The following is a 144,179-nucleotide window of genomic DNA, read 5'->3' on the forward strand; positions in this document are numbered from 1 at the left end:
GTAGCTCAGGTCGGTCAATCTACCATGTTGCATGTGGGGGATCTATGATACAACACTATATCTGCCTGCTCTGAAATAGGATAATTGAAGGGATACAGTCTTCAAACAGATCCTTGCCTGAACGGCAGCTGTTAGGGCTTGCTAGACACCACTGATGAAGGACTCAGGAAACTACTCCAGAAAACCCGTGGAACTGGTGAGAGAAATAGTTGCGTAGCAGCTGGTAGAGCTCACAGAGAGGGGTCTTTGGAGAGAGACAGGAAATGTGCGGAGAGGGAGACTGTTCAAAGGTATGAAACAACTTCTGTACACGCAGCAGCTGAATAGAGTTGGACTCTTCATTCTGTCAGTGATGGAGTGCCATGACAGAGACCGATAAAATAATGAGTCTAAGCTGCTTGATGACTTGAAGGTGACTTCAAATTTGGTTATTATTCTTAGGCAACATTTAGACAACCCAAAACATGAGCAAGCCTCCTGTGCCTTACACACAGCTTTCTTGATGTATCTCAGACACAGCTGAGGATACTTACTTTACAGGCATTTATAAAATCATGTTAGGAGCAGATGGAGGAAGTAGAAATATTAAAAATTAAATGGACAATGTAGCTTGGACTAGCAAGTATTCAAAAGGGTGAACTGAAATCATGGGCAACACATTCACCATCACCTCTCCATTCTCAAGATGTTGCTATGCCAAAGTGGTGATATTTCACTACTCCACTGGTATGACAAAAACAAGCAGAGAGAACTGTAATTATTAAAGGGGAAATGTTACATGAATTATAAATAAATAAATAAAGTCTCACTTTATTGGAAATGATCCTCTCCATCTTTTCCCCCCTTTCATCCCACATGCACATTGAGACCTACCTGCAATTTCCTTCCCACAAATCCTAAAAGGCAAAGTCCTCAATGAGTGATGAAGAAATTAAGACATTTTAGCCCAGCTGCACAAGAGGATATTAGCTGATGCCAAAGTTCTTATTTGGCATCCCATAAAGCGTACAGGGTTGACGTATTTCTGGAAAATACCTCTGTGTTTTTCCTTTGACCTTCTCTGACTTCTGAGAACTCTTGTGTAATCGCTCATTTCACAAATCTCTGGCTGTACTGGAAAAATTTGTTGCCCTGAGGTCAAGATTCAGTGGTGTCATTGTTGAAGCCCGTTCTCATTTCTGGTTTTTGCAGGCTGGCTACCTGGCTTCAGTGAAACTCCAGATCTGAAGATGTAAGCAGCAAACTCACAATGGTGAAGCTGAATCATCTGAATGCAAATCCGAACATAGTGAATGCATGACTGTAGCTTCTTCCACAGATTTTGGAAATGTGAGAGACATTTCCACTGAAAATTTCAGATGGTTCATAATGGTTACCACTGTGACAAACCAGGTTTGGAGTGGGTCTGCTGACTGGATTTGTTGATCCCTTGAGCAATAAACCTTGCAGTAGGAACAAGCAGAAAGCAGAAGGATTCTAAAGGAATTTCCACATAGAAAATTTCATATGAGAGACATGTGCAATAATGGAGAGCCTGATCTTAGAAACAGCCTGCTCCCCGATTCCTTTCATTGTATTTGATCACAGCCCGCACTTTGTGTGATCAGGTGGTCATGGATTTCTTTATGTTAGTAAGAGACAACATCAGCCAAAATTTTCCTCCAGAAGCAGTCATGTGGCTCAGAGGCCAAAAATAAGCCCTTAATAAAGGACAATCCAAATGAGGTTACTCTTTCAATACTATTGCTGCTGGTCCCATGTTGGTGAAACAAGCATTTGCTCTGAACAGAATGATTCATCTCCTTCCAAACAAACAAATCTGAGCTCTGCCTGACCCCTGGTATGTTAGGGTTGTTGTGATGTCTCAAAGGACCCAGGGAAAAAGTAGAGAGAAGTCCTAAGTAATTTGGCAGTAAAGAAACTGTCCTCTTATCATGAGGTTTTCCATAGCGCTGTAGAACAAGCTTCATCTGTCTGACAAATGCTTCCAGCTGAAGAGTTAAAGGCATATTCATATTTATTTTATTAAACTTCTTTTAAATATAATTCAATTTGTGCATTATAATGCAATTTATGTTTCTAGTGTGGAGATAGTCGAGGTGTGTTGCTTGAGACATATCTGTTCCAAGGCCTAGTCTTGGAATATGTAAATCACATCTGGATTGAACTCATGTGGACTTTTCTCCTCTGGGAGTACTGGACCACATCATATTGAAATGGCAACAGCTGGAATTCTACTTAATTTTTATCAAGTATATTTGAATGATCTTTCTTACCTTGACAGTATCGATGCTCCTTGTCAACCCTTCAAAAAGCAGTTTCTCCTGTTGTGGCTTCACGGCTCTTTTAATTACAGTTTCAGCTGGGCCAAATTCTTAGTCAGGTTTCATTTGGGAAAAAACTCCCACAGAAATATCTTTGTAAATTTGTGTAACTGAGGGCTCATTAGAAATGTAAGCCAAAAGAGTTGGCTTGGTTAGCTCCATTTCTCAGTAGTCCTGTCCCTGTGCTATTACTGTTTTCCCCAAATTGCTAGTCATGAGGGTTTGTGTGTGCATCTACTCTTTAAACTCTGCCATTCTTCCTTGAATTCCTTTGTAAGCTGAGTATCGAGTTGAAACTTCTCCCATTCAAGATCCTTTACTACCACGCTGCTACTGACATTACTGATGGTGCATCTCACTAAATGCCCTGTGTTGGGCCATTCTCTTATTGGGTGTTGTATTTGCAGGTCTCTTCTGGGCACTATAGTGCTATTGAAGAAAAGAAGCCAAGAAGGGGTCACTCTGGGTTAGTCACAAGCTGTGCATTCATATGTAGTCTGTATGGAAAGAGTTTTGGTACTGGTGTACTTATGTTCTGCGGGTGTATGTGCATGCAGACATGCTCAGTCACTCGGGGACTGCGTGGTGCTGTGCTTGGTGCAGGATTATACATATTATTTGAGCTGTTGCTTTGTCAGTTCTATGGCATATAAATCATGTGGATTTTCCTAGACCATAGCTCAGTAGGAGTAATCAAGAACTATTTCAGACAGATTTGGAAAATATGTTGGAACCGTTTTTGTCTGGTCATGAAGACAAATGCTTTACTTAGAAGTTCTAATTTTTAGAGTTAAAAGGTGACAATAAAATCCCAGAAAAAAATGTAAATAACCTCAAGACACTAAATGAAAGCCTCAGAACATTCCAGGGCATCAACTAAGTCCTTTCTTCTCCCTATACCTCTTCTTCTGTCTTGGAAGGATGGGAGAAGAGAAAACTATGAAAAAGTCCTGAGTTTAGGGCTGGAGGAGTAGTGCAGCTCATTTAGAGCAAAAAGGAGAGAGAAGCTTTACCAGGGAGGCTGATTTACAGACTACTGCTGTTTGGAGTTACCTGTAGGATTGGGATTTGTTATCTTATAAATAGCAGAGAGGTGGATGACTAGACAGAGGATGTGGAAGCTGAAGGAGTAATTCATGTATTAAAAATCTCTGTGATTTATTATGTTGTGATCACATCTAACCTGATGGACGTTACATTCATATGGTAGCAAAGGTCATGTAATATACAACCAAGAGTTCCTGTAAATCTGTGAAGGCCTGCTGCTGACCATTTTCCTCTCTGATTTACAAACATGTACCCAAGAAGAGGAAGTAAAGCTCTTTAAGTGAAGCCCTTTGTGGCAAAACATTTTAAGAAAACACATTTGGGTCAAATGCTGTTCTAAATCTCCCTGGATTATTTTCTTTCTTGTTTTGTGAGATTACTTTGTTATTTTTGTGATTTTTTTTATCAATGTAATACTTGTGGATGGTGTGAGGAAAGCGTCCTATGGCTAGTATTTTATTCTAGCAAAGCTCAGATCAATATGTTGTGCTCTCTTTTTTTTATTTTTTTTTTTTTTAATTTAATTTCATATAGGCTGCTTCTTTTTCCAGGGTCGGCAATTTCCTCCAAAACCTTTCTGTCTACAGGTCTTTGAAACTGATGTGAATGCGTCTCTTACCACTTTTGGCTTAGTATTGATGTTGTGACTCTGAACAAGAGCTCCAGGAGAGGGCAAGACAAGGTGTCCAGCCTTTATTTGCTGTGCAGCCTTTTTGAGCCTGTGAGTCTCAGCTCTCGTGAGCTGTGTGGACTCTGACTTGGCTCCAGCTTGTCAGGCACAGTGTAACCTTCCTGCACATCCTCATCCCCTCAAAGAACACTCACGAGGAGACACAAGTAGTGAAAGAGAGTAAGGAATTTTTGAAGGCCACAAACACTTGACATGGTTTTCACTGCTTTTTAGTGAAAAGTGCTTGTATGACTGCTATTTCTAAATCCATTATACTTTTTCCCATGATATAATGGTCAGAATTATGTTACAGAAAATCCTTCTTCCTGCTGCCTGCTTGTACATCCAGCTGGTGGAAAACTTTGTGTTGCAGGGTTCAGCAGACAAATTGAAATGTTTAACGGAAAAATGTATTTGCTTTATTGACAATTTCTTTTCAGATATATTATATTCCATTAATTTATGTAACAGTCAAAAAGATAACGATTTTATCCAGACAGTCCTTTCAGGCTTTCCAAAAAACACTCATACCAAGTATTTATAGAGGATTTTGTTTCATGAAATATTTGAAAGTTTTGACTTCGAAAAGTTGCTTTCAAAGGTGTGGGGTTTTTTGGTTGATTGGTTTTGGGTTTTTTTTGTCTTGAATGAAATCTAGATATTGGTATCTTGCAATTTATTGCATGATGGAAAATTTGTCTTTTAGTTAGCTATATTTATAATGAGGAAATTTCCAGTCTCTTCTTCATAAGAATGATAGTGTTCCCTCCAGTGAAGTGACTGAAATCCACTCAGCAGCTTTCAGGCTGTAAGAAGCACTAATTGATTGTGATATTCTTCTTCACTTCTTGACCTACGATTACAAGTAGTCAAACAACAGTGTTGTTTTGCTCTCAAGTTGAATAAATTTTAATTCCAGATTAAATGAGTCATTCTACATGGTGACACAGAAATGTTTGTATTCAATAGATGTTAAGAATACTGATACACTAAATGCAGAGCTGTGTAATTATGTGCATTTATCCTGCACCATTAAATATCTAATTTCTGCTCAGTCTGAAACCTGCTAGGTCTCTCAGGAATCCCTGACTACCCAGAACAAGAGCTAGAAACAGAAGGGTAAGGCTGCTGAAAAGCAGAGATTACCAGCATTACAACATGCTGTACAGCTTTTGCTTCACACTAGAAGATTCTGAAATGAAAACCTGGTGTAGCTTATTTTTTGTGATGTTTCTTTTATTATCTCTCTCTTGCTCCTTCTAAGATCTGTAGAGTTGGTAAGACAAGCAGCATGTTGCAGAAATCATCCCAGCAAAACCAAGGTGATAATCTAAAAAACTTGCTTCATTTAGTTCTTCCAGTTAATATATCTGGAAAGTGCATATAAATTGGGGGGCAGCTTAAAAGCTTCACTGGCAATTGTTTGGGTTGCTTTTCCTAATGGGTTGCACTCCTGGTGAGGAACAGGACCAGACATCATAGACTACCAATAAAACTTTTTCTGAGGTTCTTGGTCTCAGGGCCCACTACTGGCATAATGCAGTGATGACCTCTGCATTGTGCTACAAGAGAAAGGCATGTGGTGGGGTTCCTTTTTGCTAGGAAGGTACCACTGAATAGAATCTCACTGTGAAAAAAACTGAGGACTGATGCTTTCTAAATTCCAAGTACTGAAGGGACTGGAAAGCTTCAGGAATGTAGGTCTTGGCAGTTTTTGTGTTCTTTTCATTGTGAAGAACAGCTTTGTAGTTTTCAGAGTGTGACCTGCATGTGAACAGATTTTCACAACCTGGCAAATATTTGCCTGTGACTTTCCTATATAAAGCTCAGACTGGGCTTCTGTCTGTGCTTCTCAAGTGGACTTTGCTGGAAGAAGAGCCAAAGGACTCAGTCTAAAGAAGAGAAGACTCTGAGGAGACCTTATTGGGGCCTTTCAGCCCTTTAAAGGGGCCTATAAGAAAGATGGGGACAGACTTTTTAGCAGGGCTTGATGCGACTGGACAGGGGGTGATGGTTTTAAACTAAAAGAGGGGAGATTCAGGTTAGGTATGAAGAAGAAATTTTTTACAACAAGGGTGGTGAAACACTGGTTGCCCAGAGAGGTGGTAGATGCCCTATTCCTCGAGACATTCCAGGCCAGGCTGGACGGGGCTCTGAGCAACCTGATCTAGTTGAAGATGTCCCTGCTCACTGCAGGGGGTTGGACCAGATGAGCTTTGAAGGTCCCTTCCAGCCCAAACTATGCTATGATCCTATGGCTATGCCTTCCTTCCTGATTTTTATCTCCCTTTGCTCGTTTTCTCATTATGAGGATCTGTCATGCAGATTGTACTGTCTTGCTGCACCTCAGTGTAGCAGGAAGATCAGAACAGGCTGTCAGACCTAGGCTGCTTGCTCATCTTGTGCCTTGCTCTCAGAGCCCTGAGGAGCACCCCAAGAAAGAGTGTCTGTGGCTTCATCCATGTGAGAACCTATGTTGTGTAGACAAGCTGACAAGACTTTAAATAAATGGAGTGTGGGTAATGATTGTTATATTTTAGCTTCTGAAGATGATAAAGGTAAGAGCAAGATGCAAAAATCAACAGTTTTAAAATATCTATACTCTAAAAGAACACAAGTACCTGTGTGATGAAAGGAACTGGAAATGTTTATGTTTGCTGATGTTCCAAATATCCCTTGCAAGGATATAAAATCTTTAACTGGAATGGACCCTGAAACTTCCCTGGAAACATGTTTGGGCTTGTGATCTGAAACAATATGCAAGGTGGGCTTTTAACCCAGGGATAAACTGTAAATTTATAAACAACTTAGTTTCACTTATTTTTCTCCCCCCCTGCCCCTGACAGACTCGTCATGGATAGGCTCTCGCTCCCACCACTTGCAACATCAGGAGCACACTGAAAGCTGCTTCTTTTTCAAATCTTCTAGTAAACACAGGGATCACTCACAAGACATCCCCTCCGTCTCTGTCCTTCCCAGTGGATCACATGCAGCACCCCAGTAGGAAATACCTTATTCTTCCAGGTCAAGTGGGATCCCATCCTCCTCATGTAGGTGGCCAGGCTCTGCCCTTTACTTCATTGTTGCCTTCCACAACACATCAGTGAGGTCCATGAGGGTGGCCTTTCTTTTGTTCACCTTATGAGTGACAGTATGATTTTGCTAACAACTATGTATGGTAACTCAGCCTGGCTTTGGTTTATTGTTTCACGACTTTTTCCCTGCCAGTATGGATAGTCTGGCAACATATTTTGGTGGTCTGTCATACAGACTTTTTTTCATATTTGCTCATTTATTGATTTGTTGGGGTTTGCTTGTTGAACATTATTTTGGACAATGTCTGCCTGAAAAGCTGTACAAATTGGCAAGAGGAATTAAGAGACCTGAAACAACTTTTAATTCTAGTATTAGGATATAACCTAAACTGAAGGAATACCCTTTTGGATACACCTGTGAAATCAGGAGAGGAGATGTAATTCTTTTGTGTTTATAAGTAGGACTCACTGTCAATAAAGACATGCAGTCTCTGATTTGACTGTGCATTGCTTAGGCTGGACTCAGAAGGAAGGACATAGAGGAAAAACTGGGATAATAGATGTGGGCATCAGAAAAGCCTTCAAGATTCCCATTTACATGCCTGGTAAGAATAGGACTCCTAATGATAATAAGCAGAGAGAGAAGAATCAAGGAAAAAAGGAAAGTATATATGAGACTATTAAGGAGAAACATGCTTGAGAAAATATGAATTTATTGATTTATGAAGAAGACAGTCTTTTCACTGAATGACGATAATATGTAATTTTTTTATTGTTTTGAAGTTTGGGGAAGGGAAATTCAGGATCAATCTAGATTTATCTCTTTTTATTAATGTTATGTTTTTGTAAGAATACACAAAGATGTCTTTCTTATAATAGGCATTCTGTATTGGAAAATGATCAAGAAAGGATTCCCTGCATACAGAAAATACTTACTTTCCAAACTCAAGGTTCACTTGGCAAGGAGAGAGAATCAACTGGTGCTGTAATGACTTCCTGATTCTGAAAAAAAATTGGAAGGGCATGGTGAACAAAGAAAGGACTGTTCATAAATCCAAGGTGTCCTTGAGGAAAACAAGGCTTCTAAGGCTTAGAAGTTAAAGCAGCAAGCTCTGAGACTCACAGGGGCAGAAATTAATGGCAAACAGGAAAAGAATTAAAAGGCTTCAATCGTTAGTAGTTTCAAAGGAACCATTTCCTTTGTTTTCCTTGTCTTAAATGGAGGCTTATGTGGATCCTGGAGAACCAGGCTTCACTTTAATACAGAGTCTGAAAAGAACTTTGAAAGAAACATTTGTGGCTGTTGACCCGTATGATAACCTAACACTTAGCATGATGTTGCAAAGAACTGATGGCCACACAGAGCAGTGCTGAATATGCCCTTATGGTCTCCACAACCTCCTGGGGACACCAGAAATCACCATCTCCACCCCTCAACTTGAAAGCGATAAGGGAAAGGTGAGGACATCTGGGCTTCCAGAGGAGGGAAGTTCTCTATCAGTTGGTCTCTGTCTTTCAGATCTTTGTTATTCATGCTCTAAGGGTGGCACTGCCAAACTACCCATCTGAATGTCCAGCTTCTCATCTTAGAGCTTGCTACCTGGTTTCCTGCTCTCCCTAAGGTGATGGATTACCACCTCTCTGCCATACATGTGAGATGAACAGCCCTCTGGAACTGTCTCTGTTTACTGCTGAGAAAGCAGAGTCAACTGATTAAGGCTATGTCAAACTCCTAACTGGCTGTGATGAGAGAAGTATCCAACCCTTGCTCACTTGGTCTAGGTCTGAGTATGACAAAGAAGATTAAAATGGAGTGAGGGCTACAACGAGGGCAGATGAGAAGAAGTTAAGTGAAAATAAAGGTGACAGATCCTTCCTGCAGGCTCTGTAAGGTAAAATGTGATGTGTCGATGTGACTGGGTTAATGGCACTCACTGTCATACCACTGCCTGCTGAAACCTGGCTATCCAAGAAGACAGAGATACAACTGGTGCAAGAGTTATCCAAGGGGTCAGCAGAGGATGATGTGAATGGCCACAACATCTCATTCCGTGGTGTCGCTGGCTATGGTGAGCTCCAGGATGGGTATCTGAGAGAACAGAGAGCTGTGGGCAAAAAAGCAATAGAGGTGACCAGGACCATGAACAGGATAAGAGACGACAGACTGAGGAAGTGTCCAGTGAAGGCATGGAAGTAAAAGGGTGCAGCCTTCCTGAGGAAGCCTTCTTCCAGCAGGGTAGTGTAGGCATCTCCAGCTGAGGGGAACCATGTTTATTTCCTGTATCAGGTCCCCAAAGAGACTTCATGAAAGAGAGAAACAAGGTTATCTAATATGTTTTCAGAATTATGTGGTGTTGAGATCTGGGCCATTGGGCTGAGGTTCAAAGAGCTGAGCAGCACCAGGAGAAACCAGAGGGTCTCTGGCTTCAAGTTTTCATTCTCTTCACAAGGGTTGCAGCATGAAAGGAGGACGGGACTTCTGCCTGGGAGAAGCAAAATTTGGCTAACTGAAAACCTTGATGCCCTGTTATTTTTTTCCTTTTCTTTTGCCTGTGACCTCTTCAGACAGTTCCTACCTGGAACATGTTGTGCTCCCATTTCATTCACTTTCTTTCCTTGAAGGTGAGAGGTGCGCCAAGCCTGTTGAAGAATGCATGCATTCCAGAGGTTTATCTAACATTTGCAAGCACTTTGACTTTTTTTTTTTTTTTTAAATTTTCAGAATGTATCTACTTTTGCAACGATTCTATGAACTGATGGAAGTGTCTATAATTCTCAACCAGGTAGGTGGGGTAGCCAAAAGATTTTCATGGAGTTCACACCATATTGAAATAGGTCAGTGGGAGGCTACGTTGGGGATGCCTAGCAGTTTCCATCCTACTTTGGAAGCAGCATCCCAGTATATGTGATTGCTCTGGTTCAAAGCTATTACTTTGGACCGTAACTGAGGTGGCTGATGATCCAACATCAGCTGCATCTATGTGAGTGGAAAAAGTAGATGAGGGTGATTTGGGCACATTGATCCCTGAATGCTAATGAAAAGAGAAAGATATTTGGCACCCTTACAAGTCAGACACTCTGAGGATTTCAAAATTGTGTCCTTTTTTATAACAATCATAAATTTGTCAGTTTTGTGAGGAAACTGTGAAAAATGAATGCCTTTTACTGCATTCAAAGCTGTTGCTCCAAATCCAGTAAGATAATGGCCAATAAAACTTTGAGCTGGGAGGTTGAGTTCTGCATTGCTAAAGCCTTCATTATGTGTGGTTTTAGAAAATGTACACATGTGCCAGAGTGTCTCATTGTTATTTTGCTGTTTTATTATTTTGTCAGTATGAAGTGGCTCCGATTCCAGCTATGAAATGCAAGTTTAGCTTATATTGATCCTGCTGTCCGTGTGTAGGTCCTTAGCAGTTGTGCAAGATGCTGTTAAGAGCAGATAGGTTTTATTTGCAGCCAAACTATACTGTACTGTGTTCCCTATTGAAACAAATTTCATCTCAGTCCAAATGTACTTGATTTACTTTTGTGTGTGTATTGTAGAGGGTGGTAATTGAGACCCCCAGTTTTTTTGAATGCTTAGAGGGATTCAAGAGCCAACCTACTTGGGCATCCCAAGGGGAGTGTGACTTTGTGGCTCTCAAAAGTGGATTGTTAAATGACAGTCTCTGCTGTGGGCCCATAGCATGGCTTCTGTGGTCTGATCAGATTGCTCTTGCCTTTACAGTGTACAGCAGATTCTTTATCAGGCGTTAGTCCAAAACTCACCATGAGTTTATCTGCCGCAGGTTTTAAGGTAACACAGGTTTCCTTTACATCTTTGACAAATCCAGTAACTTCTTGCTTGGTGAAAGTGCATAGTTGGTCAGATTTGAACAAAATTAGGACCTCTCCTATAACCAGGTTAATTTTTCAGCACTCAATGAAAGTACTCCAACTTATGAGAAGCTAGCATCTGAATCTGTAGGTACACCATATTACACATCCTCTCGTTTTTTCAATGCTATAAATCCAGTTCACAACACCACCACTTCCTATGTGGTGTCTTTTTTTTTCCCTAACTGGTGTACAGTTTAGAAAATGGTATATTCATCAGCACCCTTCATCATATCCTCAGAGGGATTACAGACACGATTACTTCAAACAGCATTAGAATATTGCTGCCTGTAGGGTGGGATGTGAGGTCTTTTTGTAGTGCAACCAATGCTATGCTCAGAAAAAAGTCACTTGTCTGGCTGGAGCAAAGTCAATAGACAAAGACACATGCTTGCATAAAAATCCTACCCAGACAAATCTCAGAATATTTTAAAATAGAAAAATGATATGGTACCTAAGAGATTAATTAAGAGATTGTTGGTTTAGTGTAAACCACACAATGTCCTGGCACCACAAAGGGTCTTAAGAAAGACTATGAGGACTACGTATTAGTGCAGAATCATTGATATATCTCGTCAGATCCAAACTGAACTCCTTGAGGGACTATGCCATGTGTTTTCTCAGCATAGGTATAAAAATACTTGATGAAATGATGTTTGTAGAAAGCATCACACCTTTGCAGGGGAGACTGGGCCCAAAGCACATTAAGAGTAAGACCTTACTATTTAAAACACTGCTGACAGGACAGTGGCAGGAAATTTGGGCATGGGCTGGCTCCCACCATGCTCTGCTCCAAAGGACACCTTTCTGGGAAGGCAGCAATATATTGGTTGTGGGTCCCCTCCTTAGGTAAGGAAGGATCAGTGCTGATAGTGCATCTGCCAGAGGATCAGAAAATGGAAATTTTTATTCTCCACTGCCTCTTTGCTATGGTCACTCTCAGAGTTGTGGTCAATGGCTCGATCTCCAAGTGGAGACCACTGGTGAATGGCATTTCTCAGGGGGTCAGTATCCAGACCGATGTTGTTTAACATATTTGTTGGTGACATGGACAATGCAATTGAAAGCACCTTCAGCAAGTTTGCTGACAATACCACAATGTGTGGTGCAGTCGACATGTTGCAGTGAAGGGATGCCATCCAGATGGACCTTGACAGGCTTGAGAGATGGGTCCATGCAAACCTCATAAGATTCAACAAGGCCAAGTGCAAGGTTTTGAACCTGGGTCAGGACAATCCCTAGCACAAATACAGGATGGGCAGAGGAGAAGTTGAGAGCAGTCCTGAGGAGAAGGACTTGGTGGTGTTGGTTGATGAGAAGTTCAGTATGAAACAGCAATGTGTCCTTGCAGCCCAGAAAGCCAACAGTATCTTGGGCTGCATCAAAAGAAGTGTGACCAGCAGGTCTCACAAGACCACAGCTGGAGTACTGCATCCACCTCTGGGGCCCCCAAAATAAGAAGAACATGGACCTGCTGGAGCGAGTCCAGAGGAGGGCCATGACAATGATCAGAGGGCTGGATCACCTCTCCTATGAAGACAGGCTGAGAAAGTTGAGGTTCTTCAGCCTGAAGAAGAGAAGGCTCCAGGGACACCTTATAGCAGCCCTCAGTACCTGAAGGACACCTACAGGGAAGCTGGAGAGGGACTTTTTACAAGGGCTTGTAGTGATAGGACAAGGGGTAATAGCTTTAAACTGAGAGCAGATTTAAATTAGATGTAATGAAGAAAATCTTTACCATGGGGGTGGCAAGGCACTGGAACAGGCTGCCAAGAAGCTGTGGATGCCCCATCCCTGGAAGCGTTCAAGGCCAGGTTGGATGGGGCTTTGAGCAACCTGGTCTAGTGGAAGGTGTCCTTGCCCATGGCAGGAGGATTGGAACTAGATGATCTTTAAGGTCCCTTCCAACCCAAACCATTCCTTCCAAACCATTCTATGATTCTATCTTTGATGCCATCTGTAGTACAGTATTTCAGCACAGTATTACTATATCCATCTGTCTGTGGCTGTGTAATGGGTGTGCTGTACCAAAAGAGAGAGTTGTTGTTGTTCCCTGTAGCAGGTTAGAACACAGATGTGCCACTAGGAAAACTCTTCCTGAATTCACCCAATCAGATTTTGTTGCTGGTCATATACATTTGGAGAAATTCCATAGTCTTCATTACTGTCCCTTGGACTGTATTACAGGCAATGGTGGAGGATCAGACCCTCCTTTTTACCTATGGTGTCAGAAGCAATTGCAGTCTGAGAATTTTAAAAACTGAAATTAGATTATTTTTTTGGTCTGTTTTATTTTAGAGACAGACAGTAAGGTCTTGGTTTTGTTATACTTAGCCATCAAATGCATTCAGGTTTATCATGTTTGGTTTTACAGAACTAAAATATAAACCAAAATCACCTAAAACCAGAATCAACATTCATCCTTTCCCAGCTGGCATGTTTGTAAGCAATACGGTATTACCCAACTTACTTCTAATTGTGTGTTCCTGTTTCTCCTGTGAGGAAGAGCAAGCATTTGCACCCATGGGGACCACCGTTATGCTAAATATTTGGAGATCGGCCACAAACCACAGAAAGAGGTCCAGATGGTTCCCTGATATCCATGTGCTTTTGATAATCCAGTGCTCTCTTTCTCCTCTACAGCTGTGGAACTCCTTCCATAGTCTTCTGTTCCTTCTCATACTGCTGGCCAGCAGGCTACAAACCAAGTGTCTCCTTCCAGTTTGCTCTGTGGTAGCCAAAACCTCTGGTAAGTACACTCAGACCAAGAGCTGCCGGGAGTCATCTCCTCTCTCCTCATCCTCTGATCTGTGTACTCATTTCTGGGAAAAAACAAAGGCACTTATGGGGCTCCAGTTGCCTGCTACTATGGCTTACCACATGGTACAGCCCCAGCTCAGGAAACAGCATCTGTAGAACATCTACATCTGATGTCCCATCAGATGTTTTTGGCAAAGGGAAAGGCTTGGTTTGAGCGCGGGAGGCTTAAAGCTTCTGTGCTGGTCTTCAAAGTCTCTCTGGGACCAGAGCACTCAAATAGTGGTCTTATGTGGGTTGGGTAGGCTTGGGTCTGCACCAACTCACAGGAGTGAGTAGTGGGAAGATGGAGAGGCCTTCAGCTATGGGACATCTGTTCTCTGTAGCTCACTGTGGGTTTATTGTTTTCTGATGGGAGGTGAAATGTTCAGCCCGTCTTCTTTTCTCTTTTTCCAATTGCTTTGCCCACTGCTAACTTACATCTTGGGCATAAAAGAAATCTTTGTGTTCAAATGAAAAACATAAAGCTTCACTCTAGAGGCAATTAAAAATGAACAGACAAAATATTATAATATAGTGAACAATATTCAAATGTTTTTCAACATTTTCCAGAAAAACATGTCTGCAGATCTGTGTGCCATTGCAGAGATTAGTCTGCAGGGATTTGATCCATCAAACTGAACAATATAATGACTTTTGATCTTTACTGAAGTGGTGAGAAAATGGAAATAAGAAAAAAAAAGAAGAAAAGCAACACAGAAGGTAGAAGTTGTGGAGAATACACCAGGAATTTCTGGAACATTTTACACTTCAAAAATATGTACATGTAGGTTGTGAACTGCTTCGTAATTGTTATAGGACCTGCCTCAAAAAGTCTGTCAGAAGTGTCAGGGGGCTAAGGCACTCATTTCTTTTTAGATCAGACTCTGACAATACTGCAAACCCAGCAGAAAGGTCCCCAGTTTTTGTGGGCATCGTGGCCACACAATGTAGAGCACTGGTGCCATAAGTATCATTCAGCTGTATCCAGATATGGTTCAAATATCCAAAGACTGCCTGAGGTTGGAGATAACAATGACAACTTTTGTGCTGGAACAGATAATACCCGTATCTCAGCTACTACCACTAACTTGATAGAAATACAATCTACTGTCCAGATCCAATCCAGATCAAATTTGTACTGCTCGTGCTCTGCTGGTGTAGAGACCCAGAGCCTGTGTCTGTGAAAACCTGGTAAGAAACTGTTTTATCCTTCTTCTCCCAGTATTGAATGTCCTAGCACTATGCCATGCACAACAGATGGTAGAAGAGAAAAACAGAGCTCATGGTTCCCTATCTGTCACCTGAAAGTTGTCTATCTGGCGTAGGTGTACCTTCTCAAAGATATGTTTCCTGCTTTTCTTATGGCTGAGCTACACTAAAGAGAAAGGATTTATTAAAACACAATCAGAAGAGAAGCAGGAGGATGGGGGAGAGCCACTGGAATGGGGTAACTTTCTCTTGAAAGTTTGGTTGTGTGATGATCAGACTTTATCATGTAAAGTTAGCTTTGAAGAGGACCTTAAAAGACCATTAAACCATCTTTCCTTCTGAAGGCAAGTGCAACTGTATCAACATCATCCCTGACAGATGTGTGTCTAACTTCTTCTTAAAGGTATCGAGAGATGGAGGCTCTAAGTCAGGGATTCAAGGATTAAATACGCATTAACAAGCTATAGCAATAAGCAGCTGTGATCACTGGAATTAAGCCTGTATTCTAGGGAGCTGGAAAAATTAATCATCATTTAAAAATATCAGTGTGTAGGCTAATTAGCCAAGGCACAAAGCTGATTCAAAATTAAGCTCTGGAGAAAGGTGAGACAGTAAATATCCTGGTCTTGATTTCTAACACCCCTGCCCCCAGTTGAGCTCTCTCTGTCTTTTATGATCCTAATTTTACTAAAGGTGTTGTGCTAGTTTGACTGAAAGTGAGTTAATTTTCTTCATGCAGTTAGAAACCTTTCTTTTTTCTAGCTAGCATGGCCATTGTTTGAGTTTAGTTTTATAACAAGGAGATAACACACAGGGACAGAACCGATGTTACCAACTGTTGTTGGCTGCAAGTCAAGGTCTTTCTGAGCACTCTGCCCACAAGTGTGAGGCAGCTGGGAAGGGGGTCATAAATGAGGCAGATCTTGGTTGGCATCCAGACTGATCAACAAGAATATTCCATGTCATAAGTGTCATACTTCGTATTTAAGGAGAGTTGGGGTTTTCCAGCTGGAGGGATGGACGGGGACAGAGACATGTTTGGTTCTGCTCTGTTTTGGTGCATTTTTCTGTTCAGGAGTTTCTTTAGTTTGTTTGTCTTGCAGAGGCCTCTGGGCCTTTCTGCCTTTTTCACTTTTCTGTTTCAGGGATCAGCTGTTCAGGACCAGGTGCTGTTGCCTGGGACTGGCTGCTTGGTGCAGATGGGATTCATGAGGTTGTGTTGTGTTGAGTATCTGAGTATCTTTTATATTTTATTTCCACTTTATATAGATTATTGTTAGTAGTAGTGTATTAGTATTTTGTTATTTTGTTAAACTGTGTTTATCTCAATCCACCAGTTTCTCCCTTCACTTTCAATTCTCTCCCCTATTCAGGGTTGGGGAGGGAGGGAGGGAGCAGCTATCATGGTTGTATTGCTAGCTTAAACTGTGACAGATGTGTAAACATCTTAATACCTGCTGGTAGTGAGGAAGGAATGAGGAATGAAGTCAGAATTGAAGGCATTCAGTGTGTTTTTTTATCTGTGAGTTATCTTCTGCCTCCATTTCACAAGGAGTGGAGGTAAGCAGGTGGTGTGGGGTAAGGCAGTAACTAGTTAAGGCTCTTCAGCTTCTTACCTGCCTTGACTTAGGAGCTGCTAAGCTCCCCTCTATGGGTTTGCAAAAACTATTGCTGAAAATCTGTATTACTAACTTGAGTTTATCTGGTTTAAAAATCTGGCCTACTGTTTTTGTCTCTTTGTGCTTACTATGTCCTTTTTTTAGCATCCTTTCTTTCCAAAATTGATGAGGCATGTATAGGGAAAGTTACTTGTGAACTGTAGTCTTGACTTCAGAACTAGGTCATGAGATATTGTCTGAGAATTTGGTCCTTTAAACTAAACTGTCAGCAGCAATCATTGAAATCACTAGGACGTATGCTGTTAAAAAAATCAGTTTGTTTTTCACCTGGAAAACTTCTTATTAAGCTCAGCAAAGATTTCATTCCAAGTTCAGTACAGCTGAAGGAGACTACTGTTCGTACATCAGTAAGGCTGGGATTTGAACAGAAGTTAGTCTTGTTTTATAACGCAGGCTTAATTCTGCCATGTACCTTCATCTCTCTCTGATACTTTGCTCCAGAGCCAATGTAGTTAAGTCTACAAGTTTTTGAGCTGAGTGCATCCTTTACAGATATAAATCCCTTTCTAAAATGGGAAAAAGAGAAGTATATTGTGACTGACAGCTCAATCTGAGCTTTGCATCTAAGCAAAACCCCAGTCCGCGTGCGAGGCAGGAAGTGAATTGCAGAGCTTCAGAAATAGCACAGAAACCTACATTCTACTTGCAAATGCACCATTCATAGCTCCCGCAGGGGCTGTAGCTCAGCCCCCAGCAACAAAGGCAGCAATTTGGGTGTGGAATAACATGTAAAAAGCTATATTATGATATACACTCACAATAAAGCTACCTTACAGCAGGTAGGAAATCCTCTAATTGCTTGGAGAATGTGTTGGAAGGTTGCCTTAATGCAGAGAGTTTGCATGGAAATGGAGCTGAGCATGGCAGAGCAGGACTTTGAAGGTTCAGTCAGGTCCCATGAAACTGCAGCTAGGTCAGGCTCAGTGTGTTCTAAAAAGAGGTGAGCCAAAACTGAGCACCTTTGGCAGAGCATGGGAAGCGAGACCTGGCATTTACAGTTAATGAGGAGTTGAAGTAGCTCTAGGCAGACTGTGCTCCATCCAAGAGAGTCTGCTGTGCTTTGGTTTTATTTCTCACACAATAAGTCTGGGTTTAAATCACAGTAGGTCTGAGGAGTGAAACCCAACTCCTTTAAAATGGCCCAGAAAAAAGATTCAGCTGACCCTGCATGCTTTTTCCAAGCTCCCAGGCTGTCACTTTCTTTCTTTGCAGAATTTGGTCATTTTTAAGGTTTGGCGTGGGGAAGAATACACACGTACACAATACGCATAAATAAATGCACGCCTGCTGCAGGCTGCTCTGGTGGTGGTGGTATCACAGTATGTGACAGAGCATGGAAAGGACCAAGGTGAAAACAAGCCAGCCATCAAATCCAGCCCTCCCTATGCCAGCACATGGCTAAGATCACACGTTAGACTGTGCCCTGCATGGTCTGGTGAGAGAATTACCATGGAGCGGTGTCATTGTGGCTGCAGCTGTGGGAGACCTGATGGCATCGTGTGGATCAGCCCAAGCACAGTGTCCCTGCTCAGCCACTGTGTAGCATCCTGGGTGTCCCCAAAATATCACACAGGGTGCAGTCTAGCCACATACGTTGTATCATTCTGGTCCAAGGTGTTGCCTTTAGGGATCGGTGGGAAGGCAAGTGTCCAAGTACCCTTACTGGGCTGTTGATGGTGGGAAGGGATTGGAGGGGTGGTAGGAAGACACATCTGGATTCCATCAGTGAGGCACAGGTTGTTTTTTTTCTATCTCTGACGTATTTTGCTGCATCACCGGACTGCTGAAACTACCAGCATCTATCCAGATAGTGTTAACACCATGGAGGATTGCATTGCTTTTTTGGAAGGCATGGGTTTCTAGCACCTACTGAAAACTTGCAGATGGAATCTTAAATATCTTGAAATATCTAGAGAAGCAGAGAGAAACAATACGCAGGCACATTCATGCTGTGGTATTCTGTCATCGTTTTTAATGCAGTTGATAGTAAATGTGTTGTGTGTCTGTGTGTAAATAAATATATGTACATCTGTTTGTTAAGCAGCTTCTAAGCTTATGACTCTAGGAGTTATTCTTGTTAAAATGAAGATAATATATAGTTTCATATTGCCTATATTTGCAATCTCACTGTAAAAGAAAAGTTTTGTGTTAGCTTCTGTTAGTGCACCTCAAGAAGAAATATCTGAATCTGGTTTATGCAGATAAATCAAACACATTTGGTTGCAATGATGGAAATTATAAAACCTTTTGGAGTGTCCCTTTTTATTTGCCTGAATGGAAAATAAACAAGCCTCTTGTTCATTCCCACCTCAAACAATAATAACCTGGGAATTGTTTTAAGTGCTTGAAAAAACCCGTAAGAGACACAAAATGAAGAAACAGAATTGGCAGCTTTCCCAAATGATTAATCCTGGATTTTAAACCAAAGAAACAAAATTTCATCTCAAACAATAATTTTCAGAAAGTCACGACTAAATGAGAGGACAATTTTCTATTGGTCCAGTTTAGTTTATTTTCATCTGTATTGAATGGTATCCCTTCCCATGATTAATCCCACGGGAGAACTCAATGTGAAGCAGATTATGGGAAAGCAGTCTAATGAAAGCAGTCTAACAAAAGCAGCTTAGCAACTTTAAAACCACAAGCATTCCCAGGACTCTTGGGTTTTCTACTCAGAATGAAGGGAAAGCAAAGATGTGCAGGATTCCTGAAGTCTGCACCTGCACCCTCACCTGCACCGCTTTATGTGCTGTGCACTACTGCTCTGCAATACCAGAGCTAAAGGTTTGAGGTGGTGGTGCTACCACCCTTATTCTGCTAAAGCCTTACAAGCACATGTCTACAGCCCAGGCTACAAATGGGAATAACTTGCCATCAGCTGTTTCCATCAGCAGGAGAAGTTTTGTACTTTTTTTTCTTACTGTGCATAGCAGTCTTCTCTGCCAACAGCTTCATTGATCAAGGTAGAAATTAAGAAAGTAAGTAGCTGACATTTGCTGTCCTCTCCGCAGAGAGAGGAATGCTGGCTCTGCAACCTCAGGAATGAAGAGAAAAAATGAAATCGCCTCGCTCCCCTTCTGCAGAGCAGTCATTAACCTTGCTAACAGGGAAGGAGGTAGGTTTTTTTTAAACTCCATGCCTGGGGGATTACGCATGCAACTACTTTTAATGTCAACATTGATGTTTCTGAGTATGTATCCCCCTGAAAATGTAACCCAGGTGAGTAGAGGTTCTGACTGTGCATCCCAAGGGGATGAAGGAGAACAGGGGTTACAAAATAAAGGCCCAAACAAGCCCTCTTTATGATAAAGGAATCTCTACGTATTTTCATCTGTAAATGTGAATTTCAATGAATAGATATATATACTATTCAGTGTGAAAAATAAAAGGCTATTCACCAATGTTTTACTATTATGCCTTAATAAAACGACACTTTTCAGAGCCAGTCACGACTTTAAGACAGATCACTGCTAAAAATATGAAAGGAAGGATCACCACAGCAACAATCACATTTCTCCCCTTCTGCAGAGGAAATGGAAAATCACTCAAACTTTGCGAACCTGAATAAATTATCCAGATTATCGGAACTGTCAGGAAAGCTGCATGTAATCAGCTCTGTGTGTGTGTGTGCCTGTGAGTGTGTGCACATATGTTAACTGGATTGCACCCTGCTAAATACATATGTCAAAGGGGACTGCTCTGAAAATATGCTCAAGAATAAAAAATTACTGTGTTTGTATGTTAATAGGCCAGCAGATGCAACACAGAGCATGGTGCTTACTGCAGCACTGGGGCACTCCAGTCCGGCTGTTGGGCTGGGCTCTCCTGCCTCTGGTGGCCTGGAAATGGGGTGGAGGACACTGGTGCTCTCTTGGTCTTGCTTCTTTGTGAAGCTGGGAAATGGCTGGTTTGCTCACCCCGATGTGGGAGGGCAGATGCATTCTCACTCCAGTCTGGTGGTTGTTTTTCTGTGTTGGGTGCGGTTTCCTTTGCCCTGTTAGCCAGGGAAGGAAGAACAGGGGTGGAAGGGTGGGGAGCAGGAACAATATTGTCACTACTTGACTTTAAGTACCTTGTACAGGAGTCTGCACTGGAAGCTTTCTCTGACAAGGCTGCCCATATGGTCAACAGAGAGGCTGGTGTTTTTAGAGTCGGCCCAACGAGGAGACCTGACTTCAAATATTGGTAATGACATCAAGATCTTTGGAAAATTCAGGATGCATCAAAGACTCCAAAATCATATTAGGGAAGCCCAAAAGCATGTGACTTTCAAGCACAGGAAGACAAGGGTAGGCTTGGAGAGCAAAGGCTGTGTGTTTCCATTCCTATGCCTCCTGACATTAGGAAGAACACTTGTTTAATCTGTCTGTTGATCCCGTACTGAACCCCAGATTGTCAGCCAGCCAGCAGGCTGCCATCGTTTTCTGGCTTGAGTTTCTAGCTAGAAATGTCCCTCAGTTTTTCTGAGACAGCATATTTTAAATAAGTGGAGTGTGAGTGGTCTGTGTCTTTAGCCTTTTACACTTTTCAGGCTCATAGATGTTTTGCAAAGGAGGTCCATACTGCTGCTGAACAAATTTAAGCTTACTGATAACAGACTTGTTTTCCTTTGTTTTCATTCATGTAGGTCAATGCATACCTGGGCTTGGCTAGATGACTTAAGTGATGCCAGTTGTATCCTCACCCTGTGTGGAGTAACTACAGAATGACGGGTCCAGTATATACTGTAATGCTGATGCAGACTGAATTCCAGTAATCACCTGTACCTGATGGTAATGTACCTGGAAAATGCTTTAGACAGCTACTGTCAGAAGCATTTGGGGTTTTTCCTGACTTGTAGTACTTGTCCTTCAGGGCCCTCAGGTGACAGTGGCAGACGGGGTACATGAGGAAGTATGAGGTTTAAGTCCGATCACAACTGAAGAACCCCTGTGGGTTTCACTGCCATTACCTCCACCTTGTATTAAAGAGCAATTTGTGGCAAAAATGGTTAGTCTGTAATACTCTGCTTTTCATTTTTAAAATGTAAATTTTAAATTTAGCTTGCCTATTCATTTCAAGAGCCCTATGGGCCCATCCACCCCCTGCTCTCTCTGATGTTGCTTGTTATCTGCTACTTTGCTGTGCCCACTGTGGCTCCAAGGATGGCAGCCTGCTGAACTGCAGAGCCTTGCCACATGACACGTGCTTTTGGGCAGGATTTTGTGCTGCCTGGCAGTGACACTGAACTATTGCAGTAGGGCAAACCTAACAGCAGCATCCAGAGTTAATGAAACCTACATCACCCTGGAACAGGGATGGGAATCCCAGAGCTCAGGGGGTTTTCATGGAGGTGTGCTGCAAACTTGATGTGTGAGTGACTGGAGGAGATGAAAGCACAACTGGATGGGCTAAGGAATACATAGGCATTAGAATTGTTTTGCATTATATTTAATTCAGTGCTTGCAAATTAAGTGTTTGTTGTTTTTTTTTTCCCCATCTCTTTTCAAGGTTTACTTGTATTTCTGGGTAAGGAAAGATGAGTGGTGCGTATGGTTAGATGAATGTCTACTATGATTCTGTTATTGTGTGCTGGACCTTTAAAAATAAAGTGTTCCCCAGGCTGTAGTCTACAAGGGATTGCTATGCATCAATGCAAGATGGCCCTTACAGTGAATTACGTGCTTGTTTTTCTCTTATGTAGTTGTTATTTCTCTCCTTGCTTGTTTGATTTAATTTGAAACAAAAGCTATTCTGGTTGTAGGCAATCTAGATTTAGTTGTTCAGGAAATGGAGCTGAGGAAATCCTACAAGAACAGCATGTTGCTTCACCCACCATCCCATCAAAGCCAGGTCTGATCAGGACATCTCCTTCATACCGCCCCAACCTGTCTGTTAGGAGGACAGATTCTGAAATAGATGATAATCCAGGCTCATTTTCTTACCCCTTCAAACTCCCTCCCTCCAAACTAAAGTCTGTATATTGTAACCAGCACCCTGGTCTACAAAGCTGAACGGATTCCTAGACGCGAAACTCATGTCTGGGTTCCTCATAATGAGATAATACCTAAGAAGCCAGCAGTTTCTTTCATCCAGATCTACTGGATGAAAGTCCTAAATATCAAGGATATATCTAGACCAGCTGTGGGTCAGATGCTTCTACTGCATATGTATTTTTGTCACAGAAGCAGCTCACCTGCGTTATAGTTTGGGAATAAGAGACTTAGCAGCCTCTAAGCTGAACGCTGCCTCATGGAGTGCCTTCCTGGGGGGGCTATTTTATTCTCTGTTGTACCTTCCTGTCAAATGTGATGGGAAATCAGTGATGAATAGGAGATCCTTAATCTCCATGGATACTTGTCCCTGCATGGTGTCAAAATCTGAGTTGGCTGTTTATTTTCTCATATTTTATACATGATTAATTTACTTAGGAAGGGGAGGGGAAAAAAGAAGACTATTTGGGGTTGAAATAAAAAATGAGAGAAAGGAAATTTGAGAGTGGTTCTCAGCTGGAGCTGCTGGGAGGTCTCCAGAAGCCTGTTCCATACCTGCATCCCCTGAGCTTGTAGTTAGCTCTCTTGCTTTGTTCTGTGCTCGCAGCAGAGTCTCGGGGGAACACAGATGCTGCAGCTGCTCATAGACCAAAAGGTGACCTTTTGAGTAGCCAAAGCATGGTGCATTATTTAGTGCATTCCTGGCTAAAATGGAAATGAAATTACTTTGTGACCAGAATTATTTGTTTGCCCTTTCAATCGTATGCATCTTCTTTGCAACACCCCATAGTGTAGCATACACACCACTCCTTGTGGTTTCTTCTGGGGAAGACTTTTGATAAGACAGGTGCTGTACTTTAAAATACACTGACTGTTGGCTAGAAAGACCCTCATAGCCAAATGTAATAAACTTCAGTTTCGAGGTACTGTTTGTAAAAAACAGCTTCTATTTAAATAATGTGTAGGAGTGAATTCTTCCTGGTGAAGTGTCTGTATCCAGACCATCAGCTGATACTGGTAAGTATAAACAGCTGTTACTTCAACCTGAAGTATTTTACTTCTTTCAATTAATCAAGAGTCTCTCAGAAGGTGCCATAGCAGGACATTCATTACGGAGAGGTTTAATGAATAGAGTATTTGTCATTCGCATAGACAGAGGCTTCAGCAACTGCCTCCCAATGATCTGTGACAGCACAGTACTTAGGCTCTCTCTGAATCCATTGGGCTAAGGAGGAGAGGCAGATGGGAACCATTTTTCACAATGTCTAACTTTAAATTTGCTACGTGGTCTTCCAGACAGAGATTCAAAGAACATGAGGCTGGAGCCTACCTCTCCTGCTGACTGTGAATGAAGACTGTGGTATACTCTGCTGCAAGGCCATCTGCTCTTGAACCTCATAAATACCTTTAAAGAGATCTAATAGGGGGTTTCATTTAAAGTTTCCAATACAATTTATGAATGTTTGAAAGTGGTCTTCAGATTACCAGAGCTGAGTTGTCAAAGTAACAACTAATTTGAGAATGGCCATTTTTTACTGAGATGAGCATGTGGAGGGACCTGGTGGAAGATCCAGTGTTTACCTGGGATTTTACTGAGTTCAACCCTGAAATATAAGAAGGAGAAGAAATCTGCACAAATGAAGAGGTCCCTAGCAGCCCATGTTATCTCAATGGAGAACCCAGTGGTAAAAGTTCTTCATAAAATGACAGGTACCTGCTTCTATGTGATTATTTTTACTGGTAAAAGATTAGTTGGGGGCAGGGCAGGGAGGGGTAAGGCAAGTAAACAGGGATTCCCTAAATGGCTGCAAGTATTGCAGTTGCCTGTTTGGCATTGTCTTAATTGTTACAACAAACAGCACAGGATGACAAAAAAAAAAAAAAAAAAAAAAAAAAAAGACCACCTTTCTACTCAGAAGATAAACTGCTTTTAAAAAGAAGGCAACTAAACCCAGCTCTGTGATTTCTAGGATCCCAATTAATTGAGATGGACATGACTGGAGAAGCATTAACACCTGAGCAGCTTTCAAGCCATTTCTCTAGCACATTCTTACTGACTCTGAGCCCTTATTTCCAACCACAGTGTCTGCTCATCCTATTGCAGCACCCTTTAAACCAGCCTCCCCTGAAGGATCCAGCAAGCAGAAGAGAGGAGAGCTGAGCACAAGCTGGTAAGCAGTCACTGCAGGGAGTTCTGAGGGCTGTGGGATTTAGTCAAACAGCAAAGTATAATCTTCTACTGTGACTCATCTGGTGTAAAACTAGTGCTAACTATTGTACATAATTAAGACAACATTATTACGGGAAGACAGCACTTCTTTTCTTGGCATGGTTAACGTCTTGAAAAGGTGTAATGTTTTCAGCCTTCAGAGCTGTGAAGAAGATGAAGAGTTCTGATGGGAGTTCATTCTAAAAGATATCTTAGCTACAGTGAGTTTAGATCATAATTTGCATTATTCTTGAAGCTCTGTGTGTATATCTCAGTTTCCTTCACGAAAGGCTGTGTTTTTTGTAAGAATAAACAAAATGGTATGATAGTATTCATTAGATAAGACATGCAACTGTGGCCTCTTTAGATATTCCAAGGGTTTGCTGATTTTTATGCCCACAGAGGTGTTATTGGTATTTCAAGTAACAAACAAAAAAATTACATTTAATATTGAATGCAATAGAAAATGTTGGCAACAGTGGTGTCAGCTAGAGACTCAGCATTTGAACACCAACTGTTAGCAGGTACAGAACAGAAATATTAGTCAAGCAATGGCCCTACAAATGGGAAAAGTTAAGCAAGTAGGTCATTACAGTTTGCCTACTTGCCCCAACGTTTTTCTTCAGAGGTCTGCAAATCAACTTTGCTTTTTATGAATGCATGTTCTTGATTAAAATTTATTGTGGTACAATGCAAACAAATTCCACTTATTGGTTGCTCAAAAGCTATTTTTTCATGTTACTTGCTTCTCATCATCCTTAACTAGTTGCTGCTCTTTATGCTGTTAAGATATTGTTTCTGTTCATTGACTAGATGTCTGACTTGCAAGTAAGAGCTGGGAAATCAAACTGCAAGACGTTGACATGGACCATTTTAAGGGACATGACTTTGAATGAACCAATTTCCATCTGTATATTCCAGCCTTTAAAGCAAGTTTATCTTCTTACTTGAAAACACATTTGCTACTCTTCAACTTAATGTTACCACCACTTTTCTTATTGTTTCCTAACATGCTGCTTGTACCCCATTTTCATGCACGTCTCCAGGGAATTATCCAAGTACAAGAACTACAGAGTTGAAGGAGGAATTCCAGGCAGACAAGGCACTTGGGCCAAGACAGCTGAGCCACAGCCAGTGAGCCCCTTTTTGTATGAGTTGAACAAGCTATAATTTTTTACAAGTCTGAAGATTAAGAATTCCAAGGGCCTTTCTGAGGAAACGATCATTTAATACAAAAGATAGATCAATTCCCATTTTGATTGTACTGCTCTTTTCCATATGAGTTTTCAATCTATTAGTGAAATACTAAATGCTGCTCCAGCAATCAGCTATTGATATTTTAAAAGGAAATCAAAAGCAGTGTAAGGTTGTGGAAGAAAACAGCTTGAAAAGAGAGAAAGATCATACTATTCCTGTGATAGCTGCAAAAGTTTGTGAAGTTTACAGCTGAGAGAGAGAGATGGGCCAGAAGGAGATCAAGGAGTCAAGGAGAAGATATCCGCCTGCAGAACTTTGTCTTAGCATGCCTTCTTATAGATTCACAGCCCAAAACTTTGTCGAGGTTGATCTGCTATGGGCACTCAACCAGAAATGGAATTGCGGGAGGGGATGGATGAGCCTCAAATGGAGAGGGCACCCGTTGACAATGGTTATTACCTTGGTCTTCGTATGGCTTTGATAGGATTTACACAGCTTCTGGACATGAGAAATACTGTGCATGCCTATTATTCATAACACAGGGTTTTAAAATTAGCTGAGCAGCCGTGGACCTTGCTGTAGGTGCATGCTGGAGTTGCCCTCCTGATGCAGTGTCTCTCAGCTGATCTTTTATCTTTACTCCAACTACAAGCTCACTGTGAGCACAAAGGGAGAAGTATTTGTATTCCACTGTGCACATTTACAGTGATTTTGTGGACACAGCTCAGCACTATAGAAAGAAGCAGGTAAGTGGGGCATTTAGAAGGCATTAATTTCTTCTTACTTTCTACTTTTTTGAACGACACTGCAAAAGATTACAGTGGGAATAGGCAAGGAAAGAACTTGCAGACTTCACAAAAATCAAAGTCTACAGCTTGTGCTGGACGGGTATATTTGGCACACATCTGTGATTATGAAATGACTTTTAAATTGCTTTTGAACTTCATCTGGATAATGATTCACCCTTTTAATTTCCTTTCCCCTTCCAGAACATCCACCATTAACAAGCCAACCAGTTGTGATGTTTTACAATCCACATTTGAACCTACTTCTCAAAACATTGCACACTTCCTTAAATAAGCAATTACTCAGCTCATATGCAGAAAGATAAGGTCAGTCTTGGCACTGAAAGCCAGATCAACAACCCACTTTGGAAACCTCCTTTGAAACAAGTCAAGAAGCAGTTGCACTAAAGACTTGTTAAACTGCAACATCAACATGCAGCTTAAGTGTTTCTGTACAAACAGATATTGTACAGCCTTGATTTGCTTGAGCTGAGCCCATTACAGGATTCAGGCATATGCCTAAAGATGGAATTACTTACATGACTGAAGTTAAGATATGCTTAAGTGTTTTGTTGTGTATGGGCCTACACACTGCATCTGTGTTTGTATTAAGAGGAAAAGCTGTTCTACAAGACATTTGGGCATTTAAAAATGCATTTTTGTTCTGAACTGGAACAGGAAGTTTTACTCTGAAATGAAATTTAGGAAATCTTTAATTCCAGAAATCTTGTAATTGAGTATACTTGAAACATTGTGTGTCAGTAATGTTGAAATGCTTTGTGACATTAAGATCGAAACATAACATGTCCACATATGTTAATAAATTAATTAGAACCAACTGTCAACCAAGCATGCCGGGATTGCCTGGGTTGTGTATTACCCACCCCCTGGATGCAGGATGAGCTCCAGTCTGATCAAGCTTCTTGGCTGAGTTGCAATGCTCGATGAACAATGCTGTTCAACCTAGCACTAAAACAAGGATATTAACTTGTGCATGAGGTAGAGCTCAATGTACTAAACACTGCTCAACCCAAATGGCTCTATGTAGGGACATCTCAGGAGTCTTATAGCAGGTCTCTGACGTGAGCACTTCAGAGATGCATGACACAGACCCTGTGCTCATGCTTGTAGGTGACTTGGGTCTTCCTTGGCTGATTGATTTTGGCCTGGAGGTACTCAAGATGACTCCACACTGTTCAGGAGCCACGGTAATTCGGGCACAACACAAGGAGATGACCCTCATCTGCATCTGAGGCTGTATGTGACAAGTGAGCCCCTCTGGAGCTGAGGGCTGCAGCTCTGCAGCAGCAAGTCCTGGACACAGGACTGAGCTGCAGCTACTGAAACTCCAGGTGGGTCATTGCAGGAACCTTATGGTTCCCTTTCCTGAGCTTCCCAAGCCTCTCCTGCCATAGACATTCCAGTACCTGGGGACTGCAGCCTGGCTGCAAATCTAAAAGCTAAAATGACCAAATCAAAGCTAAAAATTTTTTTGCAACTTCTATTAACTCTTTTACCATAATGAATTGTCATTTTCTTGAAAATGTTTCCGTGTTGTAGAATCAGTGTTCACCAGAAGGGGACTGATGCATTGTAAAAAAATTCAAGCACCTCTGTGAGCCTGTAGCAAAAATGATAAACTAAGTCTTATCAGACTGATTGTATTGTTTGCTCTCTCTGTCTCTAGATACAATGGCTGTTCAAAAGGGAGTAGGTATCTGTCAACAGTCTCTGAAAAGAGATCATACAAATAATCTGTTTCCTCTGCTGTTCAAGTTACAGTCCCTCTTCTCAGACTCATTGACTGATGGACCGGGTAGGGTTGTTCCTTAGGTCAAGAGCTTCTCTTTGTGTTTGTAGAGCTAAGATGACAAAATGATACTGAAGTAGTACCTTCAGAAAAGACCAAACATACAGCACATGTGGTGAAATTTATTCAGGCAAATCTTTTATCTAAAATGGCTTTTTCTGCTTAAGTCTCTGGGTAGTTATGGCTTTGCTTTGATGTCCTGTCCTTTTCTTTTCAGGTTGAAATAAAAATCTAAGGTCCACTGCCTTCATGTCTCTATCAGCTTCTGGGTCATCTGGCCACAACAGAGAAGTTGTTTAATCCCATTTTTGAGACATGTTCTTTCATCAAAACATACACCAGTACACTTAGCTGGAGCCTGTGTATATTGTCTCTTATGAAAGACCCCTTTGCCCTGGTGTGGCTTCTCTCTTACTCTTTCTGTAAGCAACAGAGGCAAACCGTAGTACCCAATCAACTGAATGCTTCGGATTCTGACGTCAGTAAGAATAGGAGAGGGAACCTGAATTGTTTGTTTGTAACAGGCAATATGATTGTTATCTTATGCTGCTGCAGTTACTACATGTACTATATTTCCATCTGAGAAGCAAAAGGCCTTCACAGATGAGTACAAAAAGATACATGTGTTTTTACAAGCCTGATCTCATGAGCTTGTATGTATTTTATTGTAATCTGACGCACTGCAAGAAATCTATTTTACATAATTGGCAATGGCAGCCACATATTCTGAGAGAAAAAAGTGTATTGAACTGTATACTACATATCACTGATAATGATTTTCAGCAGTATCTTCCATAAAAGTAAATGATAATTTAGCGCTTGAAAGCCAGGCCTTCAAAACAAAATAAAATAATTTTATTTTTCTGTGCCTAGGCTAGGATTCATCTCACCTCACTTTAGACATCAGCAGTGTAGACACATATGGTAGGACCCATCACCCCAAGCTCCCTTTGCAGTCAATACAGGGAACAGGCACTTTTAGGCCATGATTCATCTGACCTATTTACATGTCTGCTGTAGGAGGGGATGAATCACTGCCTAGACTAGATCTGTGCGGAGGATAAAGGGAGCCTAAGATGGCCAGCTCAGATGTAGATGGTGATACAGATCTACAGTTTGAATTTAGACTTGCAGTTTGGAACAACAATTTCAGAGAGGACATAAATTTCCTAACCCACACTTTCCTAGCAGAATGTGTGTATGAATACATATATATATATATATGTGTTTTTTTCTCCCTGCAACAGAAACATTTGCAACAATATAATTTGAATACTGGCCCTATATCCCCTTCTCCAAATGTTCCACTGTCTAAAGAGATGCCATTTTATTTCTCTCTGTCTCTGCCCCTCTTTCACACACACAGACATGGGTGCATGTGCCATGTCTCCAAGCTGGGCCTTCTGAATTTTCACCATTAGCTCAAAAGATACTCCTCTGTGTGTGGTAGCCAGAACTGTTACACGCAGACAGATATATTAGCTGGCATGGGGTTGTTTTGAAAAAAGCAAAGCAAAATATGAAAACAAAACCACCAAATGAACATTTCTGAAATTTGCTTCTGTTTTAAAAAAACAATTTTTATTTGTATTTTCTAATGGAATCTGCTCTACTCTGCCTGCAGCCTTTGTGAAGCAGGTCATCGTAGGAAGAGGAACATGAGTTTCTGGGAGACAAGTGCTGATGTTGGAGGCAGGGGGAAGACAAACCTGATCATCTAAGAGAGAGTGCAAGTTCCTGAATGAAGCTCTGAGAGGACAAGAGAGGGGTAATATTGTATTATTACATATAGATCGGAGTTGAAAGAATCTGTTTTATGGGGAGTGAGAATGATGTTGTCACAGGTACACTTGTGCATATGCTGTAGTATAATCTCCCAGTGCATCTGAAGACCCATCTAGACTGCAAATGGCATGAGGGTAATATTAAAAAAAAAAAAAACGGAAAAAAAAAAGACGAAAGAAAGCAATTCACCCTGTTGCAAAGCTTTACAATGCTCAGCTGCTGCTGAGGAGTGCTTGGTGTAGCTACAGTAGTGGTAGGCACAATATCCCTCCCATCCAGCCGCTGGCACACAGCACAGCAACCCATTTATGTGAGCACCTGGTTGATCAGTTTGCTTGTGACAGATCTTGGCACGTCCCCTCCTCTGGCTGTAGAGCTTTACTGACTCTTGTGTTTTGCAGAATTTTGTTCCCCCACAAACTCCTGTCTGGCATGGGAGGACTTGGAACAGAGCGATACTGGCTCTGGTGACAACAGGAATTGCATTTTGGATAACCCTTTGTGGTGCGAGCTTTGCAGCCATTTAAGGACTTTTTTTGTGGGAATTGGAAGAACAGGCTGTCCATCATCCAAAGTCCATTGCGGTCAGTGGGAACAGTGCCCGTGACTGCAAAGGTCTTTGGCAAAGCCCACGAGCGTCTGAAGGCTGCCTCTGAGAAGTGGGTATGGGCTCACGGTTCCCCACAGGGTGCAGTGCAAAGTGGCTTCAGGAAGAGAGAGTGCTTTCTCACCGGTCATCCAAGTGCATCATTCATTAAATATAAGACCCTGCAGGAAAACTAGGGCTTTGTGTTTGCCTTGCCCCCTTGTTGCATCAGCCCTGACGTCAGTAGTTTCGAACCATGGAAGTCAAATTAAGGCCAATGCAGTCTAATAGGTAAGGGAGAGCAAATGTTAAGAAGTCAAGGTAATGAGAAAATACCTGCCATCTGGAGCTGTCATAAGCACGAATCTACATCACTCCCCATAAAATAAATAAATTGCAGCCTGCAGAACATTACTCTCCCTGGATGCAAAGCCCCACTCCTGCCACTACCGCCAAAAATTTTGGCCTCCCCGCTTTCCATGTGATCACCAGCTTTTGCTGAAAACCCTGGAGAGATGTGGATGGGTGCGGGGAGACATCTGCAACCGCTGGCTGCTAGAGCGCAACGGCTGGAGCAGGATCTGTTTGGCTGCATCCGCTCTCTCCCCTCCTCGCTCTGACGGGAAGTTTTCCTCCTGGCTCTGACAGCACCGCAGCCACTTGGGGAAGCACATGACTTCCTCTGGAGACGGCGTTTCTTGTTTGTGTTGCAGGCCTCCAGCAGGCATGGCACTGAGGCAATATTTATATCAGTTTTTGTAACGTCGTCGCAGCAGCTGCAGTTTTTGGGAACTGAATTGTTGGCTGGAAGTGGAGAGGGAGGCACAAAGCACACCATGCCACGTAGGAATCAGGGTAGAAGGGGAAAAAAAAAAAAAAAAAAAGAAAATCAGCAACCAACCTCCTCCTCCAGCTCCTCCAGAAAGCTCGTTGTGTTCCTGGGTGCCAGGGGTGCTGCTTGCCCTCCAGATGGTTACCACAGGTCCCATCTGCCTAAAAGTGAGTCAACAGAAATCATAGCTCAGGATGCCAGTGATGGAACCATATCTCTCCCTGTGGGGTGCCTGTGCTCCTGGGGAAGAGGGGAAGGGGAGTCTCCCAGCTAGGTGGCTTGCTATGCTATATGCCTAACAACCTGCTGGGGGAGGTGGGAGTGAGCTTGAGCCTTTTGGCTATGAGACAACATAGTGCAATGCTCCTGTGCAGACAGTGAGGCTGCCTCCAAAACCACAGCAGCCTGGTGCTGTGCCTCAGCAATCAGCCCGAGGAGGCTGGTTAGCCCAGCTGCAATGATGTGCTGGTGCTGACACAATGCTCCCAGGTCCCCAGCTGGTATCTCTGCCCTGCACCAGGCGGGTATCCTGGCTTCTACCTTGCTGTGGTCTCTACTGGGAAATTTCCAGGGAGCTAGGGTGGGGGTCCTGTCTTCAAGATTATTTACCTGCTGCTTCCCATTACAGGAATGTGACACAATTATCTTTTCTGCCTCCTGGCTTGGTTTCAGTGATGTGAATTTAGCAGAGGTTTGAGGCATCATTGATGTTACAGGACTAGAAGTCATAGCGAGTTGAAAGAGAGTGGGGTCCTCTTCACTGTGTCTCCTTGCTGTTTCATCTACCCTGCAACTGAGGTAAATAAGTGCCAATGGCAGGTCCCATGTGCTTAAACAGGGCTCTTCCACTGCTTGGCCCGTGTATGCCTGTCTGCGCACTTAGTAGCTAATTTGTACCTCTACTGCCAACCAGTGGGCCACAGTTCTTGCCTGTACACTCCTTTTTCTTTGTGTAACTCCACTGGTTCATGGAGTTATGTCTGACAGAGGAGGTGTCACACACACTCCCCAGTTATCTTAGAGTTTGGTGGAACTGAACAAAGTTGGCGTGGAGCTGAAATGCTTCCACCAGGTACTGCCCCAGACCCTGGCTGTTAGGTGATACATGTTTTATCAGGGGCAAGAGCTGAAGGTAATTTTTGCCAAACATAGTTGTTTGGTGCAAAATACCTTCACTGTCCTGAACTGCAGAGGGTCTTAAGAAAAAGATCCACTCTGCTGGGCTACCAACAAGCTCTCCATGTCTATGTTCCACACAGTCCTCTGAAGGGACTGCCAGGATGCAGAAGGCAGGGGAACTGTCACTGTGTCTGCCTGGGGGTACTCTGAAAACCAGCACATGAAGTTGCATTGCAGGCACCATGAGACAGAGACACCATTAAATATCAGCAACATGGTGAGTATGGCTTCTTGGGCTGTGTCCCTCAGAAAATCCCATTTGGTCTCCCTCATGCCCTTGTGCTGTGAGAAGCTCTATTCCGTCTCACTAAGAACTGAAACTTCGGTGCCCAAGCGTCCTGAGATGCTCCTCGTGAGTGGGGTTGGGGCAAGACAGGCAGAGAGAGGGAGGGAGTAAACAAAGATGTGCCAGCAGCGATGGCAGATCCTCTGAGGTGGTGTGGGGAGGGCTTGGCAACCCTATCAGCACTGTCCTATTGCAACAGGAGGGAGGAGGGTACACAGAGGTTACTTAAAAACCCCCAACTTTTTCCAGGCTTCTATAGCTCTTCAGAAGTTCTGCGAGGGAGAAGAAAAAGAAAGGAAAAAAAAAAAAAACAAACTATCTGAAAAGAAGGTACCCTTGCTAACTAAAAAACTTCCTTTAAGAGCTTACTGCTGTTAAATAATTGCTACATTTTGAATTGCTGTTTTCGGGAGCTTTGGGAAGAAGTTTCGTTCTTGGCCATGAATATTTTCTTAGAAAGATGGCATGGCACTTTCATTGCTACATGCTTCCACTGAAATAGATGTGAAAGCAGTTTTGACTAGCTCAAAGAGAAGTCTCTGATCAGCCTACATCTGAGATTTCCCTTATGGTTGTTAGTGGGAGAGTAATAAGTGGATAAGTGCTTTTTTCTTTATTTATTTTTTTCCTTTCCCCCCTCTCTCTTTCTTTCTCTCTCTTTCTCAAAAGTGGATTGTCTTGGTACAGGAGTTAGCCTTTTAGATATTGGGTGTTTGTGTGCATAGGGACAAAAATACAATTCTCCAGTAATCACCCACAGACTGTTGTAGGCTGTAGTATTTGGGATGATTGCAGTATAACTTAGAATGTCATTTTTATTAGGGGGAGGCAGTGTGTGATGCACTTTCTGGAAATATAATTTGCTATTTTGGATTCAATAATGCTGTTTTGGAGGGTAGAAGAGTGAATGATTTTTTCAGTTTGTTTACCTGAAACTCCCTAATGTTTTTAGTGTCCTGCTTCTCCCAGACAAACACTTCTGTGTTAGTCTTCCTTCTGCTTCTCCCACCCTTCTTCTTCTCTTATTCATGTGTTTTGACAAACACAAAATGCCTTCCACTCCTTAGAGAGCTGTACTCCACCATTAGACTGATGGTTTCTGCCTCTCGGTTTTTATTTATGTGTGTCTAAAAATGTGTGGTTTCCTGGCACCACACATTGTTTTTGGTTCCTCCCATCTTACATGTGCCATGCTGGCTCATGTTTTTTTTTTAATTGCAATATTTCTTTCTTTCATGGTATTACAACATTTTTAATACAGGATGTCTGAAACAATGAATACCAATGAAGAGAGGAAACCTCCTCTGAATGGGAGAAGAGCCCTCCCATCAAACAACTCTAATGAAGAAGAAAATGAGGTCCCTGAGATGGAGGCTTTTGGATTGATACCTAGAGGATTTAATCCAAAAGGTACAGTGTACAATTAAGCCATGAATCTATTTTTTTATATCTTCCATACTCACCCCTGCCCAGGTCTGTGAAACCACTTTTTGCTTAGTATTGTAATTTGTGTCCTACGTACCTCTCAGTCTCCTTATGTATTTTGATCTCAGATAGCTTTTGTTGCTGTTCATGGAAATAACTTACTAAAAACACCCATGTACTTGGAAACATTACCTCCAGGGTAAGAAAAGCAAGGAGCAAAGAAGTTGAGTCACCAGTTTTCAGATTGAACTGTGGGAGTGGTTAAGAAAAAGGCAAGGATGGGTTATCCCGGTTTGGTCACAATCACAGAGGCACTTTAGAAAGTGCTGGCTTCAGGCATGGCTGTGGCAACACTGCATGAAGGGGAGAGGAGGAGGCTCCCTTCCTAATGGCCCTTCTGGTTTGTCTGGCCTTGAACTGACTGCAAAACTACTGCAAAATGCTGACTGGCAGGGAAAACTTTTGCTAGATGTTCAACTCTCTCATAAAATGACTGCAATTCTCAAAGACATCCCCATAATCTTAATTATTCTCCTGTGAAATGTGTTTCAATCATTTGGTTGGGGAGTCAAAACAGTATAATGTAGGGGATAGGCAAATCAGTCCACATTCTCAATGCAAACTTTTTGGAGTGAACCTTAAAAAAAAGTAGATAAGATTTCATTTAAAAAAAATATCGAGATTGGCTGCTGAATGAGTCACCAATTAAATGATGTTGTTTTTTTTGCCTGTTGGAAATGAACAGCAGAACTTGTTGAATGTGGCAACTCAGGGTAGCCAGATGTAACAATACTTAATGCTCATGCAGGGTTGAAAAAAGGCTTAATAAATGTGGACAAGCATTAATTACTGGCATTCTACACATTAGGAAATGGGCTAAGAGGTCTTCAGTGACAAACTCAAATTTTTATTGGAAATAATTATTTCTGTAATCCTAATCATGTGTCTTAACCACATGTTCCCCATTATAATACACATATATTTAAAAAAAAAATGCCTGAGCAAACCAACTGGCATGTTAAGACTATAGAAACTTTGCTTGAACATTTTCAAACAACTCTGTAGCTCTGGGGCAAGTATGTGTGTTTAAATTGTCAAATGTAATGCAATACAGGTCCTAACTAGATATTGCTCCAAACCCAATCTGCTCACAGAAGCTGGAGTTGTGTAGGGGTGTGGGATACCTTAGAACAAATAGAGCCTGTAGCTAAAGCCCACTGGTACCAGGAGAAAGATTCCTATTGCTTTTTGATGTGCTTCATGTCAGGCTCTGAATGAAGTGTGGTGCTGCTGGATGGGAGCTTCTTGCTTTTCTGAAATACAGTTGAAACTTAAGAATGTCAGTTCAAGCGACCTGAGGCAGGAACCAAACATGTGTTTAAGGTGATACTGCTGGTGAGAAAAACAGCCTTTGTCCAAAGCAAGAGTTTGTGTGGCCAGAGGATAAACCCCTCTATGGGAGTGGTATGGTTGAAAAATAAACTTCTGCATAACAGCGGAACTCTTTTTGTACAGCTGAATCAGCTCTGCTGCGCAGTTCAGCTCTGCAGTGCTTGTAGCAACAACCTGCAAGGGGTCACAGGAAGGGAAGGCACTGCAGCCCTCTTCCTGTTTCAGTGCACATCACCTGTGATCTAAGCCTGTGATACCAGCTGATGTCAGTATGATCCCTGGACACACTGGAGTAGGATGCTTAAGTCACCTCTCAGACCACACTAAAGGTTTATAGCTCAATGGAGCTCAGACTGGGACTTATGTTCAGGAGCTGAGCCTGCCCAGAGCACTCACAGCATTGTGCTTGGGGAATAAAGTGAACACCTGCAGGCAGAGCTGGAGCGGCAGAGCATGGCAGGGCTATAGCGCTGCAAGCACATCCTTGCAGAGGGCTGCTTGTGCCACCTCCTTCCCCTTCGCCTGCACACCTCTACACTTCTGGGTTGTCCACATTTTTTGTAGTGGTTCCCACATTTCATTGCTGTAACACACTGAAAAAAGCAAACAAATGCTTTTATCCCTTTTATCCCTGCTGCTACAACTGAGGTGTTTTCTAGCCTTTGGGGAAGGATTGGACACCTGCTATAAACATCTAAATGTCAGTGTCTTCACCTGCATCAGATCATAATCAACACAGAGCCAGCCAGCAAGTGGAGGTGAGGGCACAGGCTGTCCAGAGAGGCTGTGAGTGTCAGTTCCAGGGTGATCTGTACCACACTCCACTGGCTACAGCAACCAGCCATCAACTGGCCACAATAATAGTTGCGTACCAGGCTCACATCATTTAGATACCTAAATTTAACTGAATCCTGCCCTTGATCTGTGCAATGTAGGTGTCTACAGCTGAGCTAGTCACCCTCGTTCCCCTTGACAGCTAACAGAGCAAAACAGGCATTTTTAAGGTGTGATGCATTTGACCTATTTTAGCTACTACTGTAGCATGAGGTAAACTCTGTGCTTGACTAGCTCTCTGCTGACACCCACTTCTGTGCTGCTGAATCACAGTCGGAGCGTGTGGCAGAGGCTGATGGGGACTGCTGCACCCCCAGCCTGGTCAGGGGGCTGCCTGTTGCTGGAGCCCAGCTTCCTTGTGGGAGGACATGCTCATTGAGGAGGATGCTCAACCCCTGAGTGTTTCTTCAGCAAGAAGCCTGTGTCTCCGTGAGCACACCTGTGCTGTGTCCTCCCCCTGGCTATTCCTAACTAGCTCATCTCGCCACAATGTGTTACACGTGGGCCTGGCACTTACAGCTGCTTGGTGGGAGGACGCAGCCTTGCGGCCCCATGGTCTACAAGCTCCCCACGCACCTTCCTTTGCAATGTTCAGCAACTCGACAGAGAATCGTGCTTCCCCTGTTGGCACAGCAATGGGCACCTCTTTTGGAAACTCACACTATTTGGTTCGTAATCCGGAGCCCTTTTTCTCTGATCCTTCAAAAAAACCTGATATTTTAAGGCTATTTTTGTTATCTGAAAAACAGCTCAAGCTTGTGCTCATTTATTTCCACGCAAGCTTAACACTGCAAAAGCTTTAAGAAAGCATCAGACTGCTGCCTGTCATGCAGCAAACCTTCTTGCACTAAACAACAGACCAGGCTACAGGCAAACTAACAAAAGGACCTGACTTAAAAGGAGGCCTTGGTGGCCACCTGTCCCTCACAAACAAATGAGCAGTGACGTGCACTTTGCCTGGAGCGTTCCTTTGATCACACCCTAGTGATGGAGTTAGCACAGACCATTACCTTGCTCAGGTTTTGTCCTCCATAATTACCATTACTGTAATTAACACAGGCTTGGTCACAGGTTATCTCGATCTGGCAAGCTCAACATACATTCTAACACTGAAAGTGAAAGTGGAATGTGTTTTCTGCAGGTGCGTATGGCTATGTTTTGACAGGAGCCATGTGAAGGTCTGAGATAAAATGAAGCAAATACTGAACTGGTGGCCCAGGGTGGCTTAGCTTTGCAGTTCCTTGAAGGGGAAAACTTGCGAAAGAAGGGCAGGGTCACTGTTGCTTTTTAATTCAGAACATGAGATGAAAACACAAGCCCTCAGCTCTCTTTTTATGCCTCCTTGGAAGGAGGGAGAAGCTGAGCCAAACTTACTGATAGCTTCAAACCAAGGTATGCAGCTTTTACATGCACTGCTTTCAACCTGGGAGGGTTGAGAGAGAAAACCAGAGACACTCTCCCCTGCCCTGCTTTACCCCCCTCTGGGAAGTTCCTGCCTCACATAATTTGTGAGCTTTGTCAGTGTTATTGTGAGTGAGCATTGATAAGTTTTGCAGGGAGGGAGGCAAAGACATGCCCCACTTCACAGAGGAGAAATGAGAATGATTTCTGAGCAAAACACATTTAATGTTTCACACAAAAACCACCTCTGTAACTTCAGCCAGCACTAAAGCCAGCAGGGATCTACAGAAGTTACTCCAGAAGCCTAGTGAATTAAATGGAGGATAACAATAACAATGCCATGGGACTTCAAGCCTGCCTCAGGATTCAACAGGATATTCCAGCCTGGGTTAGCAGGAGGTGGATGGGTTTAGGTTCAGTTGTCCAAGGTTTTTCCATAAAAGGATCCTCAGACAGGTCCCTTCCCTTCCCTTCCCTTCCCTTCCCTTCCCTTCCCTTCCCTTCCCTTCCCTTCCCTTCCCTTCCCTTCCCTTCCCTTCCCTTCCCTTCCCTTCCCTTCCCTTCCCTTCCCTTCCCTTCCCTTCCCTTCCCTTCCCTTCCCTTCCCTTCCCTTCCCTTCCCTTCCCTTCCCTTCCCTTCCCTTCCCTTCCCTTCCCTTTTCTCATCCCAGCTGATGGTGACAATGCACCAGCAGGACCTGCTCCTGATGCCCTTAATTCCCCCTCTCTGTCACCTGCCACCCAGAGGCCAGTTTGGGTGGCTTGACTGGGGCAGAAGGACCATGCTGGTGCCCAGGGGAGTTGCTGCATGCGGGCTCTGCTGCTGTCTGGAACACATCCCTGCAGAAGGGCAGGGCTGAGGCAGATGCCACAGTAGCCTGGAGTTTGTGCATCCCAGAGGGAACTGCTCTGCTGTTTGTCCAGAGCCAGCCACCATGCAACATCTCCCTACCTTTAAGGAAGAGCAGCATACAAAGCTGTTGCTTGAGATTCCGTGAAACAGGCCTCATGCAGTCCTCAGTGACTTCAATATCCAACTCATTAGCTGAGCACATCATTCCAGCTCACAGTGTACTCAATTCCAGGCCAAATTAGCCACCATCAGGAGTACACACAGCTCCACCAGCTGCTGTAAATGTGCACCTCTTTTTGCCAGGCATGAATTTGGCTCTGTATCATCAGTATAAAATGCAGGAATTACCTAGTTTCTAACTGTCAGCACCTGGAAAGACAAGCTGAGAGCTGCAAATCAAGCTTTACACTTCAATCTCTCTCCTGGTAGTGGGTACCAATGGTCCTCCTGGCAGAGATTTTGTGATTATCTGCCCAAGTATGTAGGTAAAAGAATGATGTCCAGTTTGTTTTCGTGTGGTTTCTTTTTCTGTGAGAAGACTCCCATTGTGAAAATTCCCGGTATGGTACAGTCATGTAGCTCGTGGTGACTGCAAGTGCCTTTGGCTATCCCAATGCCACCCCACAATGGTCATTAGCTGAGCAGGCTAAGTTCTAGCAGTAGTATGCTATAACCCTTTAGACAGCCCTAATTTGAAGGGAGTGAAGTTTTGCCCATGCATGTTATAGATACCTACTGCTGTTTGCCTATAACTCTATGCTGTAATTATACACTGTAATGTTATATTTAGTTTTCATAAGAATACGGTAATAGCAGTGGAGGTGTACTGAGAAGCTGAGTCTAGACACATACAGTACACCAAAACCTTATTTAATACAGACAATCCAAGCTCTCAGCTGAATGCAAGATCATTATCTGCGTCTCAGGCTCTTCAGCGCTCAATAGTAGCAGCGCTTTGCAAACATTAATATATTTAAACATCACAAACCCCCTGTGAATTTACATTTTACAAATTAAGGGCTACAAGATGGGAGACATGAAGCCACAGCTGTTAAAGATCCACTGATTGCACTGGTAAACTTGTGACAGCAAGGCCCAGACTTGCAGAAAGCCAATGCCAAAGGAAAGATGGAGCCCAGCTCTCCCTGGGGACATTCATCTCTCTACCCATAGCAACCTGGTCTTTCTGCAATTGCTTTCATAATTCACTAGAAACCTTGCAGTGTCTGTGAAAATGGCAAGTAGATGGAGAAGTGTCAGTCCGTGAGTCCCTGCTCAGCCAGGAGAATGTAAACCCTGAACAGATCCAGCATGCTCCATTGCATGGTGTTCCTTGATGAGGCAACGTTGGAGAAGGGGAGGACAGGGCTTCTCATGATGTTGATATCTGTGTTGACATTCCAATATACTGACTCCTTTCCTCTCTGTTCATTTACGTGTCCCTGCAGATTACCTGCGTGTTGTGGATATTCAGATGTTCAAGGAGCCCCATGAGATCAACAAGCAGCAGCACCACACTGACAAGTACTACAGCCCCAAGCTGATAGTGCGTCGGGGACAGCTTTTCCAAATCCAAGTTGACTTCAACCGGCCCTATAACCCAGAGACGGACCAATTCTGGCTGGAGTATTTGATAGGCAAGTGCCTGGTAAAGGCTGTGTCATATCAGCAAAGTAAGGTTGAAGAGTTTTTCATAAACAGGAACACAGCAGTACTTAATGTCTGGGCCTTTTCCTGTTATGATTGATAAACCATAAAAACAGGCTTAACCGTAGGCAAGGAAGAGCGTTTCTAAACAGGGTCTGAATCCTTACTTGAGAAAGTCAGCAGAATTTCTTGTGAGAGAGGAAGAGCAGAATTGGGGACTTTCAAATTTATCTCTAGTTAATGCCGTATGGCAATTCTGACAAGTAGGTGGAACGGGAAACATATTTTATTAGCGTCTAGGAGATGCAGAGAGGAGGAGTCTGTTGTTTGAGGTGGGAGAGATGACTATGTATGAACTGGGATAACAAAATGCTGAGTATGCAAGGTGGGAAAATTACACAGGGTGGAAGAATAGGAAGCCTTGCAACTTCGCAGCCTGCATCTGGTGTAAAAGGATCTGGGGGTGCCGATCGACAGCTAGCTGAACATGATCCAGCACTGTGCCCAGGTGGCTACGAAGGCCAATAGCATCCTGGTTTGTATCAGCAATAAAGTGGACAGCAGGACTAGGGAAGTGATTGTCCTCTTGCACTGGGCACTAGTGAGGCCACAAATTGAATCCCGTGTTCAGTTTTGGGCCTATCACTGCAAGAAAGACATTGAGGTGCTGGAGAGAATTCAGAGAAGACCAACGAAGCTGGTGAAAGGTCTGAAGCACCAGTTTGATGAGAAGCAGCTGAGGGAACTGGTGCTGTTTAGCCTGAAGAAAAGGAGGCTGAGGGGAGACCTTATCACTCCCTACAACTATGTGAAAGGAGGTTGTAGCATGTAGGGTGTTGGTCTCTTCTCCTGAGCAGCAAGTGATAGGATGAGAGGAAATGCCTCAAGTTGTGCCAGGGGAGATTTAGTTTGAATATTATGAAAAATTTCTTCATGGAAAGGGCTGGAACAGGATGCCCAAGGAAGTGGTTGAGTCCCCATCCCTGGAGGTGTCTAAAAGATGTGTAGATGAGGATCTTAGGGACATGTTTTAGTGCCAGAGTTAGGTTACAGTTGGACTCGATGATCATGAGGGCCTCTTCCAACTGGAATGATTCTATGATACTGTGATTTACAGCCAACTTGGTAACAAGGGAGAAGGTTCAGAGATTGTAGCTTTGGACCAGAGACTTACTCAGGGGCACATCAGAGGCTTTCTTGATTTACTGCAAAAAGAGCAAGAAATCATTTTTCTTCTCACTGAGAGTTCATCAGAGCCCCAGGTCCTAAGGTACCTGTTGGTTTATTGAAGGAACAACACCAGAGAACAGCATCCCTGAAAGTGTTTACAAGACGTGTAGGTGAGGTTCTTGGGGACGTGGTTTAGAGCTGGGCTCCACAGTGCTAGGTTAACTGTTTGATTCAAAGATCTTTTCCAATCAAAATGATTCTATGACCTCGCTAAAGAAGAAGGAAACCAAGCAACAGAGTGGAGCCTCCTACTTTTCTCCCAAGATGGCCCCACTGAATACTGCTCCCTGCATCACAGCTCTGGGAAAGCCCCAGCTTCACCTAGAGTGTTCTGGGAGTTTCTGTGTTAAGACATCAATGTTTCCCTTATAAACTCTTTAAAGTAGGTTTGAATTGACGTTTTAATTTACTTTCCTGAGAGATGCAGTTCCAAAATTTGTAACATTGATTTTTTTCCACCATTGAATTATGATGATGTGGCCATTTATTAGATTTGTTGCATTTTAAACCTAGATGGGCATTTATCTCTTAAACATATGTGCAGTGGAAAGGTTACTGTCTGCTCATTTTTTTTCATGGTTCTCTTCTTTCTAATTTAAATTAGGGTTGGGAGGCATGTTATGACAGTCCAGTGAATGATTGGCTGAACAGCCACAAGTGCCTTTAAAAATTTAATATGCATAAATATCATTAGTTCTTTTGGGATTTAATTAAATTCAAGACTGTTCTTATCTTTATATGTTTAAAACAAACAGCTGTAGCAAGAAGAAGTGGAAAATGGAACATTTGTTTTTTATTGAATTGTGTGCAGTTTGCGTTTGTTTTAATCAGATATTCTATATTGGAAGAAGAAATTTAACACTTCTTTTGACATTGCACAGTCCACTTAAGAGAACGTATTCACTTATTTTCCTCTTGCTCTTTCCTAACACATCTGTCCATGGTTTGTACCGTGAATCTCTAATCAGGGATAAAAATCCCTTCATCCTCAGCCACAGTAGGAATGGGGTTAAATGCCAGGGGAGACTTTGCAACAAACTCAGCTCTGAATGATGACTTTGGAGTCAGCCCTGAGTCTGTGGTTGACTTCTCCTCTCCATTCTTTGCTATTACTGTGAAATGGTAACAGTAATGCCGATGTCCCATGTGTGGTATCTGGCGATCAGCTGAAGAAAAGTGCTGCATATACAGGATAGTATATAATGCTATTGCCCTTCCCTGCTTTTTAAGTGTCTGTTTCTGTGAACACCACTGCCCTCTTTCTACAATGAATTTATTATAGCTCACAGAGATTCAGCTGTGAGAGGAGATGTTCAAGCTCCTCTTCTAGGAACTGGTTAATACTCAGTGCTCCACAAATGTTTCTTTTTATGTACATGTGGTGAAAACACAGTACATTTTTTCCTCAGAGGCTGGCAACAGAAAGCAAGACAAAAACAGTCCACAAAGGAGAAGGAAATTATCCAGAGATGATCTGCTTGACTCTCGCTACTTCTCCTTTTATTGGCAAGTCCAGGAGAAAGAAGGGGTTTCTTGTACTTAGGAAAGGGAACAGAGTGCTCAAGATTTCAGTGCTCTGCTCTTAAACTTTTTGTAATGGGGAGCTGTGGCCTTTTACATCCAGGTTTTTTCTGTTCTTCTGCCTGAAGAGCAGTCATCCACCTCTCAGCTGCCTGAAAGCCGGAGCCCAGTCCAAAATCTGTCCCTAGGCTGCCTTGGGTTGCAGTTTAGCCCTGCTGTCTTAAAATGGGGTCAACTCCCTTCTGGATATTTTTTTTTTTTCTCCCATTGACTCTCCCCCATAGACCAAGGTCTGACTTTAAGATCACCAAAGACCTGCCCTGTGCTACTGTCAGGCAGGAGCTACACCAAGGGACTGGCTCAGGCCACAGCCATACAGCAGAGGCAGCTTGAGCTCAGGGAAACTAGGGCTATATCACCTAGGAAGGTGCTGGGTTTGAAAGATTAAATTGATGGGCACACAGAAATATGGGCAGATGGTTGTAAAATTACCTTTCCAAAGAGCTCTCTCTGTGCCCAAGCAGACTTCAAATGGTACAGCAGAGCAGTAGAATAACCTAGGTTGGAGAGACCTCTGGAGGTCTCATGTCCAAGCCCTTGCTCAAAGCAGGCCCAGCTTGCTTTTGGGACAGGTTTTGGGTATCTCCAAAGGTAGGGAGGCCACTTCAAGCAATGTGGACCATGCTGTCTACAAGCTGTAGAATCTTTTGCGTGTTTCAAGGTGCTATTCTCACAAGGTACAAAGATACTCTTGGTAGGGATGGCTGGCCTTGGCTCCCAGAGAATTCGACTGGAGCTGGGAAAACTCAACATCTCTTTTTGCAGGGCTGTACCGACACTGAGGGCTGTTTGTACAATAGCACCGTAAAAAGCTGTTCAGAAATTATAAGTTCCCAGCACTGGAAATTTCCCAGCATTGACGTTAATCCATCACAGAATTTTTGTCCATTAAAGACTAATTTTGCTCCTGAAAAATGAGGCAATGCTAATGACTTGATCCTGTGTGTGTGCAGAACTATTCTATTTCCTCTATTCCCTAAAATTTAGTTTTAGTTCTCTTTTCTTTGCTCCTATTTTTGCTTCTTTTGCATCATTAAAAAGATGATTAATGAAGCAAGTAAATCAAGAAGAGACTGCGTAATCCTACTAATTGATAATGAATCAAGGGTACCTGCAACAAATGCTTCTCGCGTCTTGTGAAAGTGGGTCTGAAACACTCACAGAACAGTCTTTACCAACAGTTTCTTTTAATCCACAGTCCATTTAAAGACCATTCACACAGTCTCGAATTCATGGGCAAAATTATATAAACAAATATATATGTGTAAATTTGTAAGTAATTCACTCCAGCCTCTTGAAAGTCACTTTTACTGATATTCTTCTTTGATAGTTCCTTATGACTAAAGTCCTTTTTACTTTAAAGGACTGTTTTCCATAGAGTCATCATCAGTGAAACTGGATGAAGTGCTAACATGTGAATTATTATAATTCAGTTTTTCACATAATGCTTCATCAAACTAGGACTATACTTGTCTGCCAAAGTATGGAAAACAATGAATGTGCCAAAAAATCCGTGTGGAAAATTATCCACTTATGAAGAGTAGTGCGATGTTATTCTGGTCTCATGCTGGACTGCAGCCCTGCCCCAGTACCTGTGGTTTCGGAGCTGCTCCATCACTACATATTTCCTTCCTAGCAGCCCATTTCCTGGCTTTAATAGGAGGCAAGGTGAGCATCACCCCTGGGGAAATACTCATTTTATTGATCTGGGGTTAAGATGAAAGAGCCACAAGAGAGCTGTAGATGCTGTGCTTACATCCCACAACAGAAACAATTGCAGTTTACATGGAGCCCCAGGGAGCGCAGAGGAACCAATGACCCCTTCACCCGTCTTGATCTCTCCTGACTACCACATTCATGGCGGTGGGTATACTTTGTGCTGCTCTTAGCTTTCCACAGCATGGAGCTCAGTCTGTCCAAGCATGGCTCCTGCACCTGGGGCAGCCAGTTTAGCATGAGTGCTGCAAAGTTTCCACAGTCACTGCTGCAACAGCACTGATTTTTCTGAAAAGGAGATGAGTTATTAGATGGGCTTATATGGCCTTCAGTCTTGTTTTTAGTAGTAGTTTCCTATACATGGTTGTAAATCCTACAGTGGTTGATGAGTTTATATGTTGCATCCTTACTCTAATGATATATTTCCCCACTTCCTCATAAATTGTTGTCTATTTGTATTTTCCTTAAATGGCTTCATAAATCCATATATATTGGTCTAGCCCTAAATATTATTAGGAACATTTTATTCATTGGCATATTTCTGGAATGATCATAAATCCTGGTCACCAGGCTACACTCACCTTTCCACACATGTGCATGCACGGGCACCCATGCAGCCACCCATATGCACTCCTCAGGCTCCTATAAATCATTGCCTTTTGGCCTGAGATGAGAGCAGAGACTTACTGCTCCTTTTTCTACAGTCTTTCCAGGCCTGCTCCGCAGGAATAGTTATAAACAGAAGAAAGCAGCTAAGAACATAAAGATGTTTTAGCTGATCCTATATGGCTTATTTAGGTGACACTACATTCCCACTTATAGTCAGAGGGGCATCTAAATACAACCAAATAATCAAGGGTTCAATTCAGGACACCCACACCAGCATCAGTGGAGCTCTTCATAGTATCCACAGTCTTTATATAATTTCACAGCAGTGTTGGGACATGGGTTATTCCAGGAAGGTTGAGGTTTTGTTCCTTTTGTCAGGCAGTAAATCTGTCTTAGTGGGAAGTATTGCTACCCTTGCTGTCACCTGCCCTCCTCAGCAGCTCTGGGGCAGGGGAGGTGGTAGCTAATGGAGTGGCTGGGACATGAGGTGTCCCCCAGCACCTCAGATGGGATGTTGAGCTGAGTTCTGCTTCTGGGAAAAAGTTGCTCATTGGAAAAAAGTTGGATCTTTATTTTTCTAGGAGCCTTCTTGGCATTACACAAGAGCAACTAACTTCAGCGCTGGTGGAAAAGTCTGTTGGTGCTGGTATGTAACACAGTGCTAAGAGTTTATTAAATCACTATATGCCTGTTTAACAAAGAACTACAAAAATTGAACATTGATACAGAAACACCTGTCTGAACACGGAGTCCCATTTAGGGGAAGAAAGAATAATGTATCAGTAGTGGAATGCATTTCCTAGAAATTTACTCCAGAGAAGAGGCCTGTATGCCAGCTCTTAGCAAAGAACAAAAAAAACTACTTTCTGAATGAAGGCTTTGGGATATTTTTTTGCTCCCCCCTGGAATTCCCAGCCAGGCCCTAGAGGAGCAGAGAGGAGGGAGTCCCTTGAGGTGCTCTATAAATAGCAATATTTAATACAAAGGAATCTTTGTCTTTATTATGTTCTTTTGCACTGCTGCTGCAGCATCAAGTGGCACATAAAATCTATCTGTATTTTTAAATGGTTTTAGTACCTAAGGTGTGTGACTCTGATGTGTGTTTTATGACTATAAAGTACTAGAAACATTCACTTCTGGGACTGAGTGGTCAGATGTTATTCCTAGCTGGAGCCAAAGCAAGAATTATTTCAAGATACTTGGGTTTCCTACATTTCAAAGTCCATATTCAGTGTTTCTGAGGGCAATGGGATTTGAGGGTGGGAAGAACCCAGGTGTAATATTAAAGTAATAGTTTGAAGACACCGATGATTTTTAGAAAAATATGTTTCTCCTTCTTGCTTGTTTTGATTGTTTGGGTTTTATTAGACTATCTCTCTTTTTTCTTTTCTTTTTTTTTCCCCTCTTCTCTCTCCATTTTTTCTCCCTTTTTCCTCTCCTCTCCTCTCCTCTCCTCTCCTCTCCTCTCCTCTCCTCTCCTCTCCTCTCCTCTCCTCTCCTCTCCTCTCCTCTCCTCTCCTCTCCTCTCCTCTCCTCTCCTCTCCTCTCCTCTCCTCTCCTCTCCTCTCCATTCTTTCTTCTTCTTTCCCTTGTTCTACTTCATTTCCTCTTTCATCTTTCCTGTCTCCTCTTTCCTCTTTCCTTTTCTGACACTTGTAGTTGTTCATAGTAACTAATAAGGCTTGGTCCCAGAGTGTAAAAACTCCTCCCAAGGCTGCTTTTTACAGTAAAGCTTACCTTTGCTACACAGCTACTCTACTTGTGGCTTCCAGCTCAAATTTGTTTATCAGCCTCTCACAATTATTAGACTTCCAGGGCTGACATTGAAATAGATTCTTTACCCTTTGTATGAAACATTGTATCTAGGTAAAACAAATGAACCTAACAGGAAAATTGTCAGTCTTACTATGTGTAATGTACATCCCAAAAGGAGACAGATTCTTCAACTCCTTTATAAAACAATTTTCTAAGGAGGGTTCTTAAAAAGACTATTGAGAAACAGCATTGTTCACTTCCCTCTCTTCTGAGTTATCCTACTTCCATAAGAGAAGGATTGTCCTTTGAAGCTTACTGTATCTGCAGTCTCTGTGCTGCCAAATTTCCACTCCTCCCTGCTGAAAGAAAAACATCTACTCACTTGTGTAGGGCCTTTCCAAGAGCACCCATCGGTCCCTCCACTGGCTGTGCTGACAGCGTGGTGCTAACTCAGCAGTGGCATTTAGGAGCTGTCTGATGCACTCACACCATACAGCAACATGTATATCCCCTGGGGAAAAACTAAACTAGATGGAGATAGGTGCTTCAAGGGACTGAGCAGGGGAGAAGGAGGAGGAGGTGTATCATCTGAGCAAGACCTCGTCCCTGTTAGTCACTTTGAAGGACCAGCCCCAGACTTGGGTAGCTGGAGGAGGAGCGCTCGTGTTTTGCTGATTGAACTTGCCGTACCTACCTCTCACCCTCCCTCTGTTGCTGCAGATCTCTCTCTGGTGTGGCAGTTTCACCCAGAATTAAACACAGCTTGCCTCCATGCCTGACAAGCCTGGAGCTGACATGCTAAGGAGCTGAGGCATATGTTAAAAATAACTCACTGTGAATGCGTGCGTGTGGCCACGGTTCTGTGTTTTACACGGCTCATTCTTTTGCTGCTGTGTAAATAGACTTTGGCAAGCTTTAACAAACACGGCTCTCTGATTTTTTGCCACTGTGAAGTGTATGTTGTGTGAGGGGCATCTCATACATGCCTGCATTCACACGTTCATCAGTCATGGTGCATTTCACCATGTAGACTTCCACTCGTATTTATTTACTTTCAAAACCTTGTGGCGCAGCTCTGAGGGAGACCTGAGCTCCTTTATAGCAACAGCAGCTATTTTGGTCCTTTTTTTCTGTGCTCCTGGAAACCCCAGGAGTAGGACTGAGCCAAGCTGCAGCTGAAGGGAGCAGGAGCTTTAGGAGTCCAGCTTGGATAGCTACAGAAACCAAGGTGGATTAAGAAAGGATAAGAAAAGTATGTAAGGGTTGCAGGTCTGCGTACTGTGTAGCAGGGAAAATAGATATGTTTGGGCCATTAAACCTTCGGTAAAAGGGAGGTTTCTGTAAAAAAAATGCCTTCTGGCAGTAACGTGGCTCAGTACGTAGCATTGAAACGTGAAGAGTTGGAGCACTATGAGAGAGGGCCACTGTGAATTCTCTTTTGTCCTCTCCTACCTCAAAGGCAAGACAGTCAGCAGCTCCTGTTCAGTGCCTGATATCTTCATAGCTGCAAAAGGAGCCTATAAAAAACTCACTCTGTGCCTGATGGTAAAAGCGCAGCAACCTCTAGGTTTTCAGAATTCTCAGGCTGGATTGTTCCACTTTTGAGTGTTGTTAGAGAGAGGACAGGGACATCCCAACAACATGATGTCATGCAACGCCTTTGTCTTTCACAGAGCAATTGGCTGTGAAATGTCCTCTACTGAGGGCCAAGGCCTCCTACGCCCAAAGCACATGTGAGCATCAGGGACTGAGACAACCACAAAGAACTGGCTGTGGAGCATTGTTCAGGCTGCCAGCTCCTGGAGTAAATGAGAGTGAGAGGGATCCTGAGCCAGCTGATGCTGCTGGCAGATGTACCCTTCTGTCAGCATAAAATCACTTTATCTTCTCTGCATGGCTCCTGGTCCTGACACGCACCCAGGCAGCCTCCTGACTCTCCATGGGTTGCGTTATCACCAGAGACCCTGCAGAGATCGTTCTGCCAGGAATTTGCAGACCTTTGGTGATGAGTCTTCAGATAATATTGAATCTTCTTCCTTAGAGACCCTAACCCAGAGAATGAAACCACCGTTGCACATAATCCCTTCTGAGAAAGGGCTGACATTGCAGATATCCCAACTATGACCCAAAGTTGGCCCTGCTTTTCCAGTGCAGCCAGAAATGTGTGCTCAAGATGTAGATGAAAAACAAGTGGCCAAGCTGTCCCAAGAGGACTTCTCTACAATGTTGATAAACATAGTACTGAACCTACGTAAGGATGCTTTTGCCAAAAACCTTAGCATGTAATGCCAAAGTTATTCAGCTTTATAGCACTCTAGTATCAAGACAACAGATGTGTATATATGAGACTAGTGTGGCTGGTGCTGTCAGGTGTCTAGATGTTTGATTACAGTTCAGCTCCACAAGCTCCTGTCAGAAGTTACAACTCCCTTACTCCCCCATTTGCATTTTGTTGGGTTTTTTTTTCAGAAGATTAGGGAACCTGTCCTCTCTTCAAAGAAAATGTTGGAAATGGCTAACTGTGCTCTTGAGGGCTCTGCCCATCTTAGCAGCCTTCCTCACTTCAGGATTTCTGCAATTGCTAACAAGCACTGAACCCTGCTTGTCTGTCAGAAGCAAACAATGCTTTCTTGTATTTACTGTTTGTAACATCTGAGAATTACTTTGACTTCTAGGATATACATTCCCTGCCATCCCTGCTGTGTCTGCAGGATGCAGGCAATACCCCACAGTATCTTCTCTTTGTGGGTGAGCAAGACAGTGCAATGGCCTCTTCCTCTTATGCGTGGGAGCAGCATGGGCTCTGGGCTGAAAGGATCTCCTCAGCACCAGCCTACAGGTGCTCCCTTGTCAAATGGCAGGTATATTAGGGTATCTTTTGGCTTTGCATGCAAGAAGGACCTTTGTTTGGAAGGGCAAATGGAGTTTTGCATGTTGAGGTTTCAGAAAAGTGGAAGTAACAGGGGCTTGGTGTTTTGCTGAACCAGATACAAGGTGCCAGTGACAGGGTTTTCATAAGGATGTCTCGCAAAGGCCTCATGGCCTCTTTGAGGTCTTAGCTGGTTCCTATAGGCAGATTTGCTGTGGAGTGATTCTTCAGCCTCCCCATGTGCATGTGGTGCACAGGTATGCGGTGGTGCAAAGCTCCTGCCACAGCACAGCTCCTTCTGTCCCAGTAGGCTCCCACACCAACATGCAGCTTCGAGTGAAGATAATAATGTCATTTCCTAACCATGTTAAAATAGTAATCTCTCCCCGCTCCCACCTTTCTGAAGGAGGTAAGGGAGTTATTTTTAAAAGTAGCACTTGTTAGCAGTTTTCAAGGATGTCAGTTCAATTACTTGGTTTGCTCTGCTGCTTAGTTTGTATGGACTGCTTTTTAAAAAAAATTATTATGTCAAAACTAGAAGCAAAATATCAACTGCAGAGGCAAGCTGGGTCATACCCAGTTGCACTACAAAGAACAAAAATATGTTCAGCTCTCAGATCGCAATTGTTAGCAGAAAAAAGACTCATCTCTGTTACCTCTATAGGCTCTTTTCTCTAGGCTGGCTTTCCTTTGATGGCTTGTATTTGAAGTGTCCAATGCTTTATCTTCTAGTGTTTTCCATTGATTTTGTTTTCTTATTCTAGTCCTTTTTTCTTCTGTAGGTCTTTTCCTTCTGCTGCGTCTCTCACTGATCTGAATGGGCTTCATGGGTTACAGCGTGCCTGGCCAACAGGGCAAAGTGGGCCATTTATGTGCACTGAACATCTGCAAAATAGAAATTCATGTGTACTGAATAATCTCTAGGATGAAGCACAGTAGCCCCAGATTTCTTAGAAACATGAAAGTCATGGCAGCTTGCAAGCTTCACATTTAAAGCTGGAGTTGTCTTTTCACAGAATGTGGCAGTGTTCAGATCTGGGATTTTCTCTGCGTCAGCTGTACAAAAGTAAGCAAACAGGAAAATCAACACCCTTGTGAGTTTAATTTTGAAGTTCTTAAATAGCAGGAATGAAAAATATAGAAGTCTGTCTCTCTGTCTGCCATTGATACTTTTCATTACCCTGTTTTTGAACAACAGAGTCTGACTTTCAGCCTAAAATATGAAACAAATGATAGATTTGAGAATGAGATAAAGGAACTCAGCCTTCTCACGAATGCCTTTTCCTGTCTACACCGCTGGTTTACTTTCTGATATAATCTGGCTCTACCTCAGGCTCAAAGGGTGGATTCTCACACAACTTTGAATCCTGGCAGCGTATATGCTTACCTGGAGTCTATCCATCTAGATGTTTTTTATAGCTGGCAGAGTTAAACAGGCTTCTATGGGGTGCAATTGGTCTTACTATGAAGTAGGCTATCATGTGCAGTACTTTGGCAGTGTGTCATACTTTGGGAGTCATTGCTCACAGAGAAAGTTGTCTATCCAGCTCCAATGTGCTCATCTATATTCTGGGTGTCCAGAGTTGGTTCCCACTCCATCCGTGAGGAGCAGATGCTCAGGAGGAACTGAGTTTTGGGTATCTGCTGGTGGATAGACTCATATTTCCTCCATCTATGTGGAGTTGCTCAAACACCACTTGATCTCTGCATGTTGGCACAGTAGTGCAGTGGGAAGAACAAGGCTCTGCTCTGCTAAAGAGCCCCAAAACTGAGGTCTGTGTCCCAGTGGGCACTTCCATGCTAGCAACAAGGGTGGTGGGTGCATCTGCACTGAGGAAGGGGCTCTTACTCACACTTACCAACAGTGTAGCTGACACCAAGGCAAGGAGCAAGCTGGAGTGCAGCTTGCTGCACTAGGACAAACAATGGTGAGCATGGAAATCCTGGGACAAGCCCTGTTCATGCTGCCAGGGCTACAGTCCTCACAGTGCCTGAGCCAGTGAGACTGAAGCTTGCTGGAGTGAGACAGGTGGGGGTGTCTGCACAGGCTACCTGCTGGGAGGTGTTGCGTGTATTTGTGTAGCTGTACTGCCAAGTGACCAGGCACTGTGTGAAGCAATGAGGGAGATAGGTGGTTTCTGTCTGCTGAAAGTTTGCCACCTCTGTTAAAAATAGACAAAGAGATAGAGGACTGCCAGGAAATGAAGAGATTGTAAGAACAAGGTGAGCCTCTTCATGGAGTTATCACCCCCTCTCTCTCTCTCCAGGTCGCTACCCGCAGCAAAACAAAGGCACCTACATCCCGATCCTGGTAGGTGATGTACTGAAACCTGGCGAGTGGGGAGCCAAGATTACCCACAAGGAGAACAACTCTGTTCGCCTGTCCATCATGTCCTCTGCCACCTGCATTGTTGGGAAGTTTCGCCTGTATGTTGCTGTCTGGACTCCCTTTGGCATCCTCCGGACACACAGAAACTCTGCAACAGACACTTACATCCTGTTCAATCCATGGTGCCAGCGTAAGTACCTTATTAGAGTCAAAGGTTCACATTTTCTGCTGCCGGTCTCATCAGGCTTTGGGATGGGTGGTCCAGGAAGGGAAGCCTGGTACCAAGGAGGCTGGATACATGCCAGTTTGGGTCTGGAAATTCTATAGTAGCTCTACCAAGAGGCAAGTCTTTCAGCCTGAGGAATAGTAATTTCTTGTAGTAAATATACACTAGGGCTTTACTCTGACATTAAAAGGCATTGGCGTGAGCCTCCTGCCTGCCTGTGTGTGTTAAACTGACAAGTCAATATGGGCATGCTTTTTTTCCAGGATCTGGTGTTGGGCAGGATGTGGCAGAGTCCCATGTTCTATTGAGTTACACTGCTGGCTGCCACATTTAGAATCAAACATCTGCAGCCGAAAGCCTGCAGGAATTCAACAGAACCTGCTGCTCCTGCAGGGGTTGGATGGAGTCAACCTGATGTGGCATCACTGGTGGTGCCTTCCTGCCACTACATGGCATTTGCCCTTGTAACTTCCCCTTTACTGGTGACTAATTAGCAGTAACCCTGTCCTCTGTGAGGAACAGAACATTTTGCAAATAAGCCTTTTCTAATAAACCAGCACATTCAAGAACATTTTTTTTTTTTTTAAATTTCATTGGATCCTGGCTAAAATCAGCTCTTACATTGACAAAATAGTATTTTACCCAATGAACTACATGTGTGGCTTTATGGAGAAGGCAGGGAGAACTGGAGAGGTTTGGCTCAGCCTTCTAACAGGCTGCAGCAGAGTGTCTCAGCTTTCAACACTTGTAAGGCTCCAAGTCTGACCTAAATATTGCTATATACTCAGGTCATCAGCTGACTTTAATATTCTTCTGCCACCACTCTTCCTTTGTCTTTCAGTGTTTTTACCAGAGTATTTGAATCAAATAATCCTGTAGCAAACAAAGGCCATCCTACCGAGTGATGAGTAAGTTTAGCGTTATTAATAGAGTCCATTATTCAGCTGCACTACTGTCAGTACATTGAATGATTTGTGCTGAATTCATTACTTGCCCCTGGTTCAAGGGAATATAAGCAGTGATTAGCTTATACATTATTTAGGAAGATATCTGTTAATGCTGAGTAAAGCGGACTTAGTTAAGTGGCAATAGGTGGGAAGGGCAGGGCCCAAGGCCCCGCGACACTGCGAGACACTTCTAAAAGCAGCATGGAGGTAGATACCTCTTATCAGTATGCTAAGAGGTTATTGTGGAAGAGGATGGAGAGTGTTTAACAGAAAGAAAGGAGTCATTGCTGAAGTTATCATCCACTTTGAGCAGCCAAAACTGCTCAAGGTCTGTCAAGGCATCATCAGCCTGCCACAGCTCCAGCTAGGAAGGTGCAATTCTCCACCCCAAGGTAGGGTATCCCTTGGCTTTAGTCGTGAATGTCATAACAGCCAGTTTGTTAACCAGCGCAGTGACTATGCAGTGGCTCAGCACCTCCTTGAAAGGGGTAAACCCCAAAGAAAAAGATTCTTAGATTACCCCTGGTTGCCTCATGACTAGCATACAACCAGCTAGGGCTGCATACAGCCATAGAGAAAAAAAAAAATGTGATGCAGGGGGTTGGCTGCCCCACTGTGGTGTGACTAGGACCACATAGGCTGATTCAAATTGCTAGTCAGGGGGTTGAAGGGCAAAAATTATTCCTTCCTCTCACCACCTTCCCCACCAGCTCCCTGTGCTGACTGGTCTGCATCTGTTCATGGCACACGGGCACTTTGCTCTCCTGTGTCCTCCCTCCCTCACACCTCAGCTGAATGAGGCCAAAAGCCAGCAAGATTAAAACCACAGCGTGGGAACAAACCCGCAGGGAGCGAGACATGTAGTAGTTGCATTCATCAGCAAAGCCGACGGAAAAGCTCTGCTTCAGGAAAGCAGAAGAGAGTCTTGGGGCAGCAAGGACGTGCTGCAAGCCCCTAGGCCCAGGGGAGACAACTCAGGGTCACCCCTGGAGAACCACATCTTTGTCTCCAGCTTATGCGTTCAGCTGTGTCTCAATAACTTCAGGTCCTGGTCCTTGCTGACTATCGTAAATTTTGTTTTCTGCATGTTTCATTTGGATTTGGATTTATTCTCCTTTTTTTTTTTTTCCCCTGATTTTACTTACTCCTAGGTAGTTTGGGCTAGTTGGCTTCTAAATCTTCTTTTTCCTGTTTTCCCTGTGTTAGAAAACCAGGGACTGTTTCTCCACGCTTTATCCCCTGGCTGGAAAAGATTTTTCAGTGGAATGACGAAAGGGTATAAAAGCTCAGGCAGTTAAAGTGCAGAGAAAACAATAGTCTGAAAATCTTCTAGACTTGTTTGCTGGGCTAATAGCTAAGCAGAAAAGTTTGAGTGAAAAGCCTCATTAAAAAGAGAGAAGGCTGATGCCAGGAATGAATGAGGATTGTTATAGCAGGGAGCAGAGTACAGGCTCTGTCAGTGTCTGGTGCAGCTTTCCTACTCATCATTTTGGAGAAACATCAATGTGTCGGTATGAGCTTTTCTTTAAGACAGAGGCATTTGTGCCCTTTCTTATTACTTCCTTTCTTACTGTAGGTTATTTCTACATATCTTCGTAGCTAAGAATGCAAGTTCTTTTCTGCTGTTTCAGAACGAATTTGAATACCAGTCCAGCTACAGAGAACTTTGCTTCCAAAATCATCATATGCTTTTATATGTTTTAATCTCCTTACCTGTATTTAAGGCTGATCACCAAGAATGCTTTTAAGATGCAGATGCAGGGCCTGATCCTGCAAAATGGTATACACCACCCCCAAACATCTGGGAACTTAGCAAGCTAGTGGCTTGAGATTTCAGATACTCAGGTGAGATTTGCATTACTTAATAAGGAAGGTAAAGACTGTGAGGAGAGGCAGCATTCTTTACTTCAGCAAGTTGACATAGTTGGGGAAAACAGATGTGCTTTTGGGCATGCGGAGCCCTCTTCAGTTCTGAAACAGAAGATAAAAGTGGCAGGTAGTTAAGGATAACTTCTTGGAGTTTAACTTAACTCTTAGCAGTATCAGACTACATAAAAGCAGAGAAAGGCTCCTTTGATCTGGATACTGTGAGCTCTTTCCAAGAAGGTGCTGAGCTTCAGCAACTTTCTGCTGGGGAACATTAAGTCCTTATCAGGAAAAGACCTTTTATTGACTTGTGTGGCTCTCTCACAGGTGAAAATGCATAGTGTATCTGAGTAAGTTGCAGACTGTGAGCTGAGGTGTGTGTTTCATTCACACAAGCCTTCTGTAAGGTGCATTATATTTAAGCAATTAAATATATTGTAACTTCATTGAGTCAATTGCACATTGCTTCAGATTACATGCCTCAAATGTCCTAAAACAGTCTGAGGCTTAGTAATTTGTGTTTGAGTTTGGACTCCTCTACGTGTTATCAATCATCCAAATTTGGCCCAATAACATTTTCTGGTGTTATTAGCTAAATCCTAAATTTGATCTCTTGTATCATAGAATCCATGTGTGTGAAATTCATGCAGAACTTCACCCTTCTGCTACACTAATGTAGGCAAGAACTACCAGTTGCAAGGCAGCATACAAAGCTCAGCCCTAGGTGGAGTGTGTTTTGTAGATGCCTGTATTTAAACTGTAGATTACTGTATTTAGCTCTTGCAGCTCCACTTAGCTCTTGCAGCTGTGTTTAGACGAGGTGCTTAGGGACATGGTTTAGAGCTAGACTTAGGTTATGGTTGAACTTGTTGAACCTGAGGGTCTCTTCCAACTGAAAATATTCTATGATTTTATGTTTGCCACAGCACTGTCCTCTTCCCAACAAGAGTCTGGGAGCTTTGTGGTTCCAGGGAAGCCAACCCTTGCATTCCTACATTCCCAGAGGAGCGTGTTGAAGGGTGGCTGGGTGCTCAGGGCAAGCCTTGCACCTCTGCCTCCACTCATCTGCTGTGCTCAGCAGTCACTCTCTGCACAAAGAAATAGCTTTTCCAACTCCAGCTCGCTGCTGTGCTGGGAATGGGGTCCCCCCATACTGGGTAGGAACCTCTCATGCTCATTCACCTTCCCAAATTCAACGGGCTTCTCTGTACTCCTCATCTCTTCTATGAAGATCTTGTATTCAGTGGGATTCCCCGTTTGCAGTACCATCTTCACGTGAAGTGTATTTTTGCCTTATCCATCTTCAAAGAGAGAAGCACAGGGGCTAATTTACTTCTTTGTAGCATTGCTAGTGTTTTAGTAATTTCCCAGGATAAAAGAAGTGAATAAAAATAATCACTAAACTGATAGAGAAAAAGAACAAACAAACCCAGCACATTTCCATGGAATTCTTCTGTTTGTCAAATGTGAGCCTCCACTTGCACAAAATCATTAGGAATTGTACTATGTAGAACATGCTTAGCATCAAAGTAGTCACAAATGTCTCATATTTTCTTCTAAATAGTCTCAAGGGTAGTAAAAGCTGTCGAAAATCAAAGCAGCTGGCTTCTCTGTGAAACACAGAAGTCCTTTTTACTTTATCAAAAGACACAAATATTTTAAAATAATTGACAGAGAAGTTAATCAATTTTCATCTGATTTAGCAAAGATCACGCAGTCTCAAAATAACATAAGCATCTCAATTGATACCAACCAGATCAATATTGTTATTTTTAATCCCTGAAAGAAAACAACAGCTGCCAAGAAAGTATATGCACACACTCCACTGAACGTGTAACTGTATATAAGGTATGAGTTCTCCTTCTTTAAATGCATTCTCAGTACCTTTTGTACACATTTGCTTTAATAAAACCCAGAGCTCAGTAAGTCAATGCATATAGTTGTTCAATCAGCAAATCAGGCAGATCCAGCCTAGTGAAACAGAACCTAAATGGTCTGTAACATCTGCAACATTTTTCGTGGGAAGTTATGCAGAACTTGTTAAGAGCTGGGAGTTGGACCTCAAAAAATTTGTGTAATATACACTTTCATATGTATGAGAGTCCCTGCTGGCACAAATGCCTACAGCTTTTTGGTTCACTGTCAAGTTTTAACAGTCTCTTTTACCTGGTAACCTCTGAATATAATAAACCTGTGATTTTCCACTCTGTGCCTGGGCGTGGGTCGACTAGATCATGGGTGGTGACAGCCCTACAAAGAAACTTCTTGATGACCCAGCTCTTAAAAACTGGGTGAACACCACCAAACCATCACATGCAAGAGTGGGTTCTCAGACCTGCCCACCTTAGGGAAAACCCAATAAAACCTGCTGCTTCTCCATTTGCTTGGATTTGGGCATAGTCTGCAAAGCCTGTACAGCAACCCTGTTAAAAGGATAATGGCAAGTGCTGATCACTTCAAATGCAGTGAAGGCTTCTTACATCTAACACCTGCTTCCCTATCATTCCTCACACACCAATGCGGACGTCATTATATTACACATCTATGCATAATCCCTTATGTATGTATAAACATAGAGATATAAATATATCTTCAGAGAAAACAAAACTTTCAGCAGTGTCAGGTGTGTAGACTGGCAAAACCCTTCACCTAGCTGAAGCCAATATAAGTTTTTTCATTGATTTTTTTTTTCTTTCAGAGGGCTCAGATTTTAGCTTATTTTCAGCCACACTGCAGTTTTATGGGCAAATGAAGGAGCTTTTGAGGATGAGGTTTACAAGGAAGTACAGATCTGATTTGCATTTCAACAAAATGTAACAAATCAATAGGCTTTTAAAAGTGAAATGATCCTCTAGTAATTTCTAGTGAAGCAGCTGTAGCTGAAGACATCCACTATGGCAGTAGTGAGTGGTAGTTTTATACTTGCCTGTATCAAACTGTCAGAGGTTATTGTTTCCCGTTAATTTGCTATCTGGTACCACATTACTGATTTCCTCAAATTAATTAATTCCCTTACTATTAATTGTTAAGCCGTATCTCTTAATTTCAAAATACAAGCATTGGCACAGAAAAGAATCCTTAACTGTTCTAGCACCACAGAATCATGACCTGCTTCACACTAACTTGTGAATGTCTGAATAGTTTCTTGTCATTTATGAATATTAATAATGGGTTATTTACATATGTGAATCATGTTTGCAGGCTGAGGGTCCACACATATGATCTTCATTCTTGATATAAGACCAATATACCTTGTACCCTTTGTATATGTTTTGGTAAAGATCTCTTCCAATTACTTCCAGTTTTCCCTTGGACACTTGAATTTCTCCTCAAATTAGCTGGTCAATCAAGCTACACGAGGGAGGGACACTCCAGTCAATAACTTATGTACAGAAAAAGCAATCAAACCCTTCTGTTAATAAACTATAAAAACTGTATTCCAATTTTTTTAATGCACTACAGATTTTTCTTTAGATCTCTTGACTGGAGCTGTTTTCCATTAACATTAATAGGTTTGAAATTGTTCTTTGATCTGTTTGTACGGATGCAGAATTGCGTCATGGTGCTCCAACTTTCAAATTAGTGGTACAGAGTAATCATAAAATTCTTGATAAGATGTGACATTTTAATCCTAGTTTACAGATTCTGAGAAAACAGGCAGGAGTTGTCAGCATTTTTGCATCTTGCATGCTTTTAAGTTGCATATCATGTTCCTAACTGGGGTCACTACCTCCTTATTCTTGTACTCTGTTGAAACAAGTAATGTTTTCTTTGATGGCAGTTGGGTACTTTTCATCAAAGATGACTGTATTATACGCTAAGAGTATTTTGTCTATCCTATATAAAAACTTAAGTGACTGTGTTAACATTTATTTTTGGTAAACTGTTACAGAAGATGCTGTGTATATGGATGATGAGAAAGAAAGGGAAGAATACGTTCTGAATGATGTTGGTATTGTTTTCCATGGAAACATCAATGACATCAAATTAAGAAGTTGGAGTTATGGTCAGGTGAGCTATTTAGACTTTCTCTGGCTGCTGACAGCAAGTGAATTTAATTGACACCAGACTGTGGTTGAGACTGTGGGCTCTGGAGTACATTATTGATCTCTCCTTCAGAAAGTCAAGGGGCATAATTTTAAAATTGTATGAAGTGTGTATATGCCTAATCCAGAAAAACAATATTATAATAGCTAATATTTAAATACATTGTTTTAGGGGCATATTTCAGATACTAAGAGGCTACCTGTTGAAAGTTTTAATCATTAGCTGAGGTTTCCACAGTGCAGCAGTATTTTTGCTGCTACATTATTGCTGCTTCAGGATCGAACTGATTTGGTGAAAGAGTAGAGAGGTTATGTTGGGTTTTTTTGTTTGGTTGTTTGGTTTTGGTTTGTTTTTGTTGTTATTGTTATTGTTGGGTTTTTTTGGTTGTGGTTTTATTTTTTCTTTCATTTAGGGTTTTTTTTTATGTTTGTTTTTTCTTTTCATTTTTCAGCAATAGGTTGTATTGTTTTTTGACTCCTTTTAGTTCTATCAACTTAGTGGAAATTACTCTCATCTGCTTGCACAGGGGTTAGCATGTCACAGGGTTCCTGTGGCAAATCAGGATTTAATTCCAGAGTTTTACATTTTCTTGCCACAGTGACAAAGGGAGGGAACCTCTCCCTTTGCTGCCTGGACTTGACAACATCAGTTTCCAGTGGCCTCTTGCAGCCTGTGGGCAACATCTCAGCAAGGCTGGTGTGCGGAACTGGTGTGCCTTCAATAATATCAGATCCCTGCTGCTTGCTTGTCTGTTTTACCTCAATCTGTTAGTGCTAACCAGACTGAAAATCCCTATGGGATGAAAGAGGTTTGGTTTGTTTTTTTTTTTGAGAATAGGGAAAAGGCGTTAATGATCAGAATCAAACTGAGCAAAACTAACCCCTAGCTGTCACTCAGAGAGGCTGCAATGGACAGTTATTGGACATGGTGGACTCTGCTCATCTCACCTCCTGGATTTACAAAACAGCACAATCAAGAGAGTACTGAAGTATTTCCTTAATGCTATGTTGACAGATTCATTCAGTTTTTGTGGCACCTCCCTGGTGTAGTCTTGCAGAAGGGACATTCTTGTTTGCTTTCTTTCCCTCAGCTAAAGACAACCTCAAAGCTTGGGCTGGATGGGCTGCCAGTGTACTTGCCCTGGAGAGCTCTTTGAACTTGCATGTCTCTTGTTTCCTTATTTAAAGGTATAATTTCATCTTCTTTCCTGCAGCAGCACCTTAGGGAGTTCCTGCCTCTGCGCCGTTCTTTTCGTTTTGTCGGTGCCGTTGTTTGCAGGGTCTGACTGTCAGCCTGACTGGGATAAAAACAACCCTGAAATAAGGTGGTGGTGGGGAGCAATTCCATAAGCTGATGGTGCCTCTGATATAAGAGATGTAGAACTGGATCCTGAGGCCAAAGCTGGGAGTGTATTTAAGTTGACCAAAAATGCCCCCTCCTGGCCCTTCCTTCCCCTTGCAAGTGCTTGTGCAGCTGTGAAGTGAACCAGACTGGAGCGCTCATTTAGCTGAATAAGCATCTGCCTGATTTTTTACTTTTTTTTTTTCCCCTGAGTTACTTTTTGGGCTTGGTCTGTTCCTAGATTCAGGATTCACTCCATGACAGATGTAAGGGGGAGGGAGAGAGGGGAATGAGTGGCTGGAGGTAGACGGTGCTGCTTAAACTAGCTGCTGGATTTATGTCCTAAAACGCTAAATTCATGGCCCATGGTGGCTTGGCCTGAGGTGCTTATACTCTGCAAATCTGGCACCTTCCTGACACAAACACCAGCTTCCCTAGAGAAACTGCATTATTTATTTGGTTTTGCTAGGAGGTAGTGCTGTCTGGGAGGTCAGGGCTGTTACACAGCTCTTTATCAAGTACTTTAATTTCTGTGTTGTTTAAAATTGGAGGACCTGATTTCTACGCTGGCTGTAGTGCACCTTTTGTTGTCACTTGCCTGTGTGAAAACTGAGTGTGGCACATAAACTAATGGGGCCCAAGCCGAGAGTTTTAATGGGATCAATCAGTTTGTGTGGGTGTAACAGACACGTCAAACTGCAAAGCAATGGAGAAACAGTCTTCTGGTTCCCTGACTTTCACTGAGATAGAGGACATGATGTTCCTGCTCTTACCCTGACAATTTCCGGTCATTAGAACATGGATCTGCCTCATTTTCAGCAATCCTGGATGTTATGAATAAGAGCATCTCTAGGAGTGAGTAAAAGCACTAACAGCAAGGCCTATACTATATCATGCATGTATGCATCCTGTGTTTCGGACATATAGCTCTGTACAACAGTGGCAGTAAAAAGCGTAAGGCTACATACAGTCATAGAGATGAAAGGTATATATGGTAATATACAAATGTACAGATAGACTTGTGCATGGCTAGTCTTAGGCTAAAAAATTGCTTTGAACAATGACAGCTGGAAGCTTTAACTCCGGTTGTAAATTAAAAGGAACACACAATTCAAAACTGGGTTACTAGTGGGAGATGATTCTCACAGCTGCCGTCCTTAATGAGTAGCATCAACAAGAGAGGAGGAAAGGCAAGAAAAATGGACCAAGGAAGGAAAAACAACAGGCCAGTTGAAACGTGGCTATAATGAACGAGGATGGAGGTGTTCCTTGTAACATGACTGTGATTCCTTTCTTCTAAGAAAGTATAAATAGCCAATCACTCAGAAAAGCCCACAGGGGATTCAGGGGAAATTTGGCTTTGGAAGAAATCTAGGCACATAGGACTTCCCTTGCTGAGAAATGCCAAAGTTGGATGCTGTATTGATCGTTTAACTTCTTCTTTTTTTTTTTTCTTTTTTTTTTTTTTTTTTTTTTTTTTTTGGGAGGGGGAGGAAGAGAGAGAAAAAATAAAATAAAACAAGTGGGCATAGAGTTCTTGTTGTTATCGTGAGTTGTCTTGTGTCCACACACTGAGCTGCATTAGCTTTGCAGCCCACAGTGCAAACACAATTTTACACAGGTGCATTTGGTCAGGTCAAACCACGGGCAATGTGAGATCACACCCACCTGCAACTGACTGTGAGAAATACAGCCCTAATTCAACCAGTGCAAAAGGTGATAGAGCCCCTCTTTCTTTGATTTAAATGAAGGGTCATCTATTAGAAACAGGTCAACATGAAAGAGGACTCTCACTGAAGGCCAGCCTGACTAAATGCATTGCTTTTTAACACAACACAGGTCTGTGTATAGACAGAACCCTTTTGCCTGTATTTCCACCCATTCCTTGTTTTCCATCTGTAGTCTTTCCCAGGTGGCTCTGCCAAAGTTCCTTCATCCTGAGTTTGGTTTATTTCCATTTCAGCTTGTATTAAGCAGGCAGTGCCTGCGCCTGGCACAAGTTCATTCACCTGTCCTGGCTGCTGCTTTGGTTCCTCTGACATTTCAGGGATGTTCAGCCTTACAAGTGCTGTATTTCTATTCCACTTGCCTCTAGATAGCATTTTAATTACAAGTTTGAGAGCAGAAAACTGATTTAGTTTGATAAAATGTTTTTAAAGCTCTGGATTGTGAAGAAGGGCAAAGCTGGCTTTAGAGTTAAGGCAACTCTGCATCCTACAGTACATCCTACATCCTTACAACAGTGTAAGGCAGCTGGACTTTACAGCTTGTCCTATATCTCTTCTTCTGTTAATCCAGCTATTTCACAAGCATTTGTGTCATTTTGTAAATGCTAAGGTGGAAAGCAACAACCCTGAAAGCAATTTCTTTCCTCTTAATTCTTCCTGTATATGTTGGCAAGATTGACAGTGTCTCATAAACTGTAGATGAAAAACGTTTAATTTGCAAGGTAAACTTTTTATTGATTTAACTCAAGTCTTAGGCACCACTGATGACTTGAAGTGCAGAAAGCAGATTTTGATACTGGCGAAAGTGATAAATCATAGGACCAAAGTAGAAGAAAAGTGAACTTGAAGCAAGAAGGATGGCTGTGAGGGCCCTGAGTTTACATTATCTGTTGTGAGGATTCTCTTTGGAAGAAGGTTCTCCAGAGCATGATCATTTTTCCCTGAGATTATTTGCATCACACACCAGTGGAGTGGACTGAAGAGTTTACCATGCAATTATTCAGCTTCCCAGGGGTGATAGGATATTAGGAATAGGTCCCTGGAAAACACTGACCCTTCTTTCCCTGCTTGCCCAAACACGATTAATTCAGTTTTGCTCAGACTGCGAGGTATCACTTACTAGTGAATGTTTGCTCCAGAGAAAGTAATTCAGAGGAAGTCTGGCTGGTGGTGAGAGAGCTGTGTGGTGCCTTAGGGGACATCTGCTGAAAAAGATCCATACTGTGGTGTTACCCTGAGCAATGAGAGCCAGGCAGGCTCAAGACAGAGGTAAAGAAGAGGACTTTCTTTTCTTGGATGGGAAATGGCTGAGGATGGTGAAACATGATGCTGCCTCCTCTTTCTTTGCCTATACCAGGGTTCAGCTGTTGCCTGTAAGGGAGAGGCCAAAAGGGTATGTTGGCTTCCTGGGATGTTACCACCGCTCTTTCCATCTTCCCTGCAGCATCAGCAGCAATCTTGCCTCTTCAGGGCTTTCTTTCCATCTCTCTGGTCTTATTCTTCTCCCTCCTCTGCCCCTCCCCAGGCCACCAAGGCATCAGCAGCTTGGCCTGGGCTCTTGCTCAGGAGGTAAAACTCAGATCACCCTCATTTGCCAAGGAACCTTAAGCCAGGCTGGAGACAGGTGTAAAATAAATCCAGCTCTAGTAACAGCGTGAGAGCAAAAATCCTGTTAGAGTGAATATCTTTAAGGATGCAAATGTAGAACATAAACCCTCATAAAACAAAGGGACAAGCACTTTGGAGTTTCTGTCATAGCCTTGAATGTTAATGTAAGATTGTGCATCTAAAAGATATTTGTTTTATTAATGAGCATTTCCCTCTCTCCTACCTTTTTTCAGGGGACAGAGGTATTTTCCTTTGCTATGCAGTTTCTCCAAAGGAAAATGAAATACATCACAGGGCAAGTTCTGTGACAAATGGTTTCTTGACTATTTAGGCACCTCTGCCCTCAATTCATTCTCGTGCTTGTTCATGCTGGATCAAAGAAATTGTACCTTTTCAGTCTATTTTTGAAAAAGACTACTTTAGGTCACTTGGTAATTTTGATGTTTAAGTTTTGTAGACCAGGATTAATTTATATAATCACCTTTTGGCTTGTCAATTTTAAACATATTTTTAAAAATAATTTTAAAATATAAGTGTCTTCAAATTAACTTTGGCAAACCATTTATTGTTCAGCTCCCCAGCATTGCATTGGCTGTGTCAGAGAAGTCCTGAAATTAACAGGTTTGGAATCTGTGAAGGACACAAAGTCCTTCGCAAGCAGGCTAGCTTCTTGTAGTTATTATCATAATATCTTCCTATTATATAGTTGTTAGCACTTAAAATTTTATGTCCTGTCAGAAAGGCTGTGTTGTCATTTTAACCTTCTGGAAACCAGTCTGAGATTGAATTGAAAATGAACTCTCTTTTCCCTCACAGCATCTCACTGTCTCACTGCCTTTTTTTTTTTTTTTTTTGCTATACACAGATGATTATTCTAGAAGGAAACTTGTGGCTTTAAACACAGAACTTTGCCTTGACCAACTAATTTTGAAGCTGATCAGCTATGATAACAATGATGAAAGATAGCTTTTGCTCTGCTTTCCAGAATAAAAAGTGACATTATTTTCCTTCTGTTTCACTTTTTATTTTCTTTTATCTAGTTTGAAGAAAACATTCTGGATGCTTGCCTGTTCCTGATGGACAAGGCAGAACTGGAGCTCTCTGGACGTGGAAACCCAATAAAAATCTGCCGTGTTGCCTCTGCAGTGGTATGTAATAGATGCCTAAGATATATCAGAAGCGACTCGTAAATCAAAGCCAGGCTGGTTTAACTGGCCCTCATGCCCTGATGTGCTCACTCCAACAGGTGCCAGATCAATTGTCCGTTCTGATCTTTGGGGTTTGGAATTTTATTTCGCTCCACTAAAGGTGAAATATTTATGTCAGTTCATCACCTTTTCCTGAGAGTGGTACCTCATTCTTAGTAAAGCTACTTTTAGAAGTTGCTCTCCAGTAATTATAGCATTTCTTGTGGTACTGTGTTCACTTTCCAGTAGCTGAAGTAACTGAGAAAGTTGCTTCTGCCATGGGACAGTAAGGTGGCATGACGAGCAGAATTTGTGATGGGAAACTGAGAGACTTCCTGTGAACTCCAGCACTAATCTCAAATGGATCTTAAGACACTGCCATGGTGGATGTCACTGTGTCTGATTTTTAAGCCTCAGATGGCCTGGTCAAGCTGATGACATTTATGCAAAATACCGTCACCCAGAAGAAAGCACTGTGGAGCTGTGCTCTTAAACATGGGGCCCACAAAACTTACTGTGTTTAGAATTCAGATTCCTAAAATAATCAGAAGCAAACGGTAAGGAAAAGACTTCCCACATCTCCATTCTTTTCAGCTGCTAGGCACCAGGAGTCATGCTGCGGGTACAACAGCAGCCCCATCCCTGGTATCCAGATGAAAGACTCATCAAGATGTGGAAGGCAGAGGCTAAATCCTCTTCTCTGCCTTATAGAGGTCTGAACTGATGCCTTCTGCTTCACGAAAGAATATCCTAGTTGTTGAGCTAGCATCATTAGATGTTCTCCAAGGTCAGCTACTAAAATAGACTGTCTGCAAAACATGGTTTCTGGACGTGAATGATCCCTTAATCCACTCGTTACAGCATTTGCCCAGGCTCTGAATGTGCTCTTTGTCTTAGGCAACACTGAAATGGGATCTCCATCCTCTCAGTGTCACATGCTGATTTTTGCATAACATCAAGTTAAATAGAACAGCTTCAGTGAGAAGTATTGAGAGCACTCTCACTTCTCATTTTCTTGTAACCTTTTGGTTAGTTCTTTCAAGCCAGACATTAGAAATATGGCTTCAGACCTTCAGACATAAGTAAGAATTGAATGTAGTTCCCTCATCACCAGGCTAGAGATGTAAAGGGTCCCTCCTAAAGGAAGCCCTATGGGTAGAATAGCACAAAGTTTGTGAAACCAAAGGCGGCTTGAATATTACTTAGGGTTTTATCTACCCAATCATTTTAGGGAATTGAAGACGTTCACCGTTGGAAATCCAGGAGTCAATGGACTTTAGGTGTAATCTGCAGGATTAGGCCATAGCTGGGTGGGAGTTTTTGCCTTCTGAAATCTGGACCTCAGTAAGAAATGGCCAAGAGATCTTCAAGTTCTGCCCATATTCCTTACCCTCATTATTGCTCAAGACCTGATGTAGTAGACCTAAGCTCATCTGAGGAGGTGCATCCATGCTGGTATCCTTCTGAGGCTTCCTGACATTATAGAGAAGGTAGAGTTGCTCACTTTGTCTCTTTACAGCCAGAGGAAAGCCTGAAGATCAAAACACTGCCCTGTCCTTGAAGTGTCTCTTTTCTTGGCATGTCTCCCACCACAGTGAGATGGGCACAGCCCCTTAACCCTTTGCTTATGACTCTGAATACTTATCTTTATTCAGTCCTAAGGTTCATAGTAAGTCGATTTTCTAATTATAAAACAGTAGTTAGTCCAGCCAAAAGCTTTTAAATGAGAATTGTGATTTATTTGCCTGGTGTGTAGCTATTCCACGTTAGCATAATTAAAAGGTTCAAAGCAAATGAGCTTTTTGCACAGCCTCAACTGGTTTGGTTCATATCGCAGCTAGTAGATGTATTACACATTAATGCCTATCAGTATAGTCATTAGTCAGCAAAGCTCGCTTTGTATAATCTTACCAGGGGAAAACTTACACAGCAAATTCCTCCTTGTTTTCATGTGTGCTGGACTGAAGAAATTAGTTTCTACTCTAAAAATAACAGTGGACTTGTTCACCTCTCAATCTGCTGTAAATCAGGAGCAATTTTATTAACATCTCTGGAGTGATATGGACAGAAAAAACAGACGATGTTAGGAAAGAATCCAGTTTAATATTTCTGAGGTTTGTTTATCAGTGTATAACTGATCATGTTTTTTAAAAAATACATAGCAGAAGCATGTTTAAGGTTAATAAAACTTACCAAACTCGCCAAATGGATACTCAGTGTGGTGATTTGATTTCACCATTAAGTGTCTGACCTTCATTCAAAATTGTTCAGTGATGGAGAATCCATGGCCTTTAGCAAGATTGTTCTATTCATCTCGTACCTTCATAATTACACATTTCTGTATTATTTCCAGCCTAAACTTGGCTATATCCAGTCTCTCTAATCCTCTTTGTCTTCTGGGTTAACAAACTTATTCAGTCTCTGAAATCCTTAACCCTTGTTTCCTTTGTCTTTAGATCAACTCCAAGGATGATAATGGTGTGATTGCTGGATCCTGGGACAATACATACACTTATGGAGTCGCACCTTCAGCCTGGACTGGAAGCGTGGACATTCTCTTGGAGTATTATAGTTCTAAGCAACCAGTGCGATACGGCCAGTGCTGGGTCTTTGCTGGTGTCTTCAACACATGTAGGTATCAGTGAGACAAGTTCCACCCTACTATGCAATTCTTACATAAGAAAGGGAGCTTTTAGGTTAAACTAGCTAAAATACTTCCTAGCTCTGTGGTATTTAGGAGTAAATAGTAGACATACTTAAAAATACAGGGCTAAAATAGATGCTCTTTAAATAAACATTTGGCATCTCCTTCAGTTCAGCTGCTCTTTCACACAAATCTGTTAACTATTTATTTGTTCAGTAAAATTATTCAGTGAATCAAGAGGAAAAGTTTGGGAGAGCGAAGTCTTTTGGCACAGCCCTCATTTCTGTTAGGAAACCTGAGATGAGCAGGGGCCTTCTTATCTAGCCCTGCAACATGAAACTATTACTCAGTATGGGACATGTGATGGTGTCTGCTCCAGAAAGGATCTCACCTGCCTAGGATTATTCCTAGCAAGACTGACATGCACTGTCCCAGCACCTGTCTATTGAGCACCATTAACATTTTCTATGGAGTTTGTGAGCGAGAACAATGAGAAAAATGCTGACCTGGTTTATTAATTGCTTAGCACTACAAGGTTAAGTCTAAACACTCTTGCTCAAATTGGAGCTCTAGTGTTGCACCAAATGGGTGTTGCAGGCTGTAAAACCTCATAGGGAAAGCAGTGTTGGATTGGTCCCATTTTTTTACTGTCCAGTATTTGCTAACAGCAGTATCCCAGATAAATATTACTAATACACTGGAACACACTGCAGCATATTAGGAGTCAAGAAAGATTTGAGATTTTTAAAAATGTACGTTGTACAGATAACAGGGACCAGACATTAGTACTTGACATAAGCGTTGCTTCCAATGTAGAGACAGTCAAGCAGTTCTTATGCTTATGGCACTGGCCAATAAAAGAAGCTGAACAGAAACTAAAAGTGTCTTAAGCCAAGATGCTTTTTCTTAGAGACAATTACAACATGTGTATTTAATTATCAAACTCATGGGGACCAGACCAGTTTAGGACCAGGGGGACACAATGGGCATTTCTGCAGGCTTGGAGCCTACTTTGCATAAAGAACTTTTCAGCCACAGATAAAGGTCTAAGCTTTGGTCCTTGTATTTAAGACATTAAAAGGAAATTACAGAAAAACTCCCTGTGAAACTTTTCCCTTTTTCATCTGTCTCAAAACTGTCACATATTGCTCTCTCAAGGAACAGCATTATACTTCTCTTTGCATTATACTTTTATAAAAAAATGAGGGATATTAATCACCCATCTTCTGCAGCAAACATGGCAATTGAATAATTAATGACAAGTTACAAGACTGGTTCTTCGCCCTCAGGCAGCCCTGGACATCTCTGTGTTTTCACTTTATTTTTTTGCCTATTCTGTATGTGGATGTTTCATTTTGTACATAATTTTCCTTCAATCTGGATAACTGAATTTCATAACTCATTTTGGTTACCTCAGAAGTGATTCAAAACAGTAAGGACCTTAGAAATAAAGCTGTCTTCTGGCCACCTAGCCTCCTGCTGGCATGCACTTCTCACAGCTGGGGCAGGGGATGCAGTTTCAGGTTTCTCTGCTTCTCTTTCATATGTCTGGAGAGGTTCCTGTTTTGATGTGGGTAGGCACTGGCAGGGACTCTGTCCTTCGACACATGAAATGATTCATTTTATTCCTGCTGCAATGGGATAATCATCAATCACCCATATGCAAAGAACCTGAGAGAAGTCTATTTCCTTCGCCACTTGAGGTCACATAGTCTGTACTTGATGCTCCTCAAATTCCGCACAACACAATGGGTTTGAAAAGCTTCTTGCAAATGTTTCCTATGGATGCAGCTCCTGACATTGGCTTCCACCCCTTGGCTCGTCTGGATTTCTCTAGATGACAGACACACACACCAGTTCTCCCACCTTCTCCCTGCAATGGCCCCAAATCACCACTACGCAGTATTTTGCCTGCAGGCCACTGTGAAACTGGGACGATGCAGCAGAGGCCCAGGGCCTGACGTGTTAAATGGAGAGGCGTATTTATCTGGGGCAAAACTAGACTCGGTTTGCTGACTAAGTTAGTCAAGTCAGAGACCTGGCACTTGGTATTGTTGCAAGGATTGCTGAAGTATAAAGTTTGTTGAGCATTATGAAATGAAAATGTCCAGAGGCTGATCTGATACATAGTCACTGACACGTCCAGCTGCTGACCTCTGCACAGAAGGGACAGCAAAGGTCCAAACAGCCATGTGCAACTAAAACGGTTGTTCTGAGCTGATTTTGAGTCTTTCTCAGCTGCCAGAGTTTTCTCATTGTGACCAGTCCAGCTTTCCAAGGTTACTGTATCGTACACTCTGGATAGTCATCCATTAAAAATGCTAAAACATTCTGAAAAATGGTCATTAATCTTGAAATTGTCAGACAAATTATTTTCAATGAGCCCTGATGGCTCGTGTGCTGGAAGTCTGGGAGGGCACTTGAATTAAGTTTAATCAATAGGTACATATGGTATTGGATGCATCCAGGTAATTTGTCATCCAGAAACTTGAAATGAATGTGCAATGTTACACCTTATTGGGAATCACAGTAGTGACACTAATGAATATATAAAACCCAGCGGTAGCAGCAAGGGCCATTCAACACTGCAGCATCAAAACTACTTTTTAAATAGGATTTTCAATAAAAATCTTGTCCCTTTCCAGAAACGCCCCTCTGTTTTCTGCAGAACTATTTTGGCTCCTAAATCAGAAAGCTTTTTCTGGCTGGGAAACAAAACATTTCATCTGGAGAAGCTGAGATGATGTGTCACCCTGGAGCCCCACTTCTCCCTTGGGGACACAGTCCATGCCTATTTATCAGTCAGTGTGCACCACAAACACAGAAGCCTAATGGTGCACTACTGGACTTCAGACATAGCCATAGCACTTCCAAGTATCCCAAATTTACCTCTCATCAAATGGGAAGAAGAGCCATCAGTGCTGTACCATGCCGGTCAGAGATTTAGGGGTAGGGTGGTGGGTTTTTGTTTTGTTTGTTTGTTTGTTTGTTGTTTGGTTTGGTTTGGTTTGGTTTGGTTGTTTGGTTTTGGTTTTGTTTTTATCCTCATTTTAAGGTCCTTTATGGGAAGGTACTGTTGACTCCAAAATACTGTTACTTAGCAATCAATACAAATTATGTAACGCATTTTGTTCGGACTCTCTAACTCTGACATTTCACTTGCAAATGATGCAGATTTTCCCTTTGCTAGCAATAATTTTCTGCTTTATTCTTTGTGTTGTCCAGAACTTTTCTGATGGCAGAGGTTAAACAGGAAAACTCCAAATCAACCAAAAGGAGACATTTTCTATTAATTTTCTTTTTAACAGGGTCTCATAATTCTCTTGGGTTACTGATACTAAGATACTTAAAATATTTTGTATTTCTTGCAAGCTCAAACTTATTTTTCTTTATACCACATTTGTTTATGCAGTAGACCCATTGCACCCAGATTTGCCCTGAAAAGCTACAGTATGTTCACCATGCAAGACTATTCTAAAATTATTGGTAATCATCTGCTTAGGTTATAACCATTGTACCATTACATATTTTGAATCTTCATCATTTTGGGACCAAATAAAATATTTAACATATTCTATATAAAGGCAGATAGGAGGAATTATTTGGGTTGATTTGACTGAGATTTTCAATTTTATTCTAGTTATTAATAGTTTCTCTCTACTCATCCTGTCATCCATGAGCACATTCTTCATATTCGTCCTTCTTATAACAATTCTCTCTTTGCCACAGTTCTGAGGTGCTTGGGGATACCTGCAAGACTCATCACCAACTATTCTTCTGCCCATGATAACAATGCCAATTTACGTTTGGACTTCTTTCTGGATGACGAAGGGAAAGTGGACACCAAACTTACAAAAGACTCCATCTGGTGAGTTCTCCTGGTGAATGTCTTTAATGTGTCAACTGTGTAAGTAGAAAAAACATGACAGTAATGCCAGTGGTTTATTTATTTCTCTGTGTGTTAAAGAACACTGCTAGCTTATGTAAAACAGAATGAAAGGATTGTTAGTAGGCTAACTGATATGAACTGCTTGTCATGTAAGGAGACATACCCCAGGGGATCCCACTACTACTGTTACCATTCAGTATAGTGCATATTTAAGCACCCTGGAGGAGAACTGGAATGGGTTTGTGCTCCCTAGGGCCAGGCTATCTCTAAAAATGGAAATGGGTAGGATAAGTACTTCCATCACTCTGGTGTCAGCTCAAAGTGATACCTCAATACCTATGGAAAAACACCCTTCTTGTCCTACATCTGCCTGGTTTCCATAATTGTAGGCTGGGTTTACATAGTGTGCGTGCAGTCACTGTTGCAAATAGATACTTTCCAAAATAAATCCAGTTAATCTGAAAAAGAAACAAGCTAAGGTATTGTACAAGTTACTGGAGTGCTATCACCTAATTTATAAAAATAAAACTCCTTAGGAACAAGAAATGGAATCCATGTATTCTTTTGGAGAAGACAGTGCTCTAATTTCTTCCTTGAACTCTTACTGTCTCCTGTCTGACAGGAGATGTGTAGCATATATTGATTATATGCTCTGCTCAGTAGAAATTATACGTGGATTATTTGGCCTCAAGTCTCTCAGAGTGAAGCAGTGAATGTGACCTCTGTATATATTCCTATATTCAGCAGATACTTGTTCTATTCAGTGTTAATATACCTGATTTGTGTCAATAATATCTTCAACTCATCAGCATAGAATCACAGAATCACAGAATGTTAGGAATTGGAAGGGACCTTGAAAGATCATCTAGTCCAGTCCCCCTGCCGGAGCAGGAACACCCAGATGAGGTTACACAGGAATGTGTCCAGGTGGGTTTTGAATGTCTCCAGAGAAGAAAACTCCACAACCTCCCTGGGCAGCCTGTTCCAGTGCTCTGTCACCCTCACTGTGAAGAAGTTTCTTCTCATATATAAGTGGAACTTAAATATGCTCATCAGCCTGTTTCATTAACAACTTAATCTCTGGAAGTCTTTATATGAAAACTGTAATTCTGTAGTTGAAGAAATGACTGAACCGATTGCTGTAACCTCTTTTATGTGATTTCTATAACCTGCTATTGAGAGGGAATCTAAGGAAATCAATTATCTTTGTTTACATCTAGAGCTTGTACCACAGCATCACAGAATATTTGAGACTGGAAGTGACCTCTGAAAGTCATCCAACCCCACCGCTTAAAGCAGGGTCAGCTAGAGCAGGTTGCTCAGGGTTGTATCCAGTTGAGTTTTGAATATCTCCAAGGACAGACACTTTATAACCTCTCTCGGAATCTTGTGCCAGTTCTCAACCTCTCTCACAGTAAAAAAGTGTTTCCTGCCATGTTTCCTGACAGAATTTCCTGTCTTTCAGTTTGTGCCAACTGCTTCATGCCTTGTCATGGAGTGCCACTGAGAAGAGTCTGGCTCTCTCTTCTTCTCTACCCCTCCCTAACCTGACATTTATGGGGGTGGATAAGATCCTGTTGAACCTTCCCCTCTCCAGGGTGAACAGTCCCATCTCTCTCAGCCTCTCACATGTACAGCCTCTAGTGTATAAGCTATTCCTTTCAGTATTCCATATCAGCAAACTTGCTGAGGGTGTGGTAGGTGTCATCATCCAGGTCATTAATGAAGATGTTAAACAGTATTGGACCCAGTATCAACACCTGGGATACACAACTAGTGACTAGGCTCCAGCTGGAGTTCACACCAGTGATCACAACCCTCTTGTCCCAGCAGTTCAGGCCATTTTCAATACACCTTACTGTCCACTTATCTAGACTATACTTCAATGTTTTGTCTATGACAATGTCTGGAAGGTGGTGCTAAAGTCAAAAGAGAAACCAGCCCCCAGGCACTAGTCACCCCTTGCCCACTCAGTCATTCAGAAGGCTATCAGGCTGGTCCTCAAACTTGGAGGAGGTCATCCTTGAAAAACAACTAGCTCTCCAGGATCCATCTTCTTTCCAGAACTGTCTGCCATGAGGTTCTTCCAAGCAGGACTTTAAACAGGCCAAAGCCTACTCTCCTGAAGTCCAGGGTTGTGGGCTTGCTGTTTGCCTTGTTTCCTCCTGTTAGGATCCTTGGGATCTCCCAGTTTGCTAAGCTGTATCTGATCTATGTGACAGCAGGACCTCAGGACGTCTCATTCATCTGCTATGGCTCAAAGACCAGTAAAGGAACAATCACTCTTCTGAAACCTCCTCTGCCTGTAACGATGCAAAACAAGACCCTATGACTGGCCACCTCACTGTTCAGTCAATATACACCCAGAAGTGGATCATTGCCACACTTCAGACTTTTCACTGTCTCAACTCTTCTCGCCTTCTCCTAACTTGATCTATGAAACAGCTCTCACCTCCTGTTGACATCTCCATTTACTTCCCTACTTCTTCTTTTACCAGCTGTTTCCCTAGACTTCTTAATTCAGTCCTGTTTTTTTCCATTCTTTTGGGGCAGAGACAGATCATCCAAAATCATTCTTGTCACACTGAAATCCATATGCAACTTTATGCCAGCATTTCATCCTGCCACCCTATGTTTGCTTTTCTTTGGCTTGATTACTTCTTGAACTGCCTTGTTTATCCTTTTATTCTCCTGGTGCATTTATTAGTATATGGTACACATAACCCTTTAGGCATGACATAATACATTACACACCTCTTTTCATTTCTCCTCTCTGTCCTCTCTCTCCATTATTCTGTAACACTCCATGGTAGCTCACATGCTGACTTTAAATGGCATGTATCTTAACCTTGATTTTATTTTTAATATCTCTTTTTTTTTTTTTTTTAAGAGGACAAACTCAAGGTGTTTATAATGATTTTTTAAAATGTATTTCTCACTTTTATTTATAATCTCCTGTAAACCAGAATCAAAGCTCTTTTTCTTTATTAATATGTCATTTCTATTGCCTTGTACTGCTGGAGCTGATCTGTCTCCAGGTTTTAAATACTCTCAGACTTCAGGGATACTCGGAGCCAGGATTTTTAGTCCAATCAATTGCGGAGTGTGGGGCTCCCTCTGAATGTTGTCTGACATTTATTTATTTTTATTAAAGATCATCTTCTCCCTCCGGATAGGAAACAACAACAACAACAACAGAACACATATACAAAATTACACAGACTTTGCAAAAAGTTATTTTTATAAAGCTGGCCGGATTTGGGCCCATCAGTACTGCCTCTGTCCCCTTACTTTGTTCTCATTGTCTTTCTTAATGATGATATAAAGACACTTAAAGAATGTTTCTCTTGGATGAGAATCAAGACTCGCTTCTACTGTGAGGTCCAAGCAGACCAATGTCTGTACCTCAGCAGAAACTTACTCGAAGTCACCTGGCCCCATGGGTTTTTATCCATGTCTAGGCCTGTGGAGAAAGCCATTTTGAGACTTCTCTCCTGTTCACTTCCAGCTCACTTTTCCTATAATTTCTCAATAATGTTATTAGTGCCACTCTCAACGCCATTGCCTGCGCTTGTTAACTAATGAAAGGGCAGTGGCTGTTTCCAGCATGTGCCTGTCTCATAAGTAATAAGAAGCACCCTGCTTAAACTGTCTTCCAGGCATAAGACCCACCTGGTCATCTTTTATTAATTTCCCCATCGCTTTGTTTAGCCTATTTGTAATTATCCCTGTAAATATTTAATGGTCACTACATTGATCTGTATAGCCATTCTTGCTTTCTTTAATGTCTCAGGATTGCTGCAGAATACAAGAAATACAGCAGCACTTTAACAAATTATGGCTGGGAATCCAGATCCTCAGTTGTGCTCACCTCTATCAGAGTGATGTTTCTGCTACATTTTGGAGAGGAAAATGTTCCCCTCATCCTCCTTTCCTTAATGCTCATGTGCTTTACAAGCAATGTCTTTCTGTCCATTCATATTCAATATCTGTAAGTGTATTTGTTATTTGTGTGGCAGCACATCTAAAAGAATTGCCATCCTTTTGTGCCCAACACCAAATCAATAAAAAACAGTAAGAGAGGTCCCGTGTCCTAGGATGAATATAGAAAAAACTACATTATCTAATTACAGAATTGAAGCAGAACTATCATTTTCTGCACTGTTATACCCCCTCAGTTTTACCATCTTTATCTCTTGCCTGCTCTTCAGGTTCTTCTTTCATAGAACACAAAGGCAGTGACATATCTGAGTTTGATTCAAAGTGAACCACTGAAGGTTTCAGGGCAGGGATTGTCTCTCTCACATGTTGGCATAACAGTTTTCAAAACTTACCTACCACAAAGTGTGTCCCCATTCTCTGGTAGCCTTCAGCAAAGCTCTGTGAGCATGATTCAGCATTGACTACTCTCAGCAGCATCAAAAATTCTCTGAGTGTGCGTCATTTTCCTTGAATAATTCCTTTTTCTGTAGTGCTGCTTCATTAACTCTCCTAACTGACAAGTTTTACCCTGATCCAAGCTTTCATTTCCACTTTGAAATGTCTTGTTAGACAAGCCTCAGATCCTTCCGACTCTGCTCCATGACTGGTTTTCACCTATTATTAATGAAATGGTCAGAGTTTAACAATCCCCATTTTCGTTGCTAATATCATTGCGTGTACTAGGGGCTGTATCAGCAGCTACACAGATGTAATGTTATTCGCACCTGCTGTAGGATATGTATAATTTGCAAGCAAAAATGCCCCTTTCTCTATTCCTTTCTTATTTTATTTTTTCAGCAATGAAATTCAGACACTTTCCTGGTTTTACTGCAAGACATTCTTTCCAGATTTTCCTTTCCTTTTCTTGCTTGTGCTCTCCCTTGAGTGCTGGTGGCATTGCAGGAAGTTACAATATCTGTCTTTCTGTTCTGCTCACCTTTGAAACATTCTGAGCAGACTGTAGGAGTAGGTGCTGTAGGAGTTTATTTTTTTCTTTTCCTGAGCATCCAGTCAAGTAAGGGCATTTCAACCCTGGGCACCCAAATGAACCACTCTCAAAAATTCACCTTTCAATACACTGTCCTGAGTCCTAAAGGCAAGACCTGGCCCACAGTGGTTGTAGATGGGTGTTATGGGAAGTTGTAGGAGATCTGACCTCCCTCATTGGCCTGACAAGACTGGGAAGACCTTACAAGGTATCCACAATGAGGATAGTCTTAAAAAGGCTATGCAGTGTATTTTCCTCAATCAACATGGAATCCAGCTAATCATGTTTGTTTTGAGCCTTGCAAACAAAGCTACACACTGCATGTTATGGAATTGATCCTGAAATCTCTTCAGAAGAGGCACCAAAGCTTCTGTCTGAATAGTTATAAAGCAGACCAAGTTTCAGTGGCATGAAGAAGATTCAAAGCTTGCTTTAGCAGGCAGACTGAACTGGAGGTGTCTGTCTGGAAGGGGATTTTAGTTTGTGTAGCTCTTCATATACCCCCAACAATCTTCAAGCACTCAGGGACACTTGCATTCAGAACACAGTAGAAGAATCAAAAAGCTTCTTCAACTTGCAGTCAAGAAACTACAAAGAAAGCCTTCAGGTTTTGACAGATAGATACCAAACTTCTAGACCTAAAAATCTGTTCTTTAAAAAGCCAATTTTTTCACCCCTAAATTGGAAAATGTTGTTATTGAAGTAATGGAAGGACATAAATACACGGGTTTGTTTTGGTCTGTATTCTTCTTCCCAATAATATAACATTTCACTCTTATCTCTTGTCTAAGGAACTATCATTGCTGGAATGAAGCTTGGATGACCAGACCTGATCTTCCTGTTGGTTTTGGAGGATGGCAGGTTGTTGATGGGACACCCCAAGAAACCAGTGATGGTAGTATTGTTTAAAGTCCTCCTTAACTCTCTTTCCAATACTTGGGTTCTTTGTGGTAATGAGCTGAGCCAGTGCCACCATATGGCTGAGGACAACTTCTTGCACCAGATAATTATACTCAGGTCCTTCTCCTGATTTGTTTTGAGCTCTACAATAAATCTGTCCTTATTATAACACTGCTCATGATGCATATGCACAAAATCCTGTACGAGAAGGGCCTTACTTTGTACAGAAAAAATATAGCCCTGTTGCCAAAAGATGGGTTCTAAAATTTTAGAGAACCTATACAGGAGCCTGATCAAAGTAATTCTCCTTCATTATATGTCAGCCAGTTTCTGCAGCCCTTACTAAGCTTCCTGAGCAGGTGGTAGGCAGGAGAGAAAAGTGAAAAGTCACTGCTATTTCTTCCCTGTTCTTAAAAGATGTTCTTAGCAAATTTGCAGTAAGATCTTTCTCAGCCTGTGGTATAACTGAGCCCTCCAAAAATTACCTGCTTTAAGCAAAACCAGCTTCAACTGCATTTCAACACCTTGAGACTTATAGTGGACTGTACCATTAAGGTACTGAACCATTAGGCTGTTTCCGACTTCAGTCTGTGTTGTTTCGTGGTCTGGCAACAGAAATTAAGTTTTTCACTTCTTGGCCAGGAGTTCCCATAAACTCTCAAAATAGTTCAGCAAGCCTCAATAATTCTTTTTCTTTGAGACAATACAATGTTTTGACATGTTTTTGAACTAATTTAATCTCTCACTTTATCTGTCTCCTCCCCACAGGTATGTACAGGTGTGGCCCAGCCTCAGTTCAAGCCATTAAACATGGTCATGTTTGCTTCCAATTTGATGCTCCTTTTGTCTATGCCGAGGTATGTACCTGACAACTTTTAGTGCTTTGAATGATATCATCAGGACCATAGTCGAGGCAGAAGATAGGGCTTCGCTGTAATTTATGGACTGAGAAGTTACTCCACGTATACTCCACGTCAAAGAAAAATCTCATTATTATATTTTGATATGCCAGCTAGTAGATGTGATATGGCTATAATGAATGACAGAGGTTCCTCTAATTTCTGCTCACCGATGAATAAGTAGAAAAATCTACTCTGACTCAGTTGAAACTTCAGGCTATGGTCATTTATCCATCCCAGATTCCAGCTATGCTGGCAAATGAATCACTCTCTCTAGCTACTCATCTTCACTCCTTGTTAGCTGTTACCTCCTTCTCAGGCTTGCCAGCAAAGCTGCTTATGTTAAGATTCCCTTGCTTATTTCAGTCAAGATGGTTGCAGTGATTTTAAAGAGGTCTTTGCTCACCATGTCCATTTTGACTGCAATGGGTCAAGGAGAATTCACATGGATGATTTGACTGACAGAACTGAGAGGGAAATATCTCCATGATGAGCAAGAAGTCCTGATCTCGAGTTTTAACCTCTGGCACCATCAGAGCTGGTGCGCCCAGAATGGCAGCAGCTGTAGAGCAAATCTATCTCTAATTGAATTGTATATAGCTTATGACAGAAGAAAATAAAGATATTTTATTTAAGAAGCATTCCTCTCTCTATAGTTTATAGTCTTTTGGTGCAAGAAATGTGTAATCATGCTCCCCAAGTCCGACCAGTATCTCTGTAGCCTACCCAAGTTTACATTGCCTGTTGTTCTGGAGCTTTGAGTAGTAAAATTCCTCTAGTCATTATTGTAGCGTGTGGCTAATTTTAAGCATGGGACTCCAATGCAAGTCGAACTTCAAATCAACGTGTCATTGTTTCGAGGGGAGACAGGCTTACTTCCCTTCCTTTCTTTGTTTCCATGTATGTCAATCCCTCGTCATTTAATTTTATAGGTGAATAGTGACATTGTTTACTCAAGAAGGGAGAAAAATGGAACCCAAGTGATAGAAAAAATTGACACAACCCACGTTGGGCAGTTGATTGTGACCAAGGAAGTTGGGGGTGATGGAATGATGGAGATTACTGAGGACTACAAGTTCCAAGAAGGTAACCTGTAATGGGATGGGACCTTACCAATGTAGATTTACCTTAGTCACATCTTAGATGGTGGATTTACAGACCTCTGGCACTGAGGCAGCTGTATAAAAGGCTGCCACAGTGCCCTCTGGAACTCTTTACTTGTAACTCCATCCCAGAAACACTGCAGATGCCTTGGTGAGAGTACAGACTTTGCTACTCAGAAATGCTCTGTACTGAATAAGCTGTAGTGAAAATAAAGAGTAGTCATGGAGTAACTGAAAGTATTCAAAACAATTCAAGTCTTTTTATGCAGCTGTTTAGTCATTTCTTACTCAGGCCAGATGTTTGCACAGAGTAAATCAGTGTAGCTCTATTAATATCAATTAAGCTAGGTCAGTTTATCTGACGTCTTGAATAATAGCTCATTTGGAATTTGTGATGTTCTGCTAATATTAACTTTACCACAGGAAGGTTCACTGTCCTCATCTGTTCGTTTCAGCTACCACAAACTGTGGAAGGTGTACTCTTGTGATCAGTGGGTGGGCTAATGCAGTACCGCCATTTACCTTCTAAATTTGATTTTCATTCATTTCTAGGCTCAAAGGAGGAGAGACTGGCTCTTGAGACTGCTGTGATGTACGGCGTTAAAAAGCAAACTACCCAAGACATCGTGTATCAGCCACAGACAGATGTTGACATGGACTTCCAAGTGCAAAAGGCAGTCATTGGCAGTGACTTCAAAGTCACTATAACTTTCAGGAACAAAAGTCGCAACCATTACACTGCTACTACATACCTTTCTGGCAACATAGTGTTTTACACAGGAGTCACAAAAAATGAATTCAAGAAACACTCTTTCAGTGCAAAACTGGCACCCTCTTCATGTAAGACTTGCATAGTTGTTTTCAAACCTGCTAGCTTTTTTTTTTTTATCTCTGTGTTATTAATTGTCACCACCTCTAGTGGGTAGGGGTAGGATACTCTGTTGGATGTCCGGTGTCTCTGCTCCTAGCTCTGGCCCTGCTACCAGTCATTTAGAGCTGAAGATGTTTTCTTCAAGTTGTTGCTCCCTGCATAATGCTCTCTCACCTCAAGCTGCATGTCCGGGAACTGTTACTTTTTTTTTATTTAGTACAAAAGAAAGCAAAGGAGCACAGGTATTAAGCTGCAAGGTATCATTTTTTGTACCTTTAGTCTCCTAGCAGTATATCAAAAAGTGAAGGAAAAGTTCTGGTTCCCCAGAGTGTCGTTTACAGGGACAAAAAGGTGAATATCTTGACTTCCTTGAAATACGCTGACAAGCTCTGAGAGGTCCCAGCATATATCTGAATTTGGAGGACTAGGTGGTTCAGGATTTTATATTTATGGTGATCTAAAAAGTTGATCTGTGACTAGAATGTACCACTATAGAGCAGGGGCATTTGTCAGCTGAGCAGGCACCTCAAAGGTGAGTTATTTTTACAGATGCAACATTCGCTTTTCTCAGTGGCCTCTGGACTGCTGTGGGGAGACCCTACCTCCCTCTTCTCATGGGAAATGCAGTTTCTGGCAGCCTAGCTAATGCGTCTGAGGGCAGGATGTTGTGATGCTCAAAGCAGGGAAGAGGCATTTTCTCCTTTTTTATTTTGGATATCACCAATCTATTTTCTGTCAGCCATGGCAGCCCCATTTGGAAAACAGTCGGCAAGTGTTGAGGATGTGCTGTACTCTAAAGCACTATCCAACAGTCTGGTTGTAGATCCCTGCCTTCTCCAGCAAAATGTGACTGCCAATCACTTGTTCTTCTGACAGGCCTGTGCTCTTGGGTCAGTGCCTTCAGCTCAGCAAAAGTGATGAGAATGTGCTCCTATGGAGGCTAAGTCAGAGGATCCTCCGCTTGAGTTTCTTGCTGAGAAAGTCAGGAGCAATGATTTTGCCTTCTTGACGCTGTTACTGGTCAAAAGCAATCTCTGCTAAACACAGTGGGAGCAGCAGGACTTCAGGAGGCCAAAGGATGGGCCTCCTGGTCTTGATCTGGTGCTGGAACATAGCCACTCTGGCTGACCTCTGAGCTTTCTCATCTGTCTTTTCTATCTCATACCAACCCAAGAGATGCTGCGAGACCTCTCTTGTCAAAGAGGGTGGGTTTTGTCTCAGTGAGAAACCTCCATGGAATCACAGTTCCCACCATGCCATGAAAAACAAATCATCCCCTTTGAGTATCATCTAAAATGGCATGTTTTGATTTGAAGATGAGCAATCTCCATCGAGTAGGAGTTCACTTACATCTACAGGTGAAGGTTAATAAAAATTCTATCTCTGGTCTATAACAAAGCCCTGACATCTGCTTGCTGTTTTCTTCTAACTCCCTGACTCATTTGCAAGTGGTCTGGAAATGGGCTGACTCAGGGTTGCATTGGGTTGTTACAACACAGGCTATCAAAACACCATGTGGAGTACTACACTGGCTTGCATCGGTTACTAAATATTTTATCTGAAATACTGCAAAACTTTTTGGAGACTTAGCTAGATAAAAAAAAAAAAAAAAAAAAAAAAATTCAACTGCTCGGTCTAAATTCAGTGCCACTCCTTTGATGAGAGCAAATTCAGTCATCTTGTAGGAAATGTGAAAATTCCTACTACACTTTCTGGCTGTGTTTTGTGCTTCATTCGAGGACTTTTGCATCTGCTCTTGCATCAAAGGTCTGTGTGAGGTATTATTAGCTAAAACAGAGCTTTTGCAGTGTTTTGAGGCTCATCTATCTCCTCTGCACAAGAAATGAAACAAATAGATTATGTTTAAGCATCACTGATCCTCATAACTCATTTTTTTCCAAGTTAAGTAAATGGTTTGTAAAAAGCTTCTTGAAACTGCGCTGGAAACTCTGAATTGACTGACGGTGAAGGAACACAGACTAGAGGGAGACACCTGAGAGGACAGAACATGGATTTTTTTTGAATGTGCACCAAAGGTATGTCCCCATCATTGCTTCTGACCAAGGAGACATTTTTTAAGAAATTAATACTTTTCAAGGTGGAAATTAGCTTATATCTGAGCTACTGCTATCATTCTGTGGAGCACTTTGTCCTGTAACAGGAGGCAAAACCTTCACAAGTTAGGCCATCTCTGAAGGTAATATGTCAAACCTGAGCATTTAATTCTTTTGCCTTTGCCTTGGAAAGAAGTACACATGCAATCAGAAATGGTGTCTGAGCAGATGGGCAGTGTGAATGGAAGCAGTGCGATCATTTGCAACTGCGTGAGAATACTTGGTCAGAAGTGTGATGGGTGGATACCTTTTGGGGCACTCAGACAGGATTTATAGGCTTTGTTCATGGCAATAAGTGTATATACATGTATGTATATATATGTAGAGAGAAAGAGAGAGGGGTATCAAAAAATTATAATATAATAAAGATGTGTTAAAGGCATTCTTCCAGCCTGTGTTGCTGAAAGAATGAAGGAAACTAAGTTTTCAAACAGGAAGCAAATGCGTGATTTTCAGAATAATGATTAAAGAAATTTTGTGGGTTGAAAACATCTTTGAGGATTTGAACAGCTTAAACCTTCCAGTGCCTTCAAAGGTGCTCTCGTATCTACTTGGTTATATTTAGTTTTCTCTATCTTTTTGAAAGCCCGTAAGACAGCTTGGTGTTGTGTCTCCCTTGGCTTTCCCAGGTGCAATAAGTGGTACTGGCAACTTAACTGCACAGCCAGTGCTAAGGAAATGGAAGCCTATTATTCTTTTTCATTCTTTTAAGCTGTAGTGATTAAATTTAAACAAAATAGTTCATCTTTCCTTGCACTAAAAAGGAAATTTCTCTTAGCAACAATTTTTTTATTATTATTTATCTATTTATTTACTTTGCTCAGATGAGAAATTCCTTACCTGATTTATAATTTACAGTTTGGGGCATTATGGGAAATTCTTTTACAGAAGATATAGAGTGAGAAAGAGGGAGGGAGCGGGTAAACATCAAGTAAATTTAAGCCTGGCCTGGTAAATCCGGGTCAGGTGGTCACCAAGGGAATAGCTTTGAAACTAAATAAAGGAACTCTTTTTGGTGTGAGTAGATGAAAAGAGTGAAAAGGGGTGAATGTCATTTACCCAGCTGAGTTCAGTTATCTCACTGTGTACAGTGTATGTCACAAATACAATAGAAATAACGGATAACAGTAATAATCGTAGGTAACAGATGGGAGATCTTGATATGTTTACTAGTGTTATAATGAATGTTTACAGAGGAAAGAATTGCAGATCTATATATTCTGCTTGGTCACTTAGTTAGCAGGTCTGCTTCTCTGCATCACATTCTGACGCCACTGTTGGCCTGGGAATTGCCGCTCAATACGGTTAAAACTAATGATTCCCTGCATCTCAACCATCTAGCCTAAGGGGACTTGTTCCTTCCAATAATTATCGTCAGGGAGCACGTGAAAACTCTCTGGAGGGCATGCCTGCGACAGGAGGATCTTCTTGATAAATTTTGCAGGCAAGACCAGTGTAGAACAAAGGCAGATATCCAGACATGTCCCTGAGAGCAGGTGGTCTCCCAGGCAGTGTGCATGGGCTTACAACCCCCAGTGGCTGCTCTGGTGGCATCCCTGGTGCCATTCCTCTGCTGAGAGGAGAGTCAGAGAAAGCACAGGAATAGAGTGAAAGAGCAAACATTTACAAAGGCGACACTCAAAAGCTGGTTTGGACCTTCATGCCTGGTAGATATTTACTGTCAGTCTTCCTCCTCATTTATTTTGTGGTAGCACCTGGAAACCTTCAACAGTGAAATGGGCCCATGTGAGATGGGCACTGGGTAGAGGCTGTGCACAAACCCAGCTCTTGTCCCAGGGAGCTCACAGCCTAAAAGGAAAGAGGGTAAGATAAGAGGGGAAATGGTGAGTTAAAGAGATGAAGACAGTTTGGGTGAAAAAAATCAAAGCCATCCTTTGGTTGTGGGACACCTGTTTTCCAAGTCACTTGTGTAACTGCCACTGGCCATGACGGGAGGAGCAATCAGCCATTAGATTGCTTCAGATGCCTTTTTTCTTTCCTGTTTCTCTCCCCAGCGAGCGCTTTTGATGTTATGATCAAATCAAGTGAGTACCTGAGCGACCTGCTGGACCAAGCCTCCTTTCATTTCTTTGTGACGGCACGGATCAATGAAACGGGGAAGATTCTGGCTATGCAGAAGGCAACAGTCCTGGAAATTCCCACCCTGCGGATCAAGGTAGCTCAGGCCTGTGCTGGAGGGGAGTGACCTTCATGACGTGCAGGCTGTTCTGGCCAAGGCTGTCACATTGACTTCTAGGATGGAGGGGTGTATGTGTGCGTGTGTGCACGTTAGACCTTCAGTCTAACGTGGCCCTTATAAAGCCGTGGCTGACTGGAGTGTACAGGGGTGTATAGGTGTGTTATAGATGGTACTGAGTATCCCTACATTGAAGTCTGAGGCTGACTGCATCTCCAGTAGTAGAGAGCTGAAGTGATCTCAGTGGAGGAAGGAGGGGAAAGGATCTGAGAAAGCTGGAGAAACTCAAAGGGTAAGAGTGATGGCTCACTCAAGTCCATAACTACTTCAGAAGTCCATTATACTTAAATCAAGACAGCACAGAGGCCTCTTACTGAAGAATGAAGGGCACTGCTATTGAATTTTCTTGGAAAACTCCTGCAGGTGTTGTGTAAAGTTTCTCCAAACTTGTATTGGGCAGCACCAGTTTGAGACAACTTGAATGATTTTAGTGCTTTGTTGCCACTCTGTCAATGTTCTGTCAGTGGAGTTCCTTGCAAGTTCAGGCATCTCTGCAGATGGTGGCGTGGTACCTATGAAAATGCAGAAGTGTAATGTTTGTGATAGGACAAGGACCCTATACCATATGGCAAAGGCAGGGCTGAGATTGAGAGCTCTCAATTCATAACTGGGCATCCAAATAAATTGCCTCATTTTCAAAAGCACTGAGCCTTCATCTGCTTTGAATGATGTCATTTGGATCTGCTTTTTTCCTGGTACTAAAAAAAAAAAAAAAAATAAAAATCGGAACACCTGTTCAGGAAGCTTTATGTACACAGGAACGCAGCTTCCTAAAATTCAGGACCTTGAAAGAAATCCAAGTTTACAGACCTTTCTCCGCCCTGTATATTTATTTGCACCCATGTTCAGGATTCCGTATAATATTTTATGTAGTACCTGCAGCCTTCTGCAGAAAATGCTTTCTAAAAAACATAGATCAAAACTACAGTGAAATCTGCAAAAGAATGCACTCAATTTAATGGTCTGCAGAAATGTCATGGTGATCTAATCAGATTATTGGTATTTTCAAACAAAATATTTCTGATTTACTGAGCATTCTAGAGGAGGCAAACAAGACACACAAACTCTACTACAAATACCTGTCTTCAGTAACCAAATTTTAAAAGCAGAGAGTTCTTTCCATTCAATACTTAAAACAGAATGTCTTATACAACATCCCCAGTTGCAGGTTCAAAATACTTTGTCCTCCCTGCTGTTATGAAGGAAGAATGTTTATTATATAGGATAAGTTCTTGTTTAATAACCATGTTTTCTGGTAAAACTGAGTTTGTCTCCTCTCTGCTTCTTTGTGATGTGTAAAAATAGGCTGAAATTTTAATAGTTGTTTTTTTTAAGTGTATGTATATATACCTACGTATTTATATAGGAAACTTTGTTTTATTTCTTTTTAAGAAATTTGAGGAAGCTTATCTCCCTAGTTTTTTTGTCAGATTTCTTCACTGAATGCGACTGGCAGACTTGAGTTCTTAATGTGAGAGTAAGAGAAAAGAATGAAAAAACTTATTTCTCCTCATGTCTTTGGATACACCTTTGATCTTACTCTGTTGGTCTAAGGAGACTATCAGAGCTAACAGTTGACAAAATTACACCATATTCTAATTTAGCTTGAGACTAGGTTACAAAAATAGGCTCAGCAAATATAATGCATATCATGGTCTCAGTTGCATGTGTAGAAGTTCAGGATAATTTTGAATCCTCCCATGTAACAGTGATCTTAAATGGACAAGTGGAATAAGGAGGACATAAGACCTCTAAGTGGGCTAGGAATTCTGAAAATACCACTGGTGTCTTTTTGTAAATTCAAGTGTCCAAAAGCTGTTGAGAACTTGGCTGTGGGCATCTCGTCCTTTACTCCAGTCAATATATCTGTATTTGGTGCAGAGTGGTCCCTGAGATCAGAGTCTTTCCAGCTTTTTGCAACTGTCTTACTCTGTAAAAATTTTCAGTAGGTCTGCAGACCCCAGAAGAACACCTTAAATTTATTGACGAGGTACTTGTTTTTCTTACTTACCTTCCCTACGACCTTTTAAAGTAGTCCATGGAGCAGCTGGGATCTGCAACCCATAAGTTGAAAACCCTTGCCTGAGCCTTTTATATTCTGTGAGAACTATTGTGTTTCTAGGAGGAAAAAAAAAAAATAAAAAAAATAAAAAGGAAAAAGTACCCAAGCATGTAGAATTTGTTTAAAAACACATTCACTTGGTGTTTTCCAGGTGGCTGTACTGCCAGCGCTGATGTGAAGGAACAGACAGATCCTTTCACCTGTGTACTGTAATACACATGGAAATCAATGCAATCCCTGTTCATTAGTCTTGCAGTTTAACATTTTTCAGTGCAAAATGTATTGCTTTTTTGCTATGTAAGGTTTTTGGAGGACAACTGGCTCTCAGATCTTTGCATGTGCAGGGTTAGAAAACCTTCAGAGCACAAGAGGTGGTTGCAAGGCAGGGCGAAGATGGGCACAACCCTTTTGAGGGGTGCAAGCAATGCGACCTGCTTTTTCTGATTTAGGGTAATAAGACCTGCCTTTCTCTTCTAGAGCTTATGTCCGGAGCAGGCCATCCACTTCAGTGCTGGTAGGGAGCCTGGAAAGGGGGGCAAAGTCTGGGAGAGAGGCCCCCTCAGCTGGACACTCAGCTCCAGGACTGTGCATGCAGATTTCCACTTTTCCTATGGAAATTAGGGTCTGCCTCTTGACCTGCCATGGGGCTTGAGGGAAAATTGCAATGGATAGAAAAATCTGCAGTAGTACTCATGGGCCCATCCAACAATACTTTTCTGGCTAAGTTTTCTCTGCCTCATGCTATTTTGCTGTGTGCTCCATTCCACCTCCTCTCCTTCCTTGCAAGTACTGTGTGTTTAACTCCACAGATTTCACCATGGGGCATTTTATTATTATCAGCTTGTGGAGCATTGTCTTTTCCTTGTCTTGCAGACCCAAGGTGAGATGGTAGCTGGCAAAGAAATGTCTGTGACTGTGGAATTCACCAATCCCCTGAAACAAACCCTGGAGAATGTCACACTCCGTCTTGAGGGACCTGGCGTGCTGAGAACGATGAAAAAGGAGTTCAGGTAGGGAAGAAGAAAACACAACAGCACAACTAGCTGGGAGTTTGCCCCCTGCTTGCTCACAGGAGAAAGCTCAGAGGACACAGTTAACTAATGCTGTGCTGAGTGATTCAGTTCAGACACTCCCTCCTTACTTTAAAATTCAATGCACAGGGGACCTAGAGGTCTCAATAGTCAGGAGTCAGGCTGTCCAGAGAGTCTGTGCAGAGAGACTATGACAGTGTTTAATCTGTTCAGTACCAGTGCTGGAGGAAGGGGTTGTGGTTGTGGGTAGTTGCTAATGCAGCCTGAGTTTACTTTTTCACTGTATTACATTATTTTTAGCTCTTGACAATAGCACCTGTAAGCCGCTATCACAGAAAGACAGATTTATCCTACACATGAAGTGTTTACTGACACTCACTCAGTATGTGCAAATCAAGTCCTGTGCTGGTTTTAAAAAAGGGCTTTTCTCCACTTGTGTTAATCACAATTATACAAGACATTCAGATACCTCAGATGATCTTTGCAAGCTTATGCCAAGACACGAAACACGTGTCGGATGCAGCAGAGCCTGCTGGGATGGCTGCAGCATGTCTATGAGCACACAGGTCATCCCAGCAGCACCGCTGCAGAGGGCTGCCCTGGCACAGGGTGGTGGTTCCAACACAGGGTGCTCCCAAGCCTCAGGAAAGGAAAGTCCATCAGCCACCTTCATTGTGCTCAGAGTTGCATCTCACGCTGAGTGATACCCATACACTAAGCAAGTTGTTTTCTAAACCCTCTTTCCATTTGAGTTCAGTGTTATAAACTCAGTATTAGCCAGCTCCATGATATATAACTGAGATCTGTGGAAAATTTTGCAGCTGTTACTTAGTCTTGGGCAGCCAAAGCAATGTTATCTATCATTACCTGCACTGATGGTCCCCAGGTGTGTGCAAAAGGAGTTTGAAAAATTGCCTGTGCTTCAGCAGCTGCGTAAATTGTCAGCATTATCTGCAGCCAGTAAGGGAGGTCTGAGCCTGACTGCACCTGGGCCAGGGATAAAAAGATCAAAACCAGTCTCCAAAGTGGGGCTGGATAGAAAAATGACTGTGAAAGGGCATCATACTGTGCTTGCTTTGTGCACATGGTTTGTCACAGATGCTGCTGAACACGACTCAGCACGGTCCACACGAGTTACACAAGTTGCAGCAATAGCCCTCGTTGCTGCCCAGCTGTGCCAGCCTTCCCTGTTGTTCTGCATCCTTCTCAATCCAAAAGCTGCTGTGGGCCAGCTCCAGCCTTCAAGGATGCGGAAGTTGCCAGGTGCATCAAAGGCACAGGAGTTAGGGAGAAAAATGATTCATAGAACAGATGTGATTTTCCTTCAAGTCACCATGTTTTCCCCTTTTCAGTAGTGCCCTTGCCATAATTTCAAATGGAAATGGATCCGCTTAGTCATTTTAAGATTGAACTTCTATGAGATGAATGAAGGCTGCAGGTTATACACACAGAGGACAGAGCAGGGGGGCAGTTGTAGTTTATTTAAATAATAATCACATTTGCCTCCATGCATTCAAAGTGATAAATGGCTGAGTGTGGTGATGGCTCAGCATATTACGCAGAACCATTCGTCACTGAATTCTCTCCTGGAAAATCAGATTAGGGTGGCTTTACTCCATTTGCAAAGAGGATTAAACTCATTCTAGGCTTTCCCCACTCTTTCACTGCTTCCCTGTCCATCAGGGACTGTCATATATGGGATGTGTCTTTGCAATTCTTTGTGGGGATGAGAATTTTGACCTCCCTGGATTTTTAGGGTAGCTTTTCTGTGTCACTTGGGTGACTCCACAAAAGAGCTGTGTGTGATCCAGCTGATGCAACATTATTCCGGGAATGAAATGGCTTGAGGTCTTCAGTCTTGATCATTTATAAAGACTATATATATGGTGATATTTAGCTATTAGCCTCAGATAGAGGAGCATGACTTATGGAAAAGCCTTTGGCAGCAGCAGTTCCTACATGGGGCATAGACTTTGTATGACAAATGAGAATTAACCTGGCAGTGATGGATAGCATTAAAAGGATTTTAACCAAACATGTATTCACACTGGCATGTAAGTCATTTTGAGTATTTCTAGATGTCAAAGTTCAGCTAGTATTAGCATTTGTAGAGAGAAGCAAATTGGTTTTGAAGTAGGGCAGTACAGAAACAGGAAAAACTGTGTTGTGCTTTCCAGCACATCCTTTGTCTCCCTGCACACACACATATAGATATAAGTACATATATACATGCAGAGATGATAGTCCTGTAAATTAGCAATGGTAGTGCTACCCTCTCTCAGTGAGACACTGTGAAGATGTGGTCTGGAAACCTTCATCCTTAGAGAATCTGGCTCCCAAGTACTCAAGAAAGTAGACCAAACCTTACTGCTCAGCAAATCGGTATAATATCCTCTTCACTTTCCATACAGAGAATCCCTTGCAGAACATTCCCGTAAACTCTAAATTTAAAAAGGTATTTAACCTTGTGCAGCAATTGAAGTCATTGCTTTCTCATACTACCGTTTGAGTGGGCATTTCATGGAGCAGGCAGGTCAGCTGAGGGGAGCAGCAAGTCTCTCATTAAGAACAAAGATAAAAAGAGATAAAACACTTGCTGGAAGTGGTCTGCACATGCTCACACTGAAAATATGATCTTCCTCTACTTTTCCTTTTCTAAAACTGGGTACGTGCCCCAGGGTCCCTATGACTATGTATGCAAAATGCAGTGCTAGCCTAAGCTAACTTCTAAGAAGCTAAAATATCTAATTTCAGCAGGGGCAGACTTGCACTGAAACAAATATTCAGGTGAGAGGATCCCAGGTTATCTCATTTAGAGCTAATTAAGGTTTCTTGTAGCAACTTGTGCTAAGCCTGGCCAGCCACTTCTGTCCTAACCTTGTCATAGGACATGGCATCTGAGAACCAAATCTTACCAGATGATAATTTGAAACAGTGACTAAAGTTTAGGCTTACTTTACTCTCAGTTTATTTAGTTGTTTGCAGAATACCATAGCCATGTGAGATGAGAACACTGGCTAAATTCATAATCGACTTACTTAATGCTGAGGAAAAGAACATTCAGTTTTATAAATAGAGTTCCACTATGCTACCTTGTCCTTTGGTTCCTTTGGAGAAGCTGTATCCTGACATCCCCCAAACATAATCAATCAGTATCTGCCTTCAAAATCTGCACATAGAACATAGTGAAAGCACTAAGAAAACACAGAAACCCAATACTTGAGGCTCTCTGTGAATCTTGATTGTAGCAGAAATTGAAAAATCAAAAGCAGCACAGAATATATTTGCTTTATAGTATGAGTTATCAAGAGTCATACATGACGTAAAAGAGTAACTGCTAACAGTAGGAGTCCCAAGAACACTTTGACTTATTTGTATGGACATGAAGAAGTAATTTGAAGTGACCAGTGAGGAGATCTGCTGATGTTGTAACTGTGACAGGATGGTTCAGGATAGGAGCTGGTGGAGGGTCTCAGCACCTCATCAGCACTGCATCAGGTTTGCATGGGAATTCCCTAGACATTTCACAACAAGAACTTACTTAACCATTTAAGCAATCACCAACAGGCTACAGGCTATGATAAACACGTAAAATGGAATTATAAAGTAGAACAAATATGTGCTAGCTATATAGAAGGTCATTCGGAAAGTGATTGTGGGAGGAAGTGACAGGAGACAGAAGAAAATAGATTCATTTCAGAAATTAAAATTAGCCTGGAGGAAAGGCTAGAAAAGGCTTTGGCAGAGTCAGTTCTATGAGGTACAGAAGATGGAGGGAATAATTTATAGGACACTTATGAGAATGAGTGAAACATAAGAAATTTGAGGTGTGTTATACTGCCCACATTCAGTTTCTCCAGTTGTGGGTCAGGTTGAGAGCATCGGCTGACTGATCCTGATATTGTTACTTTTCTTCTTCCTTACAGGCAAATCCCAATGAACTCTACCTTGATCTGGGAAGTAAAATGCATCCCAAAAGTACCAGGGTTACGAAAGCTGATTGCAAGCCTAAATTGTGATGCTTTGAGGCACGTGTATGGTGAGCTGAACGTCCAGATTCAGAAACCATGAACAAAGGTCCTGCCTTCATTTCTCATTTAACTATATTGCAAAATATCACATTAGGGAGGGGGAAAAAAAAAAAAAAAGTGGAAAGCTACTCATCATTAATTTGGTCATCCTTGTACTGAACAAAATTTGATAAAGAAAGGTAATTGGTAAGATTAGGGAGAACTTGAAAAGGCATCTGGATAGTGAATGATTTAAAATTAGATACATGTAGTTAAAGGCAATTCTAGGCCATATTATTCCTATAGTTCACTTGTATTTATGGTCTTTTGCATTAGTGCTGCAAGGGAATCTGAAAAGCTCCATTCACCATAGTCTGAACTTTAGTTTTAATTAAGGTCTGATATTTCACCGAAAAGGAAAAAGAAAAAAAAAAAGCCCAGTGTCATAAATTCTTAGACTGAATTACACAACCCTGTGTTAGATCATTCAGGCTGCAGTAAAAACAGGTATTTCTAGCTAAATGGACTACTTCATCTCACAGTGTTATAATTTTCCAGTTCATAGAGAGCTCACTTTGCTGGAAGCATGTCTCAGGATGTGTTATCTCCAGAATATTCCCAGTTCTTTTTTTCCTCTTGCTGCTTCCCTATGCCTTTTTTTTTTTTTTAACCCTTTCACATGCGCAAGCACCCACACATACTCACTCCTGTATTTCATATGCTCATCCACAGTGTTGATACACTGTTTTTCTCCTTTGCTTGATGAAAGTCCAGAGTTTTACATGCCCTTGCTCAGAGTTCATCACACCAAACTTGCATTTCCTGGTCACATCTCATGAGTTTGGTGTGGTCCAGCTTCATCCTTTTCTGCCTTCTCTTCTGAACCTGCCTTGTAGCCTCGTTTCCCGCAGGTGTGTTTGTTGGAGGGTTCACTGCCCCAAAGCAGTCCAGGCTTTCCTGGCTGATCAATGGGGTGAAGGAGAGAGAAGCAGAAGGGGCAACTTGAGGGTCTTGAGAGTCAGAAACTCAACAAGCTGGGCCAGCATCCTGCCTTTCTCACAGCAAATTCCTCTGTGAGGTGCAACTGAGCCTCCCAAGGCATTGCTCCTCTGAGGACCTTCTGGCTCAGAGGTCACCCTGAATCTGTGGTTCCCATTAGTCTTCTGTGCAGAATACCGCTCCATCCTAAGCCATGTACCCCATCATGCTAGAGCAGCAGAGCGTATGTGTGTGTATGAATTTCTCACGTCCCCTGAAATCCTTCTCAGGATCTTTTCCCATAAGGCAAGGACGCACATGCCACAAGCTGTGGTAATTCCTCTCCACTGGCTATAGTGTGTAAGCACATGTCCCATACTAACAGCCCAGGTGAGCTAACTGAGCTTCCGAAGAAGTTAAAAGGAGCCTCATGCTCATTAAGCACTGGGGCTTTATTATGCTGTGTATGGTTGTGTCATTTTGTGGTTTTATTGGTGAGAAAACAAGGGAGGTGACTTACTTTCTGCTCCTCTTCTTGCCACACGTTGGTTCTTGCAAAACCTGTGACCAGCTGTTAAAAATAAGAAAGTCCTGGGAGGAGAGAAATACAGGCTACTGTTTTGCTGAAGTATATGGAACAAAGCAAAGATTCATACCACCTCATATGCTCAATGAATAGCCCTGGATCCAGGAACAGGAGACTTTTGGGGGCTTTCACTTCAGGCATGGACACACACTCATTTTGTACAGCTTATGTGACCACATTAGAAACTCCGCATGTCAAAGTCTCCCATATAAGTCCTCTGGGGTACAAGGAACTGAGCAATGTGTTGCAAATGCAAGGTGAGAATCTCTGTTAAGTAATTAAGCACTCCCACCAGAGCCTACATCTTCTAATAAAATTATCCGTTTTTTGCTCCTGCATATAAACCTGCTTTCCGTTCCAGACTTCTTATAACTATAGTGTAATAAGAATTTAAAATAAAGCACGTCTGATTTCACTTGTGTCTTTTGTTCTGTATTTTGATTTACTTCTTTATAGTAGTGCTATTGGCACCACTCCCTGCATCTTAATTGTAAAAGTTAAAAGATTTGCTTCAGAGCCATGCTTATAAAGCTGCCTTTTTTGGGGGGCTAAGGAGGAAATCCTATCTTTATCTAAATTAACTAAAAAACAAACAAAAAAATTGCCTTTGTTTTTCTTTCTGTTTTAACAACTGACTACCCAACGCATTGGAAAAGGTGACAATTTCCAGAGCACATCACAGTGCCAGCAAAGAGAATCCCCAGATTCGCCTGGAAATGGTTTTAACATGTCAGAGCCCATTAAGTGACTAGTATGCTCCTAATGAAATCTTACCTACCTCCTTTTTCTAAAGTATGCTTCTCAGCAAAATATTTCAAGGCATTTTACTAACAGTCATTAAGCTGAATGCTGTTCATGAGGAGACAGGAAGTATTTTGAGAGTTGACAGAGGGGTATACTGAAGCAAAGAGAAGTTCAATGATGACTGTGAATGTGGCCTGGGAATAGAGGCCAAGGATGTCAACAGCCCTTGGCATTAGCAGCCAGGGTGCTCTGTACAGAGCTGCTCATCAAACAAACAAACAAACAAACAAAAAACAAAACAACCCACAAACCACCAGCAACAAAAACAAACCAAAACCAAACCAAAACAAACACACAAAAAACCCCTACCAAACGAGGACAAAACGAGGGTGGCCTCTAGGATTTCATTCACTCATCACCCAGTGGATGGGCTGTCACATGAATCATGGGTAAAATCTGATTGAAAATACAGTGAGTGCTGTGATAGCACTATATGTATTAATAGGAAATAATTAATCAATAGTAAGGTCAGATTGGCAACCCCAGATCTGGTTGGTCTTTGAACCTGAGAAGAGTTGGAGATCAACTTCTTCAGCTGAGGGTCTCTTTTAATTGCGGTAAACTTGTGTCCTCAACACACTCATCACATTTTAGAGACAGACTGGGGAGAAAAGAGTCCAAAACTAAACACCTGCCTCTGCATATCCCGTGTTTCACCAGTTCAGAGAAGCCAAGTGCAAACAAAAGTCTGCACACTCCTGAAAGCACACCTCATTTTTTGCCAACTTGCTACATCCAAGCTATAGAGCAGGTTGCTTCAATTCTGATCACTTTGTCAGGTTTAAAATTTTGTTATGGGCAGAAGGAAACATATCTTACATGCAAACCTAGGAAGAATATCTTGTTAGTCTTATTAAAAATAGCATAATCAAAGAATTATTGTTAACTGAGATAATTATGTGATGAAATTATATTCTTATATTTTTTCTGACAATGATACTAACTGTTATAGACCAAACTATATCGGTAAAACTGACATACATAAACCTTTTAGTATACTCCCCTTTCTCTGCTCTTTTATGCACCACTACACTGCCCTTCTAATGCTTTCAGTCTGGTTGGATGTGTGTGTAACAGCAAGTCACCAGTGTCCCAGGTCTTCCACCAAGTGTAGCCTGATACTAGTGTGGAAGGTTTCTCTTCCTCTTTGCTTGGATAAGCACATCTGAAAATTTTTTCCTTCTCACCATATGGTCCACCAGAAGTCATTTTTACATGCTCACTGGTTGACTCCACATCTTATTACTTCTTCGTTGGTTCACAGCTCCACAGTAGATCCGCATTTGCTGTATGTGACGCATTTTATATGTGTTGGGTACTTGTTGTTTGTTCTCCTTTGTTACATGTAAAATTTGTCTCATCCACCTGCTAAGGTTGCACCCTTTGATGACAAGGATTTGACCCCTGGTGGGCTATTTGCAGCCTGGGACCTCCAATGTCATCCTACACCTGTACTGTCAGGGCCCCTGTTATCATCCCATGCTGGTGAACCTTTATGATAAATTTTGAGGTCATAAATAGTTCATTCTACACAGAATAACTACATCCTATTACTGTCTACTAGTTACAAAAAGTACATGTAACAGTAAACATTTCACCATGCAGTTGGATGAAGCAAAGCAACAGCTAAAACAAAGTCAGTAATAAACATCAGGTCATTAGATAATTGCTCTTATAGCTGCACAAAGCACAAAAAGTCCTGACAAGTCCTGACAAGTCCTGACAAGTCCTGATACCTGTGCTGCCAGCTTATCACCAAACTGTGACCTTCCACAAGCAATGGCAGAATCTCATTTGTAAAGCAGAATCGGAGAATGTGTCTGGGCACTGGCTTTTCTAATGACTGGTGCTGCCAGTGATAATTGGTTTGAACTGAAACTAATCAATAAATGCTCTGCCAAATGGGTGACACCCCAGTCCCCACTCTTTTCTCCTGCTGTAGACTTATATACTGCCCTTTCTTCAGCATACTGCTTTCATGCTTCCAAGCTACATCAGCTTACCCAACAATCTTTTGAAGCAGGTCCAACACCAGCCAGACTGCTGAGGATTTTGTGCTTCCAGGTGTGATACAGGGGACACCCACAGGTGATGGAGGAGGGAGAATGAGCACTCTCACTGTTGACTAGGTAACCATTTTGCTCATAGCTGCATGAGTTGTGCATTATGAATTAGAGAACTTGTGAATTAGAAACATCATTAATTAAGTGAGGAGTCAGTGAAGTCACATGCTAAACTAGTCTGTACAAAGGGGATTTAGCCCTTGCTTGTCTTGTTGTTTTGTTTTTTTCTTTCCTAGTGTGTTCATAAAATAGAGTTTAATTTACAGAATACTTTGTCCTGTAAATGTAAGACATCCAAACAGATCATGACACCCCGATCATGAGAAGCAGGAAATGTCTGGTCTCGTGAAAACTGTAGTAGCAGTGAGTGGCATTGCAAATGCAGGTATTTTATTCATGCTACAGCAGCCTCCTTATTAGGCACGAATGCAGCATGGCCGCTCTGGTAGTTTTGTTCGCTTTTAGCATCTACCACATGCTTGGGAAAGGCATTTCCCAGGTGTACTACCAACAGATGTAAAGAATCATCTCATATTCGCTTTGAACCTCATTCTCCTATTGACCTCCTTTGACACCATGTATATCTGGTACGGGAAGAATCAGGGAAAATTTCTTCCCTCTTCAACATGCTGTCTATATATGATTTCTTAGACCTCTGTACTCTGTTTCCCCAAAATCACTTCTTTTTCAGACTTAGGAGTCCTATCTTCATCACTTTGGACATAGAAACTTCACCTGTGATTGTTCTTTTTACCCTCTCTAGACCTTTCCAAATATTATGTCATTTTAAGTAACATTTGAAAACAAGACAGCTGTTTTAAGTATCTGTATTTTGGAAGGACAGTGATAATGAGTGAATGGCCTTCCTGTGCAAGGAGAATGTGGGTCTGTTGGGACCCACGTTCTTTAGGCTAACCTGGACCCAACTGTGACTGGAATAAACAAATTAAAAACCTGTCCTAGTTACAACCTCTGTATGGTCAAGGTTGAACACATTTTATTCTTTTGCATGGAGTGTTTAATGTAATCCTCCACTGTCTCATATAACAACCAGTGTGACTGCCCTTGGAAAGACCATGGATCAGCTTTCTACAACAATTAATTGATAAGGAATAGGGCATTAACATTTGAAAACCAGTTGATTTCTCATCACTATGTGGATTCATAGGGTTCTGAGATGCTCTTAAATGTTATCTGTGTTCTATTCTTCTTCAAAGTACGTGTGTCTCCACATCACAGTGGTTATGTGGTGCCATTTAGGTTGTTTTGTCAGATTCCAAAATTCTCTGTTTGGAAATAGCCTACAGAATAATAGCGAAATGCTGCTGTGAATTTCAGACAACTGAACAGAAAAGACCTCATGGAGTAAAGGGTAAATCCAGTGAGCTGTAACTCAATATTAATATTCTTAAGCTATATTTGCATTAGTATCTTTAACAGGAGTAGATTTATAGAGTGAAATGGCTGACATTTGCACTCATGCAGCTGCATGGCAAAGTCCTGCCTGGGCAGCGCAATCCAAGAACATGGAAGCATTTGATGTTTCGCTGTGTACTGGTACAAAAGTTCTCACACCAATACTGCGCACTACTCCAGGAGGCACAAATAGTCCCTACACTGTAAGCACCTTCAGAAGTAATAGTATAAACTCTTACTAGCCATACTTTAAGGGAAAATATCTCTAGTCTCCCAGAAGTCTAGTTTCTTATCAGCACACTCTGATCCCATTTGATCATTGGGAGTATCTTTACACTGATCTAGCTGTTTCTGTGCTTGTGATTGGACCAAGATGCGTGTTTTGGGAACTTGTCTCTTTTCAACCAAGTGCAATGTACATCATCAGTGATGTACAGTGGCTCAAAATCCTATCTGCAGCTCTAAGTTTACCCTGCTGTTTGCTTAAAACATTGTTGGGTTTGTTGTCGTTTATAAAGCAAACAACTTGAGCTAATTTAGGGACTGTTATAAAGATCATGTGCCAAAGCCTCTGCTGTTCACTGCTGTTAGTTTAGTTTATAGGAAAACATTTTCATGTACTAAGATAAGCTTTGCACAGGGTCATTATAAACCTCACTGCAACATGTTACTTAATGATTTTCTGCCTTTCAGCTGTTTAAGTAAGGTAGCCACAGTTTTTGCATTTTATAATACTTTGTGCTCCAATCAGTTATCTCTGGAAGAGCTTTTAACTAATAAAACCTATTCCCAAAGCTCTGTTGGCCTCATCAGTGTTACTAGTGCCCAAGAAAAAAAAAACGTGTTTGCGTTTAGAGACATTCAGCACTGGGGAAGTGTCATCATCAACTGCAAATTAACTTGCATCCAACCATGGTTACAACTGAAGGTGTGAGGTTAGGCAAATGGGAAAAGCCATCCTTTTGAGGAAAAGGGGAAAAAAAAAGCAAGCAGACTTCAGACTATGGGGGATCAGGAATGTAAGAAAGTAAAATACATATTGTCTTATTGTTGTCTTTCTAATGAAGCTGTGTAACATCAGGATGTTCTTGTAAGACATCAGTTTTTCTGAGAAATGGCATTTAGTTTGTTCAGCCTTTTGTTAGCTGGACTTCTAAAACCCTGCTGAGCTAATGGACCAGGCGAAGACACTGCATTCATCTTTGCAGTACTTGTAACTCCTTACTAGTGCAGACAAAGACACCAGCTTCTTCTCTCTCCATGATCCCGTTTTCAAGAGCTCCATGCATCCCTCATCTGCCTCTTTGGTGTGGCCCCAAGGCTGCTCCACTATTATGCACCCCTTAGTACGGTGGGTTCCATGTCCTGGGTGCCAGTGCACCTCCCAACACTGCCTCACGCCAGTTGGAATGTATGAAGCATAATCTCAGTGCTCCGTAGAAGAAGAAGATCTCTCTCATTGCATTTTTGTCACTAATAAATTTCTGGCTGTCGTCATATGCTAGCCTATAGTGCCAACCAGACCTCTCCATGACTGGTCAGATTTTTAAATCCCAAGAACATAGCTTGCATTGCAGGGTAGTTTTGATGTGAAAGTTTCTTACACTCAGCAGTTTGTCTGTTATATCCTATAGGGCAGAGAATGGTGAAAATCCACATCTGATTTTTAAGTATTACATGTTGATTCCCAGAGAACAAGTGCAACAACTGCAGCCGACAATGAGGGAGAGGGACAGAAGGGGCTGTATCTAGAACAACATAGGTATGGTAGCAGGCAAACTGATCATGCGGTTTTCTTTCTGACATCTGTAATTCCTGTCACCAAATGGATCTTGGTTCCTTTGTGTCACTGGTCAAAAAAACAGTGGTCAAATACCTCTCTCCCTGGAGCAGGATAGTGATTTCATGGCTTACACCCCTTCTTGTGTAACAAGAATATCTCTATTGCCTTCTGCCAATTTAGTCCATCCTTTCTTCAAAATGCTGTAATAAGTGCTTTATACAGATTACATTATAGGTTTGGACTGGGAATTATGAGAAACTCTTTCTTTCCCTCCAGTCTTCTGGAAATATTTGGGAAGCTATGCATTCTGGCACTATTGTTCTCCTCCTCTGTCAGAACTGGAGCTACCCTCTAAGGAAGAGGTACTAGGCAGGTGCCAGGATAAAAGCTTTGCTATTAGGAATTTATTGGATTCATGTTTCTGGAGATCGGTGTGGGGATTAGCTTCAATGGCTCTACAGTCATTGGAGCTGCCAGGCTTCTCTACAGAGATATGTTCCTCTCCTGGGAAGGGCTAGTTTAGGTTCGTTGCAGCCATAAGTGAGCTATGCTTTGAGAAGTCCCAAATTTGGCATCCAGGTTACCAGCTGTGCAGTATTTGTGACAGATGCAGAAATCCTATGTTACCGATTTCAGAAGATGCGACTTCTGGTCATCCCAAATTAAAGGGAAATCTTTTGAGAACAATTTTATCTAAGCAATGGGCACAGGGACAAATTACATTAAGATGAACGATGTTTCATTTTATTTCTACTTTCTTGTACTTTGTGCAGAACCAATGTCATAAAAGTGACAATATTACAGCAGAGTAGCAAAACCCATGGAATGGGCTTGCTTTGCTTTCAAGGAGATCAGCTGCAAGCTCTTGGCCAGATACCATTACCAATAGCTTGAGTGTTTTAGAGCATTAGAGCGGTATGAAATTGTTCTATCACATCTTCTGTATTGAACATGGAATGGATATTACCCAGCTTCTAAGCAAGCACTGCCAAGATAGGCCACTCTGGCTTTTAGAGCAAGTGCAGCACTATATGATTAATGAGAAACACACACAGCAGTACCCATGGTATCAGATCCCAGGAGGCTGATCTGGATTGAAAAGAAACTGGTTTATTTTTCTTCTTTTGTCTATACTAATGTCTTTACAACAATAATTTTACATAGCCTTTCTTCAGCTACTTTATATGATTCCAAACAGGCCTGTGTTTGGGAACTTCTAAAACAGATTGTAAAATTTCAGCTTCTGATTTCTTTCTGGGCTTTCTGGTTCTGATGTGATTTGCCACTGTGTCAAAGAAACTGTTGAGAACCCAACTCGTATCTGCCAATTGAGATGTGACTGTGTAACTTTTTCAGTGGGAAGATTTGTTAAATAGGGTAATGCTTGATCAGATCTTGAAAAATTATGCAATTGCGGAAAGTGGCATTTAATGGTATGTGAAGAAAGAGCTAAGGATGAGCTTAGGCCTTATAGAAAAAAAAAAAAAAAGTGTGGAGAGGAAAAGTGTTGCACTTCACTTTTCTGCTTGGACGACCTGCTGTCTGCAATGTTGCCCACATCTGTGTGTCTTCTGCTGTTCCAAAGGGCCTGATGCTGTGAACACTCAACAGAAGCACAGTTAACAGTATTTTTCCAAGCTGGACTGCAAACCTTAGGAAAATTGTTGTCCCTGAACAAGTTCATAGCACCTTAGAGCAGTGGTGGCCAAGCTGAGAAGGTGACAGGTGTCCCTGCAGTGACAGAGGAAAGCTGGGTACCAGGTGGCCCGTCTCCTTCCCACATCACCTTTCAGCTTTCTGTCCTTCCCACTGCCTCAGAAGTACATCATTTGAGCTCAGTACCAGAACTGAAAGGCCTTGAAAAGGTGATATTTAAAGAGGCTTTTGACCATTACAATTTGTTCAGCCCATCGGTCTCTTGCACAAAACTCGTCCCTAGAAAAGGACACTTAGGGACAAACCATGGGCTAAAATAATGGGCTGCATGCATGCTGCATGCTGGCCATTCAGCTACAGCCTAAAGCTGCAATCTTTCCAAGATTTTAGAAGCTGTGTTCCCCCTGATTCTGTCTGTTTTGCGCATGCTTGGCAGCTCTGACCTGACAGGTCTAAGCATGTAAAGAGAGTCTGGGGAATTCACCTGTCCTAGGTACTCACCATCCCCTGCTCTTGCTGGCTCTGTGTAGAAGACATTAACCAGTCACAAAGTTAAGTGCTCAGAAACAGGAGTTCATGACTCATCCTAAGTGAGCCCCTTTGCAGGGCAGTCATCGCCACTGTATACACTAATCACACACTTATTTTTCCTGCAGGAGTAGTCCCTCCTTTGGCCAGGATGGGTGGGCAATGTGGCAGGCAGGAGGACTGTGAAGAGAGTGCAGCCTCTGCCTACTGGACCACAGCCTCATCTACTGCAGGAGTGGGGGAAAATGTAGTGGACAATGGAAAGGATTAGCAGAAGAACAAGATGAGGGTCACGACTGTTTAGGCTGTGTGTGCCCTCACTGGCACTGCGCTCACTGATGGTGAGCGGGTGGGTCCATTTGGGATGAGTGATTTAGGTGTTTGCAGCTCTGGATTGCAGGCACAAGGTTTCTGTGTGCAGAGACAGGGTACTCACTGCTACAGGAGAAGGTAATGACGGTCATGCACTGAATCCATCAAATGTGGCAGGAAGTCTAACTCCTGTTAAGAATCAGCTGTTAATTGAGCATCCCAACTTCCCAGGTAGCTTTTGGCTTCTTGTCTCTCTGTGCATTATGGGGCTTACTGGGAAAATGCAGTCATGGTATGCAACAGAAAGTTTGTGAAGAAAGAGTAACTCTGCTTTCTGAGCAGCGCTTGAATAGCCGGTGGGGAGGGAAAGTGGGGCAAGCTGGGGCTTGTGGTATTCCTTGACCCCTTCCCCCAGGCCTTGCTGAGGTTCCCTCTCTTTTTCCTTGGCCTTACTGAGTTTAGGGCAGAAACTTCAGACATGATGCAGTGTCAACAGAAACCAAAAGGATGGGGGTGTCATAGAGCTGAAAGGATGAAGGAAAAATTCCTGGCCAAGGCGTGGGTTGCCTGTGGACATCATACCAGTGGTAGGATCACCACTTTCAACCCTGAGCCTCTGCAGTGACACACACTTGGGGTAAAACGTCTGCAATAGCAGCTTGAGTGTGGGAGTATCCCACCTTGCATTCAGTGGGACAATATAGTGTCCGAAACGACACTAGTCTTCCTAGTGCACACCAGAAAACATGGATAATAACACAAAGAAGAGCTGGTAAATCTTCAAAATTCTGGCTGTTGCTTCTCTTGTCACATATACTGACTTTCAAGGACTTCCAGATTTTACAGGAAAATCAAGGGAATGAAATCGGAGAAACTGAAAAGGGGCCATAGATGTGTACTCTAGGAAAGAACTGAACCCACTGCTGAAGCCAGAGGAAGGGGGAAACATTTCTTCTGATAAGTCATTTACCAATATAGGCAAGAAAATCAAACAAACAGAACCGGAAGGTGATCCTGCAGCTGATTTTTTAGACGTCCTTGTACAAGCCAGCTCTCCATTTTGTGTCCTGGTTTTGGAGCTGGGAAGGGATGACACTGCTCACAAGCATTGTCTGGAGCCAAGGACTAATGCTGAGCCACAGACGCCAGAAAGTGATCCCTATAACAACCGCTACTGGTTTGGTTTGATTGGTTTGGTTTGGTTTGGTTTTTTTTTTACAAAAACTTCACACTTGCAGGGAAACAAAAAAAACGAGAGAAATAACAAGAATAAAAAAAAACTTTTAAAGCATGGGCTAATTCTTACCTGGCTTTAAATGAAAAACTGTGTGATGGTCAGAAAGTTGGGGTTTGGTTTTTGGTTTTTTTTGGTGGTGTTTTTTGGGGTGGGGGTGTTGTTTTCTTTGTTGTTGGTTGGTTGGTTGTTTTTTTCCAAAGACTTGCATGAGCTGTGGATTTTAAAATGTTTTAGAAACATGGTTTTATTACAATAGATTATTATAAATTTTTCATGTAATGTAGGATAAAGCAGAGGAGTTAAAGTTATCATGCATGTTATATCTCCAGCAACAAACGCCCCAGATGGCTGCTTTTGGTGAGGGCTTATTTGCAGCAAGGTACAGGGTACAGGGCTGGTTTTTTAAGGTACTGAGTGAGAAGTGCTTGGCTCCCACTGCCTTCAGTGAAAGCACATGGCCCCTCTCAGGAAGAGATGTGTCTTACCAGAACACATACAAGAGCATTGATAATGTGCCAGCTTTTAAAATAATCAATATTAACTATGTTTTGTTGCATTGTAAAGACAAGTAAAAGTAATTCCAAAAGTAGCTGTTGTGTCAGAGTTGGACTAGCTTAGATGAGGTCTTGGTTTGGCTTTGTGATCTTTATTGACTAACAGTGTTGGACTGCAACAGGGAGATCTACTTTTAATTGGCCTAGTTTGGACGTGTGTATCCTATGTCTTTGATAAATTTAATTTGGTACAAGTGCAAACACTGAACTTGACATTGTGTCATCTTTGAGTCAGAAAATTGTCTTGAGAAGTACATCAGTTGAGCATTGCTGTATGACAAGCACAGTGAAACAACATCTCCATACTCCAACCAGGTTTTCATTTTTCATCAAATTTTTCACCTGTTTCCTCTCTCAATACATTTCTAAATTGTCTTAAGTGTCTCACTACACTGAAGGCTGGTCCAGAGTGGCTCAGAGTGATATAGAACAACACAGTAATACAATTTTTTTGGCACCCTAGAAGAACATCCAGTCATGTTTTGATGCATTTCATTCAAGATTAGCAACAGATATATCTCCATAAAAGCTTGTTTCATTCTATTGCCACAGCCCTGATGGTTTTCGGCTGTATTTGAGTCAGTCACTTCAGTCAATATTGATTCTAAAGCATCACCAATAGTTTTGCCTTTAAACTGACCTACTGATTTTTGAAATATTAACACATATACAGACTGTTGATGTGAAAATGAATCAGCTTTGCGGTAAAGTACATTATATGTCCTGTAGCTTGAATGTTAGCCTGGTCCCCTGGTGGTTTGACAGGAAGATTTATAATACCTTTGAACTTTGAGTCTGGCTCTGTTTGACTCAGTAGCCTTGAGTATGTTATTGAGTTCCCAAACAACTCAGAAATCAGGCACTGAGATGTGAGGACAAGAGCACGAGAAGCCCAAAGGTCAGTGTTTCTTGCTTGTTGTCTGTCCACTGCCAAACTGCATTCATTTTATCTTAGGTATTTCAAGTCATTCTGGTTAAATATTTGGACACCACCTATCAAAATGCCCTCAAGGTCTCCATACAAATGCATTGCACACACATACATGAACGGGCATCTCTGAAGCACTCAGATGTCTGACGGTACTGAGCCCTGGCCCTTTAGGATGTCCCAGGTTGGTAAGAAAGCAGCTTGCATTTTTTAATATATCTTCATGAACATGTAAAGGGCTAATCAAGAGCTACTGCAAAGATTTGCTGATCATTCCTCGTCTTTCTCTGCAGAGCAATTTTTGTAAAGGTACCTGCCCAATCTCTCCATGTGACCCCAGGGGTACACTTATATGTCTCTTTCATGAGAATCATCATCTGGGATGGAGCCCTTTGGGTTTGGTGTTTATTTGCTGAATTCCCTGTGATACTGAATGTAAGATGCAGAATGCTTGCCTGTTTTTAAAGACTGTGCTTACATCCTAAAAATAACATTTTAGAAACCAATTCTCCTTTACCCTCTCCCCTAAGTCAGACAATTCACCCATGTCCTGAGTTATATATATCACTTTTCCACATGCTTTCCTAATAATGGCAATGGTATTTTTCTGGGAAAAGCTCCTTGCTTGTTAACCATTCCTCTTCTCCTGCAGCTTATTTTCTCTTCGGGATCATAATTCTCTGCAATATCTTCATTGATTTCTTATGGAAATGTTAATAACACTTAGTTCTTTATACATAGCTATCTGTAAATGTAAACTGCCAGTACTTTGAAAATGACTAGTGATTTTTGCAAGTTCAAACTGAGATACTGCAAGAAAGCTTTTTTTCCCAGACAATATTCCTCAGTCTTCTGAAAATTAGTTTTGCCTCTCTAAAGTAGTTCAGGTTGGATGCTCAGAGTGAAGTGACCAAGAAAATGGATGCCTGCTGACAGGTAACTACCACACACTGGCCTATGGCCTGAGCATGGAGTCTCATGTCCATCTCAGCATGCTGGAAATACCTGCAGCAGCCTGTATCAAGGCTGTACACCCAGACCCTCTGCTGCTGGTGCGATCGCTGCATGAGTCCTTGCAAAGCTACCAACCCAACTTGCCTACTCCAACACACACAAACACCTTCTCATCCTCCCATACAAAGCCTGTAACACTTAACTTTCAGCCAGTAAACCTGCCAGCAAGGTTCCCAAACAGATGGCAAGTCTCACGCATGAGAAAAACTTCTATTTCTAGCCTCATTTTGCAGAACACAAGAACTTTGGAAGTGGCTTGCTTATGGCCTCACAATGAAATCAGAGCTGCAATGAGCAGCCAGATGCTCAGACCTCCTGAGCTGGCCACTCGAGGAGCACAGGGTTTCAGGCAAACCGGTGGTTATGGCTTAAAAAGTTTAGTGGCCACAGGCCATGAGAGATGAATTTTCAGGCTGACCTTTAGCCCTGGGTTTCATACTCCTGCATTAGACCACAAACATGCAGCATAAAAGAATAAAGAGTGACCAGACCATACAGCTGAGTACACATTGTCTGGAGTGAAGAGCTGGGTTCTCCTCAGATTTTCAGGATTCTTCTTTTTTAATTTGGCTCTCTGACACATTGAGAGGGTCCTGCTCTTAGGAGCAGTGGTTTCCATCCCTCTCAGAAAGGGAAAGGTTGTGTCCACTGCACAGCAGAGCTACAGCTTCATGCTGTCTTCATTGCTCATAAAGCTGTTTTGTGTGTGGAGCTGGGCAGATGATGGTCAACTTTGACAGTCAGGCTGGAAACCAGTGAGAAGAGGTCTGCGGTCCAAGGTAGCATTGAGACCCTCAAGAGAAAGGTAGATGTCCTTAGTCTCTCTGTACAGCCTGAGCGGGGTGAGAGAAGGGGCAATGCCACACCAAAGCTGGGAGAAACTATCCTACATACCACCTGAGACATACCTCATTTCTTCAAGTAGAGAGCACAGCAATGCAGGTCTTAAAAGAAGAGTGGCTTTAGATTTACAGGTGCAAGAAGCAGCTGTTGGCTGCTGGGAGAGCCTAGAACTGACCTGTTAAAGAACTCCTGAATAGGCAAGACATAGGTGTTCACATACGCAGGCACATCGCAAGAAGAGCCAGAGGCCACAAATGCATTTGCAAAGAGCAAGTTTTATTTTAGTTACCTCTCTACTGGGGGATCTCCGAAGCAGCACCTGAGCTCCCAGGCGGAGGTGACACAAGTGGGGACGCAGGCGCTGGTCAGTTCAGCCCTGCTGGAAGATCACCAGGCCTGCTGAGCTCACCTGTATTTCAAGGCTTCAGGCAGGCACAGGCTCCCACTCTTTCTCACAACAAAGCAGGAATCTCAGACATAGTGATAAGGTGCCTAGAGTTTCTCACAGGCCCATGTTATCTAACACAGAGGTTCTACTCATCAAGCACAGAAGGTCAGCAAGACAATTAGTGTGATGTATGTGCTTTTTCTACAGACAGATGCAAGTCACTTGAACATATTTACATTTAACTAACCTCCTCGCCAAATCTTCCGTTATATCCCCATACAACATACACACGGATTGCTTTGGTGACCACAGGTGAGTGGGTCTACTGGTTGGACAGTCTTAGTGTAGGAACTGTTCCCATGCATTCAAAGCAACATACCTGTACCACTGTGGTTTTGAAGCAGGTGTATTGTGGGAGTGGATCCTTCACAAATGAGTTTTTCCTAGGCTGTTTTAATAAATCAAGAAATAAAGCATATTCTGACTAGCAATTCCTTGTTATTATTTCAGCTGAGAACTCTGCTACTATTTTGGCTCAGCCACCTGCTCACTAAAGCTTAGTTTGTTGCTAAGTGTCAAAATACCCTAAATCAGAACGGGTGTCTCAGCTAGCAACCAAGCAGTGGTAACACTAATGAGTCTGCAACATGATTTACATACAGGATCTCAGTGCCTGATACTATAAGAAGAGCAACTATAGAGACTAGTAGGTCTGCATAAAAATCTGTCACAATTCTGGTCACCTTTTTTTTTTTCTTTATATTCAGGAGATATAGAACCTTTTAGCATCATATATCCCTTCCTGAATTACTGAAACTTTATATTCTTGCTGTGTAGCAAGTCCTAACTCAAGTCAGTATTTTTCAGACATATTACAGAGGTAGTTCTTGGACTCTGTATGGCCTTCTGATTTTCTGTTTTTGACTAGAAATTAGTGTTTTGATGCAGGATAAAGCAAAAGTATGGGTAATTTTTGAGGTATTTGACTCTAGAAGTCTTATGGTCAGCAGGTCAGAATTTGGCAGTCAGGATGTCAGGATTATGACAGGGTCCTACTTTGCTCCTGCATGGTTTGCACTGCTTGGCTCTGCATTGCTCTTTGGAACAATTGATTGATTAGCTCATTAACATTGCTGGAAAATGTTCATGTATGCAAGGGAATGAGGCTCCAAACATCAGAATACTCACCAGCAGTGACTCAGAGACCAGAAGACATTAACTCATAACAACACAAACTGAGTCTGATGTTCCCAAATGCAATTTGAAGCCTGAAGCGTTTGGAGGAATTCATAGCATAAACCAGCCGTGGTGGGCCAGCACCACTGAGTGTTGAGCAGTTGGATCAGCAGGGTGCCTGGGACATCTGCAGACTCTCACCTGGGGTCTGTTTCCCTGGTGACACATGATGACATTCACAGGAAACCCTAGCATTCAGTTTTGACCTCTGCTATTTGAAAGTGCAGAGGGAGAACTCATAAGGGATTATTATCCTTTTTTTCTTTTTTTCTAATCCCTTTCCCTTTCTTTTCCTCTTTAAACCAACAGGCTTGACCCAGCAGGCTGCCAAACAGTACAGGCCTGCTTTTCCTCTTCTTTCTGTGCCCCAGTGGGAGCCATCAATGCCTCAAACTGTGCCGTGGTGGGAGCCCTGTCTGCAAGTCATCTGCTCAGCAGCTGGGAACTTTTGGCCATTTGCAACCAATGGGCCTGATTCAGAGGCTGGAAGAGCTGACAGCGACCGGCAGGATCAGGGTAGAAGGGGTGGAGGGTTTCAATCTAGGAAGGAGGGATGACAGATAAGAGCAGGGGAGAGTAATTTGCAGCACCCAGAATGGGCTTGCTGGTACTGTAGCAGAGGAAAAACTATATCTCATAGGAACACTTGAGATTTCAGTTGTAAAACTATATCTGGTTCTGGTTCAGCATGTGATGATGTCTACATATGAAGTAACTATATGCATATAAACAGGGTGAAGCATGTTCATTATACCAGGTGTGTATTGAAGAAACAAGGCAGCCTAGGAGGGAAACTTGACATCTCCAATAATGACTCTGCTATTTGCCTGTTGAATGGGGAAAGGAACAAAGGCAAAAAAGAAAGATGTATAGAGAGGGAAAGGAAAGGAAAGGAAAGGAAAGGAAAGGAAAGGAAAGGAAAGGAAAGGAAAGGAAAGGAAAGGAAAGGAAAGGAAAGGAAAGGAAAGGAAAGGAAAGGAAAGGAAAGGAAAGGAAAGGAAAGGAAAGGAAAGGAAAGGAAAGGAAAGGAAAGGAAAGGAAAGGAAAGGAAAGGAAAGGAAAGGAAAGGAAATTTAGAAGCACTCTCCTAGGAAAGTTGCTCCCTTGCATAGGAAGCCCAGAAGGTTTCACTCCTCTAAGCAGTACTGATCAACATAAGGAGACATTCAAAGAGAAATCCTGTTCCTGTTGAAGTCAACTCCACTGCTGCTTTGGACTTCAGTGATGCCACAATTTCAAGTATTCTGTTGCAAATGAAGTGCATGGAAAAAATCAGTGTATAAATCCTACCACAAAAGAATGGGCCAAGAGTATGGAGGGCCTATTCCTCATTCTTTTTTAAAATTCGACACTCTGCACAGCAGGAGCACAGATAAGTACATTATTGGCATGGTGCTCAGAAAAGAAAGATAGCTTCAGATATAGCTGTCAGTGAAATAAAGAATATTAATAATGCCAGCTCATCCATAAAAAGCCTTACTGTAAGAACAGGAAGCTAAATAAAATGCATCCACTACCTCCTTTCTCCAGCACCACACAGTGTACAGTACAAAGGTATTTAAAACAGCTATAATTGGATATAGTGTCACTTGAAAAAGTCCTGAAAGGGCATAAATACAATAATCAGTGCAATAATGTGGGATGAGGCCTTGTATTATAACTAGACCTGCACCTTGATTAGAAGGATTTTCTCTCTAAATCAAAGCCCTGAAATCCAGGTTGTTTTGCTGTCTGAGGCTATGGCTGATAAGCATGTGAACCAGCAGTTCCTCCCTTACTGCTCCATTTCAGAATTTGAGGTTTGGCCCCTTGTCAGACCCACACGCAGCCTCACATGTTCTGGTGAGGAGCTGGAGAAAGTGCGTGGACTTCCTCAACAGAGCACTGTTCATTCATAACGAAGGCACCTGCACTACCCACATCCATTAGACAGAGTTTGTAACACCAGGCAAAAAAGCAACTGCCTAAATTTTTCATGAACTGAGATACTGGTCCTTGTAACATGAATGGAAAGAGAATCAGAAATGTACTTGTGCTGATGAGTCATGGGTTTAAAGGGATGCTGCCTGGTAAATATTTATTTTCAGCCTTCCTCATTCCATTACCAGCACAACAGCTTGTCTTGCTACACCTATGAAAATCTACAGGGCTAGATCCTTGCCTGGCAAATGCCAGCTGGGCACCCTGTTGAGGGTTTAGATTGCGGGGTGACAATAAAACCCTGGCAGATGTATTGTTAACCTCCTCTCCCCACCCCTTCCCCCTTTTTCCCCTCCCTCTCCCCCCTTCCCGCTAAGGACAGGCGATTGGGAGGAAAAGAAGGACAGAGAGAAGAGAGTTGGAAAAATTAAAAATGTTTTACTAATGCTACTAATAAGAATAGAGAAAATAATACAAAATATACAAAACCAATCTTGAAAGTCTCAGCAACTGCAGAGCCGGCACCTGGAGTCCTGGATTAGACTCTGCAGCCAACTGGAGCTGGATTCAGTCTCTCACTAGGCCTCAGTTTGCAGGGACGACTAGCAAGGTCCTCTCCTAATATCAGCCATAAGCAAAAGGGACGAGATCCTCGTGATCTCCCACTTTTCTATTCACGTGAATGGAATGTTATACACAGTTGGTCGGTTTCTTGGTCACCTCCTTCTTGTTGCCTCTCTCGTGAGATGTCCATCCGTGCTTATCAATAACTTTGCACTCCATTGCTATGTTTACCAAAACATGTGTCTGGTTCTCCAGGAAAATGCAGCTAATATGAAGGCTTTAGCTGACAGGCAAAATTCGCTGAAAGAGAAACTTGTTTTTTTAACAAAACCAGGACACACTCCAGGGCACCATTTCCTATTCCACCATTTTAAACAGTCAGGAGAGCCTCCCTGTGGCTCTTGCCCAGGTCCCAGGCTGGCCCTGTTGGTCAGCCATAGCAAGCCACCAGTCACCTGCACAGGACAGTGCTCTGGGTGAGTGGGGGAGGTGAGGTATTCGCTGGCACAAAGCCTAAATGGTCACACCGGGATCAAGACCACAGCATTGCCTTTAATGAAAAGAATATATCACTACCAGTCAAGTGGTACACAGCTATTCTGGCTGAGCACACCATGCACCTTGCTCCAGTGGTGGCAGAAGGGCACCCATTCACCAGCTACCCAAAGATGGGAGAACATGCAGGCGTCATTGCCTGTGCAGGGTCCAATTTATGCAGGGACTTCTGCACCAAAGCATGGGCTGGCCCTGCAAGCATTTCTCTCATCGCATGAGCTTGTAGCAAAGCAAAGAATGCTTCAACGAAGGTCCAAGAGAGCAAATTACATGTAAAGTTACCTCACTTTCCGGACATATCTGTGTAAGACATATACAGAAATTCATGCAATTGCCTGATCAGCTGCCCACCAGTGATGAGGGCTGTATTAAGGAACCAAACTGCCTAGTTTCCTGCTCATCTTTATGCTGAAGTATCTACATGAAGAGAACCAAGCCTACATTGGGCAGTGCTGGCTGGGGAGAGATGTTTGGATGTCCCACTCAGTCAGCAGTAAGAACTTTCTAAGGGTGAGGTCATATGTGATCCCCTAACCTCGATGCAATAAGAGTGTCGACAAGAAAGCTGCAGCTAACATTTCCTTTGTGACCTGCACCTGCCAGACAGACCTTCCTCCCACAACAAGTGCAGAGATCTTTAGAAATGTCTCACCCCAGCCTTCACTGTGGCATCCATGCAGGTCCTGATAACAAAGAAGTTTCATCATTTTGGACTTCTCTGGTAATTCAATGGAAAATATTTTGTAATACCCTTTGCATGAGTCCCAGTATTCTCCAAAACATTGCGCATAGCTGTGTGAATGTCCAGCTAGGCCCAGTTCAACAAATAATCCATTGAAAATAATGTTGTGTAGCATAAAGGTCTGTTCTCTGAATGGCCTTGGACTATAGCACAATCAAGGGACCCTGAGGGCACTATGCAGCATTCAAGCTGTGACTCACAGGGGCACACAAGATTTACAAGGCTGCTGCATGAATTCAGCTGTGAAGACTCTGCTACAACTCACATCTGTCTCAAGATTATGCACAGAAGACAGTAGAAAGTAGAGAAGCACATTAAGTAGGGCTGATGAGCAGGTCTTCGAATCTGGGAGTTATGTGAGGCAAGAATTTATATTCTGTTACACTGGTGCTAGGCTAATCCCTTCCCTCAACACATTCAGCTTTGAGTCAAAAGCTCAGTAGTGACCTGATTATATTAGCTTGAGGTAGAAAGTCAGATCACAGGATAGGATAGTGTGCCCCACGGTTGATGCCAGCACAATGGAGTATATCGTACCTGCTACTGGCACCTACCCAGGATTCAACTGTTTTTGGCTCATGACCTTTTGAGCTGAAGGTTTCTACGTACACTTAGTAACTTCCACCAGTTATTAAATGGTTACCTCAACCTCTCATGAACTCGTGCAAATCGTTAGAAGCTTCAGCCTCCTTTGGCAAGGAATCACAGAATCACAGAATGTTAGGGACACTGGAAGGGACCTCAAAAGATCATCTAGTCCAATCCCCCTGCTGGAGCAGGAACACCCAGATGAGGTTACACTGGAAGGCGTCCAGGCGGGTTGTGAATGTCTCCAGAGAAGGAGACTCCACAGACTCTCTGGGCAGCCTGTTCCAGTGCTCTGTCACCCTCACTGAGAAAAATGTCTTCTCAAATTTAAGTGGTACCTCTTGTGTTCCAGTTTGCACCCATTAACCCTTGTCTTACCATTGGTTGTCACCTAGAAGAGCCTGGCTCCATCCTCGTGACACTCACCCTTTATATATTTGTAAACATTAATAAGATCACCCCTCAGTCTCCTCCAAACTAAAGAACCCCAGCTCCCTCAGCCTTTCCTCATAAGGGAGATGTTCCACTCCCTTAATCAACTTTGTTACCCTGTGCTGGACTCTCTCCAGCAGTTCCCTGTCCTAATCCTAATCCCCCAGGTCTAGTTGCTGCTGAATGAAGAATTGTCCCTGCTCCTTTGTTTGACTCTAATTCTCACCTCTTTCATTTATCCTCACTCACATCTCTCAGGTGGAGACTGCATGACATGTGCACAAAGCTTTCAAGGCGTGGTGGGTGTCAGTCACCTAATGCCAATCAGACTCCATCCAGATGCCACATGCTAGTGCAGCGGTAGCAGTGGGTGCACTGAGGGGCAGCACCCATGCCCAGTACTACAGGGAAGCTTTCGAGAGGTGTAGCACAGGGCAGGGGCAGCCTCAGCAGGTGTATCTGGTGTTGTGCAGTGTGGCTGCACTTGGGGTAGGCGGCTAATGAGGGGAGAGGACACAGGCAGAGTGATGTCATTGGGCAGCCCTATGTAAAGCTGTGCCAGGATGGTTACATTGACCCCTGTAGTTATTTAGTTCACTGTTCCCTGCCTGCTGACAGCCATGCATTACCTCTCATGCTCTACTGAGACAGCAGGTTCCTGGGGTTGGGACCCCCTTCGTGAACCGTGTTTTGTTCAGTATCCAGAACTGCCATGTTGTGGTCCTTGACTTTTTTGCTGAGGAACGAGTGGACTTGCAGGACTCTATCGCTGAATGGTGAATCAGCATAGATTAAGGGACCAGGAGGAGGGAGAAGTATTTGAAAATACTGATGTCACAGCCCTCCCCTCTTCCTCAGGCACTGTTTTAACTCTGGCTCCCTAAATAAAAACATTAAACTAAAAATAATATAATAAAGAAGACTTCCACATTGACATGCAAAACAGTCTTTGCTCAAAAGCTGCAAGATGTCATCAGCTTGTGGAGCCTGTCAGCAGGTCAGCACTGTGACTGAAGTTTATTAGCAGGGCTGACAAGGTTGTGCCAGTCTGTCTGTGCCAGCAACAAATCACAAGGTTTCAAATTCAGAGCCTTTTATTAACAGCAGTCCTTGTTCCTTGTTTTTATTTGTAAGACTGATTGAGGGCACTGTAAATCTGTCAGTGAGCAGTCCAAGGACTTGAGTTAAAGTCCGAAGGTCAGTTTCAGAGGAGAAAATCTTTATAAGAATGTGCACTGCCCGTGATTCCCCTGGCTTACTGAGATAGAAGCTCTGCTAAAAAGAGCATGTGAGCTAATACACAAGAGAAGTAGGTTACCCCTGAGTTACCAGTATTCTTATGCTCTCTCGCCTCTAGAGAGTGGCACTCTTGGAAATACACAGCTGTCATGGAGACCTTATCAGATAAAAGCAGTTTGCCTGAAAAAAAAAAAAAAATTGCTTTATTTATTGAATTCTGGTGCTTTGTACCAGATGACTCATTGTCACACTTCTTTTCCCTCTTCTCACTGAACTAGAATCCTGTAGCATGCTGCTTTCATCAATTGTGGCTTGTTGATAAGGTGAAAGGACAAATTTTAAACTTTAAGATTTTTCTTATGCCGTCACAGGTCTTTGTATTGGTTCTAGGACCCTTAAGGCGGGGGATGAAGGCTGTTTGAAGTCACCAGCTGTGCTTGTTGGATTTTAGCCAAGCATATTTGCATATATATCTTCCTTGGGTATGATATTAAAAAAATCACAGAACTAAGTTTTGCCTTTATTTCCCAGAGTCTGATCTAACTCTCTAGGAAAGTCGCAAGAGTATTCTTTGATTTTAATGAGAATTTGATAAAGACTCAGAGTACAATGGACCAACTATTCATTTAGTGTGAAGCCAACAGAGCACAACTGGCTTCAATAAAGGTGTGTCAATTTACAGTATGTGAGGAACTAGCAACATGTTACATCTCAACAGCTAAAAAAGACACTAACTCCACAGTCCCAGGTTGATATCAGGATTTTGGTGTCAAAACATTTGGATTTGAGCCGTTTGAAGCAGCAGGTGGGGTGAATAACAAAAAACAAGTGAATATTGTTTCTTAATAAGAAGTTCCACCTCTGTTATTCTTTCATGTTAAGTGTCAAAATCCCAAATATTTGCATATGAAACATTTCAGTGTGTGCTAATCTGAAAGGAACACAATCTAGCACAGACCTTCTGCTAGAGCATATCCCCCAGCTTTTAGACTAGGAGCAGTAATATAAGTGTATTTGGCAAATTATGAAAGCTAGGTGGACAAATAGACCAGGCCCTTAATTACCTGTCCTGGAGAATTTCTAGATCCTGTTAAATTACTTTATTCTATTTTTACTAAATGAGAAAAAGGTCTATGTGCTGGAGGTTGGATTTGTACAGAAATAAGATGGAAGATTAAGACATGATCACTGATTTATTATGTATAGCTGTTTTCCTTATTAAAAAAAAGTAATTAGTTAAATTAATTACTTTAATTACATAGACCCATTATAATAGCTTTTGATCACATTAAATAATGACACAACGCTTGGGAGGTAAAGTTCTCCTAAGAAAAGTCAACACGGGTAGCCATTTGGGCTCAAGGGAGTGGCTGCAGTTAGCACACAGCAGGATTTTATGTAGATAGAATTAGAATAAAGAAAATTGATTTTTAAGCAACCATGAGGACCAGAGAAAGAAATTACCACACTCCTTGAGGGAACAGAAGTGCAGTCACCCCCATGGGAAGAGAACTAGACTTCATTTCTCAATGAAGCTGAATTTCACCAAGATTAAATAATTAAACTGCCTTCTTTAACAGTCAAGATATTTGCAGCCAAATGAATGTTTCTTCCTGCTTAATTGATAGGAAGTCACATTTGCATTCAATGCTCACCAGGGCTAAATTACAGCCGCATTATGCCGCTGTCTACTTAGAGGCCAAAGACTGTGGAGATGAATCTGAGCACTCAATAGAAACTGCAGGTCAAACCCCACTACCTCCATTCGTGTTGAACACTAGTGCCTGTTCCTCAAACAATGCTGTTTATTGCAGTGGGCCCTGCCTGACACTGCCTCTTCTCATCAACCAAAGGGAAATTTTGAGTTAAAAATGGCAGTTCCTCCAAGGTTATGTGTTTCACAGTTAGCTTATCTGTATTAAGTTGCATCAGCGTATGTTAAACAAAACATTTGCCTTCGTCTCTGAGCCACTTTGATTTCAGTTATTAGGACTTGGACAAGCTGCCACAGGGAAAAGACCACTATCACACGATAGCTGTGTGTCACAGGGTATTACGAAGGGCTACAAGGAGTGAGGGGTCAGAGACATTTGAGATTTCTTGGAATTCACCAAAAATCTAAAGCATTTGCTAGAAGATCAAAAGGCAACCTCTGCGATGCTCGTTTCCTCCAGGTTTTAGGAACAAAAAATAGAGCAGGTGACTTGCACTGAGCTCTGCTCTGTCACCACCACCACTAAGCCTCTGAGCTGTTGCCAGTTGGCTTCTTCTGGGGCACTAAGAAATCGGTCACCAAGGGGACACCAGCTGTGAGGCTGGTCAGTGCCTGGGGTTGGCCAGCATCCCAGGCTGTGGCACCCCAAGCTGCAGGTGGGGAGGAAAGCCCCTAGTTCAAGCCCTGCTTGTACCACACAACAGGGCTGATCATCCCACCACTGACCACAAAGCAGGTAAGACAAGCCTTAAGGAGAGGAGAAACAGCAAAGGCTGGGAAAAGGAGTGAATCCACAGAGAGAAAAAGAGAAGGGGAAGAAAAGGAATAAGGAAAGACATGAGCCAATTATTATGCCATTTCAGTGAATTGATAAGGAGAATAACTGTGTCTAGGAAGAATTACATTTTCTCTCTCCTTTCTAAATTAAGGCTTGCAAACTAAAGTGAAGAAAATAACTGGGGGAAACAAGGTGCAGGTGCAAAGCAGGAGGCAAAGTGTGGCTGGTAATGAGGAAGAGGATTCTCCTTTGTCACGCAGAGGAAACGGCAGGGGAACCAGAGAAGCAGATGCTGCTTTTTGGCAGCTTGAGTGAAAGGTGATGTCAGGAAAGTCAGAAGGGGACAAGACTTGCCACTTTTTATGTTTTTTCAGTCCCCATAATGGCCTTTTTCATCAAATTACAGGATCATTTGGACTGGAGAGGAGAGTGAAAATGTATGTCTTGCTGCTAGTGTGCAGAGGACAGCAGGGAAGCAGCCAAGCAAAGGGACTCTGATGGGTCCCAACTGGAGACAGAAGCACACTGGTGTGAAGAGAAATGTCAAATGCTCTCCCACAGCTTGTGTACAAGCAAAGTCACTCCTCACCTTCTCAAGACCCCTTGAAAATTTGAAACACTGGAAAATTATTTTCTGTAGGATAAACAAGGAGGCTAGCTCCCAAATGGGAATCTTCTTGGAAACAGACTTTAAACAGCTACTTAAGACAATGTTTCTTTGAAAACTTTAATTTATTATATAAATATATGAAGGAATTTTAAGTGTCGTTATTCCTTTTGAAAAGCCCTGGGCTGTGCAAGGGGACTTAGGACTCCCCTATGTCTTTCTGCCCTGTGTTCACACCTGATAAAACGGTGATCGAAAGATGTTAAGTAGGCTGTTTTGTAGCCCCTGAGGGAAATAAGGGCTAGATATTAGCCAAGTTGCAGTTGCAAAGCACCACCATGATACCTACTGAACCCATGGCTGGAATAGCCACCAATTGGTCTTGTAATTGAGAGGTGAAGCAGCTCACTTGTAGCTACAAATTCAGACTCTGATGATGTCCTGTTGGTCCAGCTGCATGACCTTCCACATAGACTCAAGGCAGAAGCACATATAAAGGTGGAAATTACTTTTGCATGGAAGCTCTCCAAAAGCTTTTTTATGGCAAAGCTCATATTGAAAAACTTGCCATGGAGCTGCCTCTGGTCTCTCTCTGGGTTACTCATATTGCTGTGTTCAAGGGCAAACTCACTAACTTTCCCTATCTCCATAAACCACAAGGGAGATAGCTGAGACCCCAGTTTCGGGAAGGAGCAACACTGACAGGTTAGACACAAATTGAATGATTCCTCAGGTCATGAAGGACTGACATTACCTGCAGACATGAAGGTTATCTGCAGAAAAGAACTGTACAGAACGGAGACTGGGAAGGCATAACTCAACTTAAAATGCTGTGTCTTTGGTTTTAGTCTGTACCTTAATATATGCCCATGTCTAACACTGTCCTCAGTGGCGCTCTCTGTGCCTGGGTACATGCTTATGAACATGCCAGTTCTCAAAGAACTGAAAGTTAAATTGAGTCTGATACATGACAGTGTTTAAAAAAATCAGTGGAGACAAAATGCACCAGTGTAAAGTGGATTTTCAAGGACATCACAGATCAGACAGCACCCTCCTGGATTTACCAGCATCAGTGGTTGACATGAGTCAGAGACTCTGAATGTATGGATTGGTTACATTAATAAGATGAAGTTGCAACTCCTCTTGGAGGAGAATTATTTATTTCAAGGTCACTGAAAGATACAGTACGGTCTTCTCCAAGAAGCAAGCATCACCACCTTGGCTGCATCTTCCAGCAGTCATCAAGACATGACTACATCAAGGTTGGCAGCATCACCTGTAGCAGCAGCTAGAATATGGCTCAATGACTCCTGCAACCACTCTCCCTCTCCTGCGTCATTTTCATTCATTGCCTTATTCCTCTTCTTTTATATATTGCTCTTTGTGCTTGTTAGCTAATAACCAGCTATGACAAAGTCATATTTTATCACGTGTGAGACAAAAAACATTCTAAAAGAAATACCCAGAGCAGTGAAACATAGTTAGCAGCTTGCCAGATCCTGAAGCGTCTGTTATGAATCTGTGTTTCTCCAGACAGGTTGTTAGAAAAAAATCAGTGCTGAAGACAGTATCCTCAGTGATAGGATTTACTCTGTGGGTTTGTTTTCTGCTGTTTGTTTTTTTTCTTTCAACTTTGTATGTAGTTTGCATCTTGTCTCTTTAAAGGAGTAATCAGAATGAGCCACTTCCATAGGACAGGAAGGATTCCCAACTCGTACTCTCCTGCAAAACAAGACACCACAAGACTACCCCTAAAATCATCAACAGTATAATAAAACTATTTTTTCCTCTAATTGATAAGGGAGTAGGGAAAAAGATGATACAATAAAATTTACTGCCTTATATTTCAAGTGTTTTAACCACTTGTCCCCCCCTTTTTGTGTCTTTAATAAGAAGCGGAAAAGTTCTTTAATGGTGGCTGTTACTACAGAAGCAAGCCAACGCTCACCATAAAACCCTGAATCGAAGTTGATTTTTTAATCTTGTAGCAGTAAACCCAAGCTTTTACATGAGCCATAAAACTGATTCCCTCTTTAGCCCAAGACACTCCTTTATCATCAACGCATATGCATCAAAAGGCAAAACTTAGCCTGGAGTAGCTCTTCTTTTATGATCTTCCCAGCAAATATTACTTTTCTATCCCCCAAGGCCATCCAGATATCCTGAAGAAATTGGACAAAGTTAGAGCAATCCTCAGCTCAAGGTAATAAACCAACTTGTTGGAAACCTAGGATCAAGGAAGAGCATTTCCTTCCTAACTCTCCAAGCTCTTGGTGGGATCAGCTCTGGGGCAGGAATGAGCCACTTCCCAAGTCCTTAATCACAACTCCTGAGAGGTGGTGTATGTGTTGTCTACTGCATCGCATCATGGTACAGCTCCCAGTTACAAAAGGACTAGTTTTCTCCAAGATTTATCAATCTAATTGTGATAATTTAGACCTCAAAAAGAAAAAAAAAAAAGAGCACCCCTGTGTGCCATGTCTTTACACAACTTTCTTCCCTTCAAGAAGAAACACTATGTTCACAATTTAACTGGTGTAAATTTTACTTAGTGTCTGAAATATCCAGAACGTCTTTAAAAATAAATTCTTTACGTCTACCTAATTTTCCCCAGACCTGAAGAATAATGAGCAGTTTCATGTCCCACACCAGCGCTGTGGCTCCTCAGTGGAATTCTTAGCTCCAGCTTTCCAAGTTCAGTCACTTTCTCCACATGCAATTTCAAGCTAACAATACTAATGATTTTATGCCTAGCAGTCCTCTGCAGCCAAAGACCCAGAACAGGATACATGGGAGATGTGTTCATTTGGGGTTTCTTGGGCATTTTTTTTTGCCTCTTGCGGCAAGTGTCATCACAGTCTCAGAATTTTCTTAAGTTTGTGAAACTGTCTCTGGAGCATATTACACTGTTGCCTTCTAAATCTGTGCATCTATGAAGTCTTTACCCCTATACACTTTGCAGAGTTCATTATGTTAATTGACCTTTCCTATAATGAATGTTCTGCTGCTCACAATACTGACCTTTCTGTGTGATGCTTCTACACCTGTGGTGGGAAAACAGATCCTGTTGGAAGATCTGTCAGGAAAGTGTTTAATCAAATGAAGTCCAGGATAGAAGGAGATCCACATGGATTCCTGTGAATGGCAGCAGATGCCCTGTTCTGCTCCAGTCAACCCACATGTGAAAGGACTTGAGGGACCTCTGATAGGCAGCAGTTGCTGCCATAAGGTAGCATGATACAAAGAGTAAAGCTGACAATGCTTCTTTAAAAGCATGTAAGTGTAAAAAACAATTAATAAATCATAAACACAGACACAATTTTTAACCCTACTAATTTAAAAGTTATTGCTATGATTTATATGAGATTGGAGTCTCTTGGCCTGCAAGTCACATCGGGTTTAGCAGAGCAGAGTTTAAGGTCCATCTTGGAGATGAATGAAACAACCTGAACTGTCACCGAAAATACAGACTGCACACTGTGACCAGTGAAAAACCACATGGTATGGCTGGCGATGCTTTATAAAGTGCATTTTGATGAAGTGCATGGCTGTGAACAGAAGCAGAAAGAAAACAGAAAGAAGAAAGGAAGAAAATATCTGAAGCGTTGGTACAGAAGCACAGTAAAGAAAGGGGCATAGGTAAGCAAAACCCCACTATTTTAAATTAAGTTTGGGGGCATGGAGGGAGAGGAAACACAGAAGAAAACCGGAAACATTATTTACTGTTGGTGGATTCTTACTGTTCAAAGAAAATAAAGATGTATTTCCACAGTGGTTATCTGCTAGATCATATGAGAGAAACAACGAGCTCCATCAACCATTCCTCCAACAGGCTGAAATCAGGGATAAAGCAGATAACAGAAAGAACCAGGGTGATATCCAGGGAGTTCTGTTTTTTAAACCCCAGGAGCTGAAAGGGCAAGAAATCTAAGGTTAAATGTAGGCCAGCTGCAGAGCCAGAAGAGTCCCCAATGAGCAGAGCATGGGCTAGGATTTGAAAAATCTGATAGCACTTCAGATTTATCTTCCACTTCACTGTGCTGTGTTTTAGTTCCATCAATGTGAAATAGAGCTCTTTTCTACCTACCAGCATAAGAAATGAGAAATAAAGTAATTTAGCACTCTGGTGATACTGGTGTGGTTTGCTGTATATCAGTTGGGTGGTGAGTTAGCACATAAGTGACAAACATAAAAAACCCTCTCTTTTTCCAATATTAAAAAAAAAAAAAAATCCAACCCCAAAAAACAGTCTGAAATAATCTGTTTAGTAACCTTTGGAAGCTGGCAGTTAGACAATAACTGAATACCAGTAGGGAAAGGCCAGCTAGGTTTTCATTTTATCTGGGACTTCTACCACTTACAGCTCTTGAGCATGAACATATATGTGATGCCAGCCCTGAATCACACCAGAGCTGTTAGGAGTGTGGTCACCTGGGAAAGCACTGGAGATGAAAAAAGCCATAAGGCGATATGCTAATAATGCCAAGCCAACTCCAGCCTCTCACAGTGCCTGCACCAAAGGCTTCTAGCAACAGGTATGTCAATCAATAAACTTAATAACTTAAGTAGTTAGATAATATGTCATAGATAAATTATATAATTTGTTATCTAAAGTATATAATTAAATCTTATTTGTGAACAAGGAATTCCAGCATGCACATGAATTTGACTGTCCAAAAGAACAGGGAAGGTCAACTCCCCTTCTCAGTCACGTCCCAGAAGCACCAACACACATAGAATCACAGAATCGTTTTGGTTGGAAGAAACCCTCAGGATCATCGAGTGGATGAGGGGACTGAGTGCACCCTCAGTGAGTTTGCAGATGACACCAAATCATGTGGGAGTGTTGATCTGCTGGAGGGTAGGAAGGCCATACAGAGGGATCTGGACCAGCTGGATCACTGGTCTGAGGCCGGTTGTATGAGGTTCAGCAAAGCCAAGTGCCAGGTCCTGCACTTGGGTCACAACAACCCCAGGCAGTGCTACAGGCTTGGGGAAGAGTGGCTGGAAAGCTGCCTGGTGGAAAAGGACCCAAGGGTGTCAGTTGACAGCCTGCTGAACATGAGCCAGCAGTGTGCCCAGTTGGACAAAAAGGCCAACAGCATCCTGGCTTGTATCAGAAATAGTGTGGCCAGCAGGACTAGAGAAGTGATCATGCCACTGTATTCAGCAATTGGTGAGGCCACAACTTGGATCCTGTGTTCAGTTTTGGGTCCCTCATCATAAGAAAGACACTGAGGTACTGGAGAGAGTGTAGAGGAGGGCGACAAAGCCGCTGAGGAGTCTGGACCACAGGTCTTATGAGGAGCAGTTGAGGGAACTCATGTTCCTCATGTGTTAGTCGTCCACAGAGAGGAGACAGTGACATTTCCTCTGTGGTCTCTTCCTATGGGGGCTGGCTGCATCTGACACAGGACCTCATGACAATCTGATGATAACAGCCCTAGCAGCCCTTGCTGGCTGGCATCATCCCATCATCAGCAACACTGAAAACACCAACATCTCCTGCTCCATTCATCCAACACAATCCTGGCATGGGGGACACCCCCTAACTGGACACATGCTACCAAGGCTCCCAGTCATCTGTGGCTCCCTGTACCACCACATCTAGCAACAGCAGCCGTACATCTAGCAACCTGTTTACCCAGCAGTAAACTACAGAAAGTAGTAAGAGAAAGAAACAAATATGGACCATCTAGGAGGTTTTAAGGTGCTTGCCCAGCTTTTCCTAATTTGTCTGAGGTTTTCTTTTCATTCATAAAATTCTAGTATAGACAGAAGAGGGTTTCCTAGCCTGCTGCACTTGTAAAGTCACAGCACCTTAGCAGTTAGGTAGACTTTTTGTGTAAATGAGAGCATAGCTTGTTGCTGACATGCATCAGATTAAAAGCAGAAGGATGTGTTCAAACAATTACACTGCAGAATTCTTTGAATTAGACAATGCCCTTGTTAAAATATTTATAGGACAATAATTTTTCAGGGAAGAAAGCTAAATAATCACATTAAAGGTTTCCTTCCATACCTTGAGTTTTGAGATAGGATGCTTTAAAATAATTTAAAAAAAATAAAAAATAAATAAACTAAAAATCCTCTAGTTTTCATTTTCAGGCTTGTAACTCCAAGATTCCTTGTCAGATTAACCTCAGGCTTTACACACACCAAAATCCTCCTCTTGCTAGAGAAAATAATTGAAAAATGGCAAGGAGAAAGCAGCTTTTCTGAAGCCAGTCAGAAAATGAGGCCTAGCATGTAAAGCTAGGCATAATCTTCACAGCTGGATCACTGGAGGCTTCTTAATATATGGAATAATTTTTGTTTCAAACCTATACCTCATAGTTTCACTGTATTGTATTTATAGACTATCAGGCTGCTAGGCTTCTTATTGTTATCTCTGACAATTTTGTTTTTTTTTTTCCTGTTTTGAGAACTTATTTTGATAAAGTGCAGAATCCAAAGCCATTAGCTGAACTGTTGTCTCACTTTTGAGATGGACAGGGTGGCTCTATCCTATAACACACTTAGTGCTGTCCGATGCAAGGCGTTCTTCAGGTGTTCACATCCAACCTCCAGGCTCTCAGTGGCTTCATCATTAGGGGACAAATGTGTTAGCTGTGGGACTGGGCTGGAGAGCCTGTAAATAATCTTCACCTACTGGCCTGAAGGTCTTGCTGGCAGCAGATACACTGAGACACAACCACTGCTATGCGCTGTGGCAAATGGCTCTGCTTTTGTTTTCACAGAAAGAAGCCTCATCCCACCCTGTTCTTTGCAACAGTTAGTGAGTATTGCCCTGGTGCTTCTGGTCTTGGCTGGCTTCTTCAATCTACCTGGCTGCTTAGAGGTTTCCCTTTATCAGAAGTGCAGAAATATTATGTGTTCCCTTCCAATCTCAAAATTAGCTTCTTGTTATTCTAGTGCAGTCTTAGCAGATGTGACACCCACAGCCTTCCCTGACAAACTCAAAGGTGAGTTTGCAAAGTGTGGACAATTAGCAGAAGGGGTGAGTCAAAGGTTTACCCAAGCAGATCACAGGCACACTAACCCAACATATTGCCATTTGCTTGAGTTTTGTTTCTTAGGACACCCAGCTCAGCCCCTCCTTTCGGTAACAGCAATTCTTGGATGCATTTTTCCCCATTTCACAGAGTGCTTGGATGCCAGTAACTTCATTATATGTATTGTATTGCAACCCAACACGCTGCTTTAGCTCTTGTACAACGTTCAGCGCTTTCATGAATTATATTGATTCTAGAAGAGTCTGATCCTGCTCTTATTGAAGTCAATGACAGGACTTCCATGAAATGTGATACATGCTCACTATCCATTTAATCGCTCCTCAGAAAGCAATGAAAATATCAAGTGGCAGGAGGCAGGTAAGAGAAATGTGCTGCGTTGACTTTGCAGCTGGCCAGCTCTTGTGATCAGCCCCAGCATTAAAGCTGATCACAGACCCACAATGCTGTTTTGGGAGCCAGGATCGCCAGCATGGTGGGGGCATGGTGGTTGTGCTCCTTTGGCCTGGGGACCCCTGGCAACTCCCTGCAAGGGGTCACTCCACAGCACCCAGGATTTCAGCTGGGAGGTCAGCTTTGCCATCCCCTCACCCCGATGCGCAGCTCACAACACACACACTCAGCCGACATAACTTGTACAGGGTGTTTTAAAAAGATGGACCCAATTTCAAATTGGATTGGATTTCAAATTGGGTCTATCTTTTTGAAACACCTTGTAGTGGGAAGTCACTGCCAGCCAGCTGAGCTACACAAGCTAGCTCCATTTGTCCTCCTCTCCTGTTTCCAAAATAAGATCAAATTGACCAGGTGTCCACTACTGCAGATAGAAGTTTGTTTAGGGTAGAAGCTGATATCACCATGATATATGGCACACACTGCTCTACCATGCACCTAAATTTCCCTTAGCCATCCTTTCCTCCCCTGTTTGCCTGGCATTCTCAGCTGAAGAATTTCCCTCAAGAATAAAACAAGCTGTGCATCGCAGAGAACCAAATTATGATACCGAAGCTGGGATCTGGGCACTGACTAAGACTGCTAGCATGAATTTGCTAGGGAATGTCCCAGATACCTTCATAGTTCATTCTTTCGACATTTTGGGGGAAGGAGGGGGAGAGACACTGTAAAATACACACACCTCTCATCATTTCAGAGTAAACACCCAGGTGTATTCACTAATATATTTAACAGGTTGTATAGGAAATCGCTAGCTGTTCAAACACATAATTATGTGTTAACATGCTTGCCTAACAGGGCACAAACCAGCAATGATTCAATAACTGAAGTATGGAATGCTTTTCTTCCTTGTTTCCCTACAGACTGGAGGCAGCTTGTACAACTTTATCTGTCTAAGTTAAAAAAAAAAAAATAAAATAAAGTGACCTTTTAGGAGCCCTTGAGCATCCTGGCAATTGTGTCATTCTGTTTTTTTCAACAGATAAACTCAAGAATAATGCTATTTCCTGGCCAGAGGAGTATAAAGTAAGCTATGGTTTCTCACATAACCTGCTTCCTTGTATTCCTGAAACTCCTACTGCACAGACAATGCTTTTCCCTGATGACAATTCAAAGCCCAGAGAGCTTTGGTTTTTACCCTATTTGAAAATAAATGCAAGGACAAAACTAAATAAATCTCTATTCTCCTGTGCAGTTCAGTTCTGCTACTTGGCATGAGCAGAGGGTTCAGTGCACTGCTGCTGTGAGAAATGGGGAGGGCTGAAAAGGAAAAATCAATGCCATTTCTTGTTCAATTAAGTTCATTGTGATTCAGAACCACCTCCTCACACTGCAGAGCCTGCAAGAGATCAGTGCTGCAATCACTACCTTTTAGCAGCTTGCTTTCTCCGTCTAGACCTGCACAAGCCATTCACTGGCAGGGCATCACACTTTGCTCTGAGAAAAAGAGAGAATGGGGGGAAAAAATGTCCTTATGGGACCCTCTGAAATACATTGTCATAAATCATGATTCTTTGGGTATGTATGTCACCAATGGGGAGAGAGGACAGTTTCCTCAATGACTCGTTTTATTTAGATGGCTAGATGAACTACCACTGTCTTTTTACCCTTCGGTAAAAAGCTTGCTCTCCTTGCTGCCTTGATGAGAAATACCTGCAATACATACCTTGCTTCTTGGTCTCACTCAGGCTAAACAGTGTGAAGGTCTGACACAAAGACTTTTGGAAGTCAGGAGAAAGATGCTGACAGACTTCACTGGACCAGGTGAGACGTATTATGTCCAGGCACGAGGAGTCAGTAGTCACAGCTGTCAAGAGGTCATGACATGGATTTTTAAAGTCTCTCCCATCCACTTGCTCACTTTAGCTATTCTATGACAACTGCAAAACAAACAGACAAAAGTGTTTGCAATAGAATATGGTAACCTGGAGAATTTCTCATGGTGAGCCTCAGCCTGCTGAGGATGCCAAGCTCTACCATGGTGCACAGCCCCCTCTCAGTGCCAGCATCAGCACCAGCACCCCACAGACCTGCTCAGCACCTCCCAAAAGATGAGACCATGATGCTTGTGAGCATGTCTCACTCTAGTGACAGGACAGATAAACTACAACAGCCTGCCACTTTCCAGTCTGCCTTTAATGGCTACTGCCTGCTCACCAGGTGAAGGGGGCTTGTCCAAGGCCCTTGGGGTTCAGTCCCAAATTTCTAGGGCCTAGCAGAGCAAACAGTTCATTACTAAAGCCAAAAGCAAGAACGATGAGGGTTGGCACAGGCAAAGAGCAACATGAGAAAGAGACTTAACTCCTTAATGTTACTAGGCAAAGACCCTTTGATGCTTACAAAGGTGGGTTTAGATGCTGGATATGTGCTAGCTAAAGGCAATGGATAAGTGATGCATGAAACGTCTTAGTCCAAGGCTATCCATATCACTTTCCAGCTTCTTTATTGCACTGCTAGATCGTGCTGAGGAGGCTGGCAACTGCCTGGCTGCTCCATGCACCTGTGAACAGGGGCCATGGAACTGCTCTCAGCTTCTTCAGCAGCAATCACCTGCATGACAGCTGACATGTGACAATGATATTTGCATTAATTGTGTCAATCTTGGCACACACAAGACATATGTGGTCCAAATGTGGGTTCTGAAGAAAGACAGTTTTTAATGAAGGTATACTTCTGCTCAAATCATGCCTTTGTGAAACTAATTCCTGCTTCGCATCAAGAAGCAGCTTTCTACCCAGATTCATGGGACTTTCTCTGGCCTTTCCCAGTTTCCGGGGATATATCATAAATAACATTAAAAACATAACATATATCATAAACATATCACAAATATGTTCCTAAAGCTAATAGTGGAGGAGGAGGGGGATGAAGAAGTTGCATGTCCTCAGCATCTCTGCAAATCAGATTGCTGACACATGTGCAGATTCATCCTACTTTTCCTTGTCACAGAGCCCTTTTCACCTTTTTATACATTTTTCCTCCCAGATTTCATCCTTCCTAGCAAAGTGAGATCTCACTTGAAGTTCTTGTAATGCACATGTGACTGGCAGAACATCTGTCCTGGCAATGTTCTCATCAGCCCACAATTAATTAACACATATTTTTCCTGTTCCCTGACTCCCCAAGTTCCCCTGAAACTTTGGTTTTCATGACTAAGAATTGATGAAGAAAAATCTGAAATGTAGAAGTAGTAGAGTTCCATGATAGCTGAAAATCTGATATAGCTGGTTCTTTAAATACATATCTATGGGTTGGGTTTTTTCCTAGAATGAACCATATTGACTGTTCAAAAGTAAACTTAGAGTGGTATTTCAGTTATTGAAGTCCTACTGTAACTGAAAGTTAATAGCTGCTGTGTCAATAGATACTCTATAAATCAATGGAAAAAAACATGTGAAGCAGATTATCCCCCCACTGAGGAACGTTCCCTCTCATTGTGGTCAATAGAACTTGTGGTGCCGACATCCATGAAGGGAGGAAACATTCACATGTCAGCAACTTTTAGAACTAGTTATTGATACATATTGAGGATAAAGGTTTTGTGCAACCAGTTTGTCTTCTGGCAATGGCATTGTCGTTCCAAACTTGGAACTTGGTTCTCAATCAAGGTCCAAAACTTAGCTATTGGCATTTGCAACCAGAGAAACTGAAATCATCCTAATACTGTGGCAGTGAATTCAAGGTTACTCTTACGCACTCAGGATGCCTGGTATCTGGACAAAGGTGTCTGTTAAGGATGTCAGAGATTGATCAGCAGCTCTGGCATGATACATGCAGATCATCACAAACCTTCCAGTCCCTTACGTGGTGTGGATTTCACCATAATGAAGCAATCACTGGAACAACCTCCCCGGGATGTGCTGGAGTCCCCATCACTGGGCTGTTCTATGTTGCATATCCTATGTTCTATGTTCTACGTTCATGTTCTGTGTTCTATCATAATAGTAAGACTGGATGCCAGAAAATATGCAGATATCAGGCTTTTCACAGTCATTTTTCAGGTGTATATACTTCCCTCCAGCCTATGATGAGCAGTTTACAGACTGGCCTTAGGATTATGTTTCCTGAAGGAAAATTTCAGCAGTAAAGATGTTAAAGATTGATACTGCTTCCTTCTGAGACTGCTTTACTGAAAGCATCCTACTCTCTGAAACATCCACAGGCACCTTAAGCAAATCACGTGTTGCAAACATAATTGTAGTGGGTGTGAATTCCATCTGGCAAGAGCAGTGCAGGCTCGCATCCCTCCCCTTCGCCTGCCTGGGCACAGCAGCAATGCCAGGGCCACAATCCCATATAAATGGGTCATGTTAATAAGATGCAGAATTTTGAGTGCACACATAGGCACCTTCCTAAAAATATATCTCTGAGGACTGCAGTTAAATGCAAACACTACTGTTTCTGTAATAGGTAGTGCTTTCCTTACTGGATTGACTGACAGGAGCTGATCATGGTCAAGTGACATCTTGGGGTTTTTTTAAGACTGCTTTTTAAAAGGGAAAAATACTGAAGAACAAAAGAGGCTGAGTTTTTCAAACGAACCTAGTGAAGTCTGGCATTCTGGTTTTTCCCTTGGAAAATCCCAGAAGCTGAGACTGAAGACTGCAGTATTCTAATCACCTTCTAAGTTTATAACAGATAACTGTTTTCTGTGTCAGATAGTTTACAAAAACCTTACCCAGGATTTTCTGTTTTTAAGGATGCAATATCGAACAATCACATCCCTTTTACATCCACTCTGTCATTTTTTTTCTTTCCCAGTTTTATATTTTGAACCATAGCAACAGTTTATATTTTCAAAAATATATTTTCACAGACATTAAATGACAGTGATTTTTACAGTGAACAACAAACACTATTTAAGTACTAATTTTGAGGCAGATGTGGGACAAATTCTGGTCTCAGGTGTATAACTTTAATTTTTTTCTGCTTAGCTGAAGTCAGACACATCCAGCTAGTAATGAAGCCAGATATCTAATGAACAAGACCACCCAAAAAAAAGCTTCAGAAGTCCAGCTGCTATCAGAAGGTATTTCTTTAATCCTACTTGACACATTTTCAGTGTGTTCTCATTATTTTTCTACTTAAAATCTTGGAGTAGCATAATGTGAACCCCTATTCATTTATCAGCTGGATTTGATATTTGCATGTATTTTTCTGGATGGCCACCTTCCCCTAGGGAAAGTATCAGGTGAGGGCTGGGAGCCACAGCACAGGCAAGGACAGCCACCTTTGCAGGATCATAAAGCTATCAGTCTGTCCCCCCTTCTCAGGGGAGCTGTATGAGACGGGAGGGTACAGGGACACAAGTCCTGCTCCATCTCAGTTTTGCAAGGGCTGGATCTCAGGCTGATCATGAGGGATAGTAAAAGCAGTCATCTCCTGGAAGAGGCGATGTTACTGCAGGATGAGCTAAGAGCGAATACGTTTCTAGCACACCCATAGGAGGGACTTTTAAATATCATCGTGATCACTGGACCCACCCCTCCAACCTAAACCAATGCTTAGAATAAATCAGTCTCTGACTGACAGCAGCAAAGATTCAGTTTTTATCCCTATTACTAGCCTGCAACCGTGAACTGAGGAGCCCACAGTGTGAGCTGTTTGAAGAGATATTTTGTGGTTTTGTTTTTCTTAAAAAAAAAAAAAAAAAAAAGGATGAAGGGAAAAAGAAATGCAGAGATGCAGCCAGCTTCGCTCTCCCTGCTGCTTCTTTGGAGGTTCAGCCATGACAGTCAGCCGTAAGCTAAAACGAGAAACGCATCTGCTAAACGCGATGTGTCCCCTTGTGGTGTGTGGTTTAGATGGAGCTGATGTCGCTTTGAATCAGCTGCCCAGCACCCTGCTCTCCACTTGGCAGAGGCAGTGCAGGGCTGCCCACCCAAATGCTTACCCAGGCACCCCGGCACCTGGTGCAGCCCACGCTGTCCTCACGGCCGCCACTATCTCTGTCAGGGCTATATCTGGCCAGCAGCCGTGGGCTCTGTCCGTCTGCCTCTGCCATGGCAGCAGCGAGCGCAGGCGGCTGCGGGATGACTCTGCCGCCAACCCTAACAAGTGGAGCGTGAGGCTGTCGCCAGGACAGAGCCCTTTTCCTTAAAAACAAGGGCAAAATCGTGCTGATGAGCAAATTGTCCTAACAAGGACTGAACAAGACACTGTCAGAAGCGCCTCTTCTAAAATATACACGGTTGTCTCTTAGAGATGGGCTGATATTCAAGCACCTTCTAATATCATGTTGGGGGAAAAAAAAAAAAAAGAAAGATAGTTTGACAATCAACTGTCCCCACTTCATCCTGCTCCCTGTCTCCCAGCAGAGCTGAGGGTTGCTATTTGAGATGGGCTGAAACCGCTGGCTTTTGTTCAGAATCTATAGCAAGACAGGCCCCTTCCTGGGGCAGGGAAGGTGGTACAGATGGAGCCAGGCTTGAATTTCAGACAGAGCTGGACTGCCCCAACTGTCAAGAACATTTAGAGGAATTTGTCCAGGCCCTTTTTGCTTCTGTAATTGATGCCTTTGGCTGTTAGATATTTTTTGTTGTTAGTGGCTGGCCAGAAATCCTCCAGAAATGCCTGTTCTTGTGAGATTTGTGGCCAGATTGCTAGAGGCTCCAGTCACTTCAGCAGTGATGGATGTACCAAAAGCCATATATTAAACTCTTCCTGATTGTGAGTTGGCAACTGCCCTTAAGTTCATTCCAGAGCAGATTTACACAGTGTAATGTCAAAATCATGTTCAACACAAGCCTCTTGGAGTCAGCCCAACCTTTAACCTGAAGCTATAGCTTGTCTGCCTTCAGGAAAAAAAAAAAAAAAAAAAAGGAGCAGATAAAACCATAGCAGATTTTAATGTATAAGTATGTATAAGTAATGTATAAGTAATGTATAATGTATAATAATGTATAAGTAACCCAATACAGTTATCAATAGAGCAGAGAAGTGAAATGAGAAATTCTTCTTGCTGCAGGCTCTACAACCTGATGTTCCTGCAAGGGTACCTTGTCCAGCAAACACAGTCATAAGTGACCAATGACCAAGAGGTGGTAGGTTCGGTGTTTATATCCATGTACCTCAACCCACGCTCCTTTCATCCTCTTTCCTTTCCACATTGATAATGCACTGACTGTGAAACACAAAAGATCTTTTGGGCTATCTAACCTGCCTCTCCTGGGAAAAGGACAGGGCTCCACATTTTGATATCCACTTCAGTCTCTCTGTTGCATTACAAAAACACCCATTACCACAGCAGCAAAGAGCTGAGTAAAAGTATTTCACCTTAGCTCCAGCTTAAACTCAAACCTTTCATTCCTTTGAAAAAGAGCATGGTGTAGAGTCCAAAGCTTCGCCTCAGCCCCCTTGCTGACACCAGTCTCTTCAGGAGTGTGTAAAAGACAACTTCAGTCCGGGCTGCAGCTCCATGGCTGGGTGAATGGAAGAGCAGGCTGCCAGGGGACACAGCACTCACTGCCCGTGCTTTGCACTTGCATGCACTACCATGCATCCACATGCTGAGCTAGCTCTGGGAGCTGGCTGAAAATGAATACTTTTTTTCTTTTTAATTCCCCAGGTTAGTTTTCAGCTAGCTCTGTCCTCTAATCTGGCTCATGATTCATAGTGGAAATCTATAAATAGCAAGAGAAGGTGGACCAAAAAGAGATAGTGGGAAGGTGCAGAGGAGACAAGCCAGCATTTTTCATCTTCAGGCCCCAGCTGACTACTAGCGTTGTTATCCAACATTATTCCTGCTTTCCAGTTGAAAAAGCAGAGGTTGGGATTTCATGAGGGCTTTAGGAGGACACACATGCAGGCTGCCCCTGCACACATTAAGTAGAGCTAAAGAGACAATGGCATTTACTAACACTGTTTTGTGAATTGTAGTAAGGAAGCTTTTCGTCTTAGCCTCCAGTTTCCTTACTTCCAGTTGCACTGATTCATTTAACCCTGTGCAATCCTTGTTCTCGTCTGGTGGCCTTTTTGGCACTTGCAACCCACAGGCATCAGAGGGACACAGCTGACAGGTATCGTCTCTCTTGTCATTGAGGTCTGAAGACTGTCACAGGTGGTTTGTAAAAGAGAGGGACCAACTAGGAGCCCAGTTGGTCCAGGACAACACAGCCCTGCCAACATGTGGGACTGCAAAGAGTGTGGGACCTGAGACCAGGAGGAGCAAAGATCAACAGTTCTTCCTCCAACCAGTCCCCCTTCGGCTCCTGGAGGTGTTACAGATGGCTGGTAAAAGTCAAGATTGAGTTGGGGAGGAATAACTTTGCAGTGGAAGAGCCCAGGGGGAAAGGTGTCGGATGGGGTTTTTGGCTTGTTACTTTGCACCAGAAGAAGCCCATGCTGCCACCTTTAAATTCCTCTCACAGTGCTCTCCATGCACGGATAGCCTCGAGGAGAGTCCTGGAAGAGTGTCAGGCTGCAGGACCACCTCAGACCCAGCCCTGACCCAAGCAGGGCTCCGTGTAGCCTCAACTGGTGCCATCTCCACCACCTGGCCCTGTCACACCTGTGGCCCACGCCCAGAGGATGGGTGCGGTGGCCCCCAGCCTCAGGCCGGCCCCACGGCAGCTCCCCAAGCCCACCAGTGACCCCTTTTCCCACACTCCCCTATGCAGTCCCACAGCGAGATTGAGCACAGGCTGCAGGGCTGGGAGAGACCAGCTCCCCCCTGCTCCCCCCGACCTCAGCTTGGGGGTGACGTCATGGTGGGGGAGGGGCAGGCAGGGGGGAGGGGACCCCCGCATCTCCCTTTCCTCCTCCCCGCTCCGTAGCGCGGGGGCCGGGCTGGACAGCCCCGACGGGGCGGCCCGGGGACGGGGGGGGTTCTACCGTGCTATCCCCACCCCCGGCGGGGCGGCTCTTCCGTCTGCGTGTGTGTGTGTATGTATGTGTATAAGTGTGTGTGTGTGTGCGTCGCCGCCCCCGCCCCCACATCCCTCCCGCCATGGGAGGACGGTCCCGCCTGCCCCCCCCCGGCCGCCACACCGGGCAGGAGGAGCACGGGGTAGGGGGAGTTTCTCGGTGATTAATGGGGCGGGGGGACACGGGGAAAGCGGGTAAATCCACCCTGTGATGCCTATAAACGGCGTTTCTCCTCCAAGGTGCACATTAAAAAAAAAAAAAAAAAGAAAAAGGGGGGAAAAAAATCCCGGTCCGTGTCATCCCCCCGCGTCAGGGCCGGTGGTGGGCGTGAGGCTGTACTTCCTCCGCCCCCTCCTAATGGAGCGAACCATTCCCAGCTAGTCCTCCTCGCCCTCTCCCTCTGCCTCCCTCTTTCTCTCCTTCTCCTCTTGTCTCCCCCCGCTTGTCTGCAAAGTCCTCCGCTGCTCGGAACTTGTTGGCAATGCCTATTTTTCAGCTTTCCCCCACGTTCTCCAAAGTAACTATTTAAAGATCTGCAGCCGCAAATGGTTTTACTAAATGTAGGATGGGACTTAAGTTGAACGGCAGATACATTTCTCTGATCCTTGCTGTACAGATAGGTAAGTGGACTGCCAAATTCTCTATCAAGTTGATGTGCACCAAAGCCCGGCTGATGCATGCAGAAGCGGGATGTTGGAATAACCGGCCGCGGTTTGGGTCGGCGGGGGGAACCCCGCTCCCTCTGCCTCCCTCCCGGTGGCACCTTCGCGGTTCTTCACGCCGACAAGGCAGGGAGGTCCGCAGGAAAGGGAGCCGATTTCTTACTCCTCTTAAATCACTTTTGTTGTTCGTTTTCCTAAATCAGTGCATGCTCATTCATAGTTCGCTTTCCCCCTCTCTTATTCGTCCTCCTTTCCCTCCCTGTTCTCTCTGTCCCCACGAACGACTGCATTTGTATTTGCTTTTCGAATATCCCGTGCATTCCTTTCCACCGGTAATTTGGGGACTCCAGTGCTAAGAAATCCACTCCCTTCCCGAGGGACAGAGAAATAAGAACCGGCACAAAATGGCTTGCGAGAGATCTAGCTGGAAAGTTGTGGGGTTTTTTTAACAGAAAATCAGGGGAACAAGCGAAGGGCTCTTTTTAGGATCTTGGAGGTTTTCCCATCTTCAGAGCAACCTAAAATCAAAACACAAGGCTAACTTAAAAAAAAAAAAAAATCTACTCGAATGCGGGTATTAAACAAATACAAATTATTTTAAAATCGTGAAGTCCTACCTCCTGATCGCTATTTTTGTGCTCCGGGAACCGCTGTCAAAAAACGAGAGGGTCCAAAAAAATTCTATATATGTTAAGTTACTTAAAATAGAACAGGTTTCCCTCCACGCCAGTATGTGGTTTTGTGTGCTCATTGCTAGTTTTGTTTAATATCTTGGGGTTTTTTCGCTGGTTCTTTTTATTGGTTTGCTCTCAGGTTCATTTTATTCAACATTTTTTTTCTGAAAAAATTTTCGGTTATAGACATCAAACAATCTCCAAGTTAATGACCACTTGGGTCTGTACGAGCAAATTTTGAAGATTATGTATTGAATACGTATATTCTTGACCATCATCCAAAACTAGACTTCAAGGAAAGGGTGATTAAAGCTCGTATTTTATTGTCCAGATTGTCAGGTGTGAAGAGACCTTTGAAAATATTTGCCTGCAAAGGAATTCTACTACAATAAAAAAAAAAAATGCTCGGCATTGCTGTTTAGAGATCCTTTTTCTCGGTCACCCTCCTCTCCAGACGATCTCTGCAGCATTTTGTGGGTACCAAAAGAAAGACGAGGGAAAGAAAAGGGAAAGAAAAAAAAAAAAGAGAGGGGGGACAAGAAAAGGAAGAAAGAAAGAAAAGAAGGGGGAAGAATACCTTGAACATTTTCTCATCGAGAAAAGAAAAAAATAAGAAATACTGCGATGAAATGTTGACCTCTGGAGAATATGGATATACGATGCAAATCCCTCCATTGGTATTACTATTCCATTTTAAATGAGGCTGAACTCTTCAGAAGGCCATTTTCTGTATTGTCAGAGAAAGAAAGGAGAAGGCATTACTTGAATGTTATCCTTAATTTCAGTCTTTGCATTTTTTGTTTGTTTGTTCGTTTGGAGGAGGATTATTTTCCCTCATTTGCGTTTATTTGATTCAACCGAGGGAGGATCTTATTCACGGTGAAATTTCAAAAGGTAGCTAGAGTCGCTGGGAACTGCCGTCCCCGGGCTGGCGTGAGCATGAGCAGTCATTTGGAAAGTTACCTCCAAATATTGCTGCACACCGCGGGGATGGTGGCGGTGCGGTCTCTTTGCTGCTTTGGGAGAGGACGATTTTGAAGCTCGTGGAGGGCTTTTCTCCCCTCTGCTCCTCCTTCGGTATTTCGGGTAACCTTACCACCGCCCCCTCCCCCCCCGCTTCCCCGAAATCAGTTTCTGGTTGTAGGTGCGGGGGCTGCAAAGGGCCGTTTGGCCTTTACCCCGTCCCCGTTAGCGGCTCGTGTGAAACGGCTATTCGGATCGATCCCAAAATGTCTATGCTTCCCGCAGCAGCACCAGGGCTTAAAATATAAATATACGTGTTTATTTTTTTTTTTTTTTTGTTTATTTGGGCAGCCGGGATTGGGAGCTATCCGAAATCCCTGTCATTTGGGGAGGTGACGGGGGGCAGGAGAGGAGACTGAGTCTCCGCGGAAGACGCCCAGGGACAGGAGAGGCGGACCAGGCGCAGCTAAAGGGCAGGCGGACGGAGAGGACGGGGAGCAGGTTTCGGGAGGGGGCACGGTCCGTTACGAGTGGCTTCTGCGGTCCTGCTGCATTGCAAATTGCTGCGCACCCTTGTCTTTGAAGGACGGGGAGCGGCGGGAAGGTCGGGACCACGGCAAAGCACAAGCGACCCAGTTCAAGAGAAATCCCGCTGTCGGTTAACCAGGCAGAACGCTCGTCTATCCGCTTTTGCTTTTTTTTTTTTTTTTTAATTATTTTTATTTTGGAGATTTGGGGAAGCTTTGGACCGGGGGTACCCTATGCAAAGGGAGCACATAGGGCCAGGCCGCCCCTCTGAGGGGAGGGATGTTCTGAACCCCGCTAGTCCCACACCTCACCCTCTACTACTCTCCCTCCCAGGGCCCTTGTCAGGGCTCTGCTTTGGACCCCCGTTTTTTCACAGCAGTCCGTTGCGTTTTTGGAGAAATTAATGGCAACTTGCTCCCCCCTCTTCCCCTGTAGCTGTCGGAGTGGGATGACACGAGTTTTATAGGACATGGTTTTACCCTCGGGATGGTCCTCAGTTCTTCTCCGTATGTTTGCCTGGCTTTTTTTTTTTTTTTTTCCACCGTAACCAATGTCTGTAGCCTGCTGGGGCTTTGATGTGAAGGCTGGTACTGGTGTGTGTGTGTGTAGAGGGGAGTGGCCACCAAGTCATGTTAGCGATAAATCAAATGGCAAGAGGAGGATTTGGGTTGAAACAGTTTCTTTTGGAGTCAGCCATTTAGCTTCTAACCGATGCCTGGCAAGGAAACACACACCGCCGCAGCCGTGTCCTGTGGAGACGAATTGGGAGGCGATCCCCGTTTCAGCAACCCCCGTGGCGGTGTGGGCGGACGGGGGCTCTTCCGAAAGGGAGGAGGAGGGGAACCCCTCCCGCCCCCGCTGGCCGCAGCGATATCTCAGCTACGCTGCCCGGGACCAAGCCCGGGCCCAGGGACACCACGGCTGGCGTGCCCCTGGTGCCCCGTCCCCAGTCCCCGCCACTGGCAGGAAAGCACTTAGGGATGAGCATCCCCCCGCCTAGTGCCCGGGTATCCCCTCCCGCCCCCGCGGCGGGGGCTGCTGCGGGTGTGTGCGCGGTGCTGCGCGGCAGCAGGCCGTGGCCTGAGTTCCGCGGGCCGCGCCGTGCAGCTGCAATGTCCCTGCGTTCCGTCCCCAAGCGGGGCCTGGCCCGGCAGCCACGGGCACCCGGGAGAAGCCATCTCACCAACGCCGTATTTCGTTTTCTTTCGCCCTTCGCAGGCGGTTGTTCTTGGGTTTGTTACCGTTATATTCAACCGGGTGCCGCTTCCTAGCGCAATCTCGAAAGATGCCCGAGGCTGCAGGTTTGGGGGAACGGAATTAATCCCTGCCCCTTCCTGCCCCGCTGCCCAGAGCCCATGCACCCGCGGGGCCGGCGCCCTCCCAGCTGCGCGAGTGGCTTTGGGGTCGCTTTTTTCATGTCTCTATCTCGGCTCTCTCTAGTGCTTTTTGTTATTATTTTCCCGCACGATATTTGCCGAGCAATCTGGGCAATAAGGAGCCGTGTGTGTGCGTGTGTGTGCTCCACCGTTTGTACGGAGAAACGCGCTTGCTTCTTTGAGGCGGAATTTTCTAACAAAGGAGTAAGTCCGGGGAGAAGCAGGCAGCGCATCTTCACCTGGCCTCCCCTCCTCCTCGCTCCTCAAAGGAAAAAAAAAAAAAGACTGAAATCAACGTCGTTAATTCACTGGCACTAAAAACGCCGGTGCCAAAAAAGCAAAGGGCGTAAAGCCCCTGACTCATGTCCCCGAGTGCCCGATGGTGACCGTGGCTCGGTCCCACAGCCCTCCTCCTGCCCCCAGATCACCGCTCCTCAGCGGGGTGCGCCTTTAGCAATGGGGGGTGCGAGGGGAGGGAGGGAAGGGGCGGCGGGCCGGGGCGGGGGGAGCCGGCAGAGCTGACCTGTGCCCCTGCGCCCCCCTCAGCGTACCTGGTGCAGGCGGTGAGAGCAGCGGGGAGGTGCGATGCGGTCTTTAGGGGCTTCTCGGACTGTTTGCTGCGGTTGGGCGATAACATGGCCAAGTACCCGCAGGACCTGGACGACAAGAGAAATCTCCAAACGATCTGCACGTAGGTCTTTCCTCTCTCCTTTTGGGCTGCGGGGGGGGTGGGACTGGGGGTGACCCGGGGTTCGGGAAGGGGGGAGAGGTTGGATAGTGACGGTGGGAAGGGAAGAAACAGAAGTAACGCGGGGTTTGGTGTTTTGGGGTTCATTCCTTTACTGCAGAGTCCCTCCAAGAACAGTGCCATGGGCACAGGCCGGACTTGGGGAACAGTGAAGTCTGGAGGGAGTTTTTGCAATATATTTCTTAGGTCTTTTTCCCTCCGTTAATATGGATATTGTTTTGTTTGTGGGTTTTTGGTTTGGTTTGGTTTTTTCCTCTCCTTCCTCCACCCTTAGCTCCTCGCTTGCATTCTTTCCCTTCTGCTTTGCACTGAGATGTTAACATTAGCTGCACGGGGTCGTCATCCCTTTCCTTATTGCTGTCTTTGGGACCCACGTTCACTAGCAAGCTCCGGGGGTCCCCCCAGGCACTCAAGGCAGAGGCAGGTCTGAGGGAGACAGCTCACCCCAGCCGGGGCTGGGGAGGCGATTCCTCGGAAAATAAAATTTAGTTAAAAATGAAAATACCCCTCCCACAACATGAATTTCCCAGCGGCAGCTCTCCTTTACCTCCCTGTGCTGCTTGCCCCCTCCTGGCCCCTTGGGAAAGCCCATTTCCCCCCCAGTTTCGGCTGACTCCTGGCACAGAAAGGAGGAGGAAGGAGCAACAACAAAGAGGAAAAATAATAATAATAAAAAGGACAAAACAACAAAACAAAAGGAAAAAAAAAAAGAGAGAGAGAGAGAGGAAAAAAAAAAGAGAGAGAAAAAGAGCTCTCCATGCAAAATTGTCCCTTACCCCTCTCCTCCCCAATTCCTTTGCGAAGCTGGAGGAACCTGGACAGCTGGAGGAGCCTTAAATTTGGGTAGTTTTTCCCGGAGCTCAGGGCAGCGCATCTTACCAGGGGAGATAAACCTGGGGTGTCTGCTGGGGCCGGGGAGCCGCCAGCCCTGTCCTCGCCCACCCCACTTCGGGGCCTCGCAGAAACGGGCATTTCGTTAAGTCTGGGAAAAAGGGAAAAAAAAAAAAAAAAATCTGGCTGCAACAAGGTGTTCTCCTGTCGCCCGGCTGCTGTTTTGCGGCACGAACTCTGTCCACCGAGAAAAAAAAAAAAAAAAGGTAATATTTAGAAACGAGGTAAGATCCTTAGACACAAAATTGTTTGGAATAGGGTTTTTCTTACTTTGCTATCCGAAAATCAGAAAATGAAGGACGTGAAATGGGAAAGGGGAAAATAAAAGAAAGAAGGTAAGGAAAGGGAAGGAAAAGGGGAAGGGAAAGGGGAAGGAGGAAAAGGAAAAGGAAAAGGAAAAGGAAAAGGAAAAGGAAAAGGAAAAGGAAAAGGAAAAGGAAAAGGAAAAGGAAAAGGAAAAGGAAAAGGAAAAGGAAAAGGAAAAGGAAAAGGAAAAGGGAGGAGAAAAATAAAAAAGAAAGAAGAGACTGTGCAACCCTCCTCTGTTCTCTTTCTACCTAGACATTTCTGAGACAAGCATGACTTTGCCACACCTACTATGGCTGACACCTTGCTCTAAATGCTGGGTTGCAGTTACCTTGTGTCCTGCATGAGAAATGAATACCCAGAGGCGGCAGCATCTTAGTATAATGTCCTTTGGCCCTGGAGTGCTGGACCAAAGGTGGTCCTGACCTATAAAAAGCATCCTTTGTTGTTGTTGTTGTTTTTTTTGTTTTTTTTTTTTTTTTTTTTCCCAGCAAAGCCATTTCTCGACCACCTCCTACCACCCGTTTGCCTTTGCCCTGTGCCGGGATGTGTATTGAAAGAAGACGGGGAAAGATTTAATTTTCCTTTGGGAGATGCAATTACAGCACAAATACTGCAGGAGAGGCACACTCTCAGACTCAGGCTTCTCAGTATCTCATTATTTATTACAAATGTAGCAAACATTGGGAGTCTACAACCAGCTTAGAGTGCTCATAAATTAGAGGCTGTAGGACTACTTTAAAAAAAAAAAAAAAAATCCAAGATCCAAATATTCAGGCGCCTGCCTTGAGGGACGGGAGAAAATAGGAGAGAGAAAGGCAGACTCGGGGTGATTTTTGATAACCCAGATGCGGAGAGGAAAGGTCCGTCCTTCTCCCCTATGTGGGGCGTTGGGACGAGTCCTGGCCCGGTGGCAAACCCCAGTGTAGACCCCTTGAAGAAGGGAATTAAAAGAAAAAGGAAAAAACTGTGGGAACAGCTGGCAATTGTTCTGGGGAAGGAGAAACCCTTCACTGCGCATAGACTCCTGGCAATGTATGGGGACTCCCCCGCGCCGAGGGCCAGTGCGGGATGACCAGGAAGGGCCGGGAGGGGAAGATGCTTCTTCCTCCTCCCCATTTCTTCTCTTCTTCCTCCTCCTTATCCTCCTCCTCTGTTCCTTCCCCCTAAGTCAGGGCCCACTCCCGTCCCTGGGAATCCCCCCAGAGGGTTTTTTTAACGCCGCACCAGGACCCTCTAGGATGCTGCCTGCGCCCCATTTGCCATCTGCCACCGGTGACAAAAATCCCTCGGGGCGAGCCCATGGGCTCCAAGGCTGGCGTTTGTCAGCCGAGGGGCCCATGTCCTCTCCTTCCCGTCGGACAAACACCCACCAAAACTATTTTTGCCTCATCCCGCCCAGCTCAGGCTGGTGCCGGAGGCGGGGTTGGGGACTGGGGACCCTCGAAACCACAGCTTGCGGCAGCACCCCCGGGAGCTCACAGGGGACCCACTGCCCAGCACAAAGCGTGCTCACGGGCCGGGCTGTGGGGCAGCCCGGGGAAGTCGAGGGGTAGAGGATCCCTACCAGAAACAGCTGTCTCTGGTGGGATGGGAGGTGGGGGATAGGCGCCGGGTTTTAAGGCGGGGGAGGCAGCGGCTCCTCCCCGCCGGGGGCCAGCCCCCTTTAAGGCATGTCCCCGCACAGCTCCGCCGTCGAGGGGTCGGGGGGTCCGAGGGGGAGGTTCCTCTCCGCCCCCCCGGGGAAAGTGGGTGCGTGCCTGTTTTGACGCCGGCTGCTCTCCCCTCCTGCAGGTACTGGGATGATTTCCACGCCTGCACCCTCACAGCGCTCACCGATTGCCAGGAAGGAGCGAGAGACCTCTGGGAGAAATTGAGACGGGAATCCAAAAATCTCGATTTCCAAGGCAGCTTATTTGAACTGTGCGGAGGCGGCAGCGGCGCGGCACCGTCCCTCCTCCCGCCGGCTTTGCCCCTGCTCCTGGCGGCTCTGTGGGCCGCGCTAGTGACCTGGCTGCCTTTCTAGGGGGGCGAGCACACTCACACCCACACCCTCTTCATGTGCTGGATCTATAGAGGAAGTGTCCATCCGTTGCTTTGGGGACGTTGTGCTTTTCTGTGGTTGATGATGATGATGGTGGTGGTGGTGGCTGATGATGGTGAAACACCCATGTAGGACTGTGGAAGCGTTCTCCCTATTTTTTTTTTTTCTTTTTGTGTTTTATTTGCCAAATGTTACCAAACAGGCAGCGGCGCGCAGCCCAAATCGGACCTCAGCTTTACTATCGCTTCGAATCAAAAATAGAAAAGATAAAAATACAAACTCGAGCCCTCATTGTACAAAAGCAATCTCAGGAACGGCTCTGGGCCACCTAATGCTAAGGTTGTAATCAGCCGGGATACCTTCCGGCGGGCCACGGGCTCCTCTAAAAATGTGGCAGTGTGCGAGGCGAGAACAAAAACGCAGACAAAAAAAAAGGCACAAACGACGAATCCAAGGTAGATGGCCACTTGTGAAGCATATGGTGAATAATTCACAATCTCTCATCTTTCCTCCACAGTCGCTTGTTTTTTGGTCATTCCACTGCAAAAAAAAAAATAATAAAATAAAATAAAAAAGAGCATTTTTCCTCGAGGGGAAAAGAGAGAGAGTGTGAGAGAGAGAGAGAAGGAAACGAACAGTTAAGGAAGGAAAGAAGAAAGGGAAGAGCGAAAGAAAGACATGTGTCTACCTGCCCGCAGGAGTGAAGGACGCTGCTAACAGCTCTGTGAGAGTTTACCTTTACTTGCTGTTCGAAGGCATCTTTCCGAATTCACTGCCTTTAATTTTTTCCTCCTCTTTGTTTTAGATGTTACACATACCAGTAAAATACCTGAATATTCAATCGTAGAGATCACAAAAAGGGGGCTTAAATGTAAACCTAAAGAAAAAAAAAATCACACAACAGCGAAATGATTTTGGAAAAAAAGAGCCTTGATTTTAAGAGAAGAAAAATGTAATTTAAACAAAAGTTTATTATAAAGTCAATTCAGCAAAAAATAACAAAAAAAGATTTGCTACAAAGTATAGACAGAAGTATAAAATAAAAATTATTGTTTGAAATGAGGGTGTTGTCCTTTTTATAAAATGTACCTACAGTATCTTGAAAAGGACAGGGCTTTTAAAGGAAGGAAGGCTAAATCCCGAACCGATCCCTCGATGAACATGGCAAATTCAGTTCAAACAAGGACAAGGCGGCTGAATCGGTTAGTCTCAACCTCCCTTTTTCTTTCTTTCTTTTTTTTTTTTTTTTCCCAATTTCTTTCTTTATATATATATACATATATATATACATATATATATACATATATATATATATATATAAATCCTCCTACCCTCCTCCTTGTCCACCTCCCGAAACCCAAAACAGCATCAGCCCCCATTTCCCAGCTGCCCGGAGCCGGTGAGGCAGCCCCGGCGGAGCGGCGGGGGCGGGCGGCGCGGCGGTCCCGCGGGTGCGGGCGCGGGCGCGGGGCGGTGCGGAGCCCCGGCGGAGGGAGGACAGCAACCACCATTAAGGAGGAGGCTGCGGAGCTGGAGCCGGGGCGCAGAGCAGCCCTTTCATAATTAATAAGGC

General features: G+C 43.0%; 2 protein-coding genes and 1 long non-coding RNA gene across 4 annotated transcripts; all 3 read left to right on the top strand.

The window, feature by feature from the left end:
* Nucleotides 1-9,224: 9,224 nt before the first annotated feature.
* LOC135578540 (uncharacterized) lies at nt 9,225-30,519 on the top strand. The gene is made up of 6 exons (XR_010470289.1): nt 9,225-9,859; nt 13,596-13,701; nt 19,651-19,754; nt 20,721-20,824; nt 21,267-24,782; nt 25,867-30,519. It is a non-coding gene; the product is annotated as an uncharacterized LOC135578540 (long non-coding RNA).
* Nucleotides 30,520-33,192: 2,673 nt separating this feature from the next.
* F13A1 (coagulation factor XIII A chain) lies at nt 33,193-94,597 on the top strand. Of its 2 annotated transcripts, XM_021301335.2 has the most exons (16): nt 33,193-33,211; nt 33,530-33,610; nt 34,542-34,690; nt 40,633-40,821; nt 52,859-53,110; nt 59,852-59,970; nt 65,723-65,830; nt 68,326-68,500; nt 72,243-72,381; nt 78,163-78,266; nt 79,040-79,128; nt 80,103-80,256; nt 80,826-81,113; nt 85,274-85,434; nt 88,451-88,587; nt 92,535-94,597. In XM_021301335.2, exons 3-16 carry the CDS (start codon nt 34,543-34,545, stop codon nt 92,677-92,679), a joined length of 2,208 nt encoding a protein of 735 aa, XP_021157010.2. In that variant the 5' UTR covers nt 33,193-33,211; nt 33,530-33,610; nt 34,542; the 3' UTR covers nt 92,680-94,597. The 2 variants fall into 2 exon arrangements, with proteins under 2 accessions (XP_021157010.2, XP_064908542.1); XM_065052470.1 differs by lacking the exon at nt 33,193-33,211 and having other exon boundaries at nt 33,428-33,610.
* Nucleotides 94,598-134,582: 39,985 nt separating this feature from the next.
* NRN1 (neuritin 1) lies at nt 134,583-143,665 on the top strand. Its single transcript, XM_065052471.1, has 3 exons — nt 134,583-135,034; nt 139,164-139,308; nt 142,357-143,665. Exons 1-3 carry the CDS (start codon nt 134,980-134,982, stop codon nt 142,586-142,588), a joined length of 432 nt encoding a protein of 143 aa, XP_064908543.1. The 5' UTR covers nt 134,583-134,979; the 3' UTR covers nt 142,589-143,665.
* Nucleotides 143,666-144,179: the final 514 nt, after the last annotated feature.

This window comes from Columba livia, chromosome 2, assembly GCF_036013475.1.
Source record: "Columba livia isolate bColLiv1 breed racing homer chromosome 2, bColLiv1.pat.W.v2, whole genome shotgun sequence".
Classification (NCBI taxonomy): Eukaryota; Metazoa; Chordata; class Aves; order Columbiformes; family Columbidae; genus Columba; species Columba livia.

Excerpts from the sequence above, each read along its gene's own strand:
- NRN1 (XM_065052471.1), top strand. The coding sequence starts at position 134,980 with ATGGGACTTAAGTTGAACGGCAGATACATTTCTCTGATCCTTGCTGTA. Across the intron at positions 135,035-139,163 it reads GATCCTTGCTGTACAGATAG|CGTACCTGGTGCAGGCGGTG; the intron begins GTAAGTGGACTG and ends CGCCCCCCTCAG. Across the intron at positions 139,309-142,356 it reads AATCTCCAAACGATCTGCAC|GTACTGGGATGATTTCCACG; the intron begins GTAGGTCTTTCC and ends CCCCTCCTGCAG.
- F13A1 (XM_021301335.2), top strand. The coding sequence starts at position 34,543 with ATGTCTGAAACAATGAATACCAATGAAGAGAGGAAACCTCCTCTGAAT. Across the intron at positions 40,822-52,858 it reads CTGGCTGGAGTATTTGATAG|GTCGCTACCCGCAGCAAAAC; the intron begins GCAAGTGCCTGG and ends CTCTCTCTCCAG. Across the intron at positions 72,382-78,162 it reads CTTACAAAAGACTCCATCTG|GAACTATCATTGCTGGAATG; the intron begins GTGAGTTCTCCT and ends CTCTTGTCTAAG.